Below are 140,839 nucleotides of genomic sequence, written 5' to 3' on the forward strand. Positions count from 1 at the left end.
TATTGGCCAGACAATAGGAATGTACAAATGTTCATTTTCTGTTTTGACATCTGTATCTTGCCTATCTCAAGGGTAAGGGAAGGGCAGTCTGAAAAGTTTAGGGATGACACCCACTCTCAAGTAGATGAAGACAAAGATTCTTTTTTTTTTTTTCTTTTTTTCGGAGCTGGGGACCGAACCCAGGGCCTTGCACTTGCTAGTCAAGCGCTCTACCACTGAGCTAAGTCCCCAACCCCGAAGACAAAGATTCTTAATAGAGTACTTCTAACTTTTGATACATTTGTAATTGTATAAAGAAAAAAAAGGCCATAGGCCATCTCACACCCGTGCCCCAGATACTTAGAAGGCTGAGGCAGGAGGATCACATGAACTCATGAATTGGAGAAGAGGCACGAGGTACTTGAGAAAGAATTAACATATTACTCCTTACGTAGGGTGGGCCAAAGAGACCCATCACATGCTACAGGTGACAGTGCCCTGCAGCAAAGAAGACAATGGAGCTGGCTCCTCCTCAAGCATTCTGAAAAGCTCTGCACTGGTCACCTGGCTTTGGCCTCTCCCCAACCGCTGCAGGCTGAGGGCTACTTCTGGCAATAGTTTGGGAACTGCAGAACCTAGGGATAGTGGCTGGAGAGTCAGGACTCAGATGACACGCAGCATGGGGAAACCCAAAACTGGGCGTCTGAAGCCAGAGGAGGTCTCTACCCTTGCTAGGCAGGGCCCTCCCTGGAGCTAGGCCATTCTGAAGCATTTACCTTTCATGCCTTGCTTTCTGCTTTGCAACTTGTGCAGCAGGGGGCGCTGTGACCCCTGTCTGGATCATGAGACCATTACCTACAAGCACATCGTTCCTGTGTCTCGGTATGACATACCCCCACCCCAAACCTTACAGCCTTCTCTGCCCTGGCTGCTGTCCTGAAAGGAACTTCGGGTGCAGCCCCCCTCTTCCTGAATTTGACTGAGTCACGGAACTACAGTAGAAGCAACAGGAGGGGCTCGTTCCGAAGCCGTGTGAGAGAAACCCACTTCCTAATACCTGTCTACGAGCTTTTGTGTGAAACTGAATGCTGGAAGCGACTTTTTAATGTGATCTCTAAAAAGGCCGATCCTAACAGAGGAAAGTGCTGGGATTGCACCAACCTGTGGAGAAGACTACAAAACAAACTGGAAAGTGGTCGTTTAGCAAACCACTGTTAGAGAAGACGTGGGGGTGGGGGCACACACCTGTAATCCTAGGACTGAGGATGCTGAGGCAGGGGGACTCTCCTGAGCTACATAATAACATTAAGTCTCAAAACGCTAAAATAATTATATGTGTGTATGTGTATGTGTATGTATGTATGTATATATATGTATATATACATATATATATATATATGGACACACAGTGATTGATTCATTGGTTTGTTGGTTGTTGGCTTAGGATTTTTTTTTTTTTTTTTTTGAGCTGGGGACCGAACCCAGGGCCTTGCGCTTGCTAGGCAAGCGCTCTACCACTGAGCTAAATCCCTAACCCCGGTTTAGGATTTTTGAGACGGAATCTTACTCCATAGCTCAGGCTGGCCCCAGATCTACCATAACTTGCCACCTTTGCCCCCTGAGGCTGGGATCGCAGCAGGTACCACCTGGTGTTTTGTTTTGTTTTGTTTTGTTTTGTTTTATTTTTTTGTTTTGAGTCAGGGTTTCACTCTGGTCTTGAACTCACAATCCTTCTGCCTCAGACTTCCGAGTTCTGGCCTGCAGACACAAACCACCGAGCAGGGCATGGATTCTTGTCTAGCTGTGAGTTGGAATCTTCCATGTCTCAGGACCCTCTCCACAAGGAGTTTCCTCACAGTGGTTCTCAGAATCTTGATAGAGAACCAAAGTGGTCCTGGGTGCTTCTGATAACACCAGCGCGCATCTTCTGGCATGCACAGGGGGCAGTGGGGCCACCGCTGTAGCCACTCCTGGACTCTGCTTTCATGGGGACAGCTCACTGTGTCTAAACGCCTCCATGGCCTCCTGACTCAAGTTCCTGTTTCTCTGTGAAAGCGAGCCACAGTGAATCATGGCCTGAGTGGGCGAACTGGAGAATCTCAGCTCTGCTGCCCTCCTCAGAGTGATGTGCAAGAGAATCAGAGAATCTTTGGTTCTTTGCAAAACAAACAAGCAAGCAAGTGAGCAAACAAACAAAACCAAGTCTGTTCAGGACAGGCATACAGACAAATAACAAAACGAAACAAATAGCAAAACCAAGAAAAATGTTCGCACTGTGGCCCCACATTTAGGGAAGGGTATGTTATGAGATTGGAGTTGTGGTGTATGTTTCCAGGCAAGTGTAAGGAGGTAACAGACTTTTGCTGTTTTGTTGTTATTTTCAGATAGAGTCTCACTATGTAGCCTTGGCTGGCTGGAACTCACTATGTAGACCAGGCTAGCCTGTAACTCACAGAGATCTATCTGCCTCTGCCTCTGCCTCTGCCTCCCGAGTGTTGGAATTAAAGGCATGTGCTAGCTGATGACATATGTTGAAAACATTATATACATTGTTTCATAATAATTACTTAAAACAGGACTGGAACAGCAATGAGCATCCACAGTCCCAGCCATGCAGAAGGCTGAAGAGAGAACATTGCAAGTTCAAGGCCAGCCTAGGCTAGAGACCCCGACCTGTCTTAGTAGTGGGAGATTGGCTGTAGTACTAGCATAGAACGCTTGCCTAGCTCATGGAGTAAGGTCCTCAGTTCAACTCCCACTACTGCAATAAAGCCCAAACATCTTTAACCATTCGAGTTAACTAATGTGGTATACAGTCCTCCACAGCGCCACCTGCAGGATTCCAGGGGACAGACACCTTGTCTCCAAGGGTAGAAACACCCCCCAAAGAGCAAAGCCATTCTAAAGTCCCATGGTGCTGTATTCCGCCCAGCTGTCTTGGATGCTGAGAGGTTTGCTCCAGGCCAGCACCTTTGGGAATGGAAGGAGGAAATAAGCCATGAAGACTTGTCAGAAACCTGAGATTCCACCCCCCAAAACCAAAGCGATAACTCACAGTGTGATACTACCCCATCTGCTAGCGTGGCTGTTACCAAAAACATTAAAAGGGAGACTCGCGAGATGGTTCAACAGTTGAGAGTGCTCACTGCTCTTCCAGAGGACCCATGTCCCAGCCCTTATGCCAAGAGGCTCATAGCTGCCCGCAGCTCCAGCTCCAGGGTATCTAACTGCCTCTTCTGGCCTCTGCAGGTGTCCACACACATGGCACACCAATGAAAACACACATACATACATACATACATACATACATACATACATACATACATACATATAAGTAAAATGAAAATAAATCACTTTTTAAAAAAAGATTTATTATTTTTATGTATATCAAGTGTTCTACCTGCATGTATACCTGTGTCCCAGAAGAGGGCATCAGATCCCACTATGGATGGTTGTGAGCCACCATGTGGCTGCTGGGGCTTGAATTCATGACCTCTGAAAGAGCAGCCCTCTTAACCGCTAAGCCATCTCTCCAGCCTCCTTTTCTTTTTAAATGGAAATCAAGTGTTGGCAAGAATGTGGGAGCCTTGTGCCCTGGGGACGGGAGAGTGAAGAAAAGGAGCCAATCTGGAAAACAATACCAAGGCTTCTCAGATATCTGAGAGATCATTCTGCCGTCCAGCAAAACCCCACTTCTGGATGTAAACTGAAAGACCTGAAAGCAGGATCCATTTGTTGGTTTGTTGCGATGGGTGCTCTGTAGCCTACAGTAGTACAAAACAGCCAAAGATGACACAAACTCATGACTTTCCCACCTCCAGTCCCCAAGTTCCAGGATTACAGAACATGTGATGCTCAACTTTGAGAGCAAGATCTCAAAGGTTATAACTTCAAACAGAAGTAACCTTTTAGATTTTATTATGTGCATTGGCATTTTTGCCTGCATGTATGTCTGTGTGAGGGTACCAAGTTTCCTGGAACTGGGGTCATAGACAGTTGTGAGGTGCCATGTGGATGCTGGGAATTCAACCCAGGTCTTCTGGAAGAGCGACCAGTGCTCTTGACCACTGAGCCTTCTCTTTAACCCCAGAAGAATCTTTAGAATATTGCGATAGGTGGAGCAAGACAGTCACAAAGGGCAGATGTTATGTGACTCCATTACTATGAGGTTCCTAGAGTTGGCAAATTCAAATGAAGGGGAAGTGTAGGATGATGTCATACAGGTGAAGGCAGGTACAAGATAGAATGAGGCCTGTCATTGGACAAGAAGGAAGGATGGGCGGGAGAAAAGTTTGAGGGAAGAGGAGGAGACTGGAGTGGAAGGAGACTGGGAGAAGAGGCTGCCGAGAGCACTTGGAGGCGGATGTTAAGATTCCACTCTGTACCTTTACAGGTTGTTATGAATGTGCTTAAGGGATGTGTACAGGACTTTGTGTGTCTAGGTGGGCCATTATATCTTATCAGTTGGATCAGAGGTTGTGTGTTGTGTGTTCTTTCTTGTGGCGAATTAAGTTTAAGAGAATATGTGGTGGCTGGGTGGGTGGTAAGCACCCATGGAATTGAGATGTATGTTTCTGGGAACTGGATGGGTAGAGAGATTGTTGCCAGGCTCAGAGAGAAACCATCAGCAGTGTGATATGGGATGGAGCAAAGTGGGTGAGAGGCTTTGCTGACTGAGATGAAGATATCTACCAGATATCTTGGGGCACTGTGGTGCCGGACCTAGTGTGGGTTAAAGGCACCTCTTTTTTTTTTTTTAATGATTTTACAGCAACAGGGAAGTCTATAGATTGGTAGGTAAAATCTCAGTTTCGTAAGATGAGTCGTCCTGGATGGAGAGGATGGGAGCCCAGTAGCACCAGCACCACACAGTTCCAGAGGAATGAGCATTAAAAGGTGCTTAGTTTCTCCTCAGGAGACAAAGCAGGAAGATTATGAATTCAGGTCAGCCTGAGTTACATGGGAGACCCTGTCTCAAAAACACAAACCAAGAAAAGAAGTTAAGATGGTAAGGTGCACATTATATTTCCAAAATTTAGAATGCAAAGTTTTTAGTGTATGTGTGTGTGTGTGTGTGCGCGCGCGCGTGCGCTCGCACGTTCGCACGTGTGTGCACGCACTCGTGCATCTGAGTGTACGTATGGGTATCTTGTGCATGCAGTACTTGTGGAAACCAGAAGAGGGCACAAGATTTCCCCCAGAACTGGAGTTAGAGGTGGATCTCACCATGGGTGTGGTTGAGAATTAACCCTAGGTCCTCTGTAAGAGCAGCCAATGCTCTTAATCTCTGAGCCAACTTTCCAGCCTGGTTTTTAATATTGCTTAAAGAGTGGTCATCTGTTGCCTATCACAGTGGCATAGTCTGATTCACACTTCCAGATGGGATGAGAAGGACTTCAGACCAGAGAACCCACATGTCCTGTGTGTGTGTGTGTGTGTGTTTTTTTCTGGAAGGAATGATCAGAAATGCTCATCAGATGCCCAAAGTATAACCCTTGACCAAGCAAGGTGCCCTGACTGCCCCACGCTGCTGCCTGGTGATCACTGGCTTTGCTAACTCTGGTGGTCTGGATGCCTGTGGGACATTGCTGGTGGATAGTGGCAGCCCACCCTGTGAGTGAATGACTCTTCTGAGCTGAAGTTCAAAGACACTAGGAAGGTGCCTAGGTCTCTGTTGCAGGATGGGTGAGTATGCTCCTAACGATAGCCTCCATTTTCCCAGTCACTTATGGCAGGTCAACACTGAGAGCTGAGGAGAGAGAAGAGGGCCGGGAGCCTGTGTGCTAGGTGTGGCCCCGAAGAGCTCAGCTGTAGGAACAGAATAGGCAGGATACCGTGTTCAGCAGAGACCTGACCCTGAAAACAAGGTCCTGCAGGCAGAAGCAGAAGTTTCACTGACAGGATTTGAGGACACAGTATCATGAAGGCTTCCCAGGAGCTCAACAGCTCCTGCCCGTCTTCTGTCCCCTGGGCAGCCGTCCCATGGGAGCCCACGCAGGACGCCTGACCTGTGTGGTAGGAAAGTTCAGGCTCTCCTTACCTTTGGCAGAAATTGGCGTGGGCATCACCGGCTTCGGCGTCTTCTTCATCCTCTTTGGGATACTCTTGTACTTCGATTCCGTGCTCTTGGCTTTTGGAAACGTGAGTCCCCCGACACTAGGTACCTCTCCTGGACAGCCAGGAGGGTCATCCCCAAGTTCATTAGATAGCCGCCATTCAGGGTTAGATGAGGACTTCCGGGGCGGGGGAGGTGGTGTTGGACCAAAGAGCCTGTAAGCATTGAGAGCCCGAGAGTATTATACCAAGCTTTGGGTGAGGTCCTGTGGTTCCCGTGATGAAGTAGGCCCTGTCCCCACCATTGGCTCCCAGCATGTAGAGACACGGACGGATGTGATGGGTACCTACATGGCAACAGGGGCTGTGGAAAGCACGTCCTCATGACACAGGGGCTGAGAGGAAGGAGTGGATAGAAGACAGTTGGGAAGGGAATGGAGGGTAAAGCGCTCACAAATAGTTGTGGAGGTGTGGGTGGGGCATGGAACATACTAGAAGAAAGCTGGAGAGTTCACTTCTACGGAAGCCTGGGTGCCCGTAAAGGGACCACCAATAGGAACCATGCAGAACCACAAAGTGAGGGCTTTTGGGGGAATTTTGGGTACAACTTCCTGTCTGTAAAGCAGGGGATTCCACCCTGCAGTGACCTCCCTATAACAAAAAGCTTGGAGCTGAGGAACTGGGTGGGAAACTAAAGGTCTTCAAGTCCATGTCTCTGCCTCAGGGCATTTCTGTTGCATGCTAGCTAGAGTCATCCCCAGCTCTGGGATTCAGCCCCACTGCCGGGGCACCCCTGCCCCCAGCCCGGGGGATGGGGTGTAACTTGTACACTCATCCTCATTTCCCTGGGCCTGCAGCTGCTGTTCCTGACTGGCCTCTCCCTCATCATCGGCCTGAGGAGAACGTTTTCCTTCTTCTTCCAACGGCACAAGCTCAAGGGAACAAGCTTCTTCCTGGGCGGTGTCGCCATTGTGCTGCTGCGCTGGCCCCTGCTAGGCATGCTCTTGGAGGCCTATGGGTTCGTTAGCCTCTTCAAGTGAGTACCATTTTCCTCAGTCTCAGTGCACCACAGTTTAGGGAGAAGTAGCTCAGCGGAGATTCAAATCTCTCCTCTCCTCACTCACCCAAGACACTGGGATTTCGCTTCCCAGTCTGGCTTCCTCCAAGCCCTGTGAAGAATCAGGTATTCATCTCCTGTCTGGCCTAGCCATTTTGAAAGGCAGAGGTAGCCTTGACATGGGGATGCTGAGGCACAAGGTCACGCCCACATGAACACAACCTCTAGCCACTAAGCGTGCCAGGAGCTCAGCCGTTTGAAGACATTCCCCATCCTACCTAGTAAAGAGAAGGCATCGGGCTAGGGTGATGATGATGATGATGATGATGATGATGATGATGGCGACGACGACGATGATGATAACAGTAAGTTACAAAATGTGCATCCTTCAAGCTTGGCTTCCTGTGAGGTCCTGTGACATAGGCACAAACACTGCTAGGCAAATTGAAAACTGGCCATGAGTTCTGAGAAGTGAGGGGTGTGTCTAGTGTGTACAGTGTCAGTAAGAGACGGTAAGATACCTGGGCTCTGGCCGTGGTTCTCATTCACTTTACTCTGCTGCCCCTTTCCACAGTGCCCAGGGCCCAGTGGCTGCTTTCAGAGGAGACCAAGTCTGAGCCTTTGGGTAGGAGTTACCGTACCACTCCCCTCCTAGGCCACCACTGACCCCTGTCCTCTCTTCTATTCCTAGGGGGTTTTTCCCTGTAGTCTTTGGCTTCCTGGGCAATGCATTTAACATCCCCTTCCTGAGCGCAGTAAGTAGGTGGGGCTTGTGCTTAGCAGTGCTATCTGGGGTGGGGGAGCACATGGAGCTGACTAAAGTGCTACTCTAGATGCAGTAGACCCCTCCCCTATATTCTCTGAGGCACACCCACCCCAGAGTCAATCCTCCTCTCCCTCCTCCTTCTCCATTTGATAAGATCAAAAGTCAGGGCTCCGTAGGCTGGAGTGACTAAGGCATGGGCGGAGAGGAGACAGCCATTAACAACTCCCCAACCAAAGAAATGAAAGGTGACCCGGCCAGTATGTTCCTGAGATTTCTGGCATACCTGGTTAAGTCTGGGCTACAGGCATATATGGCAGCCATTGACATCGAGAAAAGCAGGGAGCAGAGCCTGTTCTGAGCCCCACACCCATCTCTGAAGTACCTCACATGGGCACACTGAGACACCCAGGAAGGGACCGGGGCATACAGCTCAGAGCGCTTGCCAGCTGGTCACACGCCACCGCCGTTCTCCACGGGTAGCGTAGCATAGGCCCAGGTCTCAAGGCCAACTGGGTAATAGCCTGGATATTGAGTCTGCTTCCCACTCTTTGTCTGGAATAATGACTCTTGTTTCTCACAGCTGTTCCAGAGGCTTCAAGGCTCCTCCAGCTCAATGGTCTGAACTGCCCACCCCGGTGAGCTCCTTGAATTCGGATTGTTGGCGAGGGGGCTGGAAGGGGAACATGGGCTATCTTCACGAGACCCCTCCCCAGCATTGACTTCCTTCCCATCCGTCACACACGGCTGTCTCCAAGTCCAGAAGAAAGATGGAGCTGAGGGATGGATCTTAAACCCCCAAGTCACCTCAAGAGGCTGTCAGGAGCAGAGATCCCAGTCAATATACCCAGCTAGGGCTGGACGCAACATCCCCACCCTGACTTTATGCAGGAGAGTGAAGATTAAATCCCCAAGCTGTGAATGTAGCTGAGATTTGGAGTTGATGTCTGAGGCCCAGGGTATCCAGGGCAGGCTGCAACACCACCCTCAACCCCGATCCTACAAGATGTTACCAGAAGCTCTAAGCCAGATATAAGAAGACATATGTCCTTGGTATATTGTTCATGCTGGCATTGAACCCTAAAGTGTTTGTTGTGACTCTAAGCATTAGTGAACATTAGGCAACTATGAGAACTGGCCCCACATAGCATCAGGAGGAGTAGCCCAAACATGAGGTGGCCACTTCCCCACAGGACACAGCAGACAGAGCTGGTACAGAAACAGTCTTCTGCATGAGGGTGGGGGTAGGGGTGGGTGCAACTCAAAGAACCCAGCCTCACAGGAGCTGGTCTTCATTCTGGGGGAAGTCCCTCATCTCATGGTAAAACTTTTTTTTTTTGCTTTGTTTTTTTCTGAAGCAAGGTCTTGGGTTGGCCTGGAACTCATGGCCACCCTGCCTCGTGTCCTGGATGGTAGGATTATATGTACTATGTAATATGCTGGCTTAAAAGGAGTTTGTGGAGACCAAAGAAAGAACGTAGGCCAGGCTTTGGTGGCACACACTTTTAATCTCAACACTTAGGAAGCAGAATCTTCCTCTGAGTTCAAAGCCAGTCATCGAGCCCCTGTCTCAAATCAAATCTAATCTAATCGAATCGAATCGAATCAAATCGAATATGAACAAACAACGACAGCAGCAACCTTGAGGGAAGAAAGGAGGGAGGGAAGGAAAGAGCAGAGTCACTGTGAGCATCCACGGAACCCCTTCTTTTTATGCCTAGCAGTGGGGTAGCTGCAGTGTCTCTATCTATACATGATGGGGAGGCCTGTCCCCGCCCTTAAGGCACTGAGAGCTGCCCCATCTCCACATCTGCTTTCTTTTCAAAGCCAGCTCAGTAATAGCAAATGCAAAATAGAAAATAGCCATGCCCTCTCTCCACCTTCCTTCTGTATAATTATAATAATACTTTATTTTTGAGAGAGGATCTCACTATGTAGAACAGCCTGTCCGTAGATCAGAGCTCTGCCTGCCTATACCTCCCAAGGGCTTCGGTTGAAGGAATGCACCGCCATGCCTGCCACTTCTTGATTTGTGGAGACAAGATCTCACTCTGTTACCCATGCTGGTCTGGAACTCTCTGGGTAACCCAGGCTGGCCTAAAGTTACCATCCTTCTGTCTCAGCCAGCCAGGAGGTAGAACTTCATGTGTGGGCTGCTGTGACCAGCTTTGCCCCCTTCCTAACAACTGCTTATATAACTGTCCAGCACATCTGGCCATGTCACATATCACATGCTTGTCAACCTCTGTGCCATGCAGGTGCTCAGTAATTAGTGGGAAAGGGAGGGGAGGGGAGGAGAACCCTGGGTTCCACCCCCCCCCCCCCGTCTTAGTTCACAGTCAAGGAGTCAATTCTGGTGGAGGCCAATCTGACCTGGCTTCTTTCTCTCAGAGAGGGCAGCATGTGGGCCTCAAGGATCCTCTAGGTCAGACTGTGCCTCGCTCCTCCTCCTCCAGCCTGTGTCGTCATCAAATTCACTTCAGAGTGTAAGTGTTTGTGTGAGAAAGAGTGTGTGTGTGTGTGTGTGTGTGTGTGTGTGTGTGTGTGTGTGTGTTGGCAGAGAAAGGCAAGTCATTTCACATATACACAATATACACACTCCTCAGATACTTTCTCTGCATTGTTTGGGGTACAATGAGTCTCCAGCTGCGAGGGAGGGGTGTCAAGAGGCTAGAGATGATGGGAGAGCCAGTGAGCTTATGAGAACAGCCTTGGATGGTTTCTGGGGGCGAGCAAGTCGCTGGCTCCAGACTTGAGAGCCAGGAGGCGGGGGCCAGAGGGAGGGAGTGGAGCCCTGAGGAGGGTCCGGGAGGGCAGAGGTGGGATTATGCTGGGATACGTCACCCATCCAGACTTCATAAAAGGGGCTGTGATCGGGCAGCCAGATAGAGGAAGCCCAGGAGCCAGAGGCTCCCCTCAGTGTGCTCCAACTACCCAAGTGGCTCTTCTCCCTCCGGCCCTCAAGCCAGGACCCAGCCAAGGTAGGCACACTGCCCACAGGATTTGGGACTGCCCTGACCCAGGGAGGATCTAGAGGAGCAGGCCTCTAACCCAAGGCCAGTTGAAGCATCAAGGGAGAAGGAGGCAAGGAAAGCAGGGATCCAGGAATGCAGTGATGAAGACGTTGTCTTGTGTCTTGTGTGTCGCTGGGTGTTCTCAGAGCCCACTTCTGCCGCGTAAGGAGTGGATGTTGTAAAGAGACTCTTTGTGGGAACTACCTGAAGGGAGCTTGGCAAGCCCTTTGGGTTCATGGGCTCACCACGGCTTGTCTGAGCCTTTCCCCCCAATATAAAACTAACTATATACATATATATGCTTTGAGCAACTTGCTAAGAACTGGGGGGGGGGGATACCGCTGGAAGGAGCCATCTTATGTCAAAAACCTTCTGATCACGCCTAGAATTTCTGTTGTTTACTAGATCTAAAAGCCCCTAGAGTGAAAGGAACCACCATGATTGTTCATGGCAGACCAGATAAACCTCTTCCGGTTTCTTACATACTGAAAGGGGGAGAGGGGGCGGGCATGTTCCTTTTTGTTTTCTAACATTTCAGTTCTCATGCACTGAGCGCTCTCTAGAATAGGCAACTGAGAGTTATTGGGGTACATGTGGCATGTGTGTTACTTGTGGGATGTGTGTGGTATGTATGTGAGGTGTTTGTGCTTCGTATGTTATGACATTTGTTTATCATTTATTTTTTTCTGCGCATGTGTGTAAGCGCAGAGCACCCAGGGGAGTCAGAGGACAACTTTCTGGAGGTGGTTTTCTCCCTCCACCATGTGGGTCCAAGGGGTTAAACTGAGATCGTCAAGCGCGGTAGCTAGCAAGCACATTTATCTGCTGAGCCATCATCTCACCATGTCGGGTCATTGTATGTAGTGTGTTCATATGTGGTACGTGTGTATACGTGGGGTAAGGGTGTGTCGTGAGCAGGCACAGTTCTCCCTTGGTACACTTGAAAAATGCTGTCCATGATAGTGCAGAGTACTAGAGGGATGAGAGGCAGAAGTCTGGATCACCAACCTCCCCACCTCCCCTCCCTCTCCTCCCCTCCCCTTCCTCCCTCTCCACCTCCCCTCCCCTTCCTCCCTCTCCACCTCCCCTCCCCTACCTCCCTCACCACCTTCTCTGTTTAGAGAAAACACGAGGTACCACTTACGGAGCACGCTGACACATTCCTGCCCTCCTCAGGCCCCGTTGGGGTATAACCTGGCATGGCTTCCTCTCCCTATGAAGCGCTAACTTTGTATCCAGCACCTCTATACCCAGCCCTGCCTGCCATCCTGGACCCCCTGGCGTCATCGGTCCTGCAGATCCCCTGAGGTGGCTTCTGAGAGCCCTCTTCATCTGGTGCATGCTGGGGTGCCAGCACCAGCCCGGACCCTCCCGTCAGACTCCCCAGCTGCCATCAGCTGTTAGCATGTGTCTGGTGTCATTTTGGAATGATCTATTTATACAAGCTGCCTGTGAGTCAACTAGACATGAGATCAGAGGGTCCCTGCACCCTCAGCACCTTGAGATCAGGGGGTCCCTGCACCCTCAGCACCCCAGCACCTACACAGTACTACTTGTATTGTCAGTACTTTCAGCAGTGACTTCCTAACCCTGGTCCTTGTGATCCAGACCGTCTACTGATTTTGGTTTCCACTGTATTTCTATTCAAGCCTCAGGGCATCTACAGAAAGTGCCTGGCTTTTGGAATGTCACAGAGTCATAGTCTGCTAGTCTTGGCAGCCATCTCATTGAGCAGCTGGGGGCCAGGCTAACCAATGGTGCCTGGAGATGGGTGTGGTCCGCTTATGTCTCGTGGGATGAGGCCAGAGCTGGAGCACTGAAACTCAGGATTCATGTGTGAGTCTGGAGTCAGGTGGCAGGGGTAGGACTGGGGACAAAGTGGCAAGATGCACGGTGCCGAGAGATCACGCCATCATGGCTCACAAGGATATCTGTCCTCACTCCTGTCCTTGAACAGAAGCCCTGGGTTCCGCCTGTTGTGCCTCCAGCCTCCCAGGGCACTTAATGCCATTTGTTGGACAGTTTCAAAGTGCTTGGTGACATTTTCAAAGGGAAATTGGACTTGGGAGCTGGAGACGTGGGGTGGAGTGGGGAGCAGGAGAGGAGAAAGGTGGAGTGGCCAGATGAGGGTCAGGCCACACAGCTCCTACCTCAGCAGTCAAACTGATGAGGCCAATTTAGTTCACAACCTCCCAGAGCCCACGAGAACAGAAGTGACTGACGGGCCAGAGGAGAGAAAGGCTTTCCCTGCCCTGAATTATAGGCAATAAGACAGTTTGATGATGGTCTCCCAGGCTGCGGAGGGCTTTGAGAATGTGCAAGATGATTGCCTCTTTCTTCCTTTTTCCCTGGAAGAGAGAAGAAACTGGGTTTCTATTATATCATGGGGACAGAGCTAGATTGAGGAAGATTGGGTGCTGCGTAGGAGAGCAGAGCACAGGACCCAGCACGGGGCTTGGTTCCAGGCTCCCAAGAGAATAGTTGAACCTCAGAGCACACTCCTGCCTGACCTTACCAACCTCCCCCTCCCTGACTACTCCTGTGCATGACATTTATTCTTCTTCAGCATCCCTGCCCTGCAAACCTTCCACCCAGAGCCCTACCACGGTCCAACCAAGGCTTCTCAGCCCTTCCCACCAAATCAGACCCTTCCCATTTTCCCTGCCTTCTTCCGTCCCTCAGTCCTGTTTCCGGTGGCCTTGTTTGGGGCTTATCCTTCTGATCATCTCTGGTCACCGGGCTTTCTCCTCTCCCCCAGGCGCTCTCTTTGACCTAGGTAGGCTCTGGTGAATACTAACTCTGGCCTGGTCTTCATTGCCTCTCTTCGTCTCAGCCTCTGGACACCCTGTGGATCTGCCTCTTCCAGAATGATCTCGCTGGCTTCTTGGCAGCTGCTGCTTCTCCTCTGTGTGGCCTCTTTTGGGGAGCCACTGGCAAAAATGGCACCTGTGGTGAACCCTGAACCCACAGGTACACACCATCCCGGAAAAGGGGGCAAGAGAGTCAGTGCACGTGAGACTCACTTTATTTGGGCTGGAGAGATGGCTCAGTGGTTAAGAGCACTGGCTGCTCTTCCAGAGGTCCTGAGTTCAATTCCCAGCAACCACATGGTGGCTCACAACCACCTGTAATGAGATTCAATGCCCTTTTCTGGTGTGTCTGAAGACAGAGACTCGCTGTATTTTTCAGACTGTAGCCAAGGTACCGACACGAGTTCAGTTTCTGCACTTGAGAAATACTCAGGGCTGGCCCAGGCCCTTCTGCTGTGAGCACCGGGAGGCTCAGTTAGAGTCAGGGGCCTGTCAACCCTAACTCCTTTGTGATTTTTTTCTCCTGCCATGCTCTGCTCTACCCCAAGCACTTGTCTTTATGGATGCTGGAAAGGAGCTTCATGTGTAAGTTACTTTTATCTGTGACCTCAGATCCCGAAAGGGGACTTGAAAACAAAACTCAAAAAATGTCAACACAGCCGGGCATGGTGGCACAGGCCTTTAACTCCAGCACTCAGAAGGTAGAAGCAGGTAGATCTCTTGAGTTCGACGTCAGTCTAGTCCAGGACATCCAGGGCTCCGTTACACAGAGAAATTGTCTCAAACAAACAAACAAACAAACAAACCCAATACAGCAACAACCTCATCATCCACACAGACCTTAATGCCCGTCAAGCTACCTCACGGATTCACTGGGGGCTTTGATGAACTGGAGAAACTAAAGCCCAAAGAGGCAAAGTGCTCCCCAGAGGTGCTCAGTACTGACAAATCCCAACAGGTGCCAGGGTACTTCCAAGAGCATCGTGGCTTCTAAGTCAGGGTGTGGGTTTGAACTTTCCTTAGCTGTTCTGTTTCTGTACATATTAGAGCTTGCTTTAGCCTTTCTGGACCTCAGAACTTAGGCATAGAATGCAGGATACATCCTGCAAATTTGACACCATCATACATAAGCAAAGCAACGGGAACAGGGGCCCAAACACTCTCCAATAGGGTCACCATCCCCAGATAAGAATAACCCCATCACTGTGCAGAAACACTGGCTACTGGCCCTTTCCGGCTGCACAGGTTATCCTGATCTGAGGTTCGTGTGTAGAACTAAGATCTTTTCTCCCACACCAGCTATCCAGAGAAGGTAGGAGGGGCCTCCCAGACTATTATTATTAATCTTGGACCACAGCCACACTCATCTCCAGAGTGTGCCAGGGTATGGAGGAGCCAACACCCACTCACACCACCGTTCCTTTTTACTAATCTCTGTCCATAATTGACTAGACGCATTGTGTACTCAGAGCTACTTGCCCTGTTTTACTGGAAAAAGAGAAAGAGAGAGAGAGACAGAATTTAATGAGCCTTGTCTATGAAGTGTTTTCAGAGTGAGCCTTCTTAGCCTCCAACAAGAAGGGAAGGCCTTGCACCTCGCCTGGGAGAGCTGTACCTGCTAAGGCAATCTAGATAGTGTCTGGCGTCACATTGTGTCTTGATACTGTGTATTAGGGATTGCAGTTGTCCTCAGAGACCAGAGTCAGGTCACAGGTGCATGGGGGCACAACAGCCTTGGCTCCACTTTTTTTTTTATTTCTGTTACTCCAAGTTTTTCATTAGCTATTGCTTAATGAGTACGTATTGAGGCCATACTATGTGCAGGGGTACTGTTTCAAGCATTCTTAGAGATGGAGAAATGAATCCCCTCCGTCCCCCCCTCCCCCGGAGGCTGCTGGACCGTTCCAACTCCCAACACAGACACTCAACTGAAGGATCAGGCAGAGAGCCCAGAAGAGGGCTAGAGCGAGTTCCCCCTCTATACCCTCCTTTTTTTCTCTTGCATGTTGTTTGCGTCTCAGAGGAGGTAGTTTTATAAACGTATTTAGTAGAATTCTGGCGAGCACTTGAAAGTAAAGCTATGGAAGGAGGGAGGAGCAAACAGCCAAGCCACCCGGACTAAGCAGGATCCTGGCTCCACACAGAGGTCAGAGCAGTATTTCTGAGGTTGAGGACCCAGGGCCAGCATCGGAAGGGGAGGGAAGTCTGAGCTGGTGTCCAAAGCAAGCCTTGCTGTCCCAGCCTCACTCCTCTGTACTCTGTCCTAGGCCAACAGTCCGGACCCCAGGAACTCGTTAATGCCTGGCAAAAGGGCCCGCGGTATGCAGAGAGCAAGCCTGGGGCTGCAGGACTGCGCGCTCGCCGAACATCGCCATGCCCGCCGGTGGAGAACCCCACGGGGCACCAGCGGCCCCCGTGTGCCACCCGCAGTCGCCTGATCCCTGCGCCCCGCGGATCGGTGCTGGTGCAGCGCGAGAAGGACATGTCAGCCTACAACTGGAACTCCTTTGGCCTGCGCTACGGCAGGAGGCAGGTGGCGCGGGCGGCACGGGGCTGAGTGCAGGGTTGCAGGTGGATTGCAGCCCACCCCATGGCAGAGGCCAAGGCAGGGAGCTTCTAGACTTGTGCAATAAAAGCAATGCTGTCGCCTTACCGTGTGTGATTTTTCCCCGGAATCTGCGGGCAGTGCAGAGAGGGCAGATCCTCTTCTCCCTTAGTTGCCTCTTCTCTGATTTCAAGATGTCTCTGGTGCCAAAATCGGTACTTTTTAAATTACTAGTTAAGGAAGGACCCGGCTGTTGCCCCGGCTATTGCAGCTCAATGTTTTAAAATGCAAAATAAAAAATTAAGGGGCTGGAGAAATGACTCGGCCATTAAGGGTACTCGCAGCTCTTCTAAAGTAAGAACTGTCCCCAACACCCAGGGGTACACAGCCAGCTGTAACTCCAGCTCCAGGGGATCCGAAGCCCTCTTCTGAATCCTTGGGCGCCTACACTCATATGCACACACCCTCAGACAGACAGATGCACATACACTGATTAAAAATAAAATCTTTACATTGATTTTAAAAAATGAATTGCTGAAAACTTTAGAGCCTAAAGAGGTGCCCAAACTGGATGCCACTTGAACACCTCAGCAAGACTGTCATTTTTTTTAAATACATATTTAATAGAATGGTAGGGGTGGGTTTTTTGTTTGTTTGTTTTGAGACAGGGTTTCACTGTGTAACTCTGGCTGGCCTTGTACTAGACCAGGCTGGCCTAGACCAGGCTGGCTTTGAACTCACAGAGATCTGCCTGCCCCTGCTCCTCAAGTTCTGGGATGAAGGTCGTGTCCCACCATTCCCAACTCCAAAATCAAGTTCTGAAGTGGGCCTCCTACTTCAGAGACTTCCCTCCTTTCCTGGTGGAAGTTTTACTGCACCCTTTGAATGGTAGTGGGGTAGGACACAGACTCACTAAGATCCTTCCCTTCAATCCCCACACATCAGTCAGTGGGGACAGAATGGTCTGAAAGATGCTGCCAGTTGCTGCCCTGTTCACAGAGAATTAACCTGAGTCCTCCTTCCGGAGGGCTGCCTGGCTCCTGGGCAGGGAGGTGCAGGGAACATCTACATATCCAGGGAAGATGGTTACTGCTTTTTGCTTGGAATCATCCCAGACCATGTCTTCTTTCCAGCCAAGGACATGAAAGATAAATGACTCAAGGGGTTCAAGCCAATGACTGGGCTTAATGGTTCTTCACCCCCAGTCACAGCTGTGCCTTCAAGCCTCTTTAAAGATGACAGGCTTCCAGTCTGAGTCAACCCTGGGGGGCTGATAACTGTGGAGGGGGAATCTGGTAGAGGAAAAAAAAAAAAAGGAAAGCTTGTCATTGGGTAACCCTAGGACATCTACCCTCCTGCGCACGAGATGCCTCAGCCTAAGCTGAGGCCTTAGAGTCCCCTAGTTCACCTCCCCAGGGATGACAAGGTCTCCTCGTCCCTGTGTCATGAATAATCACAGTGTTCTGCCCATCCCGGAAAACGGAGCTACCACGGGATGGAGGCAGAGCTACGTTGCTATGGCAACACAATCAGCTGTCATGGGAATGAGACAACCTGCCTCCATCTTCATCTCTATCCTTGAAGCTGCCCTCCAGGACCTGCCACGAGCTGGTGTTATAGCACGTTGGGGCAGCAGCGTGACGCTCTTGATATCAGAAAGGTCACCCCAATAGCATGCGTGCATTGCGGTACCCCCTGGAAAGGAATAGACACAACACCTCCTCCCACGAGTGTCTTCTTCTCACAGACCCCAGAGCCAGTCCTTTCTCTGGTGAAGCCTGTAGGTGAGGAGAGACTATGGGTCTCTGAACGTCTGCCCTCAGCCATAATTTTACGATGCTCCCATGGCTGTTGAGGCAGAGAGGAGGATTTGCCACTTTAGGGGACGGACGCTGGGATGTGTTCTTGGCTACGAGAAGCAGCCCTTCTCTCTGTGTGAAACTGGAGTAAGTGAGAGAAACTGTAGGCAGGCACATGTGCACACACCGGTGTGACCTCGGGTGTGGGGACCACATGTGAGGCCTCACCGGTTCTCGTCAGGCCTAAGATAGCACATTTCATCCTCACAATGGCATGCATATGAGATGGGGCAGCACTGCATAGAGTAGGAGACAGACTCAAAGAAGTAGGTGGATTGTGCCCACGAGCTGTTCCTGGAGAGGCGAAGAGGCAAGAGGAAGACAGTCCCACATGCCCACTTTCTACCGGTAGACAAGGTCATCTTCCTGCAGTCCCTCCTCCTCCAGCCCCCAGCCTTTGAAGCAGCATCCCCAGGCCCCACTCCACTCCTCCACCTAAGGATTTGTCTTAGGATGCAGATCCAGGAGCCGGTGACAACACAGACCTGCCTTTGCCCTGTCTGCCTCTCTCCTACAGCAGCTTGCCTGGGCCCAGCTGTGGTCCCAAGAAGGTTGAGGACATCAAGTCCAAAGAACCATCGTACTCTTCCCTGCTGCTTCTGTTCTGTCAGATGCCTACGGTGAGGCTGGCTTCTCTTGTGGGAGGGGAGCCGGTCATGGCTAGCAGTCACACAGTCATCTTCTCAGGTTGTGCTTGCTTACGGTTTCTGTGATACGAGTCCAGTGCAGTCTGCAACTGTCCCCTTAACAAGTCACCTCACGAGAGAGGTGAAAAGCAAGATCTTGGAGCCACTCTGCCTGCTGGCTACTTCGTCCTCACAAAAGTCAGCAAAGGAGGAAGCACGGGCCACGTTGCTTGTGCGGTGTTAACAGGTGACAGGGCACACCTGAAGCAACAAGGGTGTGTTTGGCTCATGGTTTGAGATGAGACAGTCCTCAAAGGCTAGGAAGGCACGGTGGCAAGGACATACAGCAGCTGGCCCTGGGCAGCTCACTTCTGTCTTTCAGTCTGGGACCCATGTCACTCACATTCAAAATAAGCCTTAGCTTCTCAGTTAAGACTCTCTGGAAAAGTCCTCATAGACACACAGAATTGTGTTTCCATGGTGATTCAAAATCTGGTCAAGTTGACAATAAAGATTAGTCACCATGGCTCCCAAGGACGGAGAGAAGGTTCAAGAAGAGAAACAAATAATGTGGCTGAATAAACAGAGTCAGTTCAATGGCTCAGTGGGCAAAGGCACTCACTGCCAAGACTAATAACCCGAGTTTGATCCCTGAGACCTACCCACATGGTAGGAAAGAGAGAATCGACTCCCACGTGCTGACCGCTGACCTCCACAGGCAAGCCACATCATGCTCACACCCAACCACCACCTCCCGTGACAGCAAATCTGAAAAAGAATAGACATGATGCCAAGATGCTGAGGATGGCACTGTGTGGGGCAGGGCAGGGAATGGCAGCACAAAGGAAGCTGCAACCTCAAAACCAACTTGAGCTCCTGACTCACCCTCAGAAGGGAAATGCTGGTCTGGATGAAACTTGGTGCCCAAACAGGAAGACTGACTGAAAACTCCATATTTAGCTGTTAAGCTTCCTGAGTGTAGTACTCTGCCTGCTTACCTCAGCCAACACACCCAGACTGTCCTGCTAGCTAGGTATCCTTCCTGGAAAAGGTGAAGCTTCCTCTCCTGAGGACTGTATGGGAGAGGGAGAAGGAAGAGGGCCTGTCTACACAGAGATGAGGGACTGTGGAGAAGGACTGTGATGAGTCTTAGGGTGAGGTCTTTTCTTTCTCTGCTCCAGGATATGCCAAGCAGGTAGCAAGGTTTCCTTCTGGGACAGGAGATGACAAGACCCGGAGAAAAGATCCTCCAATATTGGAGAGTGCTCCATGGAAGGCTTCACAGAGCCTACAATGGACACACCCACCTGTGAGTTTTGCTGGTGCAGTTTCCAGGCCCCTCTACCTGACTAGAGCAGTAAGGGAGCACGGGAAACCCAAGAAAGACCAAGACGACCAAAGCAGAGAAAATAAATGTTGCAGAAAGCGTAAAGTATAAAGGATTGTGTGTGTGTGTGTGTGTGTGTGTGTGTGTGTGTGTGTGTCTGCATAGCCCTGGCTTTCCTGGAACTGACTTTGTAGACCAGGTTGGCCTGGACTTGGAGATCTGCCTGCCTCTGCCTCTTGAGTACCCTGGACATTCTTAATGTTCAGCTAAAACATGAAATTTACCACGATAACTGTTGGTGAGTGGGAAGCTCAGTAGTATTAAAAATATTTTCATTTCTGTGCAATGAACGTTAACATCTCGAAATAGTATTTAAAATCATTCTATAATTAATATCTTACTGGGAGGAGATAAGAGGAAAATTTGCATCTACAAAAATATAGAAGATGTGCTAAAATAGAAAGAGGCAGATCAAAAACTTGGGAAGTTAAACACATGATAGCAAAACTAAAAAAAAATAATAAGTTCAAACATACAGTAAAGGAATACTAGACAGATGAACAAAAAGAAACCAGGAGATAAAATATAAAAATCTTAGAAAAGCAGAAGTTGCCAAATCCTTAGTTCTGGGAAGAGAAAGGACAAAGGAAAGACACAACTGACACCAGGAAGACTTCCAGAAGAGACACTTGTAGATCATCCAGGTCAAGGGTCAGTGTGCTGTTCCAGATCTATTCCCCCTCCCTCGAGGGCATGATCCCTCAGGATCAGACCAGTGGAAGTGAGGCAGGACCTGCTGGGGTGATGGAGTCCTCAGGCAATAAATAGGTGAGTGGGAGGCAGGTTTCATGGAGCTGGAGGAAAACAAAGGCTATTTAAAACTTTGGGGAGTGGGTATAGAATGAGAGTACATCATTGGTCCAGGCCAACATGCTGGGGATACCTCATTTGCATAAGGAGGAATTCCAGGTGCTGCTGGACACTGCCTTATAAGGAGAGAGAAAGTTTAACTTGTCTACCGGGCTGCAAAAGTGGGGGCACAGGTCTATGTGTGACAAGCAGGCCCAGAGCAGGGAGGGCTGGTGGTGATCCTACCCCTGCCGATCTCAGGAAGAGATTTCCAGGGTTTGGACATGCCTTGACCCCACTCTTGTTTCAAGCCTGCTCTCCACCCCTAGTCCCACAGGCAGGGGATAGCCTTGACCAGGTGTAAGGAAGGGCAAAGAGAGTCACCAGGGATGAAAACTGGATCATAAGAGAACTAGGAGTCAGACTTTGCTATCAAAACAGACTAGAACATCTTCCGCTTCCAGAAAACAGGCTCCAACCTAGAATTCAGTTTGCGAACAAACTGCTTAGAGGGAGGGCAGTGTGGACATGCTTGAACCAGGCACTCACGCATGCTCACAAGGGTTTGTCTCCTCAAAACCGGAGGTTGGAATGTGAAAGAAAACCTCTTCTACTGTGAGAGGTCAATTAAAAATCATGAAAACTGACATTGAGAAGGGGCAGGATGCATATAATAAAGTTCAGGAGTACAGATGCTCCGTGATCAACTGGAGCAGAATAGCCAAGGAGGAGCCTGTCTTGGGGCAGCAGTGGTCCTTGGGGAGCAGGGCTGGGAATATGGACAGGACTGGGAAATGCTGGTTTTCATCATAAATGCTTTTTTGTTTAAAAAAAACTTTTTATTGATTCTTTGTGAGTTTCACACCATGCACCCCAGTCCCGCTCATCTCCCTGTTCCCTCGTATCCACCCTTCACCGTTACAACTTCATCCCCCAAATAAAGAACACACAAACCAAAAAAAAAAAAAAAAAAAAAAGCAAAACAAAGCATAGAAAATATCTCACTGTGGAAGCTGTGGTGTGTCCCAGTGTGTCTCACAGCGTATCTCTCCATCCACACATCTTTACTTGCAAATGTTTTGCTAATGGGTCACTGATCTGGTTTGAAGTCTCTGGCTTCTGGGACACTATCAATATTGGATCCTCATCGGAACTCCTCGCAGTTATCCTGTTGCTGCCCTGTGTCATGGAGATCCCGCAGCTTTGAATTAGCAGGACCAACCCTTTCATGCATCCCAACTGTTCACAGATGATACAATTTTGGGATGTACCAGTTCAGAGCCCTGGATCTGGGCCTGGGTGGTAGCTGAGCCCGTCAGCATGAGGACTTTCTCTCATCTGCACCACCAGGGGGAGCTCTCCAACACTGCGCCAGTTAGGCCACCCAATGCCGCCAGCAGCAGGAAGCGGGATCGGCTCTTCTGCTCTCAGGGATCCTCAGACCAGCTCACTCGAACCCACACCTCCAAAGACAGCTCCTCTGTGCGGCCCAGCAAAAGTGTGGGGGGCCCACTCTTCCAAACGCTGGATAGCTTGCAAGGGGCGGGGCCAGCTCTATATCTCGCACAGCCTCGGGGCTGGCTCACCCATACCTTCGCCATCAGTGCCAGCTCCACTGTGTCGCCCAAGTGAGGGGCAGGGCCTGCTCTGTGAAACGCTACAACCAGTGCCGGGGCAGGGCTAGCCTCTGTCTCATGTCCTTGGGACCAGCTCTCCCGACTACCTTTCTTGTTTATTCGCTTGTTTATTTTTAATTAGAGCAGTCTCTTCTTTACCTAGCCGTGCTCCTGCTTGGTTAAGCTCAGCTCACATCCATCCTGCATCACCCATGGCCTCTCGATAGACATTTAGGACTTTCTGTCACATCCTCCTCTGTAAACTGGTCTCCCTAGCTTCTTCAATACCAAACATCCCCAGTGGAGGTTGGGAAGGGTCTATGTTTCTGGTCTCTCAGGTATCGGAGGCAGTGTTGGGCTCCATTACACTGAATGACGCACTTTGTTTCCCCCCCAACCCCTATATCTCATGAGGCCTTGCGAGACTTACCTTCAGTTTCTGCTGGTCATTACTTCAAGGTCCCAGTGATCCTTGCACTCCAAGGTCCCCACTGTGAATAGACTGGTTCTCTCTAGCCCACCTCCATCCCAGCCCCAAGGTTCTGTCCCAATCACAACACCTTGCCTGGGGCTCTGAGTAATCGATCCTTATATCCACCCACACAAGGCAAAGCCCCGGTAGCTATTCAACTCCATTCTGAGCTTTTCTCTCTCAAGGCCTTCACTCATCTCAGCTGAGTTCAGCATCCCTATATGATTAAAAAATTTCTGAAGAGCCAGCTGGGTCCTCAAAAGGATGGGCGATAGAGCAGGTGGTTGGAGGAGGGGCACAGGGAGAGGGCACAGGGAGGAAGCCGTGTACATTTTCCGTGTTTCTTCTGTGTATCCATCTGCTGTTTGTGAACAGAAAGAGGGCTAGCCCAGAGACATTTGACTCCCAAGGCTTACACTGGATGAGTCCCCTCTCCACTACTAACTTCCCTGCCTGGGCGGGTGTCATATTACATGCTGACAGTCCGAAGTGAATCTGTGTCCCTTCGAAAACCACAAAGCAGACTTTCGATACCACTTGTCTTTCCCTCCCTCCATTCCAGTGTCTCCAGGCCACCACAGCCCCCATCCAAACAGCAGTCTTATTACCACAGAGGTGGATGGGATTAGAACCAGATTAAGAGTCTTGCACTGTCTCTGGAGAGATTCCCTGGCTGTCTAAGCCCCACCCCCAGTCCTGGTACTGACCCAGGCCTCCAGACACAGAGGGGAAGGCAGGGCTCAGCTAGATTTATGCTTCTCCTGCATGGTTCTCACATCCAGTCTGCCCCATGGGCAGGGAGCGGGTCAAGAAAATCCTCTCCTCTGCCCCTGATCTGCGAAACTTCCTTGGCCTTGACCTTGAGGTGACGTGATTCAGCTTGGGCCTAGAAATGGCATCACGGGGAGTTTCTATGAGAAGAATTAGACCCCTGTACTAAAGGCCTGGGAGATGACCTGATTGGAGTCTTGAACACTCTCTGTCCCATGACCCAGGATACCAGAAGGTCCAAGGCAAAGAGGGCCTGACTGAACTATCCCCTCCCCAACACTGGAAATGGCATAGGTCAAGACAGACAGAATCAACTGGATCCATTGAAGGCCCTGTGTCAGCTCACTCTCTCTCACCTGGGAAGCCTCCTGGGCTCTGTGCACCAGCCTCAGTCTGACCAGCGAGGGTCCCAGGGTACTCACATGGCTCCAGGCATCCATGTTCCTTCACACAGAACCAAGGTCAGGTGCCTCTCCACCATTCTTGCCAGGCCTCTACTCTGCCCTACTGGGCTGCACAAGACCACCTGGCCCGGCTTTCCTTGTCCAAGTCCTACAAGGACTTCAGGTCCCCCTGGAGCTTCTCCCTTGCAGCTTCTCAGGAGGTTTTGACGGTCATCTAGACTTGGTCTCAGGATCGTGTCTCATGTCACTTCCAGATCCTCAACAGTCTGCTTACGGGTACTCCCCAGTATCCAATCCAGACAGCACTCGTGTCCAGCACTCCACTATCAGCTGCTGTGTCAAGGTGGAGACAGAAGGAGCAAAAAAAGACATTGTCTAGCTGGAAAGATGGCTCAGCGCTTAAGAGCAATTCCCGCTCTTGCAGAAGACCTGGGTTCAGTTCCCAGCACCCTCACGGTGGTTCACCGTGCCTTCAGTTCCTGGAGATGGGGCCTCTGGCACTGCGTGCGTGTGGCATACATAGTCACATGCAGGCAAAACACACATACACATAAAATCACCTTTTTTTTCATTTAAAAAATAAAAGACTGGGGGTTGGGGATTTAGCTCAGTGGTAGAGCGCTTGCCTAGGAAGCGCAAGGCCCTGGGTTCGGTCCCCAGCTCCGAAAAAAAAAGAACCAAAAAATAAAATAAAATAAAAGACTGGCATTGCTGGGCCACTTGCCCATTTGGCAGCTGATCTTGCTCCACGGTTCTCTCTCTCTCTTCCACAGCTGGGGGTGAGCACATGTCACCTGGCGCCTCTCTCCTGGAGAAACGACTCACACTTTCCATCCACACTCGCAGATGCTGCTGGTCCAAGGGCCAAACGGTGGAGGTGTGCCGCACACACCGGCCAGAGGCAAGGCTGAGTTCCAGGAATGGGGCTGTGGTGGTGAGAGAGGTCTGTCGCCTTCAGTGGACCCCTGGTCCTGCCTTTACTTTAGAAGAGCCCATGTCTCACCCTAGCATAGGTATGACTATTCTCTGACCAGGCTGAACCTGCTGGGACAACCTTCACCACACATATTGTATGCTTGCCCCTGTGTTTCCTATTGTTAATTGCTGTGCGGGCAGCACCAAGTGCTGGCAGGATATTTGGTATGGTCATTCCTATGGCCCATCACCTGCTTTCTATATGTAAGTGCATACACTGTACGGATGCCTCTGCATCTTTATTATTAAACCAAAAGCTGGGTCCCTGGAAATCCCCACAGTAGAAGCCCAGCATCCATCTCTTTTTGACTCTGTTGGCTTGCCCACACATCCTAACACCCACAACCACAGGGGACGTTACAAGGTAGAACCTTCAGCTTGCCCTCCCCACCCCCCTCTCATGCCCTTCTCCCCTTACCCCTGCTCCTGGCCCTCTCTGCAGTCTCAGCATCCTCATCTGAACAGGGATGGGCTGAGCCTGCTTCGTGAGGCTGCTAAGGGGTCAAAGCCTGCTATAGCCCAATCAAGGTGCCTGGTGGGGTCTGTGCCCTGCCAATCTCCAGTGTGCCCCCCCATGGTCCCTTCCCATTTGTTCTCTCCTCCTCGTGCTTGCTTCCTCTCCTCTAGGGCTTGGGAAGAGCAGAGGGAGAACAAAGGCAGGTGAGCCAACCGCAGCTAACATCCGTAATGGAAAAAGACAGCGTCAGTTTTGAGTCACTGCCCTACATCAGCTATGGAGAGCGAGGTTCGGGGGCAGAGCCCCACTACCTGGGTGACTGCACCCACTGTCTGTGAGTCCGCACGCTGCTTGTCCTTCTGGGTCTTGGCTTCCTCTCATGTCCCTGGGCCACAGGTTCATTTGCCTTCCATGCTGACATAGCAGACACCAGGAGATGACCTTGGCCTCTAGTCCTGTTTCTCTTCTTGGACCCTCTCCACTCGCTCACGGTGTTGTTCCTGAACTCGCAAGTCTTGCCTGTCATTTATCACTGACTTTGGCTCCCGACTTGCAGACTTCCCCGACCCTGTTCCTTCTGCAGTCCTCCCCAGTGACATCACTAACCACGCAGACGGTGACCTGGCTGTACCCTGGCCTCCTAAGTCTCTGAGTGGCTGATTGTGATGGCTGCAAGCCAGCAGGAAATGCTGAAGCGGCAGAGGCAAGAGAGTCCACAGGTTCTAGGCTTAAACTACACCTTTAAATGAGCGTGGATCATTCAGTGTAGAATTCTCTGCCTCCTTGGGCGTCCTGTACCCAACAGCCTCACCTCTGTTCCTCTCAGCCGTCACCCACAACCAAGTCCATATTTATTAGCACCTGACACCACTCCACCTTCAGTCTAGCCAGGCCCCCTACCTCATCCCCTATTCTCTGATGACATAGCTGTTCCCTGCCCGCCCTCTTCATCAGCCACACCCTCACTGTGCTTAGTTTACTTATCCTGTCCTGTCTCCACTTCCCTCCGTAGGCCCATAGCTCTCTTGTCAACATTATTTTGTGTTGAGTGCGGTGACCCTAGCATCGAGACGCTAAGGCAGAAGGTTCATGACTTTGAGGCCAGACTGTGCTATATACTGTGATTCAGTCTCAAACCTCTCCTTTTTAATTTCGCTAAGACCCAACATCCCTTCGTTGCTTATCACCTGGTAGAGCCAGCCACGTGTTTGCCCTGCATCTTTGTCTAAGCATCTGGTAACCGTTAAATGATCTTTTTCCTGGGGAGGCATGAACAGACATCTGTACACCCCATGAGATGGCTTGTGTATGCTTGGTCTTGGGAGTGGCACTATTTAGAGGTTGTGGCCTTGTTGGAGTAGGTGTGTCACTGTGGGCGTGGGCTTTAAGACCCTTGTTCTAACTGCCTGGAAGTGAGTATTCTGCTAGCAGCCTTCAGGTGAAGATATAGGACTCTTAGCTACTCCTACATCATGCCTGCCTGGATGCTGCCATGCTCTCCCGCCTGGATGATAATGGACTGAACCTCTGAACCTGTAAGCCGGCCCCAGTTAAATGTTGATCTTATAAGGGTTGCCTTGGTTGTGGTGTCTGTTCACAGCAGTAAAACACCCCGGTTAAGCCGCCAACAAGCCAAAGTATGATTCTGTTAAAGCACAGTCTGGTGAACGGATGAATTTAGTAGGCTTACTTACAAAGTGTGACGATGCCATCAAAAGGTCTCATCACAGTACAGATGATGACTTCCCCAGAGCTGCAAGGGCAAGCATCCCCTTCAGTTAGCCTTCAATGGTCTGTACCTAGCACCTCCAGAGACCTCATAACCACGTGTGGCTTGGGCAGAGTCACCCTACATCTGGGAGGGGGGTGAGAGAAGGAGCAGCTGGGATCTCAGGTGAGGGTGATCCCAGGCCCCCCTTGTATGAAGGATTGGGAATAGGCCCAATCTTGAGGGTTCTTACAAATAGCCACAGCTGCTCTGATAAGATTCTAACAGCAACTGGGGTCACAGGACAGCGTTAGACATTAGGCACTAGGGGAGTAGGAACAAGGCAGGCTGGTGAAGAAGGCCTGGGCTCCAGCCACTAAATATCTTCAGCCTCCATAATCCTCTGATTTCCAAGGTCAGCTTCTCCCCTCCTCATAATCAAAGCCTTTGATGTTTTCCTTGGGCCTCTAGTCTTGGCACAATGCCCAGTACATGGAAAAGTTTTTGTCTTCTGTCTGGAGAGCATAACGGCCTCTAGAGCAAGGATGTTCACCTGCTCCCAATACCAAGCAAACCAACTTCTCCCACCCAGCCTTCCTCCTGCTTCTGAGGAGGGTCACTCATTCCCAGGGTCACTCATTCCTGTGCAAAGTAATTAGCCTTGCCTCTTCCTTTCCTCAGGAGAGCAAGCAGGGGTCAGGGTTAGGATAGCTGTAACTGTTACTCCCTCTCCTTCTCATCTTGGTCGTTCGAGTTACTGTTTGAAGTCACCTTAGGGCACGGTGGCGCACACCTTTGATCCCAGCACTTGAGAGGTCTCAGAGGCAGGTGGGTCTCTGTGAGTTCAAGGCCAACTTTGTCTACCTATGGAGGTTCAGGACAGACAGGGCTACATAGGGAGACCGGGTCTCAAAAAAACCAAAACTACAAAGAAAACACATGTATAGATTTAACAGAATCATATAAGTTATTTTTATCAGTCTGAACGCTGAAGTAGGCGGGGCATTTTCACACCATAGCACCTCTCGTTTCAGCCCATCTCAGTCTGGACTAATACTGCTCTGAATCACGAGAAGCCTCCACCCGAGGCTTAGAAGGGAGCTCAGTAAAACGCTTCACTGCTATTCAGGTGCTAGGAGACGAGTTTGGTCTCCAAAACCCACATTAAAAAGCAAACCAAACCAAACCAAACCAGGCATTGTTGCACAGATCTGGAATTCCAGCACCAAGGAGGCAGAGACAAGCACAGATCTTGAGTCTTGTTGGCCAGTCAGCCTAAATCATAAGCTTCAGGCCAATGAAAGACTCTAAAAGTGAGGGGCACAGTGCCTTAAAGCACAACTCCTGGGCTAGAGAGATGTCTCAGCAGTTAAGAGCACTGGCTGCTCTTCTGGATGTCCTGGGTTCAATTCCTAGTACCCCCCATGGCAGTTCACAAGATCTGGCCTCCTCTCACAGACATGTATACAGAAAAAAAACACACCAATGCATATATAATAAAAATAAACAAATCTTTAAGAAAAATAAGCGCCAGGCGGTGGTGGTGCCTGAATCCCAGCATTCAGGAGGTAGAAGTAGGCAGATTTCTGTGAGATTTCAAGGGCAACTTGCTGAGTTCCAGGACAGCCAGGACTACACAATGAAACCCTGTCTTGACAAACCAAAGACTGGGTACCTATCCTGTCACTCCTGTGGCCTCCGCTGCACATTGCTCCTCTGGTCTATTGGAGCTGGTATCCTGGTCTTGCTTTCTCCCGGACTCATTTCATCCACGTCCACGGCAAACGGCGCGTGAACGTTTGCCCAGTCATTTGCCATGACCTGTGGGACTTCTCAAATTAAACCCACGCCCAAGATGCTCTCAACCCATGGCCTCCCCCAACTTCCTTCCCTGCCTCCTGTACAATCACCCTGATCCCAACACTCACTCCCCCATTCTCCACGCCCATGTACTACTGGGCCTTGCAGATTTTACCGCCAAAATTCCCTTCAAATCCTCTAACTTCCAAGCATACCCACAGACAAGCCCCAGAGCTGTGGTCTTCTTAGTGGCAAGGGCCATGTTACCCTAGGATCCATCCCACGTCCTTGCTAATCCACAAAGCCAGGATATCTTTGTAAAATGTGTAGATTACAGTGTTCTCTTCCCAAATGTCAGCGGCTCCTCGCTGCTCTCTAGGTAAACCTACAACTGCTTGACATGGGTTTGGTGAACCCGGATTGTTTGACCCTCTACTCAGCCTGGTAATAGGCTTTGGGTTTCTGCTTTATCTATAGTTTGACTCTGACACATACCACCACTATGACTTTAGGCAAGTTACCTGAACCTGTCACTATCTAATAATGGAACTATCCAAGACCCGAGGCACTGCAGCACTTATAGTAGTGCCTACTATACGTAAGCATTCCAGAAGAGGGCACCTCTCCTCTCTCTCTCTCCCCCCCTCCCCAGTCCCCTTCCCACTCCCCCCCCCCCCTCTCTCCACTCTCTTCTGGGCCTTGTCACCATGTCCTCTTCCCTCAGGCTCTTTGCATGTGTTTTCATAGAGCCTTATTTTCTTTCCCTCTTTGGCTATTCCTTGTGTGTGCAGCTGTCAGGCCACAGCTCGTGGCATTTCCTTGGGGGGGAGCCCTCTGGAGGTCCCTGACACATACGAGTCATAGGCACAGCTGCATGTGTATTTTCCTGTTTTCATTCCCTTATTATTTTGGTCCTGGGGTTTGGCTATGGTATACATGGGTGTCACAACAGTCCTTCTTTGGGGCTCCCCGATCTGCAAGCACACATTATTTTTTTTTAAAGATTTATTTATCTATTTTATGTATATGAGTACACAGTAGCTGTCTTCAGACACACCAGAAGAGGGCATCAGATAGAGATGGTTGTGAGCCACCATGGGGTTGCTGGGAATTGAACTCAGGGCCTCTGAAAGGGCGGTCAGTGCACTTAACCAATGAGCAATCTCCCCAGCCCTTATTTTATTTTATTTTATTGTATCAACTTCATAACTCTAGCATCTAAGCCATGCATGGTAGTGCTTGCCTTTGATCCCTGGACTTGGGAGGCTGAGGCAGGTGGATCTCTGAGAGTTTGAGGTCAGCCTGGTCTATAGCGTGAGTTCAAGGATAGTCAGGGTTACATAGTGAGACCTTGTGTAAATAAGCAAGCAAACCAGAACAAAACGAAAAACTCCAGCTGCTGGCCAAGGACCTGATGTATAACAAATGCTAAGTGAATTCTGGAGAGAGAGGGAAGGGGGTGGGGGATCCTCTGGAGGTCTAGAGACACGCATAATCAGTGCTTGTTATTCAAAGCATCATCTCCTCTGGGCATTCTCAAATGTCCTTTCCTGTCTTTAGATATCTGAGAATTCTCAGGGGCCTCACATCCAGGAGGGTGTTGTCTCTGAGGTAAAAACACATTTCTTAACGCACAGCTAGAGACCAAGGCCTGTTTCTCTCACTGTCATTGCTGCCCAGAGATGGTGGAAAAGCAGTCAGGACACACACTTAGAATACCGGTGCCTCTGGGTCAGGACTGCCCTTGGGGTCCACTCAGCTGTTTCACAGGGGCCGAGAGAAGGGAAGAGAGGGGTCCAGCCTCGATGTCACACATCGGTAGCACCTAGGGCTCTCCCGTTCTGGCATTTGATAAACAGCACACTCCACTGTGGCCAAGAGGCTCAGGCACAAACATTACTTGGCTGCAAAGGGATGAAGACACACCCTGGAGGTCACACCTCTCACAGGGTGAGAGGCCACAGTAGAAGATCGTCCATGGCCCTTAGGGTCTGCCTTGTGGCATTGGTGGCCCATTTGAAGTGATCCCGGGGGAACAAACAGGGAGAGGAGCAGAGTGGGCACCTTAGGGAGAGTAAGTAGTGCTCTGGGACCTAGGGTTAAGTGCATTTAGGTAGTTCTGTCAGGCTTCTGAGAGGTACAGGGAGGAAGGAATGGGGCAGAGAAATAGGTCTAGGGAGTGAAGGGCCAATAGGGGGATTGATGAACTGGAAACCAGTTATCCTGGAGACCCGGGGTTCTTTGAGAGCTACCCTTCTGTCCACCATCACTAACCCCAGGAAGGGACAGCCCACCCCACTCCCTGATGCCAGAGGTTAGATAGGATCTTACTTTTTCCACTAGGCAGCAGCCAAAAGGAGTCACCCATGATCAGGATGGAAGACTGGGGCCTCGGAGGAGCCAGTCAGGGGTAATACAAAGGTTAATATAGACGATGCAGGCTCAAGGACATAGATGGTGGGGCCTGAGTTGGAAGTGCAAAGCCAGGGTCTATGCTGTCTGTACCCTGACCTTATGCTTGAACCCCACAGTTCCTCATCAGCCTCCGTCGAAGCTAAAGGTTGCAGGGCCAGGCCAAACAGGGACTCCAGCGTCACTGGGTTCAGCCATGTTTCCCACACTCGATTCCTGCCACTCTGCTTCGCTTCCGGCTCCTGCTTATCCCTCACCCACCTAGCTTGGCCTCACGGGCTAGGATTTATGAGGGCTGCCCTGCCATGGACCCTGGGGTAATAAATCAGAGCAGGGCCTGTGGGTGTGTATAAAAGAAGGCTCAGGGTCTGGGCTACACGGCTCTCAGAAAGCCTTGGCTGGACCAGATGGGCGGGAGGAGGATGCCTCTCTGGGCACTCTTGTTGCTCTGGACCTCTTGTAGCTTCAGTCTCCCGACAGACACAGCCAGCTTTGGACGGTAACTTGGGCAGAGAAGGGGCGGGAGGGTGCGGGAACTGGCCTCTTACTAACGCTCTCAGCTTTTGATATGTGGGGTCATCCAGTCCTTATGTCCAGTCAGCCATGGATGTATCCTCCCGCTCTGACAGTCTGAGCAACTAGCCCAAGGGTACACGGCCATAATTAATTAGGTCCGGGAGGGTTCTCTTTGGAGTCACATCCAGAGGATGGGGAACTCAGACGGTTAGAGCATCCCTGGTCCTTAAGCTCACAACGCAGTGACTGAAGGGGGCACGTGCTTGCTAACACTCCTGGGTAAGTTAGTCGCGGCCCCTCTAGAGTTTTGCAGGTTAAATTCTGCTTCACTGGCAGCGGATGAAGCAAAGCAGCAAGCAGATCTCACCAATCCTCAGCGTGCCATCTTGAAACAGGATGATAACAGAGCCTGCGTCACGGGCTGCTTGGAAGATCTGATGAAATGGTGCACACATCACTGTGGATGCTGTGCCAGGAATGGTGTAAGACACCATGGCCCCAGCGTGGATTGTCACGGAGTGTAGTAAAGGAAAGGCTCCCGGCAGCCCCACGCGGGGAGGATGACACATTCGCTTAGTGCAGTTCCAGGGCCATGGCAGCAAGGTTTCTTGAGACAGGAGTAGGGAAGAGGCGAGACTAGGAGAAGGCTCACCCGGAAGCCGGGGTCTGGGGACTGAGGTGAGGCGGTCCTGAGAGATCTGTGGCAGTGAGCGTTGTGACTCTGCTGGGGCCTAGCACTTGGTGGGTTGCTTTCGTCCTAAACCGAGTCTCCAGGCCTCAGCACCTATTCTGCAGATGATGGTACCAGGGGGCGTCCTCAAGGAAGGTCCGAGGGCCCCCTGGTCTTTGTTTCCCAAGCCCTGCCCCCTTGCTCCCAGGTTTGCAGGGAGCAACTGCTGCAATGCGAGAAGAGGGCTGTACTTCCTTGCACCCCCCCCCCAGGATGAAGGCAGAAGGAAGTAAATGCGTGTGGCAGGGAGCATGGGATCAGCTAGAGCGCAGTGGGCCTCTGTGCTACCTGCTCCGTGTAAAGTATTGTGCAGGCCACTTGAGGGGCTTTCTTCTCAGGGTCATTGCCTTCCATACACACGATGTCCAGCCTCCGATCTGAAGGCTGAGCTGTGACTGCCGGAGGATGGAGAGGTCAGAGAGTGCTCAGCCCCACACAGCATCCTCAGCACCGGGCGGGCGGCCCATTCCACTGCTACCCCCATGGGCTAGGCTGTGGGAGCACTAGAGGAACCCATGGGCTGGCTGTGGGAGCACTCAGGGGAACCCATGGGCTGGCTGTGGGAGCACTCAGGGGAACCATTGGGCTAGGCTGTGGGAGCACTCAGGGGAACCCATGGGCTGGCTGTGGGAGCACTCAGGGGAACCCATGGGCTGGCTGTGGGAGCACTAGGGGAAATGGACCCATGGACTGGCTGTGGGAGCACTCAGGGGAACCCATGGGCTGGCTGTGGGAGCACTAGGGGAAATGGACCCATGGACTGACTGTGGGAGCACTCAGGGGAAATGGACCCGTGGACTGACTGTGGGAGCACTAGGGGAAATGGACCCATGGGCTGGCTGTGGGAGCACTAGGGAAAATGGACCCATGGGCTGGCTGTGGGAGCACTCAGGGGAAATGGACCCATGGGCTGGCTGTGGGAGCACTCAGGGGAAATGGACCCATGGACTGACTGTGGGAGCACTAGGGGAAATGGACCCATGGGTTGGCTGTGGGAGCACTCAGGGGAACCCATGGGCTGGCTGTGGGAGCACTAGGGGAAATGGACCCATGGACTGACTGTGGGAGCACTAGGGGAAATGGACCCATGGGCTAGCTGTGGGAGCACTAGGGAAAATGGACCCATGGGCTGGCTGTGGGAGCACTCAGGGGAAATGGACCCATGGGCTTGCTGTGGGAGCACTAGGGAAAATGGACCCATGGGCTGGCTGTGGGAGCACTCAGGGGAAATGGACCCATGGGCTGGCTGTGGGAGCACTCAGGGGAAATGGACCCATGGGCTGGCTGTGGGAGCACTGGGGGAAATGGACCCATGGGCTGGCTGTGGGAGCACTGGGGGAAATGGACCCATGGGCTAGCTGTGGGAGCACTAGGGAAAATGGACCCATGGGCTGGCTGTGGGAGCACTCAGGGGAAATGGACCCATGGGCTGGCTGTGGGAGCACTCAGGGGAAATGGACCCATGGGCTGGCTGTGGGAGCACTGGGGGAAATGGACCCATGGACTGGCGCCCTTGCTGAGAGCATCTAGGACTAAAGATCTAGGAGAGGAACAGAAGCAGGTTTTATGTTTATCTTCTTTTGGGACAGAGCCTCCCAACGGAGCCCGGAACTCACTCTATAGACCTGGCTGTCCTCAAACTCGCAAAATCAGCCTTCCTTTGCCTCCTGAAGGCTGAAGTTAAAGGCATGTGCCACCACACCACAGAGGGGTTTTCTAAAAGAGGAAGGGTCCGTAAAGTACAGAAAAGCATGGGTCTTTTCAGGAGATGGTGGGAAATAGACCTTTTTGGATATATATTCCCTTCTCCTCCTTTGTAAAGTGGGGAAATAAAAAACACCCATCTGATGGAATGGCTGGGGTCAAATAAAACAGGAGTGAAAACACTCGTAAGCTGTGATGGGACTGTTTCTGCTAGAGATTGCACAGAGAGGTGTGAAATATAAGTAAAGCAGGGAGGTGAGGGCGTGGAGTGCCAGGAGGAAGGTTAGGGCTCACGTTGGAGAACAAAGAAGGCTCTCTGGGTGTCTGGGAAAGCCCTGACCCAGGGCTGGCAGCATCTTCCTCCAGACAAAAAACAGTCTCCATGCCTCTCTGTGCCTGGCAGCCCTGGTAGGAAAGACAGACAGACAGACAGAGCATGGACTGTCTCTGCTTGGCATTTCTGAGTCATCTTCAGTCCTATGAAGCTACAATGTCTTGGCTGGAAAACAGGGAGCTAGCTGTCATGTGGTTTGTATGAGGGCGCGTGCCAGGCAGCTGGTCTGCAGCCAGTAGCAGCTCAGCGGGCCGCTGTTCAAAATTAAATCTCTTGAATTTCCCCAGTCAGTGATGATTGGAGGACAACTGATTTGAGGTGAGGAGTCTGGGGGTTCAGGCCCAAGACACATCAATCCCCAGGTGAGGCACACAGGCAATCTACAGACACTGGTCTACCCGAGGCAGGCTGGGTGCAGTGGGTACATACCACCTGGCTCTGTGACACCCTAGGGGGTACCAAGTCCTTGCAGCCTGCTGTGGGCATCTTCTGCCACCTACAGGCCACCCCTGGTACTGCCTCCCCTGTCAATCAGAGGCGATAGCAAGAGGCAGTATAGACCTTTATGTTCCTATCCAGAACAGTGAGGCACAGAGTAGGTGTTCAACACATGATGATAATGATGGATGGGTGGGTGGGTGGGTGGGTGGGTAGGTGGGTGGGTGGGTGGGTGGATGTATGGATGAATGGACGGATGGACAGACGGACAGACAGACGGATGGACAAACTGCCTTATTTAACTAAAATACGATCTGGGAATTATTTAGTACCAGAATAAGTGACTCCAAGAAGCTCGTACCTTCTCCTGCAGAAACCCCAGGGCACAAAAAGTGATTCGTAATTGCATGGGAGAGGGTTAGTGATAGATGTAGCAAAAAAAAAAAAAAAAAAAAAAGGCAGCCTCTGGTTTCTGCTGACATTGGAGTACTACAGGACTCTTCTGTTTTTCTTCCTCTATCCTGGAGCAGAATCTTGCTCAAGAAAATGCCCTCGGTCCGGGAAATCCTGGAGGAGCGGGGAGTAGACATGACCAGGATCAGTGCTGAATGGGGTGAATTCATCAAGAAGTCTTCCTTTACCAATGTTACCTCCCCCGTGGTCCTCACCAACTACTTGGATGTGAGTGCTGGTTCATCTGCTATTTCCTTCTCTCTGGGCCGAGCAGTCCCCACTCCTTCCACACCATGTCTGACTGAGGCAGAGAGCACCAGAGCGCTCTGTAGAACTCCTACGTGCAGCCGAGGAGTCTGGTGGGGAGGGGCTGTCGTGATTGTTATGCTGTTTGTTTTGTTTTGTTTTGTTCTTGAGACAGGGTCTCCCTGGGTAGCCCTGGCAAGCCTAGAACTCACTGTACAGACTAGGCTGACCTCGAACTCACAGACTTCTACCCACCTCTTCCTCCCAGGTGCTGGGCTTAAAGGCATGTGACATCATGCCCAAGTATTTTAGCTGCTTTTAGTAGGTTATCATGCCCCAGTGAGCCTCCTGTACCCCAGGACAGCAGAGGACAGTGCAGAGTCCTCAGCTCACCAAAAAGAAAGCCAACAGCCAAGAAGGGAACCGGGCAAGGCCCCCCAACCCCGAGTCCCCTGAGCTCCATGTCCCTACTTTTCTCTGCCCACCCCCCGCAGACCCAGTACTATGGTGAGATCGGCATTGGTACCCCATCCCAGACCTTCAAAGTCATCTTTGACACGGGTTCAGCCAACCTCTGGGTGCCCTCCACCAAGTGTGGTCCCCTCTACACTGCCTGTGGTAAGAATCAAGCCTCGTGCCTCTCCCCTGCTCTGCCTGCTGCTCCTATGAACTGCTTTCCCTCAGCTCCACGCCACTGATCCAAGAGAGAGGACGTTTCTCTCATCTTCCTGAATTGGCAACCAAGGTGAATAAGCCAGCCTTGGGAAGTGCCTGGGCACCTGGAAGGCCATTTGCCAGTGTCCCAAGGATTCAGACAGGAACAAATTTGTAAAGCCATTCCAAGTCTTGAAGCTTTTCCAATGATAGCCGTAGTCAATGCCCTTGTGCTGAGGACTTACTCTGTGCCCAGAATCTTCTTTGGCAGTGTATCGGTGTTATCAATGGTTCTAGAATTCTTTGAAACAAATGTCTCAGAAGAATAAGCACTTAAGGCAAAACCAAGAAACACTGTCCTCCACTGGTATACATTTTTTCCAAGCTAAAAAAATACACACAAACTCTCTCTCTCTCTCTCTCTCTCTCTCTCTCTCTCTCTCTCTCTTTCACACACACACACACACACACACACACACACACACACACACACACACATCTAAGTCTTCTAATCATACTACCCATAGCCATCCCTTGTCCTACCTCTGAGCCTTTTACTTAGATCAAAAACTCACGTGCTGATTGGAGCCTGTGTTCCTCTGCTAGAGATTCACAACCTCTATGACTCCTCGGAATCCTCTAGCTACATGGAGAATGGGACTGAATTCACCATCCACTATGGATCAGGGAAGGTCAAAGGTTTCCTCAGCCAAGATGTGGTAACTGTAAGTAGGACCACCCCTATTTACGCCCATGGGACCCATGCGGTGTGGAATAGATGTGCTCCAGCGCCCCCTGGAGCCTGGGAGGTTGAAGTGCAACCTCTTTGGCAGCTTCCAGTAGAGCAAACTGGCTGACACTGATGGACATGGACAAGGCTTTACGTTAACGTACATGTGGGTGTACCTAAAGCCCAGTTTCCTTCCTAGTAACCTGTCAGACTTTGCTAGTTGAGAGCAGGCTTGGAGCATTGAAATTAGGAACCAGGGTTTTGTGGCAGGGCGATTTTGCTTTCTTTCAGTCAGTGCCTAAGCCTTCGCTGCTCTGGCGTCTCTCAGCCCTGCTGTGCCAGAGGTAGGAAGAGACACATATAGGAGCCCAGAGGAAATCAGTGCAAGCCCTTCCCTCTCCCCATGCCTGTGGAATCTGGGGGAGGGGCAGAAAGGGAAGCCCTGGTTATAGTGAGGAAATCCTCAGCCTTGGCTGGTAGGGCTAGCATGAAAGTAGGCCTCGGGGAAGGTGCAGATCACCTGTCTGGCAGGACCTCTTTCTCAGCCCTTATAGCACTAGTCACCCCCCTCTTTCTGGCCCCCAAGCATAGAGGTGTTGAGACAGTGTGTGCACATTTGGCGAGATAGTCTCACCTTCACGGCTGTACAGAACCTGTATCCCTGGGGCCCCTGGTGTGAAAGCCAGAGCAGATCCCAGCCAAGGTTGGGCAGTAACCTCTGTCCCTTATGTTTCTTCTCTCACAGGTGGGTGGAATCATTGTGACACAGACCTTTGGAGAGGTCACCGAGCTGCCCCTGATACCCTTCATGCTGGCCAAGTTTGACGGGGTTCTGGGCATGGGCTTCCCTGCTCAGGCTGTTGATGGAGTCATCCCTGTCTTCGACCACATTCTCTCCCAGAGGGTGCTAAAGGAGGAAGTGTTTTCTGTCTACTACAGCAGGTGGGCCTTTGACTTCAAGGTCAGGGCAGGGAGGGGAGGACAGCTGGGAGGACGGCAAAAGTCCAGTCCAGGATTTACATGCTCCTGATTAGGTGGTCCTCAATCCATATCTAGAACCACACTAGCCAATTAAAATGAATGCAAGTCAAACATTCGGTCCTGAGGGACTGGCCACACAGACACGGCTGGCTTCATGTCTTTGCTGGCACCTTTATCTGTCCTCTCATTGATCCGCTCTGTGCTCTGTTTCCATGCTCTGTGGTGGGCTCCAGGGGTGCACAGTCCACAAGACAATCCCTACCCTCCATCCTCATAGATCTTACTGCCCAGCAGGGGAGACGAGAAATACAGTACAGTGAGTGTCATTCTGAAGCTGCAGATGGTTTTTCAATTCTAGGCCAGGATTCTGGGCAGTTCAGCCAGCTTTGGAGAAGCTGTGGTCAGTGCCCCAGCGGGGCTGGGATCTGCTGCCACAGGCCGGGTTTAGAAAGATGGTCTGAGCTGGAGGTAAAATCATTACTGGTAAGAATAGAGGCCAGGGGTGGCGAGACTGGAAGGGAGGAGTAGACTAGAACAATCTCAGAGGAAGCAGGAATTTCTGGATCATGGCTCCGGCAGATTTCTGTGCAAAGAGAGGCATTGAGCAAATGACACCTCCCGGAGTCTCCTGCGGTCAGTGGTCTTGGGGTTGTGCTTCAAAGAGACCAGAAAAACAAAGTGGCTAAGAGTGAAAGTAGATGTCAGAAAGAGGTGTCGGGGGGTGGGGGAGCAAGTCCACAAAATGTGGGCTGCTCTGGAAAATTCAACAAAGAAGGAGATGTGGGGCAGGGTGTGCGGTGAGATCCAGAGAGAAGAAGGAGGGTGTTCTAAACGCTAGAGGATGCTTGAGTAATGCTGTGGGTAGAAAAGCCATGGGAAGACTAAAATGTGGGGAGCACATGCATGGGGCTCTGGAACAGGACCACAGAAGGAATGAGGCTCCAGCACAGGTAGCAAGCAGGCCTGGTAAGCAGGGGCCCTCTTCCCTTCCCTTGGGCTGAGAAGCAGGAAGACCTAGATAAGTCACTGACTCTTGCACAGAACATGCACAACCTACCACATGTACACATGTGCACATACATGCGTGTATGTTGTGCACATACGTGTGTGTGTGTGTGTGTGTGTGTGTTTCGAATTCTAAGAAACTCCTTCATATATACACGAGTACCTTAAAAACCAGTCCGAGGCAGGCCTGGGCTGAAGTAGCATGATGCATGTGGAGAGGAAAGTGAGGGCAGTCAGCTTTGACTGAGAATGAGAGTGTGGCCCCAGCCATCGTGTGTCCACCAGGGTCTCACCATCTGGTGACTCAATTGCCTGGAGGGCAAAAATTAGCCTCTACTTCTAAACAACAGGGTTGCTGAATCTTGCCTAAGAAGAAGGTCTCCCTTCTGTGTCCCTCTTTGCCTCAGCAGAAATCTTAAGGAGAGAGGAGCCCCAATGGGGCCCCAAGCTCCACTATTTCCCAGACCCTTATCCCAGAATCATACCCACCCTCCCACACATCCACTCATCAGACCCAGCTCCACTAAAGATCTGCCTTCTTCCCTCTACACACTCTAGTCATGTCTGCCTTCTCCCCAGAGTCTGCCCCACACACCCGAGAAAGGCACAATTTACCGCCATTTGCATCTACCCAGTGTCCTTGAACTAGATGGTTTTCTGGGGGGCAGTCGGACAGTCCTAGAAATACTTCGGTTACATTAAGGGAGGGGCCAGCATGGGGAGAAGCAACAGGGTCTATGTGTCTCCTGATGACAGCTTACGACCTTGCCATCTACCCACAGAACCCTTCCTCTGCCCCAAAACCCGCCTGCACCAGACTGGACTTTCCCTCATCCCCTAGTCTCCAGTGTGTCTCTAAGCTTCGCCGCTCTTTCCTTTAGGGAGTCCCACCTGCTGGGGGGCGAAGTGGTGCTGGGAGGCAGTGACCCTCAACATTACCAGGGCAACTTTCACTACGTGAGCATCAGCAAGGCCGGCTCCTGGCAGATCACCATGAAGGGGTCAGCAGTTGTAACCCTTCCAACCATCCAAATGCATGTCACCATGTGATCGGGGCAGGATGGGGATGGGACAGGGGGGCCACCCCTTAAGGCACAGCCACCATCTGCTTTCTGTGTGCTCTGTCCAGGATCGGGGCATGAAGATTTGAGGGTGGGACTGGGATGGAGGGGACTCAGGGAAAGGAGGTGGAGTCTGGAGGCTACCGTGTTGATGGCAAGGAACAGTCAGTACCTTTCTTTAGTGCCTCAGCCCTCCTCCAGGTCACCACCAGAACACTTATATGGCCTCCCATCACTCCCTAAATTGGGAAAGGCATGCAGCCGGGGGTGAGGATGGAGGTGGGGTCTGTTGCCTGTCTAACTGTAGCCTCCACAGGGTCTCTGTGGGGCCTGCCACCTTGTTGTGTGAGGAGGGCTGTATGGCAGTGGTGGACACTGGCACATCCTATATCTCGGGCCCTACCAGCTCCCTGCAGTTGATCATGCAAGCCCTGGGAGTCAAAGAGAAGAGAGCAAATAATGTAAGAGAGCTGGGTGGCGTCAAAGGGCGGGCGGCGGTGGTGAGGGGTGGTGGCAACAGCACCATCTGGCTCCAGCCTGCAAACTGTCCAGACCACACTGGGTCCGAAACAAAGCCTTCCCCTCCTCACCTCTCCCACTCCCTGAATGTACGGTATGTCTCCCATAGAAGGTGACCAGGGACTGTGTCCAGGACTCTCAGTTACAGGGCTCTCTAGTCTGCCTAGAGCCTTCCACATTGACAACACCTCTCTTTACTCCCCCAGTACGTTGTGAACTGTAGCCAGGTACCCACCCTCCCCGACATCTCCTTCTACCTGGGAGGCAGGACCTACACTCTCAGCAACATGGACTATGTGCAAAAGGTGAGGCTGTGAGAGGGGTGGACAGGGGCCACTGAAGGTGGGACAACGTGTAATGTGCAAGTCTCCTAGTACACTCGGGGCTGACGAACGCAGCTCCTGTCATCAGGAGAGTTTGTAGCAATCCCAGTCAGTACCCAGTCCGCATCCCTCGCGCAGCAGATCAGAACTTCTGCAACAGGCACCTAGGTATCGGAGTTTTGTTTCTAAACTTTTTTTTTTCCGGAGCTGGGAACCGAACCCAGGGCCTTGCACTTCCTAGGCAAGCGCTCTACCACTGAGCTAAATCCCCAACCCAGTATTGGAGTTTTAAAAACTCCCCAGCAGATTCATTATGAAGCTATGCTGTGACTCGGTGATGGTCCTCTCTCTCCATTCGTGAGCGGCCCTCTTTCTGGCCCTCTGTTCTTTTCATGCTCCCGGGCTTAGAGAAGTTCAGTGACTTGTTTTGGGTCAAGCTAAGTGAGCCTGTGAACAAGGAGTAGACACACCTTTCGCCTGATGTGTACCGCATTGCCTGCCTGCCCCAGGAAGGCTGAGATTTAAGAAAATGGCTCTGGGAGCACATAGGCGAGAGGAGCCATACACTGAATATAGGTGCTTCACTCCGGTGGTGGGAAGGGGTCGTGTGGCAGGCAATAGAGCAAACTTCCTGCTTCTTGCCAGAATCCCTTCAGGAACGATGACCTGTGCATACTGGCTCTCCAAGGCCTGGACATCCCACCACCCACTGGGCCTGTCTGGGTCCTGGGTGCCACCTTCATCCGCAAGTTCTATACAGAGTTCGACCGGCATAACAATCGCATCGGGTTCGCCTTGGCCCGCTAAGCTCCTCTGTCACCCAGTGACCCTAGTTTTAGGCCAAGCCAAAGCTGGCGTTCCTGGGGGCCATTCTGTCTGGCTCTGCCCCCAACATAGGGACACTGGACACAGAGCCCTTGATGAGTGCTTGTCCCTTCGCCTGCCTGCACTCACCCTTCCCTGCTTTGAGGAAAAACAGAATAAAGACTGCATGTTTACAACCTGTTTCCAATGGATTCTTTTGAGTTTGGAGAAGGAGGGACAGCTGCATGGTCACGCATGGGGAAGACTATGACAGATGAAGCCTGAGATGTAGTTTTGTTAGTAAAATGCTTGCTTTTCAGGTGTGAGGACCTGAATTTGATCCCCAGAACCCACAATTTAAAAAAAAAAAGAGTCGGCATGATGGCCGATGTTTTAATCCTGGCAACCAGGGTGACAGAGACAGGTAGGTACAGACAAAAACAAATCCCTGGAGTTTGATACAATTAAGGTTGTCCTTTGGTTAACACACACGCGCGCGCGCACACACACACACACTCACTCAGAGACAGAGAGACAGAGAGAGAGACAGAGAGAGAGGGAGGGGCTATACACACATACACAGAGAGAGACAGAGAGAGAGAGAGAGACAGAGAGAGAGACAGAGAGACAGAGAGAGACAGAGACAGAGAGAGGGAGGAGGCTATACACACACAGACACAGAGAGAGAGAGAGACAGAGACAGAGAGAGACAGAGACAGAGACAGAGACAGAGGGAGGGGGCTATACACACACATACACACACACAGAGAGAAAGAGAGAGACAGAGACAGAGAGAGACAGAGACAGAGAGAGGGAGGGGGCTATACACACATACAGAGAGAGAGAGAGAGAGAGAGAGAGGGAGGGAGACAGAGAGACAGAAAGACAGAGAGACAGAGAGACAGACAGAGAGAGACAGAGAGACAGAGACAGAGAGAGAGGGAGGGGGCTATATATACACACACACACACGGGGGGCTACACACACACAGAGACAGAGACAGAGAAAGACAGAAACAGAGAAACAAAGACAGAGGCACGGAAAAACACACAGGCAGAGACATAGAGACATAGAGAGAAAGAGACAGAGAGATGGACAGAGGGAGAATGTGACAAAGTAGATTCCCACACACACACACATACACTGATGTTTTTGTGTGTAAGGTTGATGGCTTCTGTCTACTGTCCACCAGATTCACATAGAAATTTTTCATACAATTTTGGCTGGAAAGTTTACTAAGAGATAGGCCCCGTGTCCCTCTAGGCCTTAGGGCTATGGCAGTAGAGTGTTAACGAGTAGTTTAATGTCAATTTGACACAAGCTAAAGTCATCTGAGAGGAAGGCACCTCAATTAAGAAGGGTGCTCCTCTGCACTCTCTGTGTGCCCCATGCCTCCAGAAGATGGGCTGTAGAATTAGTGAATCATGGGTAAGGGTCCAGCCCATTGTGGGCCAAAAAGAGCAAGCCAGGAGGCAACACTCCTCCATGGTCTCTACAGTTCCTGCCTCCAGGTTCCTGCCCTGCTGTTGAGTTCCTGTCTTGACTTCCTTTGCTGATGACCTGTGATGTGGAAGTGTAGGCCAAACAGACCCTTTCCTCGCCAAGTGGGTCATGGTGTTTCATCCCCCAGGCTCCGTGTTGCTGAACAATCCAACCCTATGTAGAATTCCCTGGAAAACTTCTGTCGGCACGCTCCTCTGCACTCTCTATGTGCCCCTGCCCCATGTGACCATTTACAGAGGCAATCTAAGTCGTCACTGTGCAAGAACACGGAATGTCAGACATCCAATGCTCCTACGTCACACGTGAAAAACACATAGAGATAGAAAGGCTAATTTGCCCAAGATAACTGGGTGAAGAATCGAGCAGGGAAGAATCCTGAAAAGCTATCCTAGAATCCAGCCCAGATGACTCAGCTCCTGGGTGGGGTTGGGGGTGGGGGTGGGAAGGAGGGCGAGCTCTCACCTCAATCCCATGTGAGTGGTGCTGGCACAGGGACAGAGCTCCAAACACCTTGCTTGGGGTCAGGTGCACACACGGGCAGTCTTCCACCTCCAGGAATGAGCTCCACAGGCTTTGTTCAGCCTGCTTTCTTATCGAACCCAGGACTACCAGCCCAGGGACGGCACAACCCACAATGGGCTGGTGGAGCTTAAGTGGAGGGCTCTTTTCCCACTCACCCTTCAGGCTGCCCATGAAAAGTGTGTAACTTAGGGGATGAGAAAGCAGCATCTACATGTGGGTCCTCATCCCTCTTTTGACCAAAAAATAAAATAAAATGATAAAATAAAAAAATAAAGGTACTGAGTGTCCCAACCAAGCCCTGAAGGATTTCGCTCTCCCGAGGTTAAGGACCCAGGGCTTCTCTGAGGTGATATTTGTATAGCAGGAGCTGCTTGCAGGGTGCTGGCATATAGTGGAGACTCTCATGGATTATGTTCCCTTGTGCCGCAAGGTTTGCTTTGCCTATTGCAAAAGGAAGAGCTAGAGGCAATGTTCTTTCCAGTTCTGGCATCCTGGGACTTCATGACCTTAAGTAGGTGTTCCCTACCTGATCATCTGCTACAATGTCCAATACTGTGGCTGCATACGGTTGCTTGTGTGCTTACTAAGATTAAAGTTACACAAAATGTCACACTGACGACATTTCAAGGGCTGAGTAGCCACTCGGGGCTAGTGGCCCCCCATAAGAGGCACCAGCATAGACCTGTGTGCTGAGAAGCAAGAACCAAAAGGCCTTGTGGTGGAGAGGTTCCTGAATAGGTCAGAAGGACAACTTGGGGACACGGAAACACGTCCGTTTTGTAGGCATTTTTCAAGTGGGGCAGTGTGAGGTGGTGAGAAATGACGTCCCTGAGGCAAGCCTAAGTTTCTCTCTCTATGCTAGAGGGCTGGCAGCTAACTGGTTTTGCTCTGGAGGTGACCAGGGGGACATATGGCTAAGGGAGGGGCTTTCCAAAACTGGCAGGGCTTCTTTTCCACCGGTCTTCTCTGCGCTGTAAGTCTGCTAGGGCACTTATCCCTTTCCCTAGGATCTGTGTCACTCTACATGCACTTAGGTCCCTAGGTTGTACCACGGCCTTTGATCATCTCTTTGCTCAACAAAGCGCTGGGTTCCAGGCACCTGTGTGATTGACTCTCAGTGCCCAGTCAGCCTCACAGGACAGGGAGGAAGACTTAAGGATTATTTAGTGAGCCAAACTCACTCTTGCTCAAAGTCCTGGCTTACGATGAGCTCGTGTGCTCATAAAGTACCTGGGAATGTTCAATCAGCGTCCAATTTGCCTATGGGACACCACCACCATGTGTGTGTGGTGCTGAATGATGCCTGGAAGACCTTAGAAATGCAGTCCAACCTTTCCCAAGAGTCCAGAAATTTAATGGCAAGCCAAAGCTCACACCATAAGAGCATCCGATCTCCACATTCCAGGATGAGGTTGGGACAAAGACAAGCTCTTCCCGCCTTAGACTCAACCCCTTAGCGTAGACTACGGGGAAGAGCAGGCAAAGGGCCGTGGGCTCCAATGGGAAACTGGATGACCAGCACTAGGATGCCGGAGCAGGAATCTGGGGCGGGGCCCGAGAGGCTCCGCCCTTTGCGTCATTAAGGCGGGGCATCACCCCCACCCAGAGCTCCAGGTAGCCTTGGACCCAGCCGCCCGAGATGGCGGGCTGCACTCGCCCGGAGGCGGGGGCGGGGCGGGCAAGGGGCGTTACTGCGGCCCATGATGTCACTGTCGCGGCGGACCTTGGCGATACCCGGCCAGCTGTGCTGCCCGGCTGCGCGCCGGAGATCGGAACAGGCAGCTCGCTCATGAGTCATGGACTTCCCCTGGCCCCTCCTCGACCACTCCCACTCCCTCTCAGGGCCCCCCCGTAGGGGCTAACGCGGGCGCGGCGGCTCCGAGGGGGTGGGGCTGCTGGGGATGGCTGTGCCCCCTTCAGCTCCAGTGCCGTGCTCGCCCTTTTACCTGCGGAGGCAGGAGGCTTGCCCGCAGTGCTCATGGAGCATGGAGGAGAAGGCGGTGGCCAGCGCCAGTTGCTGGGAGCCTCCAGGCCCCCCGAGGGCCGCCGTCCCGTGCTTCGCCATCGCAGTGGACCAGGACGACATCCTCCCCGGTGCTCTGCGCCTTATCCGGGAGCTGCGGCCGCACTGGAAGCCCGAACAAGTTCGGACCAAGGTAGCCGAGAGGGCGCGAGGCCGGGGATGGGGCGCTGCCTGGGCTGCAGAGGGGCTGCGTGGACGCCCGACAGTGCATCCTTCCAAGTGCGGGTTCCAGGATTGTGCGTCTGTTGCGCAGGAGAGATTTTGGACCGTGGTTTGTCTCTGTGTTAGCTCTCCATTTCTCTTTGATCCCTATGTAAAGCTGGGCTCACGCTTTCCTGGACCCTCCCCATTCGTCTGCTCCTGAGGTTCCCAAGCACGCCACCGGAGGTCCACCTGCCCACTGTCAGTTTGCTGAGCGTGCAGCCCCACCCCCTGTCGCTGCGTGCTTGTCCCCTAGTTGCTCAGAAGTGCTGCCCAGCCACTCTGAAACCGGAGGAGGCACGAACTTTTAAGGAAACCTCCCCCTACACTCGTGCTGTTCCTTCACCCTAACGTGAAGATCCAAGTCTCAGGGGTCTGAGCACTCATTCCCTGTGGCTCCAGGAGTCAGCCCTGTGAAATTTGGAATTCCAGATAAGCACTGAGACCTTCACATAGCCACGGCTGGCTCTGAGCAACGCCCCTTTCGCTCCCACCCCATTTTCTTTCCTCCTCAGCTGGATATTTTCTCCCACACACATCTGTGGACAGAGACGCCCACCGTGGCCCCTAGCTCACTCCCTGGCTGTCCTAATTCCCTTAAAAACCTACCAAGCCCTACACCCTGGGCAGCCTACAAAGGGGTTGAGCTCCATGTCACAGGCCTTCTGGGTAGGGAAGGGGCAGCTTTGAGGATGGTGTAGCATTTTCAGAAGACCTGGTCAGGAGCAAGGCAGTGAAGGAGCCAACATGAGATTAAATCCAGCGCTAGTGTAATATATGCTAATCCGGGCCTGTTTTCTCACCCAGAATGGGTTCAGGTGGCCTCTGAAGTCCCATCCAGCTTTGCCCCATGGTGCCTGTAAAACTTTAGTTTATGGTTACTCCCTCCTTATCAGAGTCTGTGTTTCCACTCCTGCTGTCTCCTGTTTCTCCTGGTGTGGAATTCAGAGATTCAAGGATCTCTGGCCACCAAAGCCCTGGGACGATTGCCAACTTCAGTACCCTCCTTGTCTCTCTGCCACTGGATAGAGCAGGAGATACAGCTCTGAGAGCCCTTACTGTCTTGGTGAGAGGCAACTAGCTGGTCAGGGCGTCTGTCTGGGCAACTTCCAGCTCTCCTTGGCTACATTCTTTCCTGCAGTGGGTTCTTTCAGGGCCAGGATGGAGAAAGGAGGGAGGGCCTTTACCCACTGCCTAGCGTGAACGTGGACACGTCCACTCTGCCGAATACCATGCCTTGGAGGCACACGTAGGCTGAGTGAGTGTGCCTGGGCTCAATGTGGCTGCTCCCCGCCACCCGCCACCTTGAGTTTTCCTTTACTCTAAGGCACAGTGTAGTTCTGGTCAGCGTGGGGTTGTGTTCAGCATTCAAATGAACACATTCTGCTTTTGACTGAAGCCCTGGGAAGAGAGCGGAGGATCATACCACACCCTCCCACCCATGTCTGCCCTCTCCCCATGCTAGCGTTTCAAAGATGGCATCACCAACAAGCTATTGGCCTGCTATGTGGAGGAAGACATGCGGGACTGCGTGCTGGTCCGGGTGTACGGGGAGTGGACAGAGTTGCTGGTGGACCGGGAGAATGAGATCAGAAACTTCCAACTGCTGCGAGCGCACGGCTGCGCCCCCAAACTCTACTGTACCTTTCAGAACGGGCTATGCTACGAGTACATGCAGGGTGTGGCCCTGGGACCAGAGCATATCCGAGAGCCCCAGCTCTTCAGGTGAGGAGGGCACAGGGCATTATACATCATTTTCTCTGAGGCTGTGGTTTTGATGCTCTTGGCTGGCTTTTTCAGTGAATGAATGAGGAGTCCTAGGGCCTGCTATTGCATGGAAATGTTTGTTACTATGCTCCACTCAGAGGCTACCATTCCCAACCCATCCCCCATTTCTCAAACCTCTGTCCATTCCATGTCTGACGTGGAAACGTTCAGAAGCCCTGGGAATGAGATCTGAGCCAAATTCTGAAAGCGCACAGGGTTTCTACCCCCGCCTGTCTTTTCTATTCATTTTATTTTTATTGGAGCCAGAGTCATCCAATGTAGCAATAACTGTCCTGGAATTCGATGTGTAGACCAGGCTAGCTCCCATCTTTAAGAGACCCACCTGCCTCTGTCTCCCAAATGCTGGGATTAAAGTTGTGCGCCACCTTGACCAGCTTCCCTCCCATCTTCTGCAAGCACAGACAAGTATGCAGACAAACGAGCCTACGCAGGATGAACTAAGTCAACTTTAGCAGGAATAGCCTCTCCTCCCTATAGCTCAGGGCCCTATTGGGCCCTTGACAATAAGACCCAGGTTTGGCAGTGTACTGTGAAGGTCTCCATGAAGAAGGCCCACAAGGACTAGGTCCTAGTCCCAGGAAAGCTCAGGATGTGTAGGACCTAGGGACTGCATTTAACCTTCAAGCCCTGTGGCTACTATTCTAGAGCAGAGAGTATACCACACTCTCTGCTCTGACTGAAGTAGGGCAAGGGTCAAGCAGTATCTTCCTCTTCCTCCCAGACTCATGTGGGTAAAGGCCACAAGATCATCATAGTGAGGCCTGAGGTTTATTCCTGATGCTGGGGACAGCAGTGCAGGCTCTGCCTAGGGGCTTTGCTTGACATATGCTGTGTCCAACCCAAGAGGTAGGAGACTTTTTCTTCCATACTGAGGGCAGTATTGCCCATCTAAGGGTAAGTCTGGCCTCTTCTGTGCTCCTTACATGACCACCAGTAAACCCAAGTTAAGTCCATTTGACTCTCTTTGCATACGTGGCTGGCCCTCCAGCCTTCAGTGCTGCCTTGAAGACTGCTGGGACCTCAGAGCAATGTATTTGAGTTCTGTGTTACAACTGTGTGTTGGGTAGAGGGGGTGAAGGGTGTGCCCACCTATGCAGGGGTCATTGGAGTTCAATCTGAGCGCACCCAACCTGGAGAAGTAAGGTCAAAGCAGAGTCCAGGGGACCCTGCCCTGCTTCCCCGCCCCTCCAACCCCCACTGCTCCTCCCTTAGTCTTGTGTAAATAAGCTCAAATATTGGCAGGTCCCCACCACTCCTAGTCTCTCTCAGCCTCTCTGAAGCCCATGCCCTCGCTCACCCCCTTTCTGGAAACAATTACCACTGTCAAGAAACTTGAAGGGGGATTTAGGTGTCATAAGAAGTTGGTGTCTGAGGGAGAGCCAGAAATTGGGGTGAGTGTGGGAGGTAGGCCTTTCCTTGGTGACTTTCCCAGGATGGAGCTGTTCCCATCCTGTCATGGTGACAGGGGAATTTGCAGGAACCCTTGAGCCCATCCCAGCCGGGTCTGCTGAAGCTCTGCAGCTTGAAAGTGCTGAGTACTGAAGTTACTTCTGTTGCAATTCACACCACAGCTCTATTGACATTCAAGAAGCAGCTCAGTTCAGAACCTTCCCAGGGAAGGAAGACTAGGGCGGCGCCTCAGGTCTGTGTCTGCTTTTCCCCAGACCTTTAGTGGGCTCTCACCTCCCCCAAGACCTCTGACCTCCATGGACCTACTCAGCCTCGGACCGCCCTCCACCCTCGAGCAAGCGGGAGGCTTGGGGGAGGAGCCTGAGCTTGCTGCTATCCTGATAGTGTCTAGTGTCGGCTGGTCCCTTCCCAGGCCTGGCAAGGGGAGGAGTGTGCTCAGGACAGCTCTGTAACAAGGTTTCAAACAAGCAGCGTCTTTGTTGTCCTTCCCGGGGTTATTATTCCAGCAACAGGCAGAGGCAGGGAAAGCTCAGAAACTTGAATGTTGGAGGTTTGGCAGGCAGAAGGGAGGGCCGGCAGAGCCCAGCTGGAACCCCACCCTCCGCGCTGACCTCGGCACTGGCCTTGGCGCTAGGTTCTTATCAAGGTCCTTCCCCCCTCAGTAGCCAGCCCTCTACTCATTCTGCTTACTCCCTGCAGACCTCCCTGCTACCCACTCCTCCTCCAGGACAACCACTCATTCTCCTCCAGGAACTTGGATAATGTCTGTGGGAGAACTGGAAAATAGAAGGCTGATTTGTTTTGTGTCCTTGGTGTCCGCCCACCAGCATCAACTCCCAGTGGTGTCAGCAGGGGCTGCCCCTGGGCCAGCCTCCTCACCTTGGCCAGACTGATAAGAGGCTTTTCCTCTTTCCCTAGCATCAACACCCACTGAACTCTTCATGGAAAGGGACCTAGGAGGAGGGGGTGAAGTCCAGGGGTTGGGGAGGAAGGCTCCTGCCTTTATGCCTGGCTCAGTCCATATGCTGTGTTCTCAGGGGCTGCTACGGGAAGGCTGAGAAGAGCCACACCACTGGCCTGAGGCAAATGGTGCTCTGTTTTTCTCTGGCCCAGCTCTGGGACTAGAAAAGCAGCAATGGCTATCAGTCTTACTGCATTTCCCGCCTTCTGCGGAAACCGTCTTTGGGAGACCAAAGGCTCGTGGAACCTGTAATGACCCCACATGTGGCCTTCTGGCTAGTATCTAGAAGAACCTTCCAGATCTTTTCTGGTCATGGGGGAGCTGAGGAGGAGGAGAAGCCCAGTGCTGACACTCTGTTCCTCTCATTTCTGTTGTAGGTTAATCGCCCTAGAAATGGCAAAGATTCACACCATCCACGCCAATGGCAGTCTGCCTAAGCCCACTCTCTGGCATAAGATGCACCGCTATTTCACGCTGGTCAAGGATGAGATCAGTCCCAGGTACAGAGATCTGAGAGGCTGCCAGTGTCTCTGCCCCGCCCTCTACTCTTGGCCCCGCCTCTACTCTTGGCCCCGCCCACTCTTAGAAGAAGTTCAGGGTTGCAGTTGCCAGGGAGGGGGAGTTTCTCCTGAGCACCTTGAATCCTTGAGTCACAGTGCCAGCAGAGGGAGGCCATTGACTGCATTTCGGCCACAGGGACCAGCAGTTTTGCATACTAGCACCTATTTCTCTTTGAGTTTTCTGACTGTCAGGCAGTAGGATTAGAACAACTCCCCCTTTCTTCCTTAGAAGACACTAGTGTTGCTACAGAAAGCTCTGCTGTCACTGTGAGGCCTTAGGCTTCCGTGTCAGGACTTAGCTCTTCGGAAGAAGGCTTCTGTCTTTGGAACCATGGGCCGGTGGAGCCTCTGGGAACCTGAGGTCCTGAGTTCAGTGGGGTCCTAAGAGAAAACAGCAAGCCTTTGGGATGCCAAGGTCTCCTGATTGCCTGTTCTCCTCTTGTGCCTGTGTAGCTTTGGGAATCATGCTCCCTAGTGTGTCCTTAATCACACCCACTGCTTCTTGAAGTACCCTTTCCAGGGACAGGAGTTTCCCAAACCTCCCAACCCCCCCCTCCCCGGCTTTTCAAATTAGTGTAGCCCCCTCTGGCCTGGAACTCACTATGTAGACCAAGCTGGCATTGAACTCACAGAGATCTGCCTGCCTCTGTCTCCCAAGAGCTGGGATTAAAGATGTGTGTTATCATACCCAGCAAACATCACCTTTTAAAATGTATTTGGATGTCCTTGGTTGACAGATAATTATACAGCATGCAGTGATAATATCAGGGTGTCACGTGTCTTCACTTCAGATTGTTGCCACTTATCTGTGCTGGACACTCAAAGTCCTCTCCTAGCAGTTTTTGAAATACACAATTAATTCGAATGCCACTTCTACTGAAGTGTCACAGTAGTGGGATGGTAAGAGGGAGGTCTGAGAAGAAGCACTCTCACTCCCTCCTCTGAGACAGCCATCATTAACTCTGACCCCATTTTGTGTCTCTTACACACACCCATGACTTTATACACCCAAGGATTGTTCTGTGGGTGCCCAGGATGGCACTAGCCTGCCCTCTGTCTGACGATGTTCACATCCTGGGACAAGGACTTCCATGGGTCCTTCCATGGGACCGGAGTGTAGTATGTCCCTCCAGCCAGCACCGTTATCTGACAGATGGAGATGGGACTTGCTGGTCACTAGGTGTGGGCCTGGTACTCACACATGCTTCGTCCCTGTAGCTTCCCTTCACTGCTGTCCCTGTGAGGCTTTGGTGACTAACCTTGTCAGGAAGTTCGAGGTCCTTCATGAAGAGCTGGCCAACACCTTTTGTTCTTGCTCTGCCTTTGGCTTCTGGGAAATGGAGATTTAACCTCTTCGAGCCTGTCTAAGGATTATCCCCTGGTCTTTAGTAGTGCTCTGCCTGTCCCCCGCAGGTCAGTGCCCAACAGCTATGAAACCTAGATGAGTCATCTTGGGCTCCAGGCATTACCTATTCATTTAGTCATCAGGCCCCAACTTACTCGGTCCTTCATTTCACAAACATTGATTGACTGGGATTAAAATGCTAGAAAATTGAAGGTGATTGTGACACAGGCCCTGCCCATGAGGAGTTTAGAAGCCGGCTGTGTAAACAGAACATGCCTGTACTCGGCACAAAAGAAGGCAGGGTGGGTAAGGCATAAGCAGCAGCAAAAGTCATCGTGGCAGAGTTGGCAGGGCAAGATGAGAGGGGCTGAGGTCTCCCCAAGGCTGCCGAGTAGGTGAATGTGGCTAGAACTGGTGTTCAGGAGGCTGTTCAAGTAGGGAATAGGAACTCGAGGGAAGGGGGCTTGGGTACCAGGCTAAGGAGCCAGGACAGAAGGGAACAAGTGTCAGGAAACAGGAATGTGTGTTTGGTTTGTTTGTTTGAGACAGAGTCTCAGGATGTAGCCCACACTGGCCTCAAATTCACGTAGTCCAGGCTAACCTGTCTTGATCCTACTGTCCCGGTCTCCCAAATGCTAGGATTACATAGGGTGCCCCATGCTATTACTACTATTAGGAAGGTATGGGACCTAGAACTATGGTTTAGGAAAGGACCTTCTGGGCATAAGGACACTTCTGGTGAAGGGGCTGGTTGTGTAATTGAGCTCGGGAGATAAGCTGGAGGCAGGTTCTAGGATCATGAGAGCCAAGCTAGGAGAACCAGATCCTCCGTATAGGGCTTGCTGAATGCACTTTGCCAGTCCAGGTTGGGGAGGGCTCTTATTGGACCCAGGACAGCATTTGAGCGGTCCCCTCGAAGTATGTAACACATATGGATAACACTGTTTGGGATAGCTTGACAGGTGGGTGCGAATGGAGGATAGACTATGTCAGAGAGTGCAGAAAATGACTTGGTGGCAGTAGTGTCTGTTTGGCTCTAGGGACACAATGTGGGGGTGGGGGGGCTACTGATCAATGGGCCCATTAGAGGTCGAAGGCAGAAAGCCAGGAGACTGAAGCAGTAGAGAATTGGTCTCTGAGGGGAGAGCAAACTTTTGTTCCTCCACTGGGAACTGGTTGGAAGTGGCCAAGCAAGCAGCAGTCTCTCCCCAGGCAGGAGTCCCAGGTCTTTCAGAGATCCCAGCCCCTCATCCCTTCTGCTGTTTCTGGATGGCAGAGATGGCCACCACGCTGCCATCAGAGGTGGAGGAGTCTGGTGATGCTTAGGCAGCAAAACTGGCAGAGGGCCACATGTTCAGGGAGGGACACTGCGGTCAAAGGGGCCCCTGGAGATAGGCCTGGATTGTTCTCATAGGAAATGTCACAGTGGCCTTGGTGTGGCAAAGCTAGGGTCAGACTGAGGCCAGAGACTGGGAGCAGGCATCCGGATGTCGCAGCATGATTTTCAGACTGAGACCTGGGCAAGCCAAAGGAAGTCTCCTCAGCCCTTATCTTGAGATAGCCCCAGAGTACGAAGTGAGTCTTAGAGTAGCTGTTCAGGGAGGCTACTGAGGATGGAGGCCTTCCCCTCTGTCTTTGGCTGTGTTCTCAGACACAGAGGGAACAGATCAGAGTACACAGCCCTGGGCGGCGGGTGGAAACCCAGATGAGCCGAGGTGTTGGGTCTGGGTGTGCCCAAGCTGTGTGGCATCTGGGACGATGCCTCTTTTCTCTCTGGAGCCTTTGTTTCCCAGCGGTGCCTCTGGCTTTGGCTGCCCTTTTCTACGGGGGACAAAGGGACATCTTAGTCTGTCTGGTGGGGAGATGAATCAGGGCCTATCTTATTCTCTTCCCCTGCTACCTCAGGCAGAGAAACAGGAGTGGAGAGCAGGCCAGCACCCCTCTCCCATGGATAGTTTTGACTTTGGAAAGACTACGCTGTTTGGCTTTTTCAGTGTACACAGAGCTGTGTGTCCAGAAGGCCGAAGTCCAGAGCCTCTGAGTACAGTGTGTCCTCACCGAACACCCGCATTGATTGACCTAGCATGTCATTCCCCAGCATGCTAGGCAGACAGGGCTACTTCGGTGTGACGTGGGGGTGGGTAGATGTAGCCTCATGCATTTTTGCTCAGCTTTTAAGCTGGTCTAGCGGGAGCCAGGGACACAAGGTGGCAAGAATTAGTTACTGGGAGTGGCAAGACAGGTCTGTCCTACTAGGTGTGTTGGGGGTGCTGTTGCTTCTCTGACAGTGTAGATGACTGATTAGACCACAGTCTATGACACTGTCACATGTTAGGGTGTGAGGGGTCACACCAGGGTGCCTTCTGCCATTTCTCCAGCCCATCCTGGGGTTCTGTTATTGAGGAATCTCATCTCGCAGGAGCACAACCTCTCTTAGGGAGTTTCCAGCACCCCGGGGCACTTCTGTTCCCCTTCTCACCATTGATCCTCTTGATATTTGCTGTCGCCTCTCCTACCTTCTCCTGGGTCCCCCTTCCTCACCCTGCCCGTTTCACAACATAGCAGTGATGCCATTTAGTTGGTGACTTTCATCCTCTGCCAGCCACTTTATGACCAGGTTTTAATCTGCTCCTCAGTGTAACCATGGGAACCAGAAGGACAGGACACACTTATGTGTGACAAAAGCAGGGACTTTGCTGGGCTGGCCTTTTTGTCTGAGGTCTCTATCGCAAAGGAATGATTTGGCCAGACTTTGAGGCCTTCCCTTTTGAGCCAGCCCTCTCCAACATGCAGCCTTTCCCCCACCCCACTGTCCAGCCTTTCTGCAGATGTCCCCAAGGTAGAGGTGTTGGAACAGGAGCTGGCCTGGCTGAAGGAACACCTGTCCCAGTTGGATTCCCCCGTGGTGTTCTGTCACAATGACCTGCTCTGCAAGAATATCATCTATGACAGTGACAAAGGTACGGCCCCTCACGCCCCTCACATGCAGAGGGCACGAGCAGTTGGTTGGTCTGCTGACCTCCAGGAGACATGGATTTTGGCTTTCGTTTTTCATGGAGGGCACAGGTATGCCTCGTGTCGATCTTAAGTTTGTGAGAAAGAAGAGGAAAAGCACAGGAAAGTCCCACTTAGAAAAACACATCGAACACAGAATCTTAGGCGGGAAGCTATTTAACATCAGGAGGCCTGAGCCATGCGTCCTGGTCTTTTTAAGGCCTTCTGAGGACATCATGTCTTCTCCAAGCCTTGAGCAGTCACGGGGAATGGGAAAGAGAAGAGAAAGGGGAGACTGCCTGCCTTTCACTGTTGCCAAGAATGCAGCCCCCACCCCAGAAGTAAAGGTGCCCCTCATTATATGAGACAGATGGGTTGGGGGACACCTGAGTGTGCCAACATGCATGTGTGCCCAAGTCTCCTATATAATAGCAGAGTGGAGCTTGGCAGGGAGAGTCTTTGACTACTGTGTGTGAGACCTGGAACCCTGCCCCTCAAGCCCCCAAGAGCAAATGAAGATAAACACGTAGTATAATATTTGCATGCGACCTCCATAGAGTTCCCCTGGTACCTTCTGGCTACCTACCGTACCCAGTACAGCAGGAAATGAGGTAAACAGGTGTTAACACATGTTGTCTTAGGGATGACAAAGGGCAAGTCTATACATGTTTAGTACATATGAAATTTTTAAAGATGTATTTATTATATATAAGTACACTGTAGCTGTCTTCAGACACACCAGAAGAGGGCATCGGATCCCATTACAGATGGTTGTGAGCCACCATGCAGTTGCTGGGATTTGAACTCAGGACCTCTGAAAGAGAAGAGAGCCATCTCTCCTGCCCACATATGAGTTTTAAAATTACTATTTTATGTGTATGATTATTTTGCCTGCATGTAAGCACATTGATGCAGTGCCTGACAGAAGAGGATGCTGGGTCCCATGGACCCGTAGTCATGGTTGGTTGTGAGCCACCGTGTCAGTGCTGGGGATTAAACTTCAGATCCTCTGCTAGAGTAGCTCACGGAGCTGTGTCTCAGTCCCTCAGATCAAATTCTGAAGGTTTCCAGTCTACAGTTGGTTGAGTCCATGGACGTGGGACCCTCAGACATGGTGGGCAAGGATACTTGCTTTGCCTGTGATTCTTAGCTATGCTGTGGCCAGGTGCCTTTAGATGGGGAACCTGAGGACCCAGCTGAGCTGGAGGGGGCTGGAGCTATGGGGAGGGCAGGTGGGCCGATGGGAGGGGTCTGACAGGTTGTCCCAGATATCCAGGGAAGTCAGAGGGTGCGCTGTGGAGGTCTGGGAGACGCAGTTCTCATTGTTTCTTCTTCTCTCCCTCACAGGCCACGTGCGCTTCATCGACTATGAATACGCAGGGTACAACTACCAGGCTTTCGACATTGGCAACCATTTCAATGAGTTTGCAGGTAGGGAGGTGTGTGGCTCTGACCTCAGTGCCCTCCTTACGATGGGCTGCCAGCCCTGTGGGGAGGACCACACTCGGTTCTAGACTTGATGAGAGGTGGGCACAGCCTGCTTTAGAAGAGGAAAGGACCTCACAGAAAGGAACTCCCTGCCAAGAGCTGACCTCTGCCAGCCTGTGGGGGCAATTTTGTACAAACGAGGGACATGCACTCACTGTGGGCTTTCTAAGGGCTACTCAGCCAAATGTGTCAGTTAGGAAAAGACCCCCTTCCAAACCGGGCTCAGGAGCACCGTCCTGTACTCTCAGTTATTTGGGAGGCTTGAGGCAGGAGGACCCCAGTTTAAGGCCTTTCTGGGCTACAGTGTGTGTTCAAGGCCAACCTGGGCAACTTAGTGAGACCCCCATCTTTTTTTTTAAAAGAAATTTATTTTATATATGTGACTACACTGTCGCTGTCTTCAGACACACCAGAAGAGGGCATCAGATCCCACTACAGATGGTTGTGAGCCACCACGTGGTTGCTGGGAATTGAACTCAGGACCTCTGGAAGAGCAGTCAGTGCTCTTAACCACTGAGCCATCTCTCCAGCCCGAGACCCCCATCTTAAAATTAAAGATAGTTACGGATATATCTCCGAGGTAGAACACTTGCCTGCCATTTACAGGGCTCTGAATTCAATGTCCAGCACCGGAAAGAAAGAAAGCAAGGGAGAGGGTGTGGGGGGGAGGAAGGGAGAAATGAAGAAAATACCCCTTCCTCAGGCTAAGCACAGCCCCCCACCAACTTGGCTAACATTCTCACGTGCCATGTACACCTTGTACAACTGTCCATGAAGGCCCTGGATGTGGATGTGTGACCAAATAACCCGTACAGAGCTGTTTTCATGGTGTCCTAGAGCGAATGATCTAGGTGGATCATTAGAAGTGTTTCTGCAACTCGATCTCCCAAGTTTCAGTCCTGGTTTTGTTACTAGTGGTGGATCAAGGCCACAGCCTCTGTGGCTGTAAAATGGCGATGGTGTCATACCTATGTCACACCGTTGTGCTAACACACACTCAAAGCTGGGTGTGTGGCAATGTATGCCTTCAATCCAAGCACTCAGGAGGCAGAGAGAGGCGGGCTGATCTGAATAGTAAGTTCCAGAACAGCCAGGACTATAGAGAGAGAGACCTTATCTCAGAGAGAAAGAAAAAAAGTCTCTCCCCTGTTCCCCCAGACTTGATAACCATACCATAAATACATGGCAGTCTGGATCCATCCATGGAGGGTAACAGGACAAACTTTTCCAGCTTGAGGGCTTGTTAAAAACAGTTGATAGGACCATAGCCAATGCCTCAATGGCCTTGGACACAGTGGGAGGGCCATCTGCAGGCTGGCACGTGGGCTTGTCAGGGTGATGTGGCTGGCCTCTAGGGCTTAAAGTTGAGGTGCCTTGCCCAATATGAAGCCATCCTTTGGCTGCTCCCACCCCAACCCACCCCGGGTTGATCGATCGCATCTTTTAGAACCTTAGGGAAACAGGCATTTGCCCAGCTCTCTGGGGCAATCAGAGGGAGGAGGATGGGCCTCAGCTGAGCTGTGATGAGCTGAGGGGGAGGACTGCCCCGACGGGCATATGCCTGGCAGTGCTCAGCCGCCGAGAGGCTGCTGCAGAGGCATGAGTCCTTAGCCAGTGCACGGGGCAAAGTTCAGCTGGAGCTTCTCCAAAATGGATAGACTGTACCCCTTAGGAGCTAGTAAGCAGACTCCGGGCAATGGGAAGATACAGGTCCAGCCCAGCCCCACCTCCAGCTGGCTGTGCGCACTGGGCCTTCTCATCTGCATGGGGATGTACTACCCACAGGCTTGGGACTCGGGAACTCTGTGTGTCTAGGTTGTGTAAGGAGCAAGTGGGGAAGGGGTATAGAAGGAAACCGAGAGACCCTGGAGACTGTGGCCCAGCTCTGCTCCCACCCTAAACTATTTCTTTCTTGTTCTTGGCCTTCCCTGTGCAGAGCACATGCCTGGGAAGCAGCTTGAAGACACATAGGACAGGGATGGGTGCAAACAGGGCTGTCAGTCATGGGGATCAATGATGGGGGAGGGGGTGAGGGGGGATACTTCCCTGGGAAATGCCAGTGCAAGCAGTGGCATTTGACACTGGTAGCTAAGTTCAACTCCTTGTCTGGAAAGTGACGACAGAATTAGGCCCCTGAGATGAAAGGCCGGCTGAGGTCAAGTGGTGCTAAGCCTGAGACTTCCTGCGAAGCATCACTTTATAGAAGGGCAGGCTTATGGCGGCACTGCCTTAGGTTTCCCACCACATGCAGGGCAGTACCTGGTCCTTGACCCCCTCAGCCAGACTCCTTCCTCAGCCCTAGGCAAATGGTGCCCAGCTGGGAAGAGGAAACCCCTCCACCAGCTAGGTTATCCTCACACCGTGCCTCTCCAGGCCAGCCCACAGCTCAGCAGAAGAGACTCCTGGTGTCCAGCGTGAGAGGAGCTTTTCTACCAACTTCTGTCTCACCTGCTCCCTAGGTGTGAATGAGGTTGATTACTGCAGGTATCCAGCTCGGGAGATCCAGCTACAGTGGCTACGCTATTATCTGGAGGCACAGAAGGGGACAGCTGCGTCCCCCAGGGAGGTGGAGCGGCTTTACGCACAAGTCAACAAATTTGCTCTGGTGAGTGCTGGGACCGCCACAGCCTCCCACCCACAGCCTAGAGTTATTTGTTCTTAGAGCACCTGTTGCTTTGATGATACACATGACCAAAAGCAACTTGGGTGGGAAAAGGGTTTATTTTGCCATACAGCTTGAAGTCCATTATCTAGAGAAGTCAAGGTAGGAACCTGGCAGCAAGAACTGATGTAGAAGCTAGAAGGAGCGCTGCTTACTGGCTTGCTCCCCCATGGCTTGTTCAGCCTGCTCTCATACCAGCCAGGACCACTAGCCTAGGGAGTAGCACTGCCCACAGTGGACTGGGTCCTCCCAAATCAGTCTTGAAAATGCCTTACAGACCAGCCTACAGGCCAATCGTATTTTCTCAATTTAGATCCCCTCTTCTAAAATGACTCTAGCTTGTTTAAGTTGGCATAAAACTAGCCACCCTAATTGGGGATTTTACTCTACCTAGAAAGGGTCAGAAAACAGCCATTAAAGGTATCCCCTTAATGTTCCTGCTGCCCTTGCCAGCCAGCCTGGACACACACCTCTCTAGAGTAATTCCAAGAAAGACCTCAGTTCCCCCCCCCCCCCCGCTCAGCAAATCTGTTTGGATGGACAGTTCTCTCTGCTAGCTAACCTTAGCATTTCATGCATGCTTCTTGTAACCATTACCTAGCTCATAACTCACCAGCCTTGCCTCCAGACAAGTGTCCACCAGTGTGTGCCTAGGGGACTGCCAACACACAGGGAGACAAAGCCAGTCGCTCCAGTTTCCACAGTTCATCAGAGCTTAAAAATCCCTGGTTCACACCAGCCCAAATCCAGCCCTCCCCGTCCCTTGTTACACCGTAAGAACACTTCAACTTTTAAGCAAAAATAACCCCATTCCAGCCGGCTCACCTATGCCTCACCCCTTCTAAGCCATGGGAAGTAGAGAGAACCCTTTGTAGCAACTGTGTGACCAGTTGGTGTGTGACCAGGGTGGGAGAAGCCCTGAGGGTACACCCCAATGCCTGGGATGCCTGGGAGGGGGTTAGTGTTGTAACTTCCAGACGCAACTGGGAATCATAGTTTTCTGGCTCTTTGAGCCTGGGGTGGAGGGAGGCAGGCTGGGGACCCCACCTTCTGCTGACCTGGGTGCTAGGATCTGGATAGAACTGGCTCTGCTCGCCTTTTACTAGGAGGTAAATGCCCAAATGCCGTCCAGTGGCCCAGCCTCCACTTCTCCCCACACCCGCCAGTGTTTAGCTCTGCAAGACCCCCACAGTGGTTGTCTCTCTTGCTGAGGGTTGTGACAAGTATGGCTGACCCTCTCTGGCCTGTCTGCAGGCATCCCATTTCTTCTGGGCACTCTGGGCACTCATACAGAACCAGTATTCCACCATCAACTTTGACTTCCTCAGGTGCGTATGGGGAGTTGTGGGACGATGGGTGTGGGCGGTGAGAAGGGAGAGCCTTGATCGCCGCGTGACCAAAGCCAGTCAAAACGAAATGTCAGAGTCCCTCCAGTGTGCAGCAGAGGCTGCCTGGGGAGTCCCACCAAACCTAGTGAAGGCACCCCCATCCTCCACTAAACCTCTACCCGCCGTTCTCAATCTGTGGGTTGTGACCCACTTGGCAAACCTGTCTCCAAAAATACATTACAACTGGTGACAGTAGCAAAATTACAGTCAGTTATGAAGTAGCAATGAAAATAGCTTTATGGTTGGGGGGGTCACCACAGCCTGAGAAACTGTGTTCAAAGGTTGCAGCCTTGGGAAGGTTAGAACCACTGCTCTGAACTGTCCTCCCCAGCATCTGGGCCCACACCTCACTGGTGCCATCCTAGCCAGAGCCTGAGAACCAGTGTGAAGAGGAAAGGCTGCCCAGCCTGTGTGTGGCATTTGTTGCCCAGTCTGGTGACCTGAGTTTGATCCCCAGACCCCATTTAAAAGTGGGAGGAGGGAACTGAATCCCTAAAGTTGTCCTCTGACCTTTACACTGTGGTATACGCACCCCTGCACTCTTTAAAAGTTAAAGAGGAGCTGCAGTGTGCAAGGGTCTTGCACAGAGATCTGACCCTACTGGAAACCACTGGCATCTACCTCTTCAGAGGCTTAGGGACCGTATCTAAACTCCTACACGGCAACTGGGGAGCCCATTAAATGAGGCCCCTTAATTCTTCTAGGTGGGGAATCAGTTCCTCCCTTCTGTCCCCATCTACCCTCAGCTAATGGGAATCACCCTGTGCTGGCTCTTGAGAGTCTAGGGCACACATGGGGATATGTTATAGAACCAGCGAAGGCAGAAAATCAAGAGCATTTGCAAGGATGTGGGGATACTGGAACCCTTGCATTCTGCTGATAATGCAAACTGGCCCCCACTCTGGAGAAAAAAGTTCCTTCAAACACTGAAAACTGGAACTCGGGCTTGGCGGTAGTAGTAGCATATTCTTTTAATCTCAGCGCACAGGAGGCAGAGGCAGGGGAATGTCTGTTCACTAGAGGCCAGCCTAGTCTACAGCCTGGTCTTCAGGCCAGCTAGAACAGCTATGTAGAAAAAATGAAGAGTGGGGAGAGGAGGAGAACAAGAAGAGGAGAACAAAAGGGGGAGGAGAACTGAAGTGGTGGTACCATGCTTAAGTTAGAAAACAGAGGCAGGGGGATCTCTGACGAATTTGAGGCCAGCCTGGTCTACAGAATGGGTTTCAGGACAGCCAGGGTTATGTAGAGAGATCCTGTCTCAAGAAGGTGTGTGGGGGCAGAACAGAACGCCTGTGTGATCCAGCAATCTTCCTGCTCCGGCTGGGTCTATGTCCTGAGGAACAGAAGAAGAGCAGGCTTACACCCATGTTTACAGCACTGGCCGTGGCAGAAGCCAGGTGTTGTCACCTGGTGAATGAATGTCACAGGACATTATCTTATCTTTGACAAGAAGGGGATCTAGTCACGTGCTATGCAGATGACCCCTGAGGACATAAATCAACCACAAAGACACATAGATGTCTTATGTTTGTGACAGAGTCATGCACAGGGACAGAACAGAGCACTCACTAGGCTGGAGACCAGAAGGTGGCGAGAAGTAAGTTTTAGCTTTGAAAAGTTCAGGAGGCCCACTGCAAAACAGGGGCCATAACAACACCACAAAATAATAAAACCAAAAACAGTAAGCACCTTGTTTACTGTAGCCCAGACTGGAGGGTTGCTCCACTCTGAAGAATCAATAGATTTGGCTGGCTCTGAGTTCGAGCCAGCCTGGTCTACACAGTGAGTTCAAAGACCATGAGTGAGGACTCTACAGACAGATCCTGTCTGCAAACAAACAACGGTTGACTTGCCCAGACCTGGATGAGTTTAAGCTTGGAGGTAGTCCCCAGTAGGCTGTCAGTCTCCCCGCTCACCCACTTCCTTGCCTGTCCTCCGCAGGTATGCAGTGATCCGATTCAACCAGTACTTTAAGGTGAAGCCTCAGGTGTCAGCCTTGGAGATGCCAAAGTGACCAGCCTCCTGTTTCTCCATGCCCTCTTGCTGCCAGAATTGCTCCCCGGGGTACCCTTCTGCCTTGGAGTTGGCACACTGGGACAAGGTGAGCATCTTTGGAGAAGGCCCCCCCCCCAGTGGATGCCAACAAAGACCTCACTTTCCTGTTTGGAGGGGCTGCCGAGCCCCAGCGTTGCGGGGGGATCCTCTTCACCCTGCCAGGCTTGGAGAGGAAGTGCCTGCAGATGGCTGGGGCCTGCACTGCCACCCTGTCGTGAGAGCACAGTGTAGCCAGCCCAGGCTTGCTAGAGCTTGGGCTGCCTCAGTCCGTCCTTGACCCTTCCTGGCAGGGGAGGGGAAGGGCTTGTTTCTACCTCTGGTGCCAGCCTCCAGCTGAGCCATGTATGCCCCAGTGAGAGGTGCTGAGCTCCAAGCCAGCAGGAAGCCAATTCAGCTGTCATCTTGGGGGGAGAGGTCCCAGCTGCACCTGACAGTTCCTCCAGCAGCTGCCTTATCTGAGGCTGCCAACTTCTCCAAGCCAGATGCCATCCAGCCACCCCTTCCCTAGGTCCCCTCCTCGTGTTCCTGCTAGGTCCCTGCAGAGGAGAGGGACAGAGACCTGGGAGTAGGCCTGGCCTTGAGTCATGGGGCAGGTACCAGAGCCAGCAGCATCCTCCACCTCTCCCCCTTCTATTCTGAACTTAACTTCTGGTCTTCCCATTGGGGAATGAATGGTGGAAGGCAAGGGGGCAAGGCCTAGGTGCCGTGAGGCCAGCACAGCTGCCTGGGCATGTCCAGATGCTGACGGTGTTGTCAGTTCAGTGTCCACGTCCCAGTCCTTACAGTTCCTGAGGGGGTCCGGTATAGGCCTCCACTGTGATTCATTTGTAGATTATCATGGTTTTCTGCATTAAAATGTTTGTTTCTTGGATGTGGTCTTGGATGCAGTGGCTTGGAGTGCCACTTGGCTTGTTGTATGCACGTGGAGAACCTGGGCCAGACTCAGCCTCCCTTCTGCTATGCCATTGGCGTTCCCTCCTGCTTGAGTTAAGGCACAGCCTGTACACCTCTATGCCATAGAGGAGGAGTTGGGGGAAAAGATATGCCCAGGCATACAAATGGTGCCAGAGTGGGAAGGAGGGGTCCGCACGGTCGGTCACCTGTTGACTCAGGTGGTCGTGGACGAATTATGTAGCCACGCCCACCCTACTCTCTTCAGCCACCCTGGAACCAGGGTGGAGCGAGCTCCTGCGAGGGTGGACATGTGTAGTTTGTGTCACCCCCTTGAAGACAAGTGCTACAATGAATGGGGAGTGGCAGGGATAGCAGAGGACTCTGTGCTCCTTCACCATCAAGCTTGAGTCCCACCTCCCTCTTGTCTCCCTAGGCAAGTGCTCCAGGCCAAGGCCATCTTCCTGGGACTGACCCTGGGCCTGTGCGGAGGTGGGCAGGGGCTAGGTGAGCCTGTGGCTAGCTGCCCAGAACACTGTCCCTGCTTCTGCCCATCTGCCCTGCCCTGCTTCTCACGGGAAGGGATGAGGTTCCAGTTGGCCAGAGGGCTTGGGGTGGCGACAGCACAGCAGCTAGGTGAAACCTGTGGACAAAGGTACCCGGAATGCCTTTGGTGGTGAGGGCCCAGACCCTTCAGGACCAACTGTAGGTTATGGGATCTAATTGTCTGAGTTGAGAGTTTGGAGTGAAGTTAGGGGTTTTGAGTCAAGCAGCTCCCCCTAGTGGCCACTTAACAGGGCCAGGCAGAGGCCAAAGAGGTTTTCAGAAGCCAGGGCAGGTCTCTTTGTTGTTGGCCCCTGCGTCAGGGCCGGACAGGGCACCAAGGAGTGTGAGGACAGCAAGAAACAGCAGCCAGAGCTCTGAAGGACAGAGCCAGGAGTCAGGACAGTCCCTCATTGACTGGCCCCAGTTCTTGGCAGTGTGTGGTCTAAATCCCGCTTTATCCACTGTCTCACCAGCATGTAAAATTAAGAAACTCCCTTTGGTGGCAAGTGTGCACCATTAGTTCTTAAGTTCCCTATACTTCCCCACATCTTTGCTGAAGGGTAAGGGTGAGAGAGAGAGAGAGAGAGAGAGAGAGAGAGAGAGAGAGAGAGAGACTGTCTGTCCGTCTTGTCTGTCTGTCTGTAGCCAAAATAGTGAACATTGAGACTATCAGCGCTCAGGCTCAATCCCACAACACACAGCATCCACCTTTGCCAGTCTTTTTCCTCCGGCCCCATTTGGTGGACTGGATGACCCTGGCTCCTTTTGGCCATTCCTCTAAGGGATCCTCCATCAGGAGCCCTCATTCTCAAAGGCTGACTCCGGCCCCCTCCAGATGATGCAGCAGCCTTTCCTAAAGAAGGGGTTTGGACTGGACCGGCACACCTCGGACTGTGCCTGTGAGGAACATATACCGCCCCATCGCCCCCCTCCTCAGGGACACATGCCACCTTTGTTAATCTGCCCCATTTCTTTCACAAGCTCAGTTTGTTTTCTCCCACACCATGCTGATGGTATGAATTTAACCAAGACCTGTCTTAGAGAACCCTATTAATTTTGAGGAATTCTGTCCTTTCCTCCAGCCCTGTCTCCAGCGACGATCCTTTCACAACTATGCCTTTGAAATCCCCATTCCAGTGTAAGGTCATGGAGTCCTGAAAGGCAGGGAGCCCACGAGAGTTCCTGGGTGTTTGTGTGAGAACCCTCTTGCCGGATGAGCCCACAACTCTCACTGGATTCAAGTGGCTTCCTCTCCCAAAGGGGGAGAGCTGAGCCCATTCCTCCAGGCTGCTACAGTGCCTCCCTCAGCAATGTGGCCTTCACAAGCCCTATGTTCTCCCCGCTTGTCAGAGCCATTTCTTTTAGACACTTTGCCTGACACTCCCACATGCTACCACCAGGGGGCAGCAGCGACCGGCTGGTGCCAGCCTTGGGAATGTGGTCAGGCCAGCCTCCCAGCAGAGCAAGAGCACGTTCTGAAATGGTCGGTCTTTATTACACCATCAGAAAACAAATATGCTGGTTAAGTTATTCATCATTATCTTCTTAGTAACAAAATAAAGCACTATCTATGTTTACAGTCATAAAAAGAAACAGTCTGGAGAGAAATAGGGTCAACAGAGGTGGGGAGGGAGGCGCCCGGCCATGTGGGGTTTGGGATCATTTCCCTGACCCAGGGCAGCTCCAGATCTTTGAAGCTGGGTGCTGATGGTCTTTGATTTTCTTGGTACACAACCAGAAAGCTTATTTATAACGAGTGGAGCCCATTCCCCAGGACGAGGTGGGGGAGGGAAGAACCCACCCTAAGCTCATGAAGAAGGGATGGAGACCAGCTGCCATGGAGTCCCCTCTGCAGGGCTGTCACTGACAAAAGACCCCCATGCCTGGGGACACAGATTGGGAATTGGGGCAGAGCCCCTTGGAGGCCTAGGCACGCTCTCACGGTCCCAGGAGCTAAAAATGGCTCCATGGGAACTGACTGGCAAAGTCAGAAGGGAGGAAAGGGGTCATGGGGTCAGGAAACTGCCAGTCCCGGGGCAGGCTGGGCCCTACAAACACCCAGAAGATACAGCAGGTGTGGTGGGAGGGAGCAGGGACAGACAAAGGAAGAGAGAAAATGCACATGGAAAGAAAATACACAGAACCTGAGACACCAGACTGACAAAGAGGTAGCATTTTGGGGACAAAGGAACACAGAAGAAGCCCCCAGAGAAGCATTAAGATACACATCACGGATCTCACCAGCACGCCTGGCTCACAGTGACCACCCAGCAAATACCTTCCGCCAAGAGTGGAGGGATGACAACGTGAGCTGCGCACAGACACACAGCAGCCAGAGGCACGTGGACTTGGAAGACAAAGACGGGACAGCCAGACTGCACAGAGTACAGAGTAACCCAGGTGACACAGGGGTGACCTGGGAGCTTCTAGGGCAGACATATTGTCCCACCATGGCTGGTTTGGGCCGAGACAAAATGGAAACAAAGCATGTGACCTTAAGGGGACAGGTATATCCCTGCCATCCCCTCGAGTGGGTGGACATACAGGAGGGTATACACCCAGTGGTCCCAGGCCATTCGCCCCAAGGGCTAAAACCCTCAGCCAGCTTGGTTCACCACAGCCACGTGAATCCCACCCAGCCAGGCCGTTGGCTCCTCAGATGTGCCTGGAGGTGTGATGAAGAGGAGGAGCCCCGCCTGGGGAATGTATCTACAAACGCGGTTTCACCCATTACCTGGGCACGCCCAAAGTCCAAGTACCAACATAGTTCAGGAAGGCTGGCTGTGCCTGTCGGGTTGGGAACAAGTTCTCTTCCCCCAGCGGTGACGGGCCAGGCCCAGCTAGCTGAGGATCAGTCTGTGAGTACCACCAGCTCCTCCTCACTCTTCTCGTCACCCTCTGAGTCCTCATCCTCGCTGTACCGGTACATCTCTCCATCGGCCACCGAGTGCCTGTCATCTGTGCCCTCCCCTTCCTCCCGGAGACTGCAGGTATTGATGATGACAGGCATGTTGGGGTCCAGGCCCTGGGGGTCATAGTGCTCCACCAGTGGACGTGCCAAGGGCATGCCTGCTGCCCGAGGGAACAGGATATCTGAGCTCACCTGTGCCTGGCCAGCCTGCGGGCTGAGAGGCAGAGAAAAGTCGAGATTACAGATGTACCCACGAGCCCTCCCGGCCCTCCCCACTAGCTGTTCTCCAGGCCTCACAGGTACACGGTTCAACCATAGTCCCGACTGGGTAACCGGCCTACGCTGGTCCCTGTGTGTGCTTCCTGATGGCCAAACTCGCTGTCAGCTATAGCCGGAAGACTCAGGGCCAAGGGTATGTTGGACGGTGGCACGGGAATATTATCTCATTTTGGTGTCATTGTCTATATCTACAGAACTCCACTCTAGTGCCTGCCGTAGTCAAATAAGGGACCTTCTTACGGGATGACTATCTGTGGTCTGAATCTGCTCTGCCTATGTCAGGCAGCAGGTACCCCACAGTCTAGGTCTCACACCCAACCCCCAGTCACCACAGTCTCACAGACAGTCATTATCCACCAGGGATCACACACATGACACACGGGACACACAAATCGGCACCCATATCCTTGCTGGCAGCCATACACCAAGACCAGTCACACACATGAGCCCAGTCTCTCACAGCAGCCACAAAGCTGCCTCTGGCCACCAGGGAGGGCCTGCTCACGGGATGGCGTAGCTTTGGCGAGCACCCTGGCGCCGTGTCCTCATCAGGGCTTTGTACTCGCCCACTCGCAGCCGCCGGCCCTCCACGACACAGGTGCGTTTAGGCCTTGGCTTGTACTTGTAGTCGGGATATTTCTCCAGGTGCTGTCGGCTCAGACGGGCCTGCTCCTCGTAGTACGGCTGCTTCTCCTGGTTGGTCATGGACTTCCAGCGAGAACCTGATCCAGTACCAGGCAAGAACGAAGGGTTAGACTCTCAAGGGTCCCCCTAGGTCCCAGGTCTTGGCTAGGAGCCCTGATTGGACCCTGGTCCTCAATTAGGATCAAAGGGGATACAGACAGAAGCACTCATCAAGACGCTTCGCTCCCTGGATGCTGGGCCAGGGAATGGATGGGGCTGGCAATGGCAGGTAGTCTGTACCACCCTCATGTCAAACAACTCAGCACCCCTGAGAGCTCTCTGTCCCAAGGGCATTCATGAAAGAGCAGCCGCTCCAGGCCACCAAGTGTCCCGTGTCAATGTGAGGTGCAGTTGAGTGGCAGAGCATCATCTGCCTAGCACGTGCCAGGCCCTAGGCTGCACTGCCGACATGGCAAAGCCGAAACAGAACCTCGGTGCTCCAGACAAGAAACCCCCATGGTTCCTGGAGGGGACTCAGCCACTAAAAACACCACCCTTACTCAGTCTTGTTGGCCCTGCCCCCTCCTCAGTCTCAGACAAAAAGTCTTTGTACTGATGGTCCAAAATGCCAGTCTCCCATTTACTGACACAGCACAGGTAAGAGGCAGTGGGTGTTCGGGGCTTATAAGGGACACACAAACTCCTTACAAAGGAAGGACAACTGGAAGAGCCCTGCTCTGGTACAAGGTCCTAGGATCCAGATGCCCAGAACATCTCAACTGCTACACCCTGTAAGACTCTTCCAGAGTTCAATAAGGCATGCAAGCCCCAAATAGACCCAGCCGGCTCCTGAGACCCAGTCCTACTGTCCCCAGAACTCTGTCCCCTGGACTCAAGCCCCTGAGCTGCAGACCACCCCCTTACCAAGGATCTTGCTGATGCTGGAGTTATGCATATCTGGGAAGGCTTGAAGAATTTTCCTCCGCTCATCCTTGGCCCACACCATGAAGGCATTCATGGGTCTCTTGATGTGGCTGCTGTTCCGAGACTCGGAGAAATGGCGAGAGCCTGGAGGACGGGAGGTAGAGTCAGGCAGGCAGAGTCAGGCAGGCAATAGCCCTGGGGCTGGCAGAGATATCCCTGGCATGGCCATCAGGAGGCACTGATGAGGCTCATACAGAAGTCAGGTCAGGACTAGCAAGGCAGGAGGAAGATGAGGAGGAAGGCAAAAGCCGCCAGTAAGCAGAGGACCGACACAGCCAGGGAGCAGGCACAGAAGCGATCCAGAATTGCAGGGCTCTACAGAGTCGTTACAAGACACCACACCAGGGAATGGAGACACATGCTAGGAAGGACCTGAGAAAGGAGGGAGGGAGGGAAGGGATCAGAGGCGGATGCAGTGTTAAGTGGTACCCGCCCCTCGACAGAGCCCTCACCATCCACGTCACAGCCCAGCATGGCTTCCTCCAGGGGATGCACACAGTTCTCCTCCAGCCGCTCCTTGGCTGGGGAGGAGTCCAGGCTGATGAGGTCCTGCGGGGGACAGAGACAATGTGGTGATGATCAGTGCTTCCTGTGTCTTCCTCTTCCACCACCTGCCCCTGTCCTCTGGGAAGAGTAGCCCATACCTTTCGGAATGGGGCACTGGGGGAGTTTTCCAAGGCCCCACTGTGGCTGTGTAGCAGTTGCCGAGCATCCTGGATGGCTTTGGTGACAGCGTCCCCTTCCCCAAGGAAGCCTGAGGGAACAAAGTAAAGTGCGGGGCACCTGAGGGTTTTGTCCCAGGAGCAGTCCACACATTCATGCTTCCTGCCACATCGCACCTAGGGGCTCCTTGTGGTGGTGCAGTCCCTGCCCATCTCCACTGCTCCTCCCCTCCTCCCCTTCCTCCCCCTCCTCCTCTTCATCCTCCGAGCAGGACTGACTGCTGCAGCTTGCCCAAGGGGCTGGGGATGAAGCAACACTCCCAGATGTGCAGCTCAGTGGCCTGACCCTGTGCTGTCTACTCTGATCCTGGAGAAAGAATGGTCAGGGGAAGGAGGCCTCCTCTGAGCAAGCCTCATCCCTGGCTTTCAGAAATGCTTTCTTAGAGCAGAGGCTGGGGTGGAGCTTTGTGATGGGGTACCTTAGAAATGTTTAAAACCCCAAACTGGAACTGAGAAAGGGAGGGGCCGCGCCCACAGTGGCATCTAACTCAACCACGGTCCTTGTCTTAGTTGAGGACGGATGGGAAGGCTCACCCAGAGGCAGGTTCGGGGGGCTGGACTGCAGATCCCTTGTGGGAGCCCCATGGCTGGAGGGGCGAGGCCCACAACTGTTCATCTTCAGGCTGGGAGAGCTGGAGGTGTTGGGTAGCTCAGAGACCTTGGGCTTGGCTGTGAGGTTCAGTGGTTGTGGGGGCTCCTGCGGACCCAGAAAGACGGGGAATGAGAAACAGACAAGGAAGACCACGCCTATAGCGGGACAGACAGGACTTGAGGAGAGTGAGCCAAGAGGGGCAGTGGCTCCGCAAGGGAGGGGGTCCCGGGCAACAGTGGGCAGGGGAGTACCTGCAGGGGGTGGTGGGTGGCCACCCCAGGCCTCTTCACCACGGGGGCAGGCGGGCTGTGCAGCAGCTGCAGTGGGTACTCCACTGTGGAAAGGAAATCGGCAAAGGGCGAAGTCCCGGGTGAGCCCAGAATATCAGGGTCCTGAGTGACAGGTCCTGGTACCACAAGCAGGTGGGCAGGGGTGGCCCAAGCTGCCCTGTTCTCATCAGGCTAAGGCAGCCTGGGATCATCTATCTATCCCCTCTTCCCTATGTCCTCTGCAGGCTGATGGCCATGCCTGCCCTTCCAACCCACTCTATAGAGCTTCCTGTACAAGGAACGGCACCCTCGGATCTTGTACCCACTGTGTGCAGGGGTAAAGCTACTGTGTTGGGAGGAGTGCCTCCTGTGCTTTCCTTCTATGATAAAGCGCATGGTATGTAAGGGGTATTCAAGGCGACTCGTTTTACAGGTGTATTAGTTGGGGTTCTCTACACATCCTAATGGGTAAGGCAAACAGACCTTGTAAACTCAGCGGGCTGCCCACAAACCCATCAAATGGCAGCACCAGTATTTGAACCCAGGTCTAGACTCCATGACCTATCCTTTGGCCTATACAGTTCTCTCTCCCCCTCTACTTTCTCAGTAGGCTTAGAATCAGGGGGCGGGGTGCAGCAGAGATAAACAGTGTGTAAACCACCAGCTGCACGGCAGGAGTCAGTAAGGGCTCCGAGGGGGTGTCTCAGGGCACTTTGTCCCAGCCAGGGTGGAGACGGGATAGCAAGATGGAGAATACTGTGCTGATGATGAACCCAGGCTGGCAAGCCATGTTGGCTCTGTGGCTGAGAGCCCGTTCTCCATGTCTCGGGCTTGTGGGACAGGGGGTTGGCTAGAGTAGTCTTCACTGTTACCTATCCCGTTGTGGTGTCAGCATGTCCGCCCTGTCCCAACTCTGTTTGAGGGCACTGTCACCAGAACTCACTGGGATCATCCCATGAGTCACCTTCATTCCCATCCCGCACAGCCAGAGAGAACACACTCCCTGCCCAAGTGTTCCAGCGCACCCACTTCCCAGACCCCATGCTCCAATCCTCCACAGACCCCAAGATCCCTGTCCTTTCCCCTGAGCCTCACGCCCCAGTTCCAGCTTCTCCCTCCCGATCCTACCCCCCTTCTCCAGGAACCAACTGTCAAGCGCCACCCCATCAGGGAGCCTCCCCAATTTCCCTCTCTCCTCAGTCTCTGCTTTGTGGTGCACTCTTCCTTTTCCAGTCTCCCGCCTGAGTTCAGAAAGGACTTACTCTTCCACGGGACAGACCTTGAACCGTGACCCGGAAAGGCCACAGTGTAAACTAACGTGTGAAGAGTGGCTCTGGGCTCCGTCTCTCATCTCAAGAAAGCTGCCTCTGTGGTGGCCCTTCCCTGTCCCACTCACCTGGCTTGCAGGGAATGGGCTGAATGGGCAAAGCCAGCTGGGAGTCAGGAGTGACAGGCAAAGGCTGGTGACTTGAGGGAAAGGCCGGGATCATGACATAAGGCATGTTAACCTGCTGAAGGCAAAGAGACCCCCCGTGAGTCCACGGACCGGACACCAGAAAAGCTGTCCAGCTGGGTCAGCCCAGGGCTCGGGTGGGGTGGGTACAAAGAGGGCACAGAGTAGGGACAATTTTCCAAAGGCTCTGTCTACCATATCTGTGGTACCCATCTCCTTGTCCTTAAGTCTCAACGGGGACCAGGGGGAGACATCCTGGGTCACCCTCTAAGAACAGGACAATAGAATCGGAGGGACTTAGAGCAAAAGTATCTTCATCAAGCCCAGGGGGTTGAGGAGGGACATCAACATCCCCAGACAAGTGCCATCCTCGGCCTGTGGCCCTGCCATCATCACCTGGATCTGCTGCTGGAGGAGGTTGATCTTGTGCTGCTGCTGAATCAGCTGCTGCTGTTGCTTGGCGATCTGGTGAGGCATGGAGTTGACAGGGGAATCAGGGACGACGGCCCTGGCCCTCCTCGGGTGCCTGTCCCAGCTTACCCCTGACTTCCTCAGGAAGCCAGTAGAGAGCAAGGGGACAGAGCAGAGTGCCAGGGGACAGAGCAGAGTGCCAGGGGACAGAGCAGAGCACCAGGGGGACACAGCCAAGTGCCAGGGGACAGAATAGAGCACCAGGGGACAGAGCAGAGCACCAGGGGACAGAGCAGAGCACCAGGGGACAGAGTAGAGCACCAGGGGACAGAGCCTGGTGTCAGGGGACAGAGCAGAGGACAAGGGGACAGAGTAGAGCACCAGGGGACAGAGCCTGGTGTCAGGGGACAGAGCCTGGTGTCAGAGGACAGAGTAGAGCACCAGGGGACAGAGCCTGGTGTCAGGGGACAGAGCCAAGTCCCAGTTCTCAGAACCTGGTCTTCTCTTGTCGGCAGCCACCCTCCCTCACGGAGGACTCCGCAGCCCCCACCCAGGCTCACCTGCTCCTGCTGCTGCCTGGCCAGTTCCATCTGCTGCTGCTGTTTCTCAAACAGCATGGCAGCCATGTTCTTCTGCTCAGAGTGGGCCGTAAGGAGCTGGTCCCGAAGGGCGGAGAGCTGATGGATCATGACCAGAAGCTGGAGCTCCTTCTCAGCCAGGCTCTCTTGGGTCCCTGCTCCACAGAGATATGCCGCCATTGGGAGTCCTTGTTAGTTCAACTGCTCTATCCCAGGATCCTGCTAGCCTCTCTGTACTTCAGGGGGTTTTTTGTTTTTGTTTTTAAATTTATTGATTGCCACAATGACAGTCACGTCATGGGGCTAGTTTGAGGCTGAACGTGCTAATGTGTGGAAATTTGTTTGGCTAGTATCCGGCAATGTCTGCTCATGTCCCTCCCTTCCCTCTCGACCTGGCTGTCTGATGTGGCAGTTTAGTCCCAACAGCTGAACTTGGGACCGTTTATACTCAGGATGTCTCTGGAAAACACTGAGGAAAGCAGCAGCTGGCAGTAGGTCCTGGAAGCCTCCACTCCCGACAGTGAGTACAAACTGTCAGCTCACAAGGCAGATGAAGAGCTGAAAGGCTGGATGAGGAACCTCTAGTCCCTGAATGAGAGCCTAGATCCATCCCAGGGATCCGCTTCCAGTGAGGCCTCCCCAACCTGGGGATGGTCCAAACTACTGCTTAGAGACTACAAGGGGAGGCATGGTGATGACCCTCAGAACCAGGTGGGAGCGAAGATGGGGGGCATGAGGTGCTGCCCTAGCGTCTCAGAATGCACGACGAGACCAGAAGGGGAAGGCCCTGAGATGTTCTCCCTGCCCTCTGTACGCAGGCCTGTACGCACCTTTGACATCCTTAGCTTCCACAGAGCTTCTTCCCAGAAACCTCTCCTTCCAGTCACTGGACAGCAGCTTCTCAATGGCTGGAACAACTGGAAGAATGGCAGGAAAGAGCAGGGTGAGGGCCCAGCAGAGACCAGCCTAGACCTCACCCCTGACCGGACGGGTATCCTACCTTCCTGTAAGTTGCGGTTGAAGTCCAGCCGCTCCTGGCTTCCCGAAGCAGCCTCGGAAGCTGCTGGTCTCTTGGGGTCTGGGGACCCACTGCTCTGTGGTGAGGCACAGTCCTGTAAGATACACTGAATTATCACTGCCGCTCCCAAGAAAGGGGAGCACACAGTACGAGGGCTGATCACCACAAAGATGTCCTTTCCGAGGGACCCTGAGGCACTCCGGTCCCTGCTCATAGTACCTGATAAATGACACAGTGACATGAACAGGGGCTTGGGGACAACAAGAGACCTGCGTTTCGCTCCAGGCTGGGTGGCTCACAGGGGGTTGGATCTCACACAAGCCCCTGACAACTCTGAAAGTCAGGGCTGCCTCTGGGATCCATGTACTAAAGTTATCTGAAAGAGGCCGATACGTTGGGAGTGACCAATGATGGGTCTGGAATCACCATGGAAACACACCGATAGGATTTTCTATGAGGGTGGTTTAACTGACAAGGGGACCTTGTGGCACTGGACACTCAACTCTGAATGTAGGACCCTGAACTGTTTTACCTGCCCCCTTTCAGACTACAAACACACCGTGGCCAGTTGCCTCAAGCTCCTGGCCATTATATATATGTATCTTCCCCACAATGTATAGCCTCGAACCGTGACCAATAAATCCTTCTTTGAGCTCTTCAGACATCTGTCCCAGCACTAGAAAAGGAGCTAATACAGAGCTCACCCTCAGCTGGGTGTTATTACAAACCCACGTGCTTCTCCAGCAGGCTACCTGCTTATAGGCACCCACTGTGCCTTCCCTAAGTGATCCCCGGAGCCTGAGCAATGCCTTAGCAGTTCTTGCAGAGGACCTGAGTTCCTAGCACCCACAGCCGGCTCTGGAAGATCCAACACCCTCTTCTGGTCTCTGAGGGCAACTCCACTCAACGTGCACAAACCCCTACACAGATACCAAAAGAACAAACCAAACCAAAAAATATTCGGGGCCGAAGAGGTAGCTCAGCGATTAAGAGTATTTGTTGCTCTTGCAGAGAACCCAGCTTCAGTTCCCTGTGCCCACACGGCGGCTCACAACCACTCCATTCCAGGGGATCTGACTCTCTCTTCTGACCTCTGTGGCCCCAGACACGCACGTGGCACACTTAAACACATACAGGCAAAAAAACGTATACGTATCAAATAATTAAGCCTGGAAAGTATAAATACAGTAAGTAAATAAAGACAAATCTAAAAGAGAAGCATTCAACCAGACATGCTCAAAGGGCAGAGGCAGGTGAATCTCTGAGAGTTCCTAGCCAGCCTGGTCATAAGAGAGACCCTGTCTCAACAACAACAACAGCAACAACAACAACAACAACAACAACACCAAACCAAAAACAGGAGGAGGAGGAGGAGGAAGAGGAGGAGGAGGAAGAGGAGGAGGCCGGCACAGCAGTGGCACCACAGCCACAGCCACCGCAGAAGCAACAGCAAATTCCCACATCTCATCTAACTAGGACCTCGACCTCAAGCCTCCTGATGCCCAAGGCCCTGAGTCCTCTAGGACGCGTTCCCTGACCGTCCCCACTCTTCCAAATTGAGTTCCTCTTTATCGTTATCAAGTTAAATTTTCTGTATGGCAGAAGACCTGCAGAATCCCTACCATCCATTTCAGTTCCCTTTCCTGTGTGTGTTCCCATGAGCCCATGAGTGTGGGCACATGTGTGTGCAGGTAGGTGCAGCTCTCTCTCTCGCTCTCTCTCTCTCTCTCTGTGTGTGTGTGTGTGTGTGTAGGCCCACATTTGACAAGCACCTGTCATTTATTTACTGAGGCAGCTGGTGTGTGTGTGTGTGTGTGTGTGTGTGTGTGTAGGCCCACATTTGACAAGCACCTGTCATTTATTTACTGAGGCAGCTGGTGTGTGTGTGTGTGTGTGTGTGTGTGTGTGTGTGTGTGTGTGTGTGTGTAGGCCCACATTTGACAAGCACCTGTCATTTATTTACTGAGGCAGGTCTTTCACTGTTCCCGGTCTCTTGTTCCAGGGACTCCCAATCTCCGCCTCCAGGTAGCTGCCACACTTTCCTGGCTTTCACAAGGGTTCTGGGAATCCAAAGGTCCATGCTCATGTTTGTGCAGCAAGCACTTTACCCACTGAATCATCTCTCCAACTCTAGCTCCCTCATCTTAAGGAAATCTCCATCTGAGAGCAGTAATTTTTCTCCAACTTAATGAGACTATCCTTCCCAGGTCCTGTGTATCTTATCTTATCCCCAGCTGGTCACCAGGTATATGGACTGTGGCCTCTGAGAACACACAAAGTAGGCAAGAGCACGCAGGCCTGTTGGAAAGGGTGGGTTGGCCTCGGTAGTGAAGCCACAAAGGTAGAGTGGGGACGATGACCCCTGGGGTCCCTAGAAAGTGCTAGGCACCTGAGCAGGGGCTTTGGAGTTGGTGGCATCCTGAGAGGCCAGGGCTGGGTCTCCAGGCTGGGGCTCCACTGCAGTGGCTGTGCCTTGGGGAGCTTCGTGGCAAGGCTCCTTCTTCTCCTCAGACTTGACGGTGCAGTTCACCATGGTGCTAGCGCTGTCTGGGGCCAGCTGCACAGAGACGGGGCTCCGCACGGACATCCTGAGAAAGGAGGGACAGAAGACACTGAGTGAATGAGGTCTATGGCCCAGTTATGAACCCACCCTGCCCACCAGGCAGCACCTCCACCCTGTTTCCCCAACCCAAGCACCTCCTGGCACCGCTCAAAGATGCGTACGCCTACACAAGCCTACTTTAAAACCTGCTTTCTCCTTTTTCTTTTGCAGTGCCAGGGCCTCGCACATGGCAAAGTGAACCCAGCTGAGCTGCACCTTCAGTTCACCGTTTCTTGCAATGTTCTGTCTACTGAGCTCACGGGCTCATCAGAGGAAGTCAGAGTGGGCTAACTGGCTGCTTCCAAACCCAAGAGAACTGAGCACTTTATGTGTGTCAACATATGTACTGGATCTAGCTACCACAGGATAAGACCGAGAGTCAGCATTGTAAGAGTCTGAATTTGAAGGCTAGGTGTGGCCCACAGTTGGGTCCCAGCAGTTGGGAAGCAGAGGCAGGCAGATGTGTGTGAGTTGGAGGCCAGCCTGGTCTCCAGGGTGAGTTCCAGGATAGCCAGAGCTACACAGTGAGACCCTATCCCAAATAAGGAGTTTGAACTTCCAGTCCAATGACCAACGTGGCTAGAATCGGCAGGAGCCCTTATACACATGGCACAGCTCACCTTACTTAGTTCCCAACTTGACCGAAAGAAAGCCAAGAACTATCTCCCCAATAACAAGACAGTTATTTTTTTTTAAATAGACTTGAGGATCAAACCTAGGACCCCATGCCAGCTAAGCATACACTCGATGACAAACCTACAGCCAGCTGCTGCTGCTGCTTCTCATTGCAGGGACAAGTCATAGCGAAATATTTCTTATGTTTACCCATATCTGTACATCACATGCCTAATCGTAAAATTACAGACCAATGGCACCCTGTTCTGCTCTCTAGGAGTCTGCCCTGCGGGTACTGACACTCGTAATGCCAGGCTTGGGAATTTGGTGAGGAGTTTTCTTCTTCGTGTTTAAAGATTTATTCTTTTTTTTTTTTTTAATTATGTGTTTTGTGCCTGGATATGTGCTGGTGGATGCCAAGAGAGGCTACAGGAAGGCATCAGCTCTCCTAAAGATGGAGGAGTTAAGGTGGCAATGAGCCACCATCAGCATGTAAGACCCCAAGGGACCCTGCCCCCGCCCCCCAGTTGGTTTTGACTGGTAAAGAAAGTTGCCAATGGTTGGGCAGGAAGACAGAGGTAGGACTTCAGGATTCCAGGGCGTGGAACTAAGGAAGGAGCAGGGAGATAGCTGCCATGCCAGGGAAGGAGTAGAAGCCATGCTTGAGGTGTGCTGGACAGAGAGCATAGATGTCATTTGGGTGCTGGGGAACTCAGCCCAAGATGGCTGCAGGTCTGGGTCGGGGGCAGCCAAGATGAATACAGGTTTTAAGTAAATAATAACTCTGGAATGCCGGAGGGAGTGTGTTAGCCATGTGGAGGTTGGAAGTGGCCCAACCATTGAGCTGTTTAAGGCATTAGAACATAAGGCTCTGTGTGTGTGTGTGTGTGTGTGTGTGTGTGTGTGTGTGTGTGTCTGTCTGTCTGTCTGTCTGTCTGCCTGCCTGCCTGCCTGCCTGCCTGCCTGCCTGCCTGCCTGTCTTTTATTCGAGAACTCAAGAACACTGGGGCGGGTAGGTGAGGAGCCACTGCCAGCACAATTTGAGTAGAGTTAATTGGGAACTGCTACACCAACGGATGTGGGTGCTGGGAACCGACCTCTGGTCCCCGTAGAGCAGCAAGCACTCTAAGCCATCTCTGTAGTTCCTTAGCTGTATTTTTCCTCCAGAAATATTATTTTTTAAATATTTATTTTAAATGTATGAGCACTTTGCCTATATGTAAATATGTGTACCACATTTATACCTGGTAACCTCAGAGCCCAGAGCAGGACATTGGACCCCCTAGAACATGAGTTTACGATGGTTGTGAGCCACCTATGGGTGCTGGGAACTTAATCTAGGCCCTCTGAAAGGGCAGCTAGTGCTCCTAACCACCAGGCCATCTTACCAGTCCCTACCCCTTGGGTTTTTACAATTGTCTGCTTTCTAAGACAGGGTCTCAGAGAGCCAGGTTAGTATGTACCTGAGGATGGCCTTGAACTCAAGTGCTGGGATCACAGGCCTGTGCCATACTATGCCCAACTTGCAATGCTCTTAGTAGACTCTCCTGCAAAGTTGCCTCCTCTCCTATCACATGACTGCTTAACATCACCAGAGGACGAGCATCAGCCGAACTTTGCAGACTAGTTTCCTTGACGGTGTCGAGTGAAAGGCCAGGGCAGTAGCTGCCCATCCTCTCCAGTCCCCGGGCAAACACTCAGAGGTGTGCTCTGGGCTCCAGTGGCACACAAGGACTTGGCCTCTTGCAAAAATGTTGGGAGGTGAGGCATCATTGGAAGTGATTGGTTCAGAAACCCTCTGCCTTCACAAATGGATTAATGTCATCACTGGGAGAGGGGTGTGTGTGTGTGTGTGTGTGTGTGTGTGTGTGTGTGTGTGTGTGGTTATTGGAAGATTGAGTTGATTAGCTTATTAGCTGACTGGTGTTCCTGTGGCCTCCTGCTGTGGGGTGACACAGCTAGAAGGCAATTGTTTTCCCAGTCTCTGCAATGGTAGAAAAGAAATGGACTTAGATGCATAGGAATTCAGTCTCAGGGCAGGCATAGGGCAACCATCAGATGCAGTAGGAGACCCTTAAACAGGAGAGGCTGTGTGACACACTGGTACCACAGCCTATGGGTACATCCCCTACCCCCACCTCGGCAGATTCCTATAGCCATGTTACTCCCAGCTTAACAAGTCATTGTCATACCAACGCTGTTCACTTGCAATGAGTTGCAGCAAAAATGACAAAATCACGGATGGGCTGGAGAGATGGCTCAGCGGTTTAGAGCACTGACTGCTCTTCCAGAGGTCCTGAGTTCAAATCCCAGTACAACATGGTGGCTCACAACCATCTGTAATGAGATCTGATGCCTCTTCTGCTGTGTTTGAAGAGAGAGATGGTGCACTCACACATATTAAATAAATAAATATAATTTTTTTTTGCAAAAACGACAAAATCCTTTTTCTTTTTCACGATCCCACAGTCAATGTCTTCTCATTGGGTTTTATCAACTTTAGCAAACAATTCTTCCCTGTGTTGAGAACTCTCACTTCTTATGTGTATGTATGTATGCCCGAGTGAATTGTCTGTGCACATGCATGTGCCCGTGTAAGCCAGAGAAGGCATCAGATACTCTTTCTTTTTTTCTTTTTTCTTTTTTCTTTTTTTCGGAGCTGGGGACTGAACCCAGGGCCTTAAAGCGCTCTAAAATCCCCGGGATTGGGGAGCTAAATCCCCAACCCCGGCATCAGATACCCTTAAGTGGAGCTACAGGAGGTATGAGCCACCATGTAGGTGCTGAGAACTAAACCCAGATCCTCTGCAAGACAAGTGTTTTTAATTCATGAGCCATCGCTCTAGCCTCACCTTTCACCTGTCCAGTCAGGTGCTGGGATGCTAGCATTCCTGAGACTGCAGGCTGGGGCCACTGTTGAGTGAGCCAGGAGTAGACTGAATACAGAGGCTACACTAGCACCACCAACTACAACAGCTGATCAAGGGGATGCGGCTAGGACAGTGTGGATACACTGGAGCAAGGATGACCCACAGCCCAGAAGGTTCCAGACTTCATAATGCTACTGAGAAGAGTATGCTGTTTAAAATTCTACATCGATGGAGTGTAATTTGGGGGTAGAGTGTTTGCCTAGCACATACAAAGTTATAGACTCCATCCCCAGCACCATACCACACTGGGTGTGCCAAAACCAAATATGAGCCGGATGATGGCACATGGCTTTAATCCCAGCACTTCTGAGGCAGGTTTCTGAGTTCAAGGCAAGCCTGGTCTACAGAATGAGTTCCAGGAGAGCCAGGGCTACACAGAGACACTGTATCTCAATAAACAACCACAAAAACTGGATATGGTGGTACACACCTGTCGTCCTCTGGAGGTCGAGAGGCAGGAGGGTCACAAGTTTGAGGCCATCCTTCTTGGCTACAGAACAAGTTAAGGGACAGCCTGGGCCTAGAGAGACTGTTTTAAAAACTCCAAAACTAGGCCAACGAGAAGACTCAGAGTTCATTCCCTGGAACCTACAAAACTGTAGCCTGTAAGAACCACTCCAGAACTGTCAATCTGACTGCCATACACACCACACACAAATACCTCCTCCCTCTCACACGCACAATAAACACATTTAAAGAGAGACGACGGCAACGACCAAAAAAACCCGTTATGAATTATTTACGTCTAAAATTTCCCATTTATACTTTCAGATCGCAGCAGATTGAAAATAAAGGGACTACCGCATTTGTATATCGCATCAATCCCGTACAGGGTATACTGCAGTCTATAGATTACACCAACCACACTGGCACTGTGTACTGAATCATACAATGTTACAGCTTTGTATACGACAGAACACATACGGCGTTTTAAGAATAGTTACAGGAATATTATAATTGGCGCCTGTGTATTTAATTTGATTGTATCCCACAGACTGGACCTCAGCAGACTCCCCCCACCCACTTTCTGAGAGCGAGGTGCCAGGAGAGACTGCAGGCTAGTGGATCCTCATTGGTCCCCGTCTCACCTGGAGAGAAAAAGAGACCCCAGTCCAGCTTGGCCCAGGGGTCCTGGGGGTGCCAGAAGAACCTGCAGAAAGCAGGCAGCAAAGCCCATCCGGCTGGGGAGGGGCTGGGAGCCAGGCCCCGCAGGGGGCAGGAGTGGGGGCGGGGTATTATCCTGGAGCTGAGGGCAGCAATTACATAACAAACAAACCCGGGCTCAAGCTGTGAATTAATCAAACCACTGAAAATAAAACCTTCCTCTCAGGAACTTCAGACAAAAGAAATGAAAACAACCAGGCTGGCTGGAAAATAAAAGGCAGCGGTGCTGAAAGCTGGGACAAAAGGAAACCAGACAATAGGGTGTTGGACAAAAGCAATAAAGCCAGAGGAAGTGTGACAGGCGCACAATGAAGGCCTGTGGGCTTCTGATCCCTCGGCTCTCAGCCACCTCTGTCCCACACCCACTGGCTGCCACCAGGTCGCCTCCTCTGGCCAGCCTTGGGTCCCAAGGGTTTTTCTTCTTCATTAGGCCCAGCCTCTGGGCTTCCAACTCCTACCTCAGCCCAAGCAATCACAGCCACGGCTGCCAGACAGCACGCTCAGATGAACGCCCGAGGCCAAATGCTGTCCCACTGGATGTGCTGCCCATCCATCCACCCCACTGAGGGGGAGGCAGAAGAGTCCACTGCCTGTCCTGACTGCCCAGAACCAGCCCCACTGGGGCTACATTTGGCTACTGAGCCCTGGCAATGCAGCCAGTGTGGGTAGTAGGAATGTGCCATGTCGAACACACCAAGGGTCCCAAAATTTGGCTCGCAGGTGCACTATTCTGTTCATAATCGGTTGTGGGTCCAAACCGATGGGTTAGGTTAGATAAGACGTTCTCTCTTCTTGTTCCTCTTTTACATCTTTTTTTTTTGTTTTTTTTTGTTTTTTTGTTTTTAAGATTTATTCATTTATTATATATGAGTACACTGTAGCTGTCTTCAGACTCACCAGAAGAGGGCATCAGGTCCCATTACAGATGGTTGTGAGCCACCATGTGGTTGCTGGGAATTGAACTCAGGACCTCTGGGAGAGCAGTCGGGTGCTCTTCACCGCTGAGCCATCTCTCCAGCCCTCTTTTACATCTTTTAAAGGTCTATTTTATTTTTAATTACATATGCCCCGTATGTGTGTGTGCACTCATAAACGAAGGTAGAGGCGTAGAATTCCCTGGAGCTGGAATTCTGAGTGGTTGTAAGCCACCTGCTTGCTTGTCCTCTGCAAGAACAGTAACCACGCTTAATCTCTGAGCCATTTTCCTACCACTAGACAAGACATTCACTTCACCTCTTTTCTTTTTTAAATCTTTCCCTGAGACAGGGCCTAACTGTGTAGGCCAGGCTGAACTCAAGATCCACCTGCCTCAGCACCCAAGAGTCTATCTGATTGCTTTTATCATTTTGTTTGTTTGGGGTTTCCATGGAGGGTGTACCCAGGACCTCACCAGGCTAGTGCGTACTCTACCACGGAGCAGCACAGCCGATCTTTATCTGTCTGTCCGTCCACCATTCATCCATCCATCTATCTACTAAGAGACAGCACCATGTACATGGGTCCCAGCATGCCCCTCAGGCCTTCTCCTACCATTAAAGCCCTTTTCCAGTTCTCCCATGCCCACCCAGTACCTTCAGCCCATCCTCGGGGTTATCTGATGTGAGGAAGTGGCATCTTGGGACTCCCAGCGAGGCACTGGTAAACTAAGGGAATGTCTCCTAGTGACATCAGGCAGGTTTGGTTGGAGTTGTGAGCCCCGCCACCTCAACCTGGTGCCCTCAGGTAAACCTACCAGATGCTCTTGCCCACATCAGGGCACATCCATGCTCAGAGGCACCTGACTCACCGCAGGTAGGGGCAGGGCTCAGGGTCTGCTCTGAGCTTGCTTAAGAGGAATAACCAGGGCCTAGGAGCCAGACAGACCATGGGTGCACCTCTCCGGGCTGTACCTCTGGGAAACAGAGTCCTGGACCACCTACCTACCTTTCAGTCTACCCATCACTGCCTTGCCTTGAAAGAAGCAAGGTTCCCTACCTGCCCTGGTGAAAAGGGAGGTGTCCCAAGCACGGCATCGGGGCTAGCCTTTAGAGTCTGTCATTTTTGTCTGATCTCGGCTGACCTGTGTGAACGTGACCTCTTTGCCTGTCTCCTCTCCTGCAGACGGGACAGTTACCCACACCTCACAGAGTCTATGTGGGTGAAATAACACAGGGCTAGCATCCTGTACCTGTACGTAAACAGCTCCATGTGCTGAGTCAGGCGGATGACAGAAATGTCTCTGAGTCACACAGACCTGGTGTATCTATGCTCGAATTCTGGATAGCAACTGCTGTGCCATCGTCTTGGGCAAATAACTTCCTCAAGCCTGCTTCCCCTTCAGCTCAACGGGAGTAAGAGAACCCAGGATGAAGCGGTAACCTTTCGAATGTGCCCATTTTACACTCTCAGGGCACCTTGAATGTGGTCTTCAAAGGACTAATCACAGCTGGCGGCGATGGCTTGGAGTGCCTGATGTTTCTGACTTCCACCACAGCCTGGGAACCCAACCAAGACTGGGTAGAAATGCACCTGTTGCACTTATCCTTGTAGCCTCAGGTCCTACCACAGCGCCTGGAGCCCAAGAGACTGATGCTGGGCCCCGTCCTTCCCCTGCTTGAGGAACACCCACCAGCAGCAGAGCAAGCTCTCTCCCTCCTTTTGCTTTCTCCCCTGAGGCAATAAATGCTTTCTTAAAGACCTGGTAGGTAAGAGCCTCCTTTAAGCCCCTTCTTTTCCAGGGGCTAAAGACCCCATCGGCTTTCTTAACTCCCTCCTTGCAAAGTGCAAGGCACACTTTCTCTGGGGGATTTTCCTCTTTCCATCTGCCCCAAAGCCCAAAGTGCACCAGAGACAACTATGGGTTTGGACCTCCAGTTCTACCCTAACCCCAAGTCCTAGTCAGGACCCACCAACCAGAGGCAGCTCATCAAGAAGTTCTCCTGTGTTATCTGTGGCCTTCCCTCTTGTCCAGCATACTTCTTCTTCTTCTTCTTCTTCTTCTTCTTCTTCTTCTTCTTCTTCTTCTTCTTCTTCTTCTTCTTCTTCTTCTTCTTCTTCTTTTTTTTTAAATAAGTGGAGATACCGAGGCCTAGAGATGTTAAGTTTCTGTGCTTGTTGGGATCGCCCTACTTCAGAACTACAGTCAGATCTTCCACTAACAAGAAGTTAAAACGTATGCCTCCTCTACACCCCCTTCTCTCTTAGGGAGCCCACCTCATAGGTCTTCCACACTCCTTCTCTTTAACTTTATTTCACTCAGCATCCTTAAAGGGTGCCATCCCCGAAGAGAAGGGGGCTTCAGCTACCTTCTCCCCTTGAGTTTCTGAACTGGTGCCTGGGACTTTGAATCCAGTGTCTGGATAAAGGGGTGGAGAAGCCCCTCCAAGATGACAAAGGGCAGAGCACCACCTGTATGCCCCCATGCTCTCCTCAAGCACCACCTGTATGCCCCCATGCTCCCCTCAAGCACCACCTGTATGCCCCCATGCTCCCCTCAAGCACCACCTGTATGCCCCCATGCTCCCCTCAAGCAGGTTTCCCCACCCCTACTCCCACCCTCTGCCAACTTCTTTCTACCCCAAACCGACCATCAGCTACTTCCTTCCCTAATCGCTCGGCAACAGATCCAGCTAAATGGAATCAAAGAAGAGTCTTCACTCTCAGCCCTTCCTCCTTCCAGAACCATAGTCCCCATCCCCTCCACACATCTAGATGCAGAGAGAGAGAGAGAGATTCAAGTTATCATCGCATGACTGTGACTCAGACGCAGGGCACAGGAAGACAGATGCCAACAGCAGGGCAGACCCTCCGAGGAGGGCCGCTGGGCATAGCAAACTTCCGTGGCTGCCCTTCCCCCCAACTTGTCAAGAGTGACTGGTGCCAAGGGCATCGCCAGGGAAAGAGGCCCCTGTAATACGGGTGGGGCAGGCCCTGGTCCCAAAGGGAATGTCACTTCCTCCGAAACCCCAGAGAGTTGAGAGCCTCAGGCTGCCCTGAACAATAGTCCCAAGGCGTGGGTGCCCAGAATGGTGCCCCGTGCCACATCCTGCCATTCTTCCCACAGGCCGCACCCTGCCACCCTTCCTGGCTCCACCCGATCCTATCTCTGTGTTTACTCAGGGCTGGGAGCTGGGCTGGCTGCAGGCTGAGGGCAACCCTTTCCTGATGGTCCCCTTGCTTCTTGTAGCAGACCTGTGGTGGCTGGGATCCAGCTGTGGCTGCTTTAAGCCTTTCAGCTGGCTAAGAACAGCCAATACTCCAGCCTCAGGACTGACAGATCCCACTGGCTGGCCAAGTGCTATCTATCCACATCGGCAGATGGAGGCTCAGTGGAAATGCTAGCTGCCCTGAGTCTGGGAAAGGTGGTGGCCACCCAGTGAGTGCCTCTGGCTCGGAACCCAACTCTGCTCTGGGCTTTCTTCCCTGGTACTCAGCAGCACAAGCCCTCCACGGCGGAGAGCAGTGTCAGAACCTGAGACGGCCACATGGTCTTCCAGCCTCGGAGGCACCAGAGCATTTGTCAATACAGAGGAAGACTCGGGAGAGAGGGGACATCTCTGAGGTGCTGCTGGGGTTGACACTGTGATTGTCCCCAGGAGATCTTGTCTGGAGAGTGGATGGCATCTCCAGGAACGCTTCATTCCAACGGAACCAAGAATATGACTGGGCCATCCTTGTCTCCCAGGAAGGGAAGAATTCTAGACCTTTCCAGCAGAGACTCGTCAAACTTATCAAAAGCTCACTAGGAACAGGTCTGGGCATTAGCCAAAGGAAGGAGAAACAAAATCCAAGCAGTTACAGTACGACTTAGCCACTGGCACTACAGGATGCTGCAGTCTCTTTCTCCAAAGAACACTACAGAAGCCGGGGGCTGGGACATCCTACCTGGCAGAGGTGGTCTGAAGTCACTCATTAACACCAAGCCTACATCTTGCATCCTCTGGTTAGTGCCCAGTCATTCTCCCACTACCCCGATGTTTTAGCCCAATTAAGACAAACTGACCACTATGTTCAAGGTTCACAAGGTCAGTTCTTGACTGAGTTTTGGATGAGGAAAAAGTATTCAAAAGAAACTGGGTTCAGAAGACCTGGGTTCAATTCCCAGCACCCATGTGGCAGTTTACAACTATCTGTACCTCCAGTTCCAGGGGATCTGACACCCTAACACCAATGCACATAAAATAAAATTAAATCACGAAACAAACAAACCAAGACATTGGGGGAGGGGGGGAATTGGTGACACACAAAGCAGAGGCAGGTGGATGTCCATGAGTTCAAAGATAATCTGATCTACAGAGCAAGTTCCTGGACAGCCAGGACTGCATAAACTCTCTTTGAGGAGGAAGCGGGGAGGGGAGACTGTTTCAACAGAACATTTTGGAGGTGAAGCTGAAGGATTGGAAGTACCAGGGTACCCTGGGCTACATGAAATCGCCTTTTAAAACAACAAAAACCCCCTCTGCTTCTTCCTGTATACAAAGTATCGAATACCTCCTTTGTGGTTACAACGGTGATACACACTTCAAGAATCTAGCCACATACATGGTTGGGGACGGGGCAGTAAGAGAAGCAAGAAGGGCTCCCTAGACCTTTCCTGAAATAGTGAGGCGAATAATTGGCCCTTTCAGACTCCAGGCACATGACTCCTAAGACCCCTGCACTCTCCCAAGTGATGCGCTAGGGTGCTAGCTCTCGGGCACACTCTCTCTCACTGGTAGAGCACTGGCCCTGCAGGTGTGAGGTTCCAGTCCCGATATTGCAGGAAAATGAAAAGATAAAAGAGAACAAATACAGCCACGCAGCCACCGTAGAGCACTCCAGGCTGACTGGGATGGGCTTTCCAAACACAATGACTCTGCTCCCTGAACCTGCATCGCCATCCTTAGACGGTCAGACAAGCAAAGATACAAGTCTGCCTCCACCGAGAAGATTTCCATCCTTTGGTTCTCTCTCACACCCTTACTCAAGATAACTTCCGTTGGTGTGTCCATCCCCCATCCCCACACACACACACACCCAGCCGAGGATGGAACCCAGGGTTTAATGCATGCTTGTCAAGAGCTCTGTTAGTCAGCTACAGCACATCAGCCTCTAACTGTTTTGAGTTTAGGTTTGCATTATTTTTGTAATTTTTCCTTTTTTTTTAAACTGAAAAAAAAAACTGTTTCATACAACTTATTCTAATCGATTTGCCCTTCTCCTAGATCTTCCCCTGCCTTCCCACCCACCCAAACCCACTCCTCTCTTTCTCATTAGAAGACAGGCATCTAGGGGTTGGGGATTTAGCTCAGTGGTAGAGCGCTTGCCTAGGAAGCGCAAGGCCCTGGGTTCGGTCCCCAGCTCCGAAAAAAAGAAAAAAAGAACCAAAAAAAAAAAAAAAAAAAAAGAAGACATCTAAAATAAATAATAAAATTAAAAAAAAAACTATAATAGGACAAAACTTGTTTAGCAGAAAACAAGGAGCCAAAAAATAAAAAAACACTCCAAAAAAAATACCAGTAAGCTCATTTCGTGTGGGCCATCTACTACTGGACATGAGGCCTACCCTTAGGGGTACTTTGTACACTCAGTAGGACTAATTTGAAGAGGACTAATTTTTCCTTCACCAGCAGTTTTATCACCTAGAGACAGCTTCTGGCTTAGGGATGGGGTCTTGTGTCTACTTCCCTCTCAGCACTGGGCCCCCATCTGGCACGGACCTGTGCAGAGCCCTGCATGCGCCAGGCTCTGAGTTCATAGGTGCATCAGTCCTGCTGCGTCTAGAAGGCGTTGCTTCCTTGGGGGTCAGTCTTCCCTTCCCACTGGGTCTTTCGCTCTATGCCTCCTCGTCTGCAGACTTCGCTGAACCCCGAGGGGAGGGAATCTGATGGAGACATCCCATTTAGGACTGAGTGTTCCGAGGGCTCTCACTCTTTGCACACTGGGCAGTTGTGGGTCTCTGTATTTTGCGTCTACTGCAGGAAGAAGCTTCCCGGATGTCAGCCAAAGCGCTGACTGGCGAGTGTAGCGGTGTCCTTACGAATCTTTTCTTGCTGTGTTCCTTTAGCAGACTAGCAGTGCTTGACTCCCCGTGGCCTAAGCCTCAGGTACTGTGCTACCCAAGCAGCGTGGAGCATGGATTCTAATCAGATAGTTGGTTACTCCCACACACTTGTGTGTCTACGGCAGCAGTGTATCTTGTGGGCAGGTCACCATTGTCGATTAAGGGTTTGTCCCTGCACGGGTGTTTACCTTTCTCCTCTGATAGTGTGCAGAGTACCGTTCAGTTCTGTGAACATGAGTCAGTAGGGTGATGGCTCTAGGCAGGCGCCAGCCCTGCTTCCCTGTGGCCAGTGGGTTGTGTAGGGGTTGTCTTCAGAAACTGTGCTTCACCTCTGTGGGCAACAGCCAGCGGCCTGGGCAGTAGTCTGGGTTGTCTGGGTGCTTCCATGGTGCCTCTTGGCCAGCAACTCAACTAGATATAACCCATTGCTGACCCTGGAGGTTTCATTTGGTGGCAAGAGATTTCTAGTTGGGGCTTTGTCTCTCCATTACTTGGTGATTCCACTTAGATGTGTGTGTGTGCGTGTGTGCGTGTGTGCGTGTGTGTGTGTGTGTGTGTGTGTGTGTATGATTTATTTTATGTATATGCATACACCATAGCTGTCTTCAGACACATAGAGGGCATCAGATCCCATTACAGGTGACTGCAGGAATTGAACTCAGGACCTCTAGAAGAGCAGCCAGTGTGTGTGTTTTGTGTGTGTGTGTGTATACGTGTGTATGATTTACTAATTTTATATATATGCATACACCATAGCTGTCTTCAGACACACCAGAAGAGGGCATCAGATCCCATTACAGATGGTTATAAACTACCATGTGATTGCAGGAATTGAACTCAGGACCTCTGGAAGAGCAGCCAGTGTGTGTGTGTGTATTAAGACACTTCTACTGTAGTGTCTTCCAAACTACTCCTCAAATGTCCCTTAATTTTAGCTTTTCCTTCCTATACTCCCTCTCTCTGTTTACTCTTCCTGTTCTGGTCAGAGCCCTTGATATTTCTGAGATAGGATCTCAGACTGGCCTTGATCCTCCTGCCTCCGTGGCAGCTGTTACAGGTGTGCCCACAGAACTGGTGCCCTACATGTCCTTTTGGTATCCCCAACAACCTGACGTCTCTCTGACAAGTACTCCGAGCCATCTGATAGATACCCACGGTGGGGACAGGCAGGATACAGATTCGTGAAGGAAGCCCACGTGAACAGAAGGCCCTGCTTATCTGAACCAACCACCACACCCACCACACCGGACATGAACTACTGCATCTTCTCTGTCTGGGGTGACGAAACTTGTCAGAACTCACCAGCTCCTCAGAAAACATCGCTTGCCTCTGGTGCTCACCAGTGTGAAACGCCATTCCATTAACCCAGGCAGTGACATGCCAAGCCCAAGAACAAAGGGAACACGGAGACAAAAGGATGGCCACAGAGGGGAATGATCGAGACGATCCCCAATGAGCTGTGTTTACCCATCATGCAAGAGGAATTCCATCTTTGCTACACAGACCTTCTATCATGTCGGGGCTGGGCAGCACGTGGCTTCGTCTTAGTGACACTTGTCAAGAGTGGCCGGCGCCAAGGGCGCCGCCTGGGAAAGAGATCCCTGTAACCCAGATCAGACTCTGCAGACTGAGCTCTAGGTCTTCTTTCAAACTACCAGGTGGTGTCAGGTGAAACAGTGAGCTTGCAGTCGTGCAAAGTGGGCTGAAACCCCAGGGTCCTCCCCTTTAACTTTTGCCTGTATGTCTGTCTGTGTGTGCCTGACACTCAAAGAGGCCAGAAGAGGGTGCCTAGTCCCCTGAGACTAGAGTTACAGCAGAGCACAGTAAAAAGCTGGGAATCGCATCAGGGTCCTCTGAAAAAGCAACAGACGCTCTTACGCCCTGGGCCTTCCCTTCTCTTCTCTCCTCCATTTTTTTCCTATTCTGTTTAATGTGTTCTTTTAGCTTTATCTTATCTATTACTAATAGGATGGGCGCCGTGGAGAAAATACAAATGTGGTAGAAAGTCCTCCTGGACACTGTGGCGACAGCTCTTACTTTAAACGGCCCCTCCCCTTGTCAACAGGGCCTCCCTAGCAGTCTGGAACTCACTATATAGACCAGGCTGGCCTCAAAAATCACAGAAATCTGCCTGCTTCTCCACTCCAGCCCACCCCATTTTCAAACGCATTCTAAATAATCACACCCTGGTCAGTCTGTATGATGTCACCTGCACGTGTGCTCGTCCTGAGGAAGGTGATTTCTCCTGCTCTCAGCATTCTTTGGTTGCCTGTAGTCCTTTGAGTGGGGCTGAGGCCTCGAGAGCTTTTGCCCTTCCACATTAGCACGTCTACCTGTTTGTCATCCCTATTCAGCTTGCATGAGGCAGCCGTGTTGGTGAGAGACTTCGTGGGTGTGGTTTCTGACATCTCCAGGAGACACAGCCTTACAGTACATTTCCTATTCTTCCAGCTCTTCCAATCTTCCCAGCCCCTCTTCTGCAATGACCCCCGAACCCTAGGTTCAGGAGCTGTAAATGTATCATCTATCCACTGGGTCTGGGCTTCACAAGTCTGCATTCTGAGCAGCTGTAGTTTTCTTTAACGCTCTCCATCTGTTGCAGAGAGAAGTTTCCTTGATAAGGAAACTCCCTTGTCTGGGAGTGTGAGATCAATATTTAGAACGGGGGGGGGGGGGGGTTAGGGATTATGCTGGTGTAGTTGTGGTTGGAAGTCTTCCTTTCAAAATCCATGACTTCACTAGCCCCCAGTAGTCATCTAGATTTCTAGTACAGTCATGATTTCTCTCTTATTGAGCCATCTTTAATCTCAGTAAAGAGCCGTTGGTTACCACCAAGGGATGTGTGCCACTACTGCACCTTAAGTTATGCTGGGGTGCGCCGGCAGCATAGCTGGATAGGACTGTTTCAAAGCTTGCACGGTGCCCTCCTACTACCATGAAGTCTCCAGGAAGGAAGCTTTCCGGTTACATCCAGCTCCTATCCTCTGGGTCTTGTATCCAAAGCCAAGCCCTCTTCTTCTTCTTCTTCTTCTTTTTTAAAAGATTTATTATATAAGCACACTATAGCTGTCTTCAGACACACCAGAAAAGGGCATCGGACTTCATTACAGATGGTTGTAAGCCACCATGTGGTTGCTGGGATTTGAACTCAGGACCTCTGGAAGAACAGTCAGTGCTCTTAACCACTGAGCCATCTCTCCAGCCCTGTTTGTTTTCAAAGGCTCGGGGAAGCAAGGAGGAGGCAGCCATCTTATCACCGAGGTTCCATCTAAAAGCATTCAACAAGCAGCCCCAAAGTGGCCAGCATTCCCTGCCGTCTGCCCTGCCCCAGGTGAGGCTTCAACCACCGACACTCTGTGAAAACTGAGGCCAAGGGGTAAGATGACTGGTGAGCAAGGGAGGGATCTTGAGGCAGCACCAAGAAGACACTTGCAGTGCTGACATCCAAAACATTTTTTTTAAACCATGAGTATTAGGCAATCAGGCAAGTTTGCAGACGGCAGCTACAGAGAGAGGTTGAGTCACCCTGGTGTGTGGCTGAGGACCTCCAACGACAGCTAACTTTTCTTGAGTGTTTACTTCATACCCAGCATTATTCAAATGGTTTTTACTCCTGTTAACTTCCTTATTCTTCAGAGGAATTGTTGGAGGTGGGCACCAGTGGTTAAGGAGAAACGGGCACTGGGGAGATCTAAGCCCAGGCAGCCTGTCAACCAGGAAACAGGAACTGACTAACAATGTGGAGTGTCAGCTTCAGCTCTGTCGTGTCATTCATCACCCCTGTGAAACAGTTCCTATCAATCACCTCTCCTACCGATGAGGACACAAGATAGGAGGAGGAGGCAAAAGTCACAGCCAACGGCAACTAAGAGGCTGAACCCAGACACTGGCGGACGAAACCCTTCTCTAAAGCTCACTGCGGCCAAGGAGAGCTATCACGTGGAGCTCCAAACAGCCCCACTCCTGTGTCCCCGGCTTAGGGCGGCTCACAGCAAGCCTGGCAGGCAGGGTCCCCAGGCCATGGAGCCCAGCTGAGAACAGGTGAGGAGTTCTGTGACCTGCTGACAGCTCCTGCAGGATCGAGAGACAAACCCCAACTCTATCTACACTTATCTTCCTGTCAAATGAGGGGCACAGGACTGCTCTGGCCCCCATCTTGAAATAGGCTGGTAGCCAAGCAAGCACCAGGAACGGTGTCTCTACACTGTCCACCCCCACAGACCTGGGGTTACAGACACGTGCAACAACCCAGGGCATGTTTTAAAGGGCACGGGAACTTGAAATCAAGTCCTCACGCTAGCGCAGCAAGCACCTTTACCCAGTGAGGCATCTCCTCAGTCCCCAAAGGACGCTTTTTGTTTCGTTTTGTTTTCAAGATGGAAATGAGTATCAGCTAGGACGGGGAAGATAAAGTGAGGTTGGTTTGGAAACTAGCATGACAACAGAAAGACAACACAGAATCCCCACACGATCCGGCAACCCCTTCCAGGTATATACAGCCCCAAGAAATGAAAGCAAGCTCTTCCTCTAGAGCAAAACAGACAACCAAAAGGCGGAAGCAAACCAACAATACGTCGCTTACAGATACAGCGGATTCCTGGCCTTAAGAAGGAAGGAAGGAAATGACGCACGGCAGCCTGAATGAACCATGAAACACGCTAAGTGAGAAGAGCCACACACGTAAAGGACCGTCGCTGTGTGCTGTCACCTGTGAGGGACTCAGAATGCAGGGGCCACAGGGACAGGGAGGAGCGTGATGGAGAATTCCACGATTGGCTAGTTTCGGGGTAACATGACTGGCCAGTTTCAGGGTAAATAACCTGTGCAGGGGAGGGATGGCGGGCTGGGTGGCTGTCGTATGACAATGTGAAGGCAGAAAACACCCTTGAACTACAATGGTGGACTCTGACGCATGTATATTTTAGCATACTTTTTATGCTTTGTAGAGACGAGGCCTTAATCTATAGTCCAGACTGGCGCCATGTTAATGTTAATCCTCCTACCTGAGCTTCTCGAGTGCTGGGTGGGATTGCTCCCCCCCCCTTTTCATAGCGTGTGTCAAGGGGTTCCATGCCTAGTACCCCCCATATACACACACGTGTGGTCGCACACAACAATCAGTAAGAAACTGTTAAACAAACTGCACTCCACACCCCTTTAATCCACATATAGGCTTAGACAAGAGCTCCCAGCTCCGCTGACTGGTGACTAGCCTCTGAGACCGAGTCCGAGGGCAGCAGGCTGCTCAGAAGGCCATAATTAAAGTCACTAACTGAAGAGTCTAGAAATGGCCAGAGCCAGACAATGTGTGCCCAGCTCTGCCAGTCTCTCCCTGCTGTCTCTACCTGTATCGTAGACACGACACGGGTGAGCTTAGCTTCTCTAGCTGGGGAGCAGGAGGCTGCCTTTCCTGGAAACCCCTTCTTCACCGGTCCCTCTAGGGCGACCTTTTGGAAGCCAGACCCCTAATTTCCAGAACAGCTCCGTTGTGGGTTCGCTGCACACGCTGGGCTATGAAATAAGGTCACCTCTGCATGCCCCGCTGTCTTCGGAGGACACAGGACGGTGAAGTGACACCGAAGCTGCCTTGTGCAGAGGAGTCACTGGGGACCAGACGGCCACTGTCCCAATTTTCAGGGGATAATCCACTTGAGGTCAACAACACCAGCTTCCTTCAGCCACCTTTTCCTCCTCAAGAAATCGCAAGCTGGCTCCGAAGTCCCGCCAGACCTAAGGGACATCTGAAGCTTCATTTTCTGATTTTTTTTTCTTTAATCTAGTATTTTACAGGCAAAACCAACGCTCATTCCCTCCTGGCTGAGAACATATCTAAGGGCTTGCTGTATCCACAGAGCAGCCTGTACTCTGTAGCTTGATTAAAGCGTGCGGGCCCTTCCGATGGCAGCCTACCCCAACGACCCTAGGGACTTTCTATGCTGACTGGAAAGCCACCAGCATCTTCATCCACCCCTGTTTGATGAAAGAGAGAGAAGGCAACCCTGGGGCATTTCTTATCCATCAGAGCGGCTGAAGTTCCTTCTGTGGCTTCCCTCCCCCAACAATCTGCAGACCTGACCCAGGGGAGGGCAGGGGGTCAGTGATGGGGTCACCGGAAAAGCCAGGCTCTGCACTCAGGAAGAATTTAACCCTCTTCCTCCCGGCTCAGGACTATCCACCCTAAGAGCCCTGACTACACGGAACTGCAGGAGTGCGAGAAGAGTAGAGTGAGCGTTCTGAGTGTTTAGAGAGGGCCTGCCCAGAGGTGACCCCCTCCGGATGCAATTCTGGCCTTACCTCTTAAAGTCCTCAAGCCTCCACTTTCCCCTCCGTACAAAAGTAGTCAAAAGACCCTTCCCTGCTTGAGACAGGGTGGGGGAGGGGCTCAGCACGCTCATTTTCCGTCCAAGTACTTGATTTACACAGCCCTGTGCACTCCCAGTCATCTGAACACCTTCAGTTCACAGAAGGGTCTGGCCCCACATCACCCAGACATTTGCACAAAGAGTCAGTTATTACTTCTCCCAATGATTAACTTACAGGTGAGGGGCTCCTGCCTTTGATGAAAGGCGGGGAAGGGGTGGGTGAAGACGTATGCTAATGCTAAGGCCCCAACTTCCAGCAGGAGCAGGCCACATGGGAAAGGACTCAGCACTGAACAGGCACAGTCATCTACTGGGTGATCGCAAAGGGCTCTCGATCACCATCTTAGCGCTGTGCTGTCATCTACAGAACCACACAAGCAATTCACAAAAACATGGCAACAACATCCATGTCGTTTTTCAGTAAGTTTACGATTTTGTGTCTGTTCCCATTCACAGCCATCCTCAGTGGTATGCATCCCTTTACTTGGACATCCCTGGAATCTTTAACAGGGCTGACTTTCGAGCCAGACACACTTCGCACACAAGGGAATGGAGACTAAGAGGTGGGGGATCAGGATGCAATCCCCACGCCAGCTTGACTCCAAATCCCAAACCACAGACCAGGACCTCTTCAAAGAGGCCACGTCTCATGGACTCTCCAAGCCCCGGTGAATGCTTGCCATGTGTGGAACCCGCATGTAGCTGGGACAGTGACCCGGCAAGACTTCTCCCTGCCACCACAACCTGAGTCTCTTGCAGTGTCCAGCACCAGGGTTCAAAGGTTAGCTACAGGCTGTTGAGCATTAAAAATGATTAAAACACACAGCCCAGCTTCCAGCATTGTGTATGAGCCTCCACTGCCTTCTACCTGGGGAGAAATAAAGGAGACTGGATGTCAGGCAATGTCTTGAGTCCAGCTGTTATTTTTTTTTATTTTTGTCACACCTACCGTGTGAGTTTATTCTTTCAGGGTCCTCACCCCAGCCTGTCTAGAAATGCCTAGAACAGCAGGTCTCATTGGTTGCTTTGGGTGAAATGGTCATTGATAACACTGTGGGCACAGCAGCCAGCCTGGATGAGATCCCTCCAGACCAGGCTCACGGTGGGCACTTATCACATACAACTGTTGATGAACAGGGTGGCTGGCACTTGAAAGAGAACATGGCCGGGGTGTACAGTGTATCTGCTTCCTGCATCCAAAGGAAGAAGGCTGCGGGAAGCTGAAGAAGGCACTGTGGATGCAACGTCTGTGCCCACCATCTCTGGAGAGGTACTCCTCTCTCACTAGATCTTCCAGACAGCATGACCTGGGTACCGGGCGGCATCCTGTCAGGGTCCAGGATAGTTCTATCTCTGCCCAGGACAAGTCTCAGTGGCTGGCCCGCTCCGTCATCGCCACAGAAGAAGAGCAAGTACACAGGTATCCCTTCTCTGAATCCTTTTATCTTTTGTTACTCCTTTTTCCACTGTGAGAAAACTCTGCTCTAAGGAAAACAGCCTCCAAGCCTCGTTAAGTCTGCCTGCTTCTCTGAATCACTCACAAAAGTGTTAGCAATCTCCTTTTCTTCCGTCTCTGTTGTAAGCAAGATTTCTCTGGTTCTTTGGGGGTCTTTATTTTTTTCCTCTAAAGCTGCCCTCCCTGCCGTGTGTTTGCTTGGCCGACATGTGGCTAGCTGACCTCCATGATGGCTCAACTCAAGTCCCAAGGCATTTCCCCTTCTCTCCTCCATTCTCCTCTTCTGAGCGGCTGCTGAGAGTCACAGCTTACCTGCCAAGGCGTTTTCCCTTTAAAATCTAATAAATGTATCCTGAGAGACAGAGACAGAGACAGAGAGAGATTTGAAATTATAGTTCAGGCATCTCACTCTGTCTCACCGTCCAGCGACAGAGGGATGGGGAATAGGCCTGCCTGTTGTTGCTCTCCCCAACCCCCCAACTTCGTTAGGTCCCACAGAAGTCTCCAGAGAGAGCCTGGCTGCCTCATTTCCCACCACACTCAATCATGTTCATACAATGAGGTCAAAATATACATCCAACCGGCAGGACATGGTAGCACACACCTGTTATGCACGCACTGGAGAGGTGGAGGCAAGAGGGTCAGCAGTTCGTGGTCATCCTCAACCACACAGCTCAAAAGCCATCTGGGTTACCAGAGACCATGCCTCAAAAAACGCTGACCACCAAATCATTGCCTTCTAAAACGGACACGTGGGGGTTGGGGATTTAGCTCAGTGGTAGAGCGCTTGCCTAGGAAGTGCAAGGCCCTGGGTTCGGTCCCCAGCTCCGAAAAAAAAAAGAACCAAAAAAAAAAAAAAAAAAAAAAAGACTAAAACGGACACGTAGAGATTGGCCTGAAATATCACCTGCCCATTTGTCAGAAAGCCTGCACATGCGGGAGTCTTAGACTTAGGTGGTGACACCCAAAAGCCTTGGGCACCATAGGTTGGGTAGAGCAACGTGGCCCCACAGCTGCTAGCCTGAGCCCACACCCTTGAGCCTTGGCAAGTAAAGGCAAGGTCCTCAGTCACCAGTCATTCAGCACAATGGGACGGCAGCAACAATGGCTTCAAATGGGAAGGAAAAGAACAGAGACTGCTGGGAATTTTCCTAGGACAATAAGAGACACTTCAGCCTGAATGGACCAGCCACCCATTCTCAAAGTTCTCTGAAACACCCTCTGTTTCCCCATTGTTAACAAAGTCCCGGCATTGTGGCCTGGGCCAACGTTTGAGCCGGGTGGGCTCTGTCTAACGTCTACTGTTCTGCCTGGTTTCTGCCTGCTCCTCCTTCTCACCCATCAAGCCTCCCTCCTGAGTCTCTGGGGAGGTCCTCATTTTAACTGGCAGAACAGTATCCCACATCACGCTGACATGAATGAAGGACACCGGGAATGCTATGTGGAACCTGGGCACTGTGAGCTGAGTCTGTCTTTTTGTGAGCCCCTGGCAGGATCCTTGAGCTCTGAGAAAGATGATTCTCAGTCCAGAGAAGACAGGGCAAGCAACTGGCCTCAGAGGCCACCAGCTGTCCCTAGGAACAACAACGGGCCAAGCCTCACAGGTAGAAAGCATGGCCAGGCTCCTGCTGCCTATCTGTGTTTACCAAAAAGCGAACCTGACTTTGAACAACCATCGAGCGGGACCGTGCATGGGGTACAGCTGACACGCAAGCGGTCAACACTCTCCCAAACCAAAGCGGTAAGCGGCCCTTGGGATCAGGGTCCACCTTTCTTTCCTGAGCTGAGTTTGGCTTCCAGGAGTGAGCTTGAATAAAATGAGGGGATTGCCTGTAGTCAGTGACAAACATTTGGGAGAACAACAGGGAAATGTGGGGGAAAGTTTGCTTACCTGAGAGAGAAGTGGGGGACTTGCCTCCAGGAGTAGAGGTCAGTTATGCGTCCTGGGAACCATGGAGAGCAGCTGGGAAGGAGGGGTACCCTGGATGCCAGCCCTGCTTGCTCCATCCTGGACCCCAACATGACAGTCGGCACACACACAGCCCAGGAGCCCACAGACCATTATCTGCAGCCCGATCTTGCAGCCACTGAGTGAAATTCCACCAGCTCAGCACATTGCAAAAAGGGGGTGTTTTGCTCGTGCACCATTCTTTCCACGGGGGCGGCCATCTTGCCTGCTCCCCCTCTTCTTTTGTTCTCTTACATGATCGCCCTCCTTTTCCTTATAGGGGGTCTTTCCAGAGTGCTCAAGAAACACTTCAGGTCTGGTCAACATCACTGCCCAAACTCCATTTGACAAACAGAAAGCTAGACGTCCAAGGCCCCTCAGGCATGGTGCAGGGCAGGAGCTGCCCACCCTGCTTCCCAGCCTCGTGTGCATCTATCTCCCGACACGGGCCAGGCTCGAGCTAGCCTGTGGTGAAACTGGCGCCTCCTTCGTAGCCCAAGACACCATCGTCAATCACAACTGTTGATATCCCTTCCTCCTTCCTGTCTAGCCCTGCCATGGCCAAGTGTCTTCCCCCAACACTGGGAACAGAATGTGCTTGGCTGGAGACCCGGATGCAATAAATTGCTATTAACAGACTCGGTCTGAAAAACAAAACCGTAGGCCTCTTCCTTTCTGCTCCTCTCAAGCTCAACACTAGTCCCTGTGAGGCCAGGGAGAGAAAGGCTCCCTTAGGCCAGTCACTTCCAGAGAAACCGGTTCCTGCTGGCTCTCCTCTGCCTCTGGCTCTCCCTTCTAGTAGCTACCCCTCACCATGAAGCCTTCGGGAACACAGGACCCTTGAACATTTTCTCCTTATTCTGCTTTATGTCCCATGTATCGAGTAACTGTTGAGTAGTCTGAAGGTGCCCTGACCCCAGCACAGAGGTGGCTGTTTGCAGGGTGAGAGGCTGGGCACCTGCCCTCTGTAATGGGGACGGAGTGGAGAGCAAGAGTGAAAGACACAGGCATGACCAAAAACCAGAAGCACCCACCTTGGGGAAAACAGTGAGAGATACAACCCAAGTGATTGGACACAGGCTGTAAACTTGAGTTCTGTGTACTGTCTGGACTCAGATTACATTAAATGTGGACACGGTTCTGTGGAAAGACCAGGGGTCTGCTGCTCCTTCCTTTCTCTTGCCTGCCTGTGCAGAGTTCCTACAAAGCCATCTTCACCACCTGGCTGTGTGAACCCAGAGCAGTATCCCAGCCCTATTTCCCAGCATTCCCCCTGTTCACCTTGGGGACATCTAAGAAACATGACTCAGGGGAAGAAGAGAAAGGGGCCATATATTCACACTGGACACAGCCATGGTGACAAGTGACAAAGGCATGGAAAGGAGCAGTGGCCTGTGCTGAGCACATGTCCTTCCAGATGTCTGGGAAGAGCATGGTCTGTGGCTGTTAGGACACAGCCATGACCCAAAGGGCCTGTTACCCAGACAGAATGGATGATGGATGGCCTGCCCCAGTGGATGGGCAACTTTAAGGTCTCAGGCCCTGCCTAGGTCTGTTGCGGGGCCTGCTATGGATCTTTCCCACTGGGGTGGAGCCCGTGGAGCCCAGAAGGTTCTAAATACTCCCAGGCCTTCCAAAGTCAACCTCTAAGAGACCAAGTGACAGGCCTAAGACACACATGCCCACAAACACCGGGGTGTCCACAGTCCCATACCCCAGCCCCAATACATACAACTATCAGGAGATGCCAGAGGGCTCCTCCCTACTAAGAAAGGCACAGGAGCAGCTCTAGGCAGCCCCAAGCAGAGCCGGATGCCTGGTGATGCCCACTCATGAGTGTGGGCCTTCCTGTTCAGTCCTGCATAGTGGCAGAGTCCTCAACAAAGCCAGGGGTCCTGGACCTCCCAGCCTCACCCATGTACGAAGGCCATGGACAGACTGACCATCAGCTCTATAGAGTCAAAGAAGAGGTTTGTGCTGCAAGCATATCTTAGGGAGCACCCTCACCCATTGGGCACTTTATACCAGTCCATGTTCCCTCCCGGTCCTCACACGAATCCTGTGTGGGAGATGCCACCACCACCCCGTGTTGTAGACAAGGAAGACAACTAAGAAAGACAAACAAAACAACAACGAACTGGGTAAACAGCCCATAAACAACTCTCAAAACCTAGGGGTCTAAAATGTCCTGACTCCCACACCAGGCTGTCCCGCTTCTCTGTAAACTCCACACCAGGCTACCCTGCCTCTCTGTAAAATGAACACTGACTCAGAGAGAGCAATGGAGCTACCACGGCGGAGCTGGAGGACAAAGGATGCTGAGAGGGCAGAAACTGGTACCTGACCTGGAGGAGCTGAGCCTAGGGTGGGCCCTGACCACTCACATGCCTTTAGGAGGGCCCGAGCCACCCTTTGGACTCTCAATGCTGCACTGCAAGTACATCATGAACTCACACCTCTGCGCTCACCTACAGTCCTGAGCAGCGAATGTCCACACTTGAATGTCCACTCAAAACCCCTTCTAAGTGCCCCCACCCCCATCGATTTACAAGCCCTTCCCAGCATTCCTAGAGGCACAAACATCCACAAGAGGCATCCTATAGGCAGACCTTGGCATTCCCGCTCTCTAGGACTTACCCGGGTTATGATTACCTTTTCCCTGACTCATTCTCAGACTCCTGCAGAAACTCTCCCAAGTACAGAGACAGCAGTAGGTCTCTCCTACCATATGCCAGCCCGTGTCAGGCCTCTGCACAGGTGAGCCGACAGAGCACGAGACAGGCAGTACAGTACTGTTATCACCCCATTTTACAGATTAGGAAATAAGACTTAGTCTGGCTGCAGAGGCTTCCTGACTGCTGGCACTGTCCCCAGCCCCTACAACAGAGCCAGATGTAAAGGTCTCTCATGGAGGATTATGAAGGTGGGTTTTTTGCTACTCAAGTCCTAAGCCCCCTCCCGGAACCCCATGGATTCCTTGGAATCCCCCACTCCTGCACTCACTATACCAAGCTCTCTTCTCTTTCCCCTATTCCTCTTGGGCTCACTGCCCCAACTGGGCAAACTCAGAACCATAGAGACTATGGGCTATGGGCTTATGCCTTCCTCCTGGGATGTACCTGCAAGATCTGTTCAATGCAAGCATAAACACAGGCCGAGAGACAGCACCTTAGTTGACCTGGTCATTGGACTCTGGGCAGGCGAGGGAGGGAGGGGGCGGGGTGCCCCCCTGAAATGGGAAGATGGAACAAGAGGCCCTTTGTGTAGGCAGCTCCTGAGACACCTGTTCTCCTCTCCTGCCTTCAGTGGCCTCCCTCCCCCAGCCTCTGAGCAGCCTTGTTTATCCTGCTGGCACTGGTGGCTTGACTCCTGCATGGGGCTCCACAGCCCCTGCCAGCACCTGCCTGGTCCTGGCAGCCCAGAGGCTCCAGTCAAACACGGATTACCTGCGTTGACACTGTCGTCGGGTTTGGGGAGGGCAGCAAAGGGTGGGCAAGCAGCACAAGCGTTTCACGGAGGCTTGGTAAGCAATGCTGTCTGTCCCTGTGCTGCCTGGGAGAGTGGACTAGGCTGGTGCCCAACCTCTGCTAGAAAGGAAGGAGGCTCCTCCAGCCCCTATGCAGAGCACACAGTAAGAGGCAGCCCCAGCCCAGTCTTAGTCCCCTTTAACATCATTCTTTGGATTAGCGAAGCCCCAGATGGCTTCCAGCTTAAGGCCTTAGGTGTAACCTTTAAAGCTACCACCACCCTATGTGCCTGGACTGGTTCTATCTGACCAGACAGCCACCTCCAGAGCCATAGCACAGTGGCTCTGCCCCCAGGAATGGGTGAAGACAGGAGGGCTCTGGTGCCAAGAGCCTGTGTGCAGAGACCAGGCAGGCAAGCAAGTCCCCATTCTCCTTCCAGTGGGTCTGGCCACCCTTCCAAACACTCCAAGCCAATCAAGCCTTGACTCGGCCACCAGGACTCTACTCCTGCGACGACGGCGACCACTCAGCCAGAACTCTACAGCCCCTCTCTAAACTGCCCAGGATATACCACACTTGAACACAAGTCCTCCCCTCCCGTCAACTCTGCTCTCCCACAATTTCACACCAGTGCCAGGGAAAGAGGAATACAGACAGCTACAATCAGGCTGTGCATGGTGGTGCAGTCTTTAATCCCAGCACTCAGGAGGCAGAGGCAGGTGCATCTGTGAGTTCGAGGCCAGCCTGGTCCACATACAGGGTGAGTTCCAGGGCAGGCAGGACTACACAGAGAAACCCTGTCTCAACAAAGCAAAACAAACAAAAAGCCAAATAGCCAAAATCGCTCTGAAGAACACTGATCCAAAACTAGATAAACCTAAGGCCAAGCAGAGGCTCAGCAGGAAAGGAGGCTTCCTAGCAAGCCTGATAACCAATCCCTGGATCCATCATGGTGGACGGATCATGGCGGAAAGAACTGACTCCTGAAAGCTGTTCTCAAACACGGACGTGTGCACACAAGAAAAGGGAAGGTACGATATGAAAGCCACGGTGCTGGAGAGAGATGGCTCAGCGGTTAAGAGCACTGACTGCTCTTCCCAGAGGTCCTGAGTTCAATTCCCAGCAACCACAAGGTGGCTCACAACCATCTGTAATGGATTCCGATGCTCTCTTCTGGTGTGTCTGAAAATGGTGACAGTGTACTCACATATATAAAATATATATTTAGTAAAAAAGAAAGCCATTTGGAAACTGCTGTGTGCGACATATCCAGACTCAGCCTCAACTGATTGAGCCAGTCCATCAGCGGGGGGCTGCTGGTGGAAGACAAAAGCCTACAAGGTCTTTGTTTCAAGCTGTCAGGCTTTCGGTGAAGAAGCTGGCCATACCGAAGTTCACTATCTTTACCATCTAGCCACCGCCCCTCTTCTCATCTGCCTGCCAGGGAGTCTAACGCCTCACCTAGATAGGGCCCGGAGGCAGCCAGTTGCAACATGGTCAAGTGTACAGTAGGGCAGGCTGGACCCTGCAAAACCCCAAGCACCAAGCACGGCTCACCTTGAGTTAGACACTCATTTCAACAATCCTGGCAATCCACGTCTTGTCTCGAGAAAGCACTTCTGCTATTTCCTACTGCAAACCAAGATCTGACACAGAGCCCTTCCCTCTGTTCTGTCTCCTGCGCCCCACAGAGGTGAGCGGTAGGCACAGGCCCTATGAATATATATAAAACTCCCTACTCTACACCACTCCACTCGGGGGGGGGCACCCCCTGATGCTTTCAAGGCACCTAGTCCTGTCCCACCCAACACCTCGAATGCTCCCAGAGCCCCACTGTACCTGCACACAGGCTTCCTGCCAGCCTTTTATCCTTCCTTCCCCACCCCACCCCTCAAGACAAAGACTGAGAACCCAAGCCTCCCTGGGTTGGTAGAAGACTTCAAACTCCTTCAGTAGAGCTCGGAGGTGGAAGGGGTGATTTGGCCCACAAAAAACTTTCGGGGAGGGCCAGATCCCTCTGGTCCGGCCAAACTGCACCCCAGCCAAAGCTATGGGGCTGGCAAATTCTTAACTACACCTCAGTCGGTGCTGTTGAGTGTTTCAAGAGCCCCTGGGCTGTTACAAAATAGTCTGGCCCAGCCTCACAGATTCCTTGTTCTGTGATGGTCACCTGCCTGGCAGGAAGCCCCTTTCGGCACCCAGCTCCTCGGGGTCTCCTGTGGAATCATCGTCCATTCCTTTCTCTGTCTCACAGGCAAATCAAGATGTAACTTAAATCCTTTTATTCTGATAAAAAAAAAAAAAACTACACTTTTTTGTTGTTGTTGTTGTTGTTGTTGTTGTTGTTGTTCTTTTTTTCGGAGCTGGGGACCGAACCCAGGGCCTTGTGCTTCCTAGGCAAGCGCTCTACCACTGAGCTAAATCCCCAACCCCAAAACTACACTTCTAATACTACTTTTAGACACTAGAAATGACAGGGTATGTAGCTCAGTGCTATGTCTGGCATGGTCAAGCAAGGCACTGGGGTCCTTCCCCAGCACAGAAAAAAATTAAAAATGAACCACAACTTAAAAAAAAAAAAGTCAGCAATGGCCGCTGGCCTCTGAAGGGCCACCGGGATATTGGGGCTGCCTGCTCTCCCTGCGGTGTCCCGGGCCTATGGGGCAAAGGGAGCCCCCATGTCAGCTGTTCCTTCCATTTGTCACACCTGGACTCCAAGGCACCTGCCTCGACCCAACCCCGCGCAGGCGCCGACCCCTCGTCCTTTCGAGGGGCGGGGCGGCCCACAGGAACCGGTTCTCCGCCCGGCCGGTTCCGCAGGCAGGAGGCGGGGTGCTAGGAGGACAGGCCGGCCGCCTTGGGGCGGGTCCCCAGGGAGCCAGGCCTGGCGGGGACTCCAGACCCAAACACCAGGGGCCGGGCGCCAGCGGAGCGCCCTGGACTGCCCCTTCCTTTCTTCTTTCAGGCCAGAACACTGAAACCTTACCTAGGACCTGTCCCCACAAAGCGTGGGGGAGGAGCAACGTAGAGGGAGAAACTAATGCTCCTCCCCATCCCCACGGACAGTTTACCGGGCTTGCTGCTAAGGCCAGTAGGAGTGGGATGTGGGTTTCTATCTGTGGAACCGAATTCCAGGTTTGCAGCTTCCCGAGGACCGGAAGGGCCTAGCTAGATAATGTTACTTAGGAAAAAGGCAGCCTCTGGAGATACTGTCCCCACTTCTTCCTAGTCTTGTAACCCATAATAAGACCCTTCCGTATCTGGAGCTCCTCTTCTAGTTGGTCTGGTCCCAGGTGTACCGGTGGGTGCCAGGCCACACACTACACTGCTTGAGCTGTGGCTAGCTCTTGGATGGAAGCAGGGAAACCAGCCACTTCTACCCTCGCAGCCTATAGGTCTGATCACCATCTAGTAACTTCTCAGCCTGCCAGTCCTAGAGGCCCCCAAACCAACCCCAAGCCATAGAAGCAGTGAAGTCTTAAAGCTGGGAAAGCCTCCTACCAAGCTTGGGTCATGAGGCCCAGAATTCTGGAGGAGCAGGGTCTCATTGGCACAAAACAGGACCTTGTAGGATACATCAGCGCTTTAAGGAAGCATGATGGTACACTTCCCCTTCAGGGACAGTGACAGAGAGGGTGGTGGAGGTAGCCCTGCCCAAATGGCAAAGTCTCTAAGGTAGGTCTTCGGAAGCACAGAGAAGGACCAGTATTCGGACCGTGACTGCTGTCTTTGCATCAGGGAGACCTTAGGTTCTAGTTCTTGATCTGGTGACAGAAATTCTGACAGCAACCCCACTGCCGGCATTTTCCTGTTTCAGGAAGGGGACTAGCAAGGGTAGGAATGGCAGCAAGTTCAGGCAGAAGCAGGCTCTCCTAAGCAAACAGGAAAATAACTACCATTCAAGGGGGCAGCCCTCCCTGCACAGAGGCCTTTGCAAACACTGAGCTTCACCCATCAGTGTACTGAGCGGAGGGATGCAGGACGGGAGTGTGGAATCCTTACCATGTCTTGAGCTTCCCGACAGCATACCTATGGTAGCCCAAGAAAGGCCACCCCAAACCTCCAGAGAAAACTTAGCTTGTGAGCCAGCATCAGCCCTCGAGGGCAAGAACCACAGGTCTCTAAGAGGGTCAGGTGCAGCTTACCAACACCAACCTAGCAGCCTCACAGCCCTGGGGCCTCAGCAGCTGTAAGAGACAGGTCTTCTCTGGGCCATTGTTTCACCTCATGGACCAGAAACGGGCATCCGCTCTACCTTTAAGTCCTTCTCCTGCAACACTGAGTTTCCAAAATCTGTTAAGTTTTTTTAAGCAAAAGACCATGGTGTGCTACTTCCCATCTGGAAGGAAGGCTGCAAGGTGGACCTGAGGTTAGAAAAGTCTCTTCATGATTCCTGGGCCTGGCACTTCTGGATCTCTCTCTCTCTCTCTCTCTCTCTCTCTCTCTCTCTCTCTCTCTCTCTCTCTCTCACACACACACACACACACACCTACCTCCCCTCTGGTTTCTCCTGAACCCCACCTGTTCCAAGCTTCCCTTACTATAAGTAAGTCTCCACATGGACATACAGACTTTTTTAAAAGTGGGGGCCATCTCTTTCTTTTACCTCCACACAAATGCAGTGGCCCACAGGTTCCTACCACCAACACACAAACACCAAATAAATAAGCGTAATTAAATTAAAATAAAACCCTACATGCATACATCTAGTTATCTCCACCAAGTTATATCATACATGTATCAGTGTGTGTGCATAGATCAACTTTATTCCTACTTTCTCTGGGCTCTAAGATGTTCTGTTAAAAGTATTGGGGGGGGGTAGTTGATTATGTATGCATGTGTACTAAATTTACAAAGGACGAAGTAAACTACCACAAAAAAAACAAAAAAAAAAAAAAAAAAAAAAAACAAGCTTTCCTCCCTCGGCCATCACTTCCTGCCCTGGGGCAATCAGGATCAGTTTCTCCAGTATCAAATCATCTTTAAAAATCATAAACCACTCTACTATTCCAATGGCTTCCTGTGGAGCTGACAGTAAAATGCAGCCAACCCCACCTCCACCCCTCCCCCAGCCCGTCTACCAGGTGCCACAAGCCAGGCTCTGACCCTCCTGATCCTGCAGGCTCCCTTTTCCAACCACAAAGCTGCATACCTGCTTCTGACCTGGGAGTAGGAGAGCATTTGCTGGTGCCTCAGCCTGGAATGTTCCCCTTCCCAGCTGTGTGCAGCTGGATCCTTCTGTCTTCAGGCCTGAGTTCTTCCCAGGGCAGTCTTCACTGCCTCCCAACATCCCCACTGCCCTATGCTCTATCTCCCCACAAGGGGTATTTCTTCTCATGATCTGGTACTGTCTTTCCCGGACCCCCATTAGGCAGGCAACCTACCTGTCCACCTACTACCACACTGCCTAGCATAGGCCTCTCAGGTAATCGGCAGATCCCTTCCACGAGCTTCCATTAAGGAATGAAGCACATGTTTTCTGTGCTGGTTTTCGTCTGCAAACTGCCTACTTGCAGGACCTTCCCAACACCAAGTTTTTCCTCACTGGTCACCCTCCCCCGCATGCCTGGTCAGGGTCAGGAAGTCAGGGAAGGAGGAAAAGGGGAGCCTCTGGATCTCCCCTCCCTGAGTTATGCAGCAATAAAGACAAGAACTTGTGTCTACTCTAAATTTCCAGAAGCCACTCCAACTGCCACTGTGGAGTTGAACTTGACGGCTCTGTCTCTCATTTATCTCAGCCTCAGATGCGGCTCTCAAGTGAGCCCCAGCACAGGAAACAGATACTACCTGGGGAACAGAAGCCTCTAGGGCAGGCAGTCTGCCCGTCCCACCTGACTTCCCCTGAGCCCCAGACACCTGGGATCCTCTTAGTGGGAATCCATCCAGCCCCAGAGACACAAATGCACATCCAATCCTGAGTCTGCAGCACGGACCAGGTGCCTAGGGGATACCCTTTTCAAGACATTTCCTTTCTGGGGCTGTTTCCAGGGAGAATGCTACATGTTGTGAAGATTAATTTTTAAGAGGAAAGGAGGGGGCCTTGCACAAATAGTGTGGGGGAAGGGAAAGGGAAGAAGGAAATAAGAAATACTCCTCAAGAAGGTCGAAGCAGATGAGTAGCAAGAAGGTAAGTTTGGTCAGGATCGAAATACAGAAGAGGTAGGAAAGAGAGTGAGGTCACTTCCTCCCATAAGTGATAATTACTAGAACTGATCAAATGGATACAATCCCAAGGAGTTCTTCTGGGCTCTGTGCGAGATCATTTAAACTATAATGGCCTAGGTTGGAGATGCAGCTCAGCGGTAGTCACTTCTCCAGCATGAGCTAGGCCCTGGGCTGATAATATGTTATTACAATAATGACAACAGTTAGCTGGGCAGGTCGTGCATGCCTTTAATCCCAGCACTCAGGAGACAGAGGCAGAAGAATCTGAGTTCAAGGCCATCCTGATCTACAGAACAAATACCAGAGCAGCCAGAGAAAAACAAACTAATAATGACAATAAATGCAAATATAGTTACTAATAATAAACAGCTAACTTCCCAAATGCACATACTGAATATATAATACGTAGGATTTCCTGCACGTTGAGCTAGTGCTCTTCCACTAAGTTACATTCCAATTCCAACCGCTAACAGTTGCCGAGCATTTACTGTGTGCAGTACAGCGTTGAGATTGCATTCGGTCTTTTCATCCTTAAAACCACCCCCACGAGGTGGATACTGTCAGAATTTAACCTCATTTTACAGATAAGTAACCTGAGCAAGAGAGTTGGGTTCAACTGCCCATGGAGGCACCATCAGTGGCTGCACTGGTACAACTCCAGCTTCCTGGTTCTAACTACAAGGCTACCAAGCGTTCTGTGGTACAGGCCTTCCAAACCAACCAGTATCCTTCAAATCATCAACATACGCCAGTTTCAAAGATAGATGCACAAATCCGCCTTTTCTTTAATCGGAGAAAGTATGGACGATGTTTGGACACTGCCAAGACCAAGCGGCCAGGAACAAGACCCAAGTGTGCTGAATCTAACACCCAGAGAAGGACTTCCAACCCCACCAAGAGGTTGGAGACGATCTCTGGGAACCTTGCACCGAGTGGAAGCATCTCGGACTGCCTTAGGTCAGACCCCTTCGCCAGCGCCAGCGCGGAGGCGCCGGGCCCGGAAATTCCCACAGAGCTAAAGCAAACTTCCCAGGAAAACTCCTCGGTTTCCTCTAAGCCCTTGTCACAGAGATGCTGCCAAGAGCGCCAGCTGCTGGGGACCCTCCCAGGCGGGAGCCGACGCTCGAGCGCCCGGGGTCCTCCCGGAAAGATCCAGGGCTGAAGTTCAAAATTCACGCCCAACCCAGGCCGGACCCCCCCCCCCGGCTTTGCCAAGGACTCTGGGGCAGCTCCCACTCTCCGGTCCCTTTCCACCCCACCCCCAAGCTTCAAGTAATGGGGCACCTCCTGCCAGGATATGTAGGTTGGCTGCGGGAAGATCCCGCGGGCGACCCTAGAGCTCCTGGGGAATCTGAGCAGCCGCAGCCGGCGCGTGCACACACACGCACGCACACACAAACACACTCGCGTGAGTGTGTGTTTACGTACCGAACGTGGGGTGGGAAAACAATGGCGAACCGCTGGGACTACGCGACCACCCCCCCCCATCCCATCAGCCCTGTGCTCAATTTATTTCTACCGTGAAAAGGAGGGTTGAAAGGCGCTCCTCCGACACTCCACCGTGGGACGTAGAGGTGGCAAAGGGCAGGCTGGAGTAGAGAAGAGACAAGAGCAGCAACGGCTGAAAAACGGGAGGCGTCTCCCGGCTGGTCCGCGGGGAATGAACCGGAGCCGTGGGAAGGGCGCGCGCTGGACCCCAGCGGCCCATGGCCGGAGCTCCGCGTTGCGGGTACCCGAGCCCCACGTGGGGCTCGCACGCGGATACCTAAGCTGGGGCTGGGAGTACTTAAACTGGGCGCGATGGTCGGGCTGGGGAGAAAGACCTAGGGCCGGCGGGTCGCAAAGGGCCGGCGGGTAGAAGACCCCCGAAGCCCGGCTCGCGTGGCGCGCGCACGCCACCCCCAACGGCCTGCGGCCACTGCCCTCCAAAGGGACGCGAGATCAGCGCGGCGCCACCGGCAGGCGTTGTGAGGGGTCCGGTAGGATCGGCGCCGCCTGGCAAAACTTTGCCCAAGATGGAAAGTCGCGCGGAACAGAGCCAGCGTGTCCCTTGGAACGCGGGGGCGCGCGTGTCAAACTTCGCGAGGTTGGGGTGATGGGCGCGCGGCGCGGAGGGGCGCACTTACTAATCGGTCGGGCGCTGGCCCGGGGTCGCAACTCCGTGCTCCGGCTCCTGTTCAGTGCGTCCCGGCGGCCAGCAGCCTGGCCTTCCCGCTCACATGCCCAGGCAACGCGGCGGGCAGCGGGCCGGGGCGGCGCGGCCGGGCGGAGGCACGCCCCCCACCGTGGGCTGGAAGCGCTCAGGATCCGCGGCCCGCCAGGCTCCGCTGGCCACCGTCGCGGGCGCCGAGCTGAGGACGGGTCGGGCGGCGCCCTCCGCCGAGCCAGGCCGCTCGGCACTCTGCCCTCTGCCCTCGGCTGGCCGCAGCCGTGCTCCCTTCCGCAGTCCGGCTCCCGGACTCCCGGCCGCTGCGCCGGCCAGGCCGGCGGGCAGTGCGCTCTGTCCCTCCGCGCAGTTCCGAGCCCGCTCGGTCAAAAGCCAGGGCCTCCGAAGCTGAGCGCGCCGCCCCGGCCTTCGACCTCCGCCGGCCGCTCAGGAGCTCGGCTTCCAGGAGCCGCGCTCGTACACTTCAGTTCCCAGGCGGGACTGGAGCAGGGCGCTCGCCGCTCGCTTCTGCGAAAGCCACTCAGCCTCCGAGGAGAAAGAGGGAGGGAGGGCGCGAACGGGCGGGGGAGGAGGGAGGGTGTGGAGATGGAGGAGGGAGGGACAGAGCTTCCTCCTCCTCCTCCCAGCAGCTGGTCCAGCCAGGCCTCAACAGCTGGAGACCTGTGCTGGGAAGCGGACAGCAGAGGTTCTCCAACTGGGTAAAGAAAATAGGAGGAAAAAGATGAATTCTGCCCACTCCCTCGATATAGGTTTGAGAGTTGCTACAGAGAATCTTAATTTCTTTTAACAAGCCCTAAGAAGGTGTTTGTCCAGTTCACAGCCTCCTCCAAACAGAGACCCTGGATTGAACTTTATTTTTCTCACTGGTAAATCAGGTTGGCCTCGAACTCACAGAAACCTGTTTGGCTCTCCCTCCAGGATGCTAGGATTAAAGGCATGCTCCACCTGGGTCAGTGTTGGACTGAGTTTTTAAAAAATTGTACTTGAGGGGTTGGGGATTTAGCTCAGTGGTAGAGCGCTTGCCTAGGAAGCGCAAGGCCCTGGGTTCGTTCCCCAGCTCCGGAAAAAAAAAAAAAAAAAAGAACAAAAAAAAAATTGTACTTGAGAGCTACACTTGGGACTGGGAGTGTCTCGTGCCTGTAATACCAATACCAGGAAAGCTGAGGCAGGAGAATCTCAATTTGAAATCAGCCTGAGGGGGTTGGAAAGACCTGCTTTAACCTGTTCTAATCTCTGACAGCTTCGTAAAGTCTCCAACCACTCCCTAGCCCTATCCTTTTCAGAATCTCCAATAAGTCCTTCATTTCCTCCTGCCCCGTTTAGGAGGAAGGCATGTTTGAAGAACGGACTCGCCTTAATCAGCCCATCTATTGAATGTCTACACCAGACCTGACCCAAGCAGATGCCAGGGATCACCAAGATGACACAGCGGCAGCCATGGATTCCCGTGTGAAGGAATGGGTCAACTCCAGTTCTAGAAAGTGTTAGAGCCATAAGGTTTACCAAGGATGCTAAAGGACTGGTGTCTGAGTCTCCTTTAGAGAGGCCACAGTTTGAATTGGGTCTTAGGGACCTGTGGGAACAGGGCTGGTTGAAGGAATGCCAATTGTCTGGAGAGGTGGCCAGCCGGGAAGATTCCACAGGATGGGAACATTTCATCAGTCCCTGCTTCCCTGCTTGGATGACAACTCCTTTTTTATAGTCTTCTATCTTTTGGGTCTCAGTCTGATATCAACTTCTCAGGAAATCTTTCCTGAGTTTCAAATCATGGCCAGGAGCTCCATCCATGGGCTCTGAGAACCCACAGGTCATTTGCCTGTCTACAACATGAAATGCTAAACTCTTGGGGCTGGGGATTTAGCTCAGTGGTAGAGCGCTTACCTAGGAAGCGCAAGGCCCTGGGTTCGGTCCCCAGCTCCGGGGAAAAAAAGAACCAAAAAAAAAAAAAAAAAGAAAAAGAAAAGAAATGCTAAACTCTTCGGGACAGGAAGGATACACCTCTTGTTCACGGTTAGATCCCTTGTGTCTAGATGGGTCTTGGCAAAGAGCAGGCCCTTAATACATTCCTGTTTATCAGTTGGCTGACTAAAGAGAAAGTGATTCTAAGCAGGGCTCTGATGAAATCAGTCTAGCCGAGGTATGGAGGTAGGCCAGTGAGGAACTTCAGAAGGATAAAGGCCTGAGCTAAGATGGGACTAGGGGGGTGGGAAAAGTCAACATTAACTATTAAGGATATGGTTTTAGGTGACTGGGTGGGATCATTTCAGAAGCCAGTAAAAATTCATCTAAGTTCTACTACCCTCTTTCCCTCCTCCCAGACAACATGTCTGTGCATCCATACCTTGTGGCTTCCCTCTGGCCTCTGGTCAGCTTCTTTATGGGCCCCTCCCTGTCCCTGCCATTAGCTACAGCAGATAGAGACAGGCAAAAATGGAGTTTGAACTGGGTGTGGAGTTACTCTCCTTTAACCCCAGCTCCAGGAAGCAGAGGCAGGTAGATCTCTATGAGTTGGAAGCAGCCTGGTCTACACGGTGAGACACTGTCATCATCGTCACCATCATTATCAACGACATCATGTAAGTTAAGACAAAGTAAAAAAAAAAAAAAAAAAAAAAAAGCCTAGCGTCAGGGAGCTGAGAGGTACATGTTCTCATCTCTCACACTCACTGCCAGAGAGCTCCTGTATCCTTGGCACCATTCTGGGGGGGCGCGGGGGGAATGAAGTTCAAGTTAGAGACAGTAAGTGGAGGGAGGAAACTAACAGAAGATGCTAGGTCTTTCCTTTGACCACAGCACCAGACGTATGCCTTTAACTCAATCCTTGTTTTTTTTTTTTTTTTTTTTTTTTTTTTTTTTTTTTTTTTTTTTTTTTTTTTTTTTTTTTTTTTTGGTTCTTTTTTTTCCGGGAGCTGGGGACCGAACCCAGGGCCTTGCACTTCCTAGGCAAGCGCTCTACCACTGAGCTAAATCCCCAACCCCTAACTCAATCCTTGTAGTACTCATTCTGCACCACCCCCACCCCCACCCATTCCAGAATAGTCTCCAACCTGGACGCTTGTTCTCTCTCAGCCTCCCTTGTTTGTGCCCTTCCTCTGCACTGCGTCCAGGGGCCGGGTCTTCCGAGATGCCCTTCCATGCCTCGATTTCCTGCTTGTCTACCTTCTATCCTAAGATGGGGAAAAAAATCATTTTGAGACAAGGGCTCATATAGCCTAGGTTATCCCCAAATTCTATAGGCTGAACTTCAATTTCAGGTCCTCCTGAGATTACAGGAGCGCACAGCATGAGCAGGTTTGTGTGAGGCTGGGGATGGAAACTAGGATTCTCTTGTGTACGAGGACACCACCCTACCAACTGAGCCGCATCTCCAGTCCCCCAAGATGAAATTTTATCTGTTTTCAAAATGTTGCTGTGTACTGTTAAGGGGTCTAAACACCAATCCAGAATGACAAAAAGGTAATCAAGCCGACTAGGGAGCTGAATTGTGACCACGAGCTACAATGTTTCAGAGCTTTTAAGCCTGAAAACCACAAACACCTGAGCCAAGTTACAGTTACATTTTCCCACCAATCAGGATTTAGGGATGGGACTTTCTCTTTGTGGGTTGGTCTATGTCAATCGATACAGAATGTAGGTTTTACAGTCCAACCAATCAAATCTATTTGTTCTTTTGTGGCGAGGAGCAATCATTATGTTTGGGGGCGCAAACGATGAATAATGGAAACTGGTCAGCTATTAGGAGGTCCTCAGCTCCTCTAGAGCCTGGGACCTTGAACTTAGTTTCACTCTATGGTGAAAGTGGAGTCTGAAAACAAAATGGTGGCACTTAAGACAAATTTCTTTGATTCATTCCCAGTGGTACTATGGACCAATGACTCACCTACCCTCTCCATACCATCTGTGATTAAACCATCTAGGAGCTCTTGTATGCTGGACAAGCAAAAGCTGCCCTTACTTAAGCTATAGTCCCAGCCCCTTCCTTCTTTGTATTTGTTTTTAATTTTGAGACAGAGTCACATTAAGTTACCAAGGCTGGCCTTGAACTCATGACTATTTTCCCTCACAACCAGAGTAACTAGGATTACTAATTCCTTCTCCTAGGCAAATCACACACTCTCCCCCTTGCCCTCCGACCCCACAGGCCTAACTTTTGTTTTCTTCTATCCCAACTGTATTAGGGTTCTCTAGAGTCACAGAAGTTATGGAATGGCTCTATATACTAAGGAAAATTATTAGAATGACTTACAGGCTTTAAGGTCAGCTGTGAATGGTAAGTCCAAGAATCAAGAAGTTGATATTCTCACCATAAAGAAATAAAGGCTTTACTGTTAAAAAAAAAATAATCTAGAAGTTGTTCAGTCACACGAAGCTGGGTGTTTCAGCTGGTCTTCTGTATAAGCTGGAATCCTGAAGAAGTAGGTTCCAACAGATGTGCTGGCAAGCAAGTACAAGCAGGCAAAGAAAAATGGGCTCTTCCTTTTTTATTGTCCTTATATAGGCCCCCAGCAGAAGATATGGCCCAGATTAAAGGTGTGTACCACCACACTTGGATTTGGAACTTGCTCTGTCCCACGCTGACCTTGAACTTAGATCTCCTTGCCTCAGTCTCCTGGGAATAAAGGCATATACTATCTTGCCTGAGTCTAAGCTTTTCACGGCCACTATGCCTCACGATCAGGATCAAAAGTGAGTGTCATTGCATGTCAAGATCCGAATCAAAAGCCTGTGTTTTCCAGCCTCTGTTTGTGCGCTTTGTTTCCGGATTACAGTTCATTCCAGATGTAGTCAAGTTGACAACCAGGAATAAACATCACACCAACTAATGGTACCACAGCCTACCCAGTGATTCAAGGCACATATCTAACCACCATCCTTCCTTCCTGAAATAACGACTCTGAGACTGAATTATTGTGAATAATTGCCTAGGCCAAAACTAGGGCTGCTCTCTGCCTAGCTTATACCTTAATTACCCATCTATTCTATCCTATGAGTGCCATGTGGTTGGTGACTGTTTCTTCCAATGTTCTCAAGCAAATTTTCACACCTGACTATTTCCCCAAATTCTATCTCTCTCTGTCAGATGTCCCACCTCCTAATCCTGCCTCAGCTCATTGGCCATAACTTTTTTATTGATAGGTGAATCTTTCATGCATTGCACAAGAGATTTTCTGGGCATCTCACCATTAGTCTAATGAAAGGCTCTCTTTCTTACATTTTTGGTGGCACTGCTAGGATGGCATCCCATGTTGGGCGTCAAATATTGTAGGATTATTGGCGGGAGGGTCCTTTGCTCTCAAATATCCACAGGGAGTTTCTGCCTCACTCTAGCCTGTTTGGCTCTCAAATAAACAACACAGAAACATCAGATTAACAAGCGTTTGCCACTATGTTAAGCAGGTTCTGAGCTATTCTAACACGGCTAGGCTACTAATAATCAGGTAAATGCCCCATTACTTGCAATCTAACTATGGTTCTGTTTCCTTTGTATCCTCAGGGGAAGCTTCTTTTGTCCACCTGCTCATGGTCCATTCCTATGGTTCATCCTCAGTATCCATCCTGCCTCATGGCGACCTCCTTCTTCCTCCCTTCTGTCCTTTATATGTTCCATACATGAGATCCCCTCACTTGACCTGAAGTCCCCCCTTCTAATCTCCCCTGCCCAGTTACAGGCTCTAGCTTTTTATTCACCAGTCAAAGATTATTGGGGTACACCTTGGTCAATACAATGCCAATGTCCAAACTGCAACCTGATCTCGGGGCACAGGACTCAGCATCTTAATACACAGCGCACAGGGATTGGGGATTTAGCTCAGTGGTAGAGCGCTTGCCTAGCAACCGCAAGGCCCTGGGTTCGGTCCCCAGCTCCAAAAAAAGAAAAAAAAAGAAAAAAAATACACAGCACACAAAACCAATCCCAACAATCTGATGTAAACAAGACATCCCTAGAGGTCGTCGATAATGGGCACTTACTTTGTCTGTTTCTGGTTTTTGTTTTTGTCTTTTCTGCTCTCATTCAAACTGTAAGCTCTGTGAAGGACGACCTCTTCTGCCCTCTGCCTCATTTAATTCCTACAGTCTACAGTAGATGCGCAAATAAATAATTACCCAGGGGGGCTGGAGAGATGGCTCAGTGATTAGGAGCACTGGCTGCTCTTGCAGTAAACCTGGGCTCCGTTCCCAGCACCCACATGGTGGTTCCTGTCCATCTACAACTCAAGAGTTCCAAGAGATCTGGCACTTACTTCTAGCTTCCATGGGCACTGTATGTGAAGCATGCAGTGTGTGTATTTTATATATATCAGTTTATACATAAAATAAATAAAATTTCAAAGTAAGTAAGTACTCAGTCTGGAAAGATGCCTTAACAGTTAAAAGTACTGACTGTTCTTACCAGAAGAGACCCACATTCGTGGCGGCAAGGGATCCCCATCCCCTTCTGTCCTCTGTGGGCACCTGCCTATGCAGGCAAAAAACAAAACAACTCTTTTTAAAAGTAGTCATTATTCACGGGTTGATTTACGTTGGCATCAGGGCGCACCTCTCTGCCGTGGTTTGTTTTGTTTTGTTTTGCTCGTTTGGTTTAGGGTTCTGAGACAGCATGTCTTACTGTAGTTTAGACTGGTCTAGAACTTACTGTGTAGCCCAGGTTAGTCTCACACTCGAGGTGACCCTTCCCCCTCAGCCTCTCAAGAGCCAGAATTAGAGGTGTGAATCGTGCATCAAACTCTCTTCTAATGTGTTCGTATGTTTGGTTTATTTGATTTTGTTTTTGAAACACGGTTTCTTGTGGCCTAGACTGGCCTCAAATTCTCTGTGCAGCTAAAAATGGCCTTGAACTCCTGATCCCCTTAAGACAGACAAGTATAGGGCACGGTTTAATAACCTAGAACTCCATTTGGTAAACAATCCACTTGGCAACCTTGGATCTCCACCTGCGTGGACTATGCACACGTGCCCTTTGTTGACAATATATTTAACAACCTGCATTGAGCGGCAATCTGAACATGCTTCTCTGCTCCTGACAACCCCTGAGGACTCTCCTAATGTTAATCCCAAAAAAAATGCAAGGAAAAAGACCCCTGACACAAATCCTCATGGCTAAATTAGTTAAAGCAAGCTTTTTCATTCATGTACACCGGCTGCTTCCCCCTAAGGCAGGGTTTATAGCTCAGTAGTAGGGGGTTCCAAATGGGGGATTTGGGAGGCAAAATAGATGGGGTTACAGCATCGGAACAGCAGGGTGGTCACAACAAGGTAGTCATAACAACAGGTGGCTGTAATAACGTCTTGAAACAAAGGTAGGGTTGCAGATGGTCATAACAACCTTTTGAAACAAAGGCACAGTTGCTTTTTCCTGGAACAGGTATTGCAGAACCATTTGTAGTTAAGGTTACAGGTTGGGTAAAGCCCAATCCTTGAGAAACAGATTTAATCATAAATAAGAAGGAACCTAGATTGTCTTTACTATAAGATACTATAAGATGGCTTTCTAGCCTAAAAGGGAGGCAGGCTGGTTCATCGCTTTGGTATATTCTTTCTATTTCAATATATCAGTGGTAAGAGGCTAATCCGTCCTGAACTGGTTTGGGATGTATGCACAAGGCAAACTGAACTTTTAGTGAACTTTTAGGAAGAATCTCCTGCTCACCATTTTACTCACGCATAACAGGTATCAGATGATCTTTAAAAATTAAGTATTCATGTGGTTAAAGAGATTCGGGGATGAGGGGTTGGGGATTTAGCTCAGTGGTAGAGCGCTTGCCTAGCCAGCGCAAGGCCCTGGGGTCGGTCCCCAGCTCCGAAAAAAGACAAAAAAAAAAAAAAAAAAGAGATGCATTTTGGGAATAGACATATGCTGTCAATCATAAAGAAACTTGCCCTACTATGTTCCATAGCAAGTAAGTCTCTCCTTCCCTAAGAGCCTCCTGAAAGAAGCCCCAAGTAGTAACTTCAGTCCCGGTGTGGTCTCTTGCTCTGGTAACCTGAGTGACTGCCGTAGCTTAGCTGTCTGTACTATCCTTTTGCTCTTGAATAGTTTCCTTAATACTTTGCCATCCGTGTTTGCCTTTTTAAATTTTTTATTCCAGTTTTACTGTATGTGCAAATCACTTACCTTTATTTCAATTATTTGAATAAGATGCCAAGATACTGGAAACACCCAATCCAGAGCCTCCTGACCATTGTTGACACTCCACTCCAGCCTCTACCTCCCAAATTCTGGGATTACAGGAGTGACCACCGCCACTTCCATTTCCAGTGTGCTTTGCCTGCAGCTCGATCCTAAAATGTTGGAGGAGTTGGACCGCCCAGCTCTGCGCTCTCTTTAACTTCTGAGGTTGGTGGTGTCACAAGCAAATAGCTCTGCTGGAAGGCATGAAAGGGTTGAAGCAGAGAAAGTCTGGATGGCTTTCCTTAGCCAGGGACAGTTTCCTGAGAAAGTGCTGGAACAGAAAGCAAAGGGAGGAACAGAAAGGGGAGGAAGGAAGGGACTTTTGTCTGGTTTTGCCCGCCAGCTTCCAGCACCTATCCTGTCCTCCCCCTGTCTGAAGATTAGAGGGAGCCATCAAGCAGGTTGGGTTAGATTGGGCAGGCCCACCTAGTGGGGCTTATCTGACCATATTGGGTCTATGAATACTGATCAAGCAAATACTCTCCTGGAGGTGAGAGTTACAAATGCTCTGTTATCTGTTGTACAAGTATTGGAACCACTGCCACCCTTCGCTTGGGTCTGTGCTGGTGTCTAAGAGGCGACCTTTTGACCCCAGGAGGTCAGGATTTCTAACTTGAGCTAAGGACACCATACCCAACACACTTCCCCATGCTTCAGACCACATAAAGGCCCCAAAACCTATCCTCAGGGAGACATATTCGAGACTTGAAAGCTACTACCTCTTGTGTGACTGCTTGCAAAACAGTGATTGGTACAGGTACGGTGAACAAAACAGGCCTCACTGAATAACTCAATATAGGATCTGAACCATAAAAACCAGCTCTGGAGTGTTAGTGATACCCACATCTTATTCTGGACCCTAGGAAAACAAACAGCTCTCTGCTTTCCACATGACAGCTCTGTCTTCCAGTGGGAAGACCCAACACATACATACAGCTAACACAGTATACATGGGCACTCGCGCACTCGTGCCCACTTCTAAAATACTTCCACTCTACCCTTCACATCAGTCACCATGAGGAAGTGAGGGCTGATCATTCTTACTCTAGAGCCCGGCCTGTGCGTGTGTTTGTTCTCTCTCTCTCTCTCTCTCTCTCTCTCTCTCTCTCTCTCTCTCTCTCTCTCTCTCCCACCCACCGCCGAAACACAACTCTGTACATTTTTAAATTACATTTATCACGTACGTATATGTATGTGTTTTAATGAATATTTTGCCTGCATGTGTGTGCACCACATGTATGCCTGGAGCCCACAGAGGCGTCAGATTCCCTGGAACCAGACTTGCAAATGTTTGGGAGCATGAGTGCTGGGACTTGAACTTGGGTCCTCTGCAAGAGCAGCAAATGCTCTTGACGACTGTGCCATCTCTCCAGCTACTTGCCTCCGGATTTCATGCTGGGGTAATCAGCAAGCTGTGTATGTCTTCCTGGACTTGGAAGGGCCACTTGCCTCTGAGAGGACACCCATAAACACCCACTTGCATGCACTCAGGATGGATTGACTTTTTTTCCTCTCCCACCTCTTCCTAGCCACCTGAGAAGGCAGATGAGGTTAAGGGGGGGAGGACGGGAAAAAAACCCTTTCCCTCTCAGAATCCGGAGCACTACAGAAAAAGCTTGCCTCTGCCCGCTTCAGGGGCCCTTCACTTTCACACCAGTCAAACTTAGCGTGCCCCACCCCCATCACCTAACTTTTTAAAACCCCTCTTTCCTGTATAGAGGAAGCCTAGATCCCCATACTGGGAGGGACTGGCAACAATTAACAAAGGCACCATGGAGTAAAGACAATTAACAATCCAGAAAAGAGGGGAAAGAGAGGCTTTGTTCCGGTCTCCATGACAACGGGAGGGGGTGTCAAGGGAGGAGGAGGAGGAGTAGGGGCCATCCAGAGAGGCCAATCCTTTCACTTTTCTTTTAGTCGCTCCCTTTTCGCACCACTTTGGGTTTCTGCCAGGACGACCAGGGAGATCCTAAAGGGAGCAGGGCTGTGACTGGCCAAGTCTCAAGAGAAGAGATTTGAGGAGAGTGGCTCTAAGGTTGGATCCCTAAGAGCCAGCTGGGGAATTAAGGGAAGGCCAAATCAAAGGCATCGGAGCCCTTCCTCTGAAGGCCTTACTTTGTACTTGAAGAACTGTACCCAAAGAGCTCCTGATCAAAGCCAGCTTGACCACTGCAGGCAGGGCACTGAATTCCTTCTTCCTTCTCCAGACTTGTCATAGGCTGAGGCTGGAGAGGGAACCAGCTCTGTGCTTGTAGGGGCCAGAGTAAAATGAAGTGTAGAGTCCCCAGATCAAGAATTATGAGGAGAGGGCTGGGGATTTGGCTCAGTGGTAGAGCGCTTGCCTAGCAAGCGCAAGGCCCTGGGTTCGGTTCCCAGCTCCAAAAACAAAAACAAAAACAAACAAACAAAAAAAAAAACCAAGAATTATGCGGAGCTTTACATGGTGACAGCAGGCTATTAAATCAAAGCCGAAGGTTTCCTAGTGCCAAAGCCAAGTCTCCAGCAAGCAGCCTGGGGCCTGCACTCTGTTGGCCTAGTTAGTCTGAGTGAGGGGTATAAATGGGACACTACTTTTGGGGCAAGTCTTTTCTCCATTGATTGACCTCGAGCATGGCGATCTTCCTGCTTCCGTTTCTAGAGTGCCAGGAGTTACAGGTGTGAGCCACCACTCCAAGTTGGCTGCCTGGAATTTTGTTTCCTCAGCCACTGGGAAGATTGAACTGCACAGTTTTTGGGAGAGCTCCTTCAGGATTTGATTCTGTGCTTCCTTTCCAAGGTGAAAAGAAGTTTTTACTTCTGTTCCTGTGCTGCTGTGGTCTGAATTTTTGTGCTCCCCCTAACCCCTCCATACACAAATTCACATGCCAAAAGCTGCAAGGCATTAGCTGGCCGAGGTGGCGACTTGGGAAGCTGGCTGTGTTGTGTGGACTGAGGCTTCCCGGTCAGAACACTCAGACAATGCCATCTTTGAGGAACAAACCCTTACCTGCTGATTCCTACATTGTTGGTACTTGGATGTTGGACTTCTTCTCATCCTTTAGAGACAGGGTTTCTCTGTGTAGCTGGGGCTGTCCTGGAACTTGCTCTGTAGACCAGGCTGGTCTTGAACTCAAGGATATTTGTTGGGAACTTTGTTCAGCATTCCCACACAAATTGGCATGTCTGCTTTGAAACAAGAGAAAAAAAACTTTCTTCTTTTTTTTTCCCTTTTTTTCTTTGTTGTTGTTGTTGTTGTCGTTGTTGTTGTTGTTTCATTGTTTGGCTTCTTGAGATAGTGTTTCTCTAGGTAGCTCTGGCTGCCCTCAAACTCACGGAGATCCTGTGAGATAAAAGGCATACGCCACCGTGCCAGGCAGGGATAGGGTCTCTACGGGAGTGCTTTAGGTAAAACGTGGTCATTACAACAAGCCCCACTTCAGTTTGACTGATGTCTTTATGGAACCAGGATACCTAGACCCAGAACCATATATGAGGCTGATACCATGTAAAAGTCGTAGGGCCATCTGCAAGTGAGAGTGAGAAGCCGGAGACAGATCCTCCCTCAGAGCCTCCCTCACTCTCCCCTGGACCGTGATCACCAGCCTCCAGGGCTGCAGCTAACTTCTGTCATGTAAGCTCCTCCTTCCGTGGTGCCTGGGCAGTTGTTACAGATGCTCAGAAGCTAGGGTCTGTATAAACAGGCTTCCTTGACTCAGGCTTTGCCCCGGGGAGCCTGGGCATTTTACTTGGGTTGCAGCTTTGCGTTACTTTGAAAGGAAATTGTCTATTACCCTGTTACCCTCCCTCCCCGGCAGCCCAGTTTTTTAACATGCACGCATACATGGACGTGTCTACATTTTTTTCTTACTTTTTTTGAGACAGCATCTCTCATGGTCAGTTTAGCCTGGGGCTCTTCTGTTACTGAAGATGACCATGAACTCCTAGTCTTCTTGCCTCCGTCTCCCAGTAGATGTGGGGCCATCACACCCGCTGGGGCTTTTGCTGCTCCAGACTTTTGATTCATTTTATTGTTTTCATCTCTTTAGTCTTTTATTATTCAAGTTTTAATGATTTTACTTATCTCTGTCATTTTTAATCTGTTGTGTCTCCCTTCTAGCTATTGCACATTATTTCCTTTTATCTCCTCTTATCGTCAGATTTATTGTTATTATATTATCTCTTTTTTCACTGTCTTTTATTTCTAACCCTCGCCTTATCGTGTCTTTGTTCTATCTTTTAATTTCTTTTTAGTCTATTTGGCTTATTTTTAGTTCCTACTCTATTGCCTGCTGTCCCCTCTCCCCTTTAACTGTTTTTAACCATCTCTTTATTTCTTTTTAGTTTATCTTTTTATTGTCTGCTGTATTATCTGCCTTTAAAAAAAAAACTGTTTTCAACTCTCTCAGTTTATTAAATGTGGAGGACGGAAACACAGCCCTCAGGAGAAGCTTCGAGGCTAGCCCAGATGCCCGGGGAGGAGACTGCTCGCCCTCTGCTTTCCCAGCAGAAACCCCTAATGCCTCTTTGGCCTCAAAGCTGCCTCTCCCACCTGTGGTGCAGGACACTAAAGGATAAAATTCCCTCGGGAAGATAGGAGGCTTGTTTATAGAACAGCACAGTAGGACTGCTACCCATGCTATGATCACCTTGGGAAAAAAGAGGCAGAAGGATCAGCTCTAGACCAGCCTCAGCTGACACATTGTCTCAAGCTCACATAGATAAAACCCCAACACCTGAGAGGCTGAGGCAGGATGAAGATGACAGTGAACTAGAGGCTAGCCTGCTCTCCGTAATGTGGGTCAGCTCAGACTACACAGACAGATCCTGTTTCAAAGCTAAACAAAGAACCATTAAATTGGCCTAGCTCTCCCATATTACATACCATCAAGTGGTTGGTATCTGAGGGGCTACACTGTGGCTCTGGTGGAACACTTGCCTGACATGTGTGAGACACTCCCCCCCCCCCCCCCGCGTGTGTCCCCGGTGTGAAAAATAACAGTTTCAGTGTAGCAAAAGTTTATGTACCTGGCTGTGTTGTCAATACTTTGTCTTTCTTCCAGGCAAGATTGCGGGATTCTTGTGTAAACTACTGCTGTTGTCTCCCCAATATCAGTTTTTTCCCTTCTTAGCTAATACAAGTTTAGCTGAGAAAATGACTACCAATAAAAAGGTTGCATTTCTCAGCCGCTGGCTGTTGAGGATGGGCAAGTGCCTGGAGTCTGCCCTAGGCAGACCTTACATACAGCTTCCTGGTTCTGCCCAGTAAAGCTAAGAGATGCATACTTCCTGGTTATGCCCTGCAGGACCTGCGCAGAAAAAGGCATGCAACTTCCTGGTCGTGTCTCACACAGGAAAGTAGGGTACTCTCCCCTCTCCTTTTCCTGTCACTGGCTACAATGTATGCCTGGCGGCAGGAGCTGCCTTCCTTTTCCCAGGCCACGAGATAAAAGAAGAGTATTGAACATCAGTGAGGAGTCTGGCGGGGGCCCTGCTACCGGAGCCCTCATAAAGGCCTGCAATGCTCATTCCTCAACAACCACAGGACAATAAACTGGTGTTGTGTAAGCCTGAGTGACAGGAGCCTTTGTTCCAGCAGCAGAATCAATTCTCTCAGACACAGGTTCTCTCCCTAAAAACGTCTTAAAATTTTAAGAGCTAAAGAGTGGCCATCCTGGAGTCATAGCACTTGGACAACTTTTAGAAAATAATTAGCTCTGTCCCTCCTGGGTTACTGTAAGCAAGGAGAGCCCTCTGTGGTCATCCGAGTGCCTGATGGGGGATGATCTGACCACTGTGTGACTGGGCCTCTGAATCCATGCAAACCTGCCTTGCTCCTCATGTCTTGCTCTCTGGAGTCTGGGAAGGCAAGCAGGGTCTTCACCTTTGCTCATTTACTTTGAGACAGGGTTTCACAATGTAGTCATAGTTGACCTGGAACTTGATACATAGACCAGGCTGGCCTTGAATTTACAGAGATCCACCCGCTCTTGCCTCTAGAACACTGGGATAAAGGGTGTGGGCCACCACACTCAGCTTAACTTCTGGATTCATTCATACTTTTCTTTCTTTCTTTCTGTGCTGTTTTTTGTTTTGTTTTCTGAGTCAGGTGTGTGTGTGTGTGTGTGTGTGTGTGTGTGTGTGTGTGTAGCCTTGGTTGTCCTGGAACCAGCTCTGTAGATCAGGCTGACCTTGAACTCATAGAGTTCGTCCAGCCTTTGTTTCTGGAGTGCTGGGACTAAAGGCTTAAGCCACTATTACTTCGGCCAGATTCTTAAAAGCTGTAGTCAGTCTTTGAGAATATTGTGGCAGTAAGACTCGAGTGATTCCTCATCACTTGATGCTCACAAAGTGCTCAAGAACAATCTCTTTTCAGTGAGTGCGAGTTGGTCTAATGACTTATTTCTAATACCTCGAACAGACAGAAGTTACGATGTACGACACATAAGACTCCATAAATGGAGGATGGCAGTTGAATCACCTGCTGTGTCAGACAGCCCAGTGGAAAGACTGAAGCTACCTGCCCACGGTGAGCTTGGAGTCCAATCCAGTCAAGAGACTGGAGTCCCAGGGAAAGACCTTACAGAGTCTGTGTAAGTAAAGGCCACTCTGCATGAAGGGGACTCTGGTCCACACAGGCTCTTTTATTGACTCAGGGTCTCATGCATTCCAGGCTGGCCTAAAGCTCACTTCCCGGCTGAAGATGACTTTGAGCATCTTATCCTCTAGCCCCCATCTCCTAAGTGCTGGGATTGCGGGAATGTTTCAGAGGCAGTTTAGACAACACTGGGGATGGAACCCAGGCTTCTCGCATGCTGAACAAGTACCCTACCACCTATGCTCCATCTGTAGCTCTTACTGAGATAGTCTCACATAGTCCAAGCTGGCTTCGAACTCCCGATCCTCCTTGGGTCTGCTTCCCAGGGGCTAGGACTGCAGAGGTATACCACCACAGCCCACTGGTAGATCTACTCCAAATGTCTTCTCCGAAGTGCCTTGACCATCCCTCATCCTCATCCTCATCCTCATCCTCATCCTCATCCTCATCCTCATCCTCATCCACAGCAGTCGCCGGAGTTTCCGATGCTCTCCCCAGAGCTCTCATGTTACCTCGAGAAGACTGTTCTGGGGCCTGTGTGGGGTTGAGAACTTCCTGTCTTCCTCAGTAAACTGGAACATGGTTTTGTTTTTGTTTGTTTGCTTCATTTTGTTTTTACTGGAATGATTTTGAAAGCAAAGAGAGTGATTTGTACATCTTCTCCCCCGCCTAGAAGACAGCCTCTGGTGCACAGTATAAACACCCAAAATAGATCTTACATGTTTTCCTGCAAGAATCCATCAGTAAAGGACGAATGAGAAGATGGCTAAGGGCCTGAACAATGCTGATTTCCACCTCTAGATTTGTGTTCTCCTATAAAACAGAGAGGATGCCCAGAACTATGTCTGAGCTGATTTTTCACGCCGACTCTTGGTGATTTATAACTGGAGATGGCAGTGCAAGCCGGTTCCCTTCCATGTCCTCCCCAAGGCAATGCTGGAAGAAAAGAAGAGAAATCACTGAAAAAAGAAACAGACTAAAAATAAAGGGAATCAATGAGTCCAAGGCTGGTTTCTTGAGAAGATCGATTAGATCAATAATCCTCTAGCCAGACGGATTGACAATTCAAAAAGCGACACAAACTTTCAGTATCAGCAATAAAAAGACAGGGTGCCATGACTTCAGATCCTACAGGAGTGTTGAGGCTAGAGGTGGAGCTCAGTTCTTAGAGCGTTTGCCCGGAATTTGTGAAGTTCTAGGTTTTGAGCACCAGCATGGTAGTGAATATTTGTAATTCCAGCACTTGAGATGTAGAGGCAGAAAGAGTTGAAATTCAAGGTCGTCTTTGGCTACAAAGCCAATCTTAGGACAGCCTGGGTTACATAAGACCCAGTCTCAGAACACCCTAAACCCCAAGCCAAGCTAAAACAATGAAAAAGTCTTATTAGCAATGTTGTGGAATAAACTTGCCAACTTAGATGAAATGAACCAACTACTTGGGACACACATATTATCAAAACTAGTCCCAGAAAAACAATAGAAAATTTAAATAACTCTCTACCTATAAGGTTTGTTCTCACAATAAGAATGTGACTGGGCCCGGTGACACATGCCTATAACCACAACCAGATTACCATGAGTTTGAAGCCAGACTGGGCTACACAATGAGTTCTAGACCAGCCCAACCTCCTACATACAGAGGCCCTGTCTCACTGTCCCTCGCAAGAACCAGCAACAACAAAGCAGTACACAATCCTATCAAACAGTTTAAGTTGGAAATAATTTCAATCACACAGCATTTCAAAACAGAGAAAGAAACATTCCTCCTCATTCTATGAGACAGTACCCTAAAAGGAGGTCAGTGACATAAGGAAGCATACCGCAGACTAGCATCTCCCATGAGCACAGACACAAAGCTTTAACTATTTTTTAATTGAATTCAAATATATATATGCATATATATATATGTATATATATATATATATATATATATATATATATATATATACATTAAAGCATTAGGATCAAGTGGGAGTAATCCAGGAAGGCAGGGCTCAAAAATAATTATGCCTGGTTGTTTGTTTGGTATGTGGTGTGTGTATGTGAGAGAGAGATGTATGCACATGTATGTGTGTATGTGTGGGGGGGTACATCTGTGTACATATTCACGAAGTTAAGAGAGGACGTTGTGTACCTTACTCTACTGTTCTCTATTTTATTCATTTGATACAGGGTCTCTCACTGAACCTGATGTACATTTTTGTTTTGTTTTGTGCTGAGGATTGAGTTTAGTATCTCCTTCATACTAATCAGGCTTTCTAGAAGTTATAAATAGGCTCAACTAGGAAACAGTAAAACAAAGAAACTGACTGTTTTTATCATTTTATTAAATTTGTTTATAGTTAATATAATACATATGGGAAACCCTAAGAATTTTTCAACAAATTTTGAGACCTCATAAGTGACTCAAGTAGGTTATAGAATATAAGGTCACTGTACAATAATCAATTGTAAGAGGCTGGGGATGTGGCTCCTATCCCATCCCAGTGGTAGAGTGCTTGCCTAGCATTCATAAGTTCTCAGTTTCGACATTACATACACATGTATAAACATTAGTCATATACATTGAAAAATGAAATAAGGTGCTATTTATAGGAGCATTATCAAATGTGAACAATTTATAGATAAATTTAATAAACAAATCATAAGACATTTACACTGACAACTATAAAATATTTCTCAAAGAAATTAAAAGCCTGCCAAGTCCTGCTTGGCCAGATGCAAGGGATGGCATGATGTGGTTCCTGCCCCTGGAGCAAAGCCAGCAGGGTGTGGGTCTCCACAAGTTTTGATGGTCACTGTGGACTTAAGGTGTGTTTGGATATATCTTTTACTTCATGTTCCTCCTTTGAGGAATGTCCTCTTTGCCAAGGTTAATGATTCCATGATAATCAAAGAATGCTGTGACCTTCAGGACAGGTCTTAAGGCTGTGGGAAAGAACACCGAAAACATGAGTTCAAAATATACAATTTTTCAACTATGCAAATTACAAGATGCAATATGAATTGTATAACAAGCTTCACAGAAGTAAAAGAAAAGAGGCAGCTGAACTATGAGCTATATTGTCAGAAAGGTACTAAGGAAGGAGATAAAGAGATTTAGAGAGTGGTGATCCCAGGTCAAGATCCCACCCAGCTAAGTTTTTTGTTTATGCTTACAAAGGTGGGAGATTCTGGAGTTTAAAGTCAGCCTGGGACAGAGGGAGTTTAGGTGCAGGACCAGGTGTGATAGGAATGGTAATTTCAGGATGAGATTTCACCCAGCTATCTTATTGCTTGTGCTTGCACTTGCTGTCTCTTTCTAAGAGTCAAGGGGCTGGGAACATGGGATGTTGATTCATGGGATAATCAAAAGGGAACCTGGGTAATAACTGAATTGATATGTAAATAAGACTGGGCTTTTGATCCCAAGTGTTTGTTTTAGAATAGCAGAACACAGAGCAGAGGGCTATATAGAAAGCTGTCTCGAGCAGAACATAGACCATCAGTTTGAACCCATGATTTGACTTTGAGTTGTTTGTTTTCCCCAACTCCCAGACACCTCTTCTCTCAGGAGCCCCCTCCAAGCTGAGGCAGGTCCTTGACAAAAATCTAAATATATGAAGAGATACACCATATTCATGGATGAGAGCCTAGGCAGACAGAGTATATTGTTGACCTGAGCATGGCCAACATCAAGGACTCTAATGCCTCAGACCCATGGGTGTGGCTCTAGTACTTATGTTAACAGTGTGTGGCAAGGGTGTCAACCACAGCTTCCTTCTCTGGACGGCTTTTTCAGGAACTGTAGCCCCACAGAGACTCCCCTACCAAGACTGGCTAGCTTGCCTCCTCATTCAGCTTATGTAACAAATACACTGAATTTCCTGATGACCTCTGCATATCCATCCGAGTGTGCAGCCTAACAGACCTTGGTTTCTCTGTATGTGTATCTGTTGTTTCTCAATTCCTTGTTGTTTTAGTCTCAAGTCCAAAACAATGCAGGAGTCCATATGTATGTATATGTGTATGTGTATATACATGCATATTTTTAAAAAAAATAAAGTCTCACAGTCACTCTGGCCTGGTACTTACTAAGTAGAACCAGCTGGCTTAAACTCACAAAATCAGCCTGCCTCTGCCTCCAGAAAGCCACTATGAGCCCAAACCTTGTGACCTATCCTCTCCGCAAAACGTAAAAGTAAAAATAAGAATAAAAAAACAGAGAACTATAAGTAAATAAGTCCAATTTGTGTTATCTATATTCTCACTGGAGCGTGGCTAAACTCGGCGGCCTGACCTTTAATAGAACGGAGTATGTCTCCTCCTGACGCCCATCAGAAACCATCAATTGGGGACAGCTACACTTCAGCAACCCCATCACACTTGTCTATTTTCTTTGATGGCTTCTTGTCTCTGCTGTTACTATGGGGAGGGCTGGTAAGGATTCTCACAGAAGCCTTCCATGTCCCTCCCTCTCAACTGTGCAGCCGCAGGCATCATTGTCACAGCAAAAGTAGCCTCCTTGCTCTCCACAGTCAGCAGGAGCACGGTTTCTGGGTATATTGCAGACCACAAATACTGTCCCAGCGTGCAGTAGGGATCATGGACCCAGAGAAGACCCTTAGAGGCAACCCAGACCATGGACATCAACATGGGTTTAGGCTGCAGTATAGACCACGGACATCTGAATAGGGTATCTGTTCTGAGCTGAATTACAAGGTGGTTGTGATATGGGTTCCGAGAACTGAATGCATGTCCTCTGGAAGAGCAGCAAGTGGTCTTAACCCCTAGGCCATCTTTCCAGCCCCAATATATTTTTTGAAATCATATGCACATGTGTGTAGGGTACACACATCAATTCCCTTCCATCTCCCCAAGCTCTGGAGTTATAGGCAGTCGTGAGCTGTTAGGCATCAAACTTTGGTCCTTTGCAAGAGCAGAACATATTCTTTTTTTTTTTTTTTTTTTTGGTTCTTTTTTTCGGAGCTGGGGACCGAACCCAGGGCCTTGCGCTTGCTAGGCAAGCGCTCTACCACTGAGCTAAATCCCCAACCCCCAGAACATATTCTTAACTGCTGAGTTTTCTGTCCAGCCCCAGAAGAGTCAGTATTGCTGTGATGTTCATTCTCAGGCTGAAGAACTGACTCAGTGGTTAAGACTACTTGTTGCACTTGCAGAGGACCCAGGTTCGATTCCCACCACCTACATGGAGGCAGACAACCTTCTGGAACTCCAGTTCTGGAGGAACTAATACCTTTTTCTGACCTTGACAGTCACCCGGTATGTATTTGGTGCACTTACATACTTACAAGCCAAATACTCATATAAGTATTTTTAAAAAAATAAGTCTTTTTTAAAAAGACGTTAACTCTCCTAAACTTGTACTCTGGATGCAGTGCAAAAAACAATCACTCAGTAATTTTTTTTGCAAAAGATGACACGCTAAGTCTAAAATTGGCAAATCGGAAACTCAAAGGACCTAGAATATCTAAAGCTATCTCGAGAAAGAAAAGCAAAATAGCTTTCACATCACCTTGCTGTGAAGCTCTGTCATCAACACCATAGCCAAAGGAGGGTTCTTCTACAGATCATGTAGCGAGAGAGTCTGGAAATAGACCTACGTGTCTTCCCTATGCTTTTTCTTTATTCTTTATTCCTGTTTGCTTGCTTGCTTGCTTGCTTGTTTTGCTCTGCTTTTGAGACATAAACTTAAGTAGTTGGAGTTGGCTTCAAACTCACTAAATAGCCAAGGAGGACCTTGAATTCCTGACTCTTTTGTGTCACCTTCCAAGGGCTGGCATTTTACAACCATGCCCACTTCAAGCGATCTCACAATAAACACAAGAACAAAGGAGAAATGAATCATAGACCTAATCATATAAAAAAAATGATATGGTTCTTGTCAGGTTTGGTTACACAAAACTGTAATCCCAGTACTTGGGAGGTGGAAGCTGGGAAGAAGAGGAATTCAAGGCAACCCTCAGTTTAAATCGAGTTTGAAACCAGCCTAGGATACATGAGAGAGAGAGAGAGAGAGAGAGAGAGAGAGAGAGAGAGAGTCAGAGAGAGAGTTGCTGGGTCTACACTGAGGCAATGTGAAGGCAGTCTTGAACTGAGCAATGTGAAGGCAGTCTTGAACTCACCTTTGAACACACACACACACACACACATTCACATATTTTGTTCGTCTTTTACCCCAGAGCCATCCACATCTGGGCTCCCTTCCCTGTGTAAAGTTCTTAGCCTGCCCTGCTGCCCCAAGCTAAGACCTTTCCTCACCTGCCTCCAGGAGCCTCTAATAGTCTACAGCTCCACTTCAGCTCTACAGCTGGCTTCAGGATACGATACCTCGGGGCTGGGGGCCAAGCTGTGCACAGTGCATTGTATTGGGCCTCAGTCAGACACACCAGCTTCCTCTGCTGCTTCAGGTCTTGGCAGAGGGGAGGACTGCACACAGCGTCTCTGGCACATTCGCCTCAGCCCTCAACACTTCCCTAAGGGCCTCTGGCACAGCCTTTCCTAGACTGCACATATGTTTCCACAGACCTGGCTGTGCTTTCTGGTTTCCTCAACCCAATCTCATCCTCTTTTAGACCCAAGTTCATGCTGTCCCAAGTCCTCGCCTATGCCTTAAAGTGTCACTCCATAAGCATATCCCAAAAGGAGATGCTGAAAAGAAAGAGTCAGCCATGGTGCGGACATGCCTATAATCCCAGCACTCAAGAGATAGATTCAGTACAGGGTGTTTAAGTGAGTCCGAGCTGTGTATTAGGAGACCCTGTCTCAATAAAACAATGCTTGCTAAGCACTGTGTGCCTGTACGTTTAATCCCAGCACTTGGGAGGCAGGTGCATTTCTGTGGGTTCAAGGCCAGACTGGTCTACAAGATGAGTTCTGAGCCACCATGGTTCAGAGTTCAGAGCTACCATGGTGAGTTCCCATAGGGAGAGAGGGGGCGGGGAGAAAGAAGAAGAGCAAGAAAGAAAAGAAACAGTCGTGGACGGGTCTCAATGGTAGAATCCATGCACAGAATTCGTAAGAGCCTGGATTTAATCTCTAGCAATGGGAGGGGGGTAGAACTCCAGGTTTTCTGTGACTCCCGAGTAGCACGCCTCCCCTCAATTCTGGGAATGAGAAAAAGAACGCCCCTTCGAATTCTTTGAGAAAGAAACCCCTAAGTTTGCCAATATTCCTCCTGTACCAGTCAGGTGACTACACACCTAGGTGATCCTCCTGCTCCTATTCCTAACACAACCTGTATCAGCCCTCAACGTGTGTGTGTGTGTGTGTGTGTGTGTGTGTGTGTATACGTGAGCACGTGTGTCCCCATGCGCTTGTGTACATGTATGTGTGTGTGCGTATATATGTATATATGTGCATGAAGGGGATCTACTCGAAGCATTCTGGTGACAGGGAGCAAGCCTAGCCAGGCCTAAGGAAAAGGTGTGAGTCTGGAAGACTAAGCGTTTCTCAGCCTGTGGGTCACAACCCAGGGTTCTCACAGAGGTCACCAACACGGATATTTACATTCAGATTCCTAACAGTAGCAAAACTTCAGTTAAAAAGTAGCAAAGAAAATAATTTTATGGTCTGGGGGCCACCACAACCTGAGGAACGGTATTAAAGGGTCACCGCATTTGGAAGGTTGAGACCCACTGACTACTAGGCTCGCTTAGGGCTCCCTTCCTGTGTTTGTTTCTAGATTCTACTTTGTATCCATATTCCAGGGAGAGTCTGGGTCATGGACCCTACATAACCAGAGCTTTGGAACCCCTGACCAGGAGCTTGGAGATTTGGCAGTAGCACCCACTGGGAAATGACAGCTCTTTGTCCTGACCACTTGACCCCCTCCTTTTGGCCTGCAAAGAGGATACAACTACCCTGGTCATGGGAATGGCTGGATCCGTAGGACTCCGAGACAATGGCTTGGCCAGAGCACGTGGGCGAGCCCAGGAGGCTGGCTTGGGTCTGCAGCTTCCTGGGAGGAAGTGAGGCATTGTTTCAGGGGTTGTGTGGGCCCGCTGGAACTCAGCACAATGCAGGGAGCGTGGGTGCCAGGTCTAGCCCACCCGACAATCAGCAGCCTGTTTATTGCTTTAATGACCCAGTGCTAGATCCACCTGGAAACAGACCTGCTAATGAGCGGAGACAGAGCTGGCTCCGCCCCAAGGGAAGCCTGTCGGGCCAGCTCCCCTGGAGGCACTGAGGGTGTGTGGTCTGAGACAAGGGGAGCTGAGAAGTTGAGACCTGGGTTCTGTCTGGGAAAACCACAGGGAGCTCTCAAGCTTCTTCGCCCGGGCTTCCGTCCTTGGGTCATGAGCAGGTGGAGCGGGGGAAGGGAGCTGTGGGGCATGCTAAGGCCTCATATCAGCCTCTGTTGCCAACTGCTAGTGGCCTTGAACCAACTGTCTGAGATTTCTGGGCCTCAGTGGCTCCTTCTTTCAGGGGTATACTGAGATCATTCCTGCTGTCTCCCCCACCTCCCCGGGGTATCATGAGGCTAAGGGAAGATCAGACGCAGAACTACTTTGAACTCCTTAAAAGAAAAAAAAACCTTTCAGACATCAAGGCTTCCCACTGTTTGCTCCTTTCCCCTGTGGCTGGAACCGGGGTGCTTGGAGAGATGGAGCGTCTGGGTCTGGTTTTCCCAGACTGTTCATCAGACACCTGCCAGGGACTGAGACAAAGCCAAACTGAATCAGAGACATCTGGGATCTACAACAGGTGCATTGGAGGGGACACTGCTGTGACACTGCACGAGCTCCCAAGTGTGATGAGCTCAGGAGAGTTTAATTCCTGGTGGCATGTCATTGGTGGTTGTAGAAATCTTAATTCCGCCACTGACAGTAAACTACGAATCAGGGAATTTCGTGTTCCTTGAGATCTGGTGACCTAGCATAGCATGGGAATGGGCTCATTGGCAGACTCACTAGAGCTGCTGGGACCCCTTAGCATTCCCCTTCAGGGCCTCATTGAACAACCCCAAAACAAACCAAGTGTAGCTCACCTGCCTTCTGGACACAGACTCCAGGAGACCAGAGGCCTGCTAACCCAATCAGTAAGCTGAGGCGGCCATGAGAAGGGTGCTGGAATCCCCTTCTGGAGAGAAAACTACTCTGTCTTGTGCCATACTGAGTTCTGGACATTAAGAAGCCAAAGTGGAGACACAGGACTGCACATTGGTGTCTAACATACCAGCCCTCAAAACTTACAAGTGTGACACATTCAGGACCTGCTGTATATCAGATGCTAAGATGGCCGTGGCTCGAGGGACTCTTTGCCTTGGTTCAAACACAAAAGGAAGTGGGAAAATTATGACTGGACGATGAAGAGAACGGGATGGGAGTCACCTGAGATGAGGATAACAGATGGCAGAGGACATCATTTTTCTTCCTCTCCCTCCTTGCTCTTTATTTCTTTTTTACTTATTGTGTTGTGTGTGTGCACATGTGTGTGGGGGGGTATGCATGTGTATGAATTCATATGTGTGTATGGTGAATGCCTGTGTATACATTCATATGTGTGTGTGCACATGTGTGTGGCGTATGCATGTGTATACATTCATATGTGTGTGCACATGTGTGCGGTGTATGCATATGTATGGATTCATATGTGTGTATGTGCACATGTGTGTGGTTTATGGATGTGAATGCATTCATATGTGTATGTGCACACATGTTTACGGTATATGCATGTATATAAATTCATATGTGTGTGTGCACATGTGTGCAGATAAAACCAGTTATCAACATCTAGTGTCTTCCTCAATCACTCTGTACTTTAGTTTTTCAGACGGGTTTCCTCACTAGACCTGGTCAGCTAGTGTGTGACTGGACAGCAAGCTCCAGGGATCCTCCTGTCTCCCTCCACAGCACTGGAATTACACCTTCAGTGCTGCTTCTGGGGATCTCAGCCAAGACCCTCCATTCCCCTAGCTCCTCTGTCTAATTTCTCTACTTTTTAAAAAAAGATAAGGTCTTGTGATGTACGTCAGGCTGACCTTGAACTCAGGACCTCCCAAATGCTGCGCTGACAAACAGGTGCCACTGTTCTCACAGGGCAGACTATAGAGGGACATAGTTCAGAGGTCTCACGAGACTTAATGTTCTCTTGCTTGATTTCAGAGATTTGTTTTAGTGAAAGACAAGTTACTTCACTGGTGGGAAAAAGCGTTCTCATCACAGATTCTGCTGACCTTTGACACAGCAGGTGGTGGGGGAGGGGGACTCAGGGAGGGTAAAATGTTGAAGCTCGTGGAGAAAGCAGCTGGCACCCTGGCCTCGGACTGTGAGATTCGCCTGTTGTTTCAGACAAATCCTGTTTATGCATTTTGCAACAGTAACCCAAGCGGAGGTGGGTGCCTCCCTCCCGGAGGGTATCCAACCATGGCAGGGACATTGCTCCCAGTTAAAGACGCTTGCTTCGGAGTTCAGGAAGTCCTACTCTCATATCTTGTTTCCTGACTCTTATTAGCTATGCAATTCGGGGCACGTTAATGCCTCTGATCATATTACCTCATCCCAAAATAAGAGTAACTGGCGAGCCCTCTACCCAGCATTCTTGGGAATTGAGGTTGCTCAAGCACGGAATCTGGCCCGAAGCAGGGGCCAGTGATGGCCACCGTGAGCAGCCTTCATTCTACAGAAGATACCACTCTTGAGCAAGACAGAACTCAGACTCAGAAGTACCTGTGAGAGGTCAGGAGACCCAGATCTCTCGTGGGGGGGAGGTGGTCTTACTAGGGGATTTCAAAGAAAAGTGAAAATGCTACCCCTCCAGCCCCTCCATGAGACCCCAGTATTGTCTCAGTAGAGTTAGACAATCACTCAGATGTGAGTCTGGGAACTGGGATCCTGGTTTTGAATATTTATTTATGTTGGTGTGTGTGTGTGTGTGTGTGTGTGTGTGTGTGTGTGTGTGTGTGTGTAGGGAGAGAGAGAGAGCGCGCACAAATGCCTTGGTCTGAATGTGGAGGCCAGAGAATGGCTTCTGAGTTACCTGCTAACTTGCTGGGCAGGGCTTCTGGAGATGGGCTATGGACTCTAGACTAGGGGTCCTGAGAACTTCCAGGCAGTTCTCCTGTCTCTGCCTTCCATCTCGCCATGGGAATAATGGGATTACAGTGACATAAGGCTTTCTGTATGGGTTCTGGGCATTGAACTTGGGCTGCCAGGCTGGCACTTTTACTTGCAGATCCAGCTCCCGGGCACAGAGTCTGGTTTTGACCTAGGAAAGTGCCTTGTTTTCCAAGGGGAGCTCCTATCTGGTCTGCCTCATCGCTCAGGACAGGTGAGGTCATCATGCTTCTGAGCAAAATGAAATCAGCAAAAAATGTCTCAGCATTATAAAAACAAAACGTGGCACCATCGCAGATAACTATACAGCGGACCTCTGCGGGCTCGGGGCAGTCTGGGAGACACGCTAAGGCAGATCCGCTTTCTTTCCCGGATGCTCCTTTGCACCCCAGGGACGGTGGAGTAGGCTGTAGCTTGCAGTCGAGTTGTCCACCTCGCGCTCGGCCAGCCACTAGGAAATAGCAGTGTATTTTTAGGAATCCTCCTGCCTCTGGCTGTTTCCTTTCCAGGGCAGGCTTGGGAAAGCGAGCGCCCAGGAGCTCAGAGAAGGAAGGCCGCGCAGGACCACTTGCTCTAACAGAGGACAACTCAGCAAGGTCCAGAGGCCAAGGCAATGGAAGCCCAGTGGCAGGGACAGAGACAGTAAGGAACCGTGTGGAGGGGCAGCCTGGGGAAACCTCCAATGAGAAAAGCCAAGTAAACGTCCGTCATGGTACAGGTTCCTCGTAGGGACAGACAGAGGGCTCTGGGCACCAGGCAAAGCAGCTTCAGGAACAATGGGGGTGGGGCGTGTGGTGACACCGCTTCTCAGCTTCTCCCAGAGAGGAAAAATCTTCAGCTGCACAGTAGAGATCACGGATGACCTAATCGCCCAGCCCATTCCAAAGGCCCAGGGGTGGGCCCCTTCCTCTCCGTGTCCCTGGGTTTAATCATTGAAGAGTCTTTGGACTTTGGGAGACTCCAAAGAGAAAGAAGATCTGCAAATAATTAAGCCGGGGAACAGCCTTCACGTCAGGAATGTGGAAGTGTCTGTGCGTCTTCATCAGGTGGGCGTGGGGGACAGAGAACCAGAGCAGAGGACGCCAGGACACTGGACAGCAAGTGCTCTCACAAGGAACAAGGACAGATCAAGATGGGAGGGCCTTATCCCCTGAGAGCCAGGCAGGATCTCGGGTCTCTCTCCCCACCTGGGGCTCTCTTCCGTGCTCATGGCCCATTTACAAAGACTACAGTTTTTGGACCGTCCTTGACAGACTAGAGAGAGCACTAGGTGACACTGGGTGGATCAGCAGAGCCGCGGCCTAACTGCCTCTGCCCCTCCAGGAGATTGACAGGCCACTCTGGCAAGGCTGTCGGGCATCGTCCTGGGAAGTGTTCCTCTCCTTACTGTCTTTCTCCTCTGCCTGGCAGCAGGGTACCCAGTTTCATCCTCCCCCATCTAGCTTACCCAGGGTTCCGTCCTTCCTGATATGCAGGGGCTCACAGCACAGTGCTAAACAGCCCTGCTGGGACTAGGGCATCTGGTCAAGACTGTCTTCCCTGGGGGCTTCTTTACTATGGAAATAGCGTAAGTTTCCTGCAGAATTTCCACGGGTCCCACACGTATTGGTCCCTAAGCAATCTCTTCAGAATCACAGCAGCTTGAAGGAACACTTAGAAGCTACGGAATCCATTTTATATGTATGCGAGTGTGCTGGCTGGTCTTACGTCAGCTTGACACAAACTAGTTATCTGAGTGGAGAAATTAATTGAGAAAGTGTCTCATTAAGATCCCGCTGTAGGGCATTTTCTTTTCTTTTTTTTTTTTTTTCTTTTCTTTTTTTCCAGAGCTGGGGACCGAACCCAGGGCCTTGCGCTTGCTAGGCAAGCGCTCTACCACTGAGCTAAATCCCCAACCCCGGGCATTTTCTTAATTAGTGATTGACAGGGGAGGGCCCAGCCCATTGTGGGTGGTGCCATTGCTATCCGATGGTCCTGGGTTCCATAAGAAAGGTTGGTCAAGCCATAGGAAGCAGAACGCCTCCTTGGCCTCTGCATCAGCTCCTGGATCAGCTCCAGCCTTCAGATTCCTTCCCTATTTGAGTTCCTATCCTCACTGCTTTGTTGATGAACAGTGATACAGAAGTGTGAGCCAAATAAACCCTTTCTCCCCAGTTTGCTTTTTGGTCATGGCGTCTCATTGCGGCAATAAAACCCCTAACTAAGATAGTGAGGAAACTTAGGGGAAGGAAAGTGGGCTTTTGTTTCCTCTCCCTAGCCTGAACTGACTTAGAGGAGTTCCATTGGCTTCTAAATTATCCTTCCTTTCCTTTGTCTTTTGCCTTTCCTCCTTTGCTCTTTATTTGAGATGGTGTCTCCTGTAACAATGTAGCACTATTTGGCCTCAAATTCTATAAGTAATTAAGTCTGGCCTTGAACCCGGGGTTTCCCTGTATAGCCCTGGCTATCCTGAAACTCCTTCTGTAGACCAAACTATGGTTAAACTCAGAGATGCCCCAGCCTCTGCCTCCCCAGTGCTGGGAGTAAAGGTGTGTACCACTATATTTGGCTGGCTTTGAATTCTTGACCCTCTGCCAGCTCCTGAGTTCCAAGCTTATGAGTGTATCATGATACCCAACTCTTTCCTGTTGGGTTTTGTTACCCATATGTGCCTGTACTGATGAAAATATATTGTTTCTTTGCATTTCGGCTAAGATCAAGTGTACTGATGGTCATTTAACATTTGTCCCAATAGCACACATTTTATTTTATTTTTTTTAGGTTTATTTATTTATTTTGTGTGCATGAGCGTTTTGCTTGCAGTACGAATGTGGATGGCTGGTCCCTTCAGAGGACAGAAGACACTGGATCTCCTACAGCTGGAAGTAAAGTTTGTCGTGAGCTTGTGTGCAGGTGCTGGCAACCAAGCTCAGGTCCTCTGCAAGAGCACCAAACACGCTCTTAGCTATGAACCACCTCTCCGGCTACCACCCGCCCTCACCACGTTTTTAACACGACAATGGACATTCACCCTGGATTAGGCTGTATCTCCAGGCAGCCCAGGAGAAAGACAGAATATAAATCGCCTTTGGGCATGAGACCCATCCCCCAGCAGAGCTCTGAGATGCCACCGTGTTTTAAAATTACCTTGGTTTATTTATATATTAGTGTTCTTTTCTATTTTAAAAACGAATTCCCATTGTGCTTTGACTCACTGGGGCAAAGCTGTTCTCTTGGTTGTACCAATAGGCTTTTCAATCAAAACCAAGGAAAAAAATTCCATGTTTCTATTTTGTTATATATATATCTTTGCTTCTCTCTCTCTCTCTCTCTTTTTTTTCCAGGGGAATAAATATTTGCTGAATTGAATTGGAAATTTTTTTGAGAAACATGTTTTTTGTACCTTGTATGTTTGCTGTTATTGTTGCTAAATAAATGCTTTTGGTGACAGGCCTTTTGTTCTGAGGGAGGCTTTCTGCTAGGGAAGAAGATGTCCCGCTGTATCTAGGGGGCTGTGCTTGGAGCCTCAATGTGGGAGAGCCTCAAGTCACGTGGCACCTCTCTCCTGTCTTCCTCTTTGCCCTGGCTTCTCCCTCACTGGGTTTCTGTGCCCGAATTCATACTCTCTCCTGTCACGAGTGCTGTGTTCACCGTGTGCTCCCCTGGTTCTACCGGAGGAAAGCGAGGCACACAGAATGGTTCCCCCTTACTTCCGGTAGCTTGTAGTCCGCTAAGGGAGCCGAGATCCATGGAGGTACTCTGGCCCCAGTCCCAGCCACAGAGGCCAGTCCTTTCCCACCCACCCTCTTCCCACCAAGTTATGCTCCGTTCTCCACACACACATCGGGCACACTATGGATTCAACCAACCAAGGGCTGAAAGGTGTTTTTTTTGTTGTTTTTGTTGTTGTTGTTGTTTGTTTGTTGTTACAGCTGGGCTGATCGACACAGACTTTATTATTTATTTTGGTCGTTGGGTGTGTTGTTATTGTCATTGTTGTCGAGAGTGAGTTTCACTGCGTATGTAGACTTGATTGGCCTGAAACTCTTACGTCGCCTGGTTTAGGACCCACTGCCATCCTTCTGCCTCTGCCTCCTGGGAGCTTGAGAGCACAGGCATTAACACTAAGTCTTTCTGTTTTCCTTTCAGTTCTTTGAGAATTTCCCGTGTTTCCATCATGTCCCCGCCTCCTCCAACTCTTCCCAGCTCCACTCAGTTTTGTGCCTCACCCCTCCAACCCCATCAAGTCCAGTTCGTGCTGCCCATAGACTCTTAGGTGTATGGTCTTCTACTGAAGTGCAGTTGACCTACCACAGGCTACACCTTTAAAGAAAACTGACTCTCCCTCTCCTCGTATCTATCGGTTGCCAGTCGCTACAGTCACCTCCCCGTGCTGGGAGTTCGTTTGGCTGGCGCTTGTGCGAGTCTTGTCTGTCCTATCACAACTGGTATGAGTTCTCATGTGCGGCTGCACTGTTGTGTCTGTGAAAAAAAAAAAAAAAAACTATTTCCTGATGGTCATCCACTGCCAGTGGCTCTTGTAACCTCTCTGCTCCCTCTTTTGCAATGATCCCTGGACCCTAGCGTCGGTCTTTTATTTTCTGTCCCTTGACCAGTTGTTGGTCTTGTGTTACTCAACACATACTTTATAAAGAAGCTTCTCTGATGAGGGTTGAGAGATGCGCCAGTCTATGGCTGTAGCAATGTCATTAGAGGTCACTATGTCTATTCAGCAGAATAATTGTAGTAGGTTATCCCTCAGGGTGTATGGCCTGTCTAGCCTCAGGTTCATGGTCCAAGTAATGGTACCAGGCACAGGTTTCATTTTGTGGTATGGATCTTAAATTCAATCAGAAAGTGGGTAAAATTGATTACTTTTCTCTTCCAGTAGCTTACTTAACATCTTCTGTAACCATGAAAGCTAGACAATAAGAATGAAGCTTCCCCACCCAATTAGACAAGATGGATGAAGCAAAGAAGTGCAGGCC

The 140,839-nt window shown here is 50.9% G+C and overlaps 5 protein-coding genes and 2 long non-coding RNA genes across 13 annotated transcripts in view; 5 read left to right on the forward strand and 2 right to left on the reverse strand.

Annotated features, from left to right (window-relative positions):
* Positions 1–8,779, forward strand: part of Golt1a (golgi transport 1A) — a 12,693-nt gene extending 3,914 nt beyond the window's left edge. The window contains exons 2-6 of one of the 2 annotated variants that reach the window (XM_087581357.1): positions 6,029–6,120; positions 6,891–7,069; positions 7,782–7,845; positions 8,437–8,491; positions 8,617–8,779. In XM_087581357.1, the coding sequence (XP_087437483.1) occupies positions 6,029–6,120; positions 6,891–7,069; positions 7,782–7,845; positions 8,437–8,478 (377 nt within the window). In that variant the 3' untranslated portion in view covers positions 8,479–8,491; positions 8,617–8,779. 2 annotated transcript variants of the gene reach the window in all.
* Positions 8,780–10,740: 1,961 nt separating this feature from the next.
* Positions 10,741–16,329, forward strand: Kiss1 (KiSS-1 metastasis-suppressor). 2 transcript variants are annotated; one of them, NM_181692.2, is made up of 3 exons: positions 10,741–10,834; positions 13,626–13,837; positions 15,945–16,329. In NM_181692.2, the coding sequence occupies exons 2-3, from the start codon at positions 13,735–13,737 to the stop codon at positions 16,232–16,234; spliced, it is 393 nt and encodes a 130-aa protein (NP_859043.1). In that variant the 5' UTR covers positions 10,741–10,834; positions 13,626–13,734; the 3' UTR covers positions 16,235–16,329. The 2 variants fall into 2 exon arrangements, with proteins under 2 accessions (NP_859043.1, NP_001399554.1); NM_001412625.1 differs by having other exon boundaries at positions 13,701–13,837.
* Positions 16,330–31,883: 15,554 nt separating this feature from the next.
* On the forward strand, positions 31,884–42,197 carry Ren (renin). Of its 2 annotated transcripts, none has more exons than NM_012642.4 (9): positions 31,884–31,997; positions 35,751–35,901; positions 36,414–36,537; positions 37,180–37,298; positions 38,049–38,245; positions 40,171–40,290; positions 40,667–40,811; positions 41,076–41,174; positions 41,838–42,193. In NM_012642.4, the coding sequence occupies exons 1-9, from the start codon at positions 31,906–31,908 to the stop codon at positions 41,997–41,999; spliced, it is 1,209 nt and encodes a 402-aa protein (NP_036774.4). In that variant the 5' UTR covers positions 31,884–31,905; the 3' UTR covers positions 42,000–42,193. The 2 variants fall into 2 exon arrangements, with proteins under 2 accessions (NP_036774.4, XP_087436176.1); XM_087580050.1 differs by lacking the exon at positions 31,884–31,997 and adding an exon at positions 34,847–35,100 and having other exon boundaries at positions 41,838–42,197.
* On the reverse strand, positions 35,331–37,300 carry LOC102550525 (uncharacterized). Its single transcript, XR_015635476.1, has 3 exons — positions 37,149–37,300; positions 35,889–36,029; positions 35,331–35,787 (listed from the first exon to the last, which is right to left on the reverse strand). It is a non-coding gene; the product is annotated as an uncharacterized LOC102550525 (long non-coding RNA).
* Positions 42,198–45,729: 3,532 nt separating the features above from the next.
* Positions 45,730–63,767, forward strand: Etnk2 (ethanolamine kinase 2). The gene is given in 8 exon segments (NM_001419594.1): positions 45,730–46,177; positions 47,711–47,970; positions 50,782–50,904; positions 55,127–55,269; positions 56,651–56,734; positions 59,251–59,396; positions 60,708–60,781; positions 62,783–63,767. Coding segments are annotated over 8 exon segments (1,158 nt in total). The 5' UTR covers positions 45,730–45,922; the 3' UTR covers positions 62,856–63,767.
* A 2,038-nt stretch (positions 63,768–65,805) lies between these two features.
* Positions 65,806–110,595, reverse strand: Sox13 (SRY-box transcription factor 13). Of its 4 annotated transcripts, none has more exon segments than NM_001105952.1 (14): positions 65,806–67,458; positions 68,029–68,245; positions 69,072–69,215; positions 69,584–69,680; positions 69,776–69,885; positions 70,388–70,550; positions 70,697–70,779; positions 72,111–72,222; positions 72,564–72,632; positions 73,139–73,311; positions 73,987–74,073; positions 74,157–74,268; positions 76,564–76,762; positions 110,031–110,373. In NM_001105952.1, coding segments are annotated over 13 exon segments (1,839 nt in total). In that variant the 5' UTR covers position 76,762; positions 110,031–110,373; the 3' UTR covers positions 65,806–67,184.
* A 26,198-nt stretch (positions 110,596–136,793) lies between these two features.
* On the forward strand, positions 136,794–139,301 carry LOC148001612 (uncharacterized). The gene is made up of 2 exons (XR_015635904.1): positions 136,794–136,918; positions 138,633–139,301. It is a non-coding gene; the product is annotated as an uncharacterized LOC148001612 (long non-coding RNA).
* Positions 139,302–140,839: the final 1,538 nt, after the last annotated feature.

Source organism: Rattus norvegicus, chromosome 13 (genome assembly GCF_021556685.1).
Source record: "Rattus norvegicus strain SHRSP/BbbUtx chromosome 13, alternate assembly SHRSP_T2T, whole genome shotgun sequence".
Classification (NCBI taxonomy): Eukaryota; Metazoa; Chordata; class Mammalia; order Rodentia; family Muridae; genus Rattus; species Rattus norvegicus.

Coding starts and splice junctions, on each gene's coding strand:
- Kiss1 (NM_181692.2), top strand. CDS start 13,735: ATGATCTCGCTGGCTTCTTGGCAGCTGCTGCTTCTCCTCTGTGTGGCC. Junction 13,838..15,944: donor GGTGAACCCTGAACCCACAG/GTACACACCATC, acceptor ACTCTGTCCTAG/GCCAACAGTCCGGACCCCAG.
- Ren (NM_012642.4), top strand. CDS start 31,906: ATGGGCGGGAGGAGGATGCCTCTCTGGGCACTCTTGTTGCTCTGGACC. Junction 36,538..37,179: donor TCCCCTCTACACTGCCTGTG/GTAAGAATCAAG, acceptor TTCCTCTGCTAG/AGATTCACAACCTCTATGAC. Junction 38,246..40,170: donor TTTTCTGTCTACTACAGCAG/GTGGGCCTTTGA, acceptor TCTTTCCTTTAG/GGAGTCCCACCTGCTGGGGG.
- Sox13 (XM_087580132.1), bottom strand. CDS start 76,761: ATGTCCGTGCGGAGCCCCGTCTCTGTGCAGCTGGCCCCAGACAGCGCT. Junction 72,226..72,563: donor TCCTCCAGCAGCAGATCCAG/GTGATGATGGCA, acceptor CTTTGCCTTCAG/CAGGTTAACATGCCTTATGT. Junction 70,780..72,110: donor GCCCATTCCCTGCAAGCCAG/GTGAGTGGGACA, acceptor TCCTTTCCACAG/TGGAGTACCCACTGCAGCTG.